We start from the raw sequence: 144,179 nt of genomic DNA on the forward strand, positions 1-144,179 counted from the left end.
ACGCTAGCAATGCCCCTTCAAATTTTTAGTAAGTGGTCGGTTATGAGTTGGCAATCCAAATTCACAATATTTTATAAATATGTTTGGGAATAACATTTTGCACGTAAATATATAGACATTGAAAACAAAAATGAAGGTCCGATCAATAACGCCAGAAATATGTGCCTAACAAGTTTGTGGTTATTTATTTCTCTATGATAAGTTAGAGAAAGTGTTAAAGAAACATATTCCTTTTTAAAAATTTTGAATCCACATTATCATCTACACCCAAATTTAAAAAAAAGCATTAATCAATAATCAGTAGATTTCCTAAGATGATATTTTTATATCTATACTTATGGATATATATTTATTAAATTTTAGAGTTGCAAATAAACGTTTGAGCTATAATAAAATAGTAAATTTATAAATTTCCTTTGATATTAGTAGATAATTAATCACTGGATTTTATTTGATAAAAAAAACATATGTTTATAAAAATTATTTAAAAAATTTATATCATAAATTTTGATTAATTTCTTTTTAGCAATGAAGTTGAGCAATGGATTATTTAGTCATACCATTATATTTTCATAGAGATTATTTGAAATAAAATATACTTCTTAAATTATTCCAAATAATTTTACCTGTATACATTTATTCATGTTTATATATTATCGAACCAGCAATGCACTAGCTCCTAGTACTATATAATGAAAAATATAAATAATAAATTTATATAGAAAATTATTTGGAAATATCATAATCATTTTTTAAGATAAGCTATTTATTAAAAAGAGAGAAAGAAAGAAATGTTATAATGGTATCGAAAATATTTATTATATTGATCAAATCTTTTAAAAAACTTCTTTTTAATTTCCCTGTTACAAAAATAGCAATTTCTTTTCGCCACAAGCAAATGTGTGTAAAAAGCAGGACTAGGGGTCCTATCACGGCCGTAGTCAGAAAATTTTAGCTAGGGGTCAGCTGCTTACTTGAGGGGGCCATATTTTCTTATAATAAAATAAATAATTAAGTATTCATAGAAATTTTTGCTATTTTTATTAAATATTTATTAATGTAATATGAATACAAAATAAATATAATATGAATATACAATATGATACTATAATATAATACAACAATTTTTATTTTTAAATTTCAAATTTTAACAAATGAATTATAGGATAAATTTTATGTTATTATTTATCATAAGCTATCAATACTAAATATAGCTTAAGTTGATCTTTCATCGACTCTCGTGCTCGAGAGAACTCTCTTTAGTGTAGAGAACAAGGCCTCACAAGAAGCCGTTGATACTAGAGATCTGCAAAATTAGGCCCAGTCCGTATCCGGCCCTATTTTTTAAAAAAAATCTGGTTCGAGATGGGTCGGGCCTAATATATTTTCAAAAAATTCGGGCCGGGTAGAGTCGGTCTTTAAAATTTTTTTTCAATATATCTAAATTTATCTTTTATGTTGAATTTTTTATGTAAAATAAAAATATTTGATTTTATTTATAGAAACTAGACACCGTATAACATATATCTTTTATTTTGAGTAATTATAAAAATTAATTTCTAGATTTAAATAAATTTTATTAAAAAAAAATTCGGGTTCGGGCCGCCGGCAAAATTTTCTAAAAAATTACGGGTTCGGGCTGCGTCGGCAAAATTTTTTTAAATAGATTTCGGGCGGGCTTGAAAAATTAGGCCCAATGTAGATCACTAGTTCTCCAATGATGATGAATGTTGAGTAGCATTTATACAATTCTTTAAATGCATGATGATATTTTTTTATATATAATATTTAGGGTATTTTCAAAATTATGTGTTTCTTTAACTTCTACAGCTAATATTCCTTTAGATATTTGCATTTCATGATATAACTTTATCATATTTAAGTTTAATAATAATCGAGCCATTTTATCCATATAAAATAATCAGGGTCAAAGTGGGACAATGTATTAAAAAATAATAGAAGATTATAGTCATCTTGTGTAAATCTATGTAAAAAATGATCAATAAAAAGTAATCATTTCATAATTCCCTTTTAAAAAACTCCAATTGGAGTCTTTTTCACAATCAAATTGTAATTTGGTCTCGACTAAAAATTCTTAAAATTTATAGGCCTTTTAGATTTTTGGGGAATGAGATTAAATTTTGTTGAAAGTTTTTCAGCCTTAATTCTAATCAATTCATCTTTTATTTTTTAATATATTGATCATAGAATCAATACAATTTTTAGCATCCACTAGATTAGTACCTACTAACTGTAGATATTTATTTAATGGATCTATCAACGATTAATATAACGCAATTTATATTAACGCATTGAAATAAAAGACAAGAGGCTTCGACTGAATTATGAGTGGAAACCTCTGAATTAAGATTACTATTAGCTATTAGAAAAGTAAAATAATACTTCGCCAATAGCCTCAAAACTATTCTCATAAATGATGCGAGATGTTTTTAAATGACCAGTCCACCTCTGGTATTCTCTTAAAAGTATGGCCTGTAGATTTACAGGATAGGTTAAAACGCCTAAAAAAATTATATAATGGATTGGATAAATAAAAATAAAATGATAACCATTTTGAACCACAAGATGCAACTTCTGGTTGTAGCAATGTATAAAAACCACTTTTTATTAATATATTTTTCAAGGTAGGGTTTGCTCTCCTTCATTTCGGCCAGACATAACGTTTACCACATTATATTCCTCACTTATTATATTCGTTATTAATATTTAACTCACTAAGTTGTTTTAAAATGCAATTAGTAATGCTTTCAGCAGAAAGACACTGTAATTTAATAATTCCTATTAAATTTTCTTGGACTTCTCCAGAAAAAATGAAACGAATCCACAACTTTATGCATCTTTTGTTTCATCAGTTTAAGACAAATAAAAGGCATCTCACTTTTGTTATATTTATCTGAAATATATTCAAGCACCATATCTGCCATAAAAAACGTTACTTCGTTTTGAATTTGGGGTGATGTATATTGATAAATTTTGGGTATAAATTTCATAAATTATTTAATTCAGGATCTTTTTGGAGGGTGTATGAAAACATTGCTATAAATAGTCCAGAAGAACAAATTATGTTTTCATAATTTGTAGCATCTGTAATTTTTGTTGAACCAGTCCCACGAACAGGTAGCTCATGTATGCTAAGAAATAGCATTAAATCAAATATTGATTTAAGATAGTAACAATTACCGTTAATTTGTTGGTTTATTATCTCAGTATGCTTATTTATATTTTAATTTTTATCATAAATTATTATTGAATCTAAATGAACTTTTGAGCTTTCATGTTTTGGCAATCCCTTATTTGCAGCTAACGCATTTTAAATTTCTAAATCCCTTTTGTACAAATTCATCACTTGGGCTACATAAGTTTTTTCTACATAGAAATAAGGGCGTCGCTAACCTCTTTACAATCTCAGGGGGCTCAACTAAGAGGGGCAAAGTCCACTCCCTTATATCCCCTAACTTGCGGGTCTTCGGCCGGGTAATATATTATTATATTAGACTTTTTTTAAATTTGCTCACTCTGAACTATTATTCTGAATATCATATTTTGCCATTTATTATATTATGCATACAAAATAAACTAGCATATAAATATTTAAAATAATACAAGTCATTTCCAAAAATAATATTTTTAATACAAAATCTATTTATTACAGTATAAAATATTTCCGATTGCTGATATAAAAAAATTTTGCGTCTAAAGAATTATAAGTGATAAAAAAGGTTAACTTCATTCATATGCCTCAATTGTCAATGGTTTATAAAAACTATATAATATAATATAATTCTTAGCAACTTACATTGTCATGAAACTAATATAACTCTCTGTTACCATTTTAGACAATGTTTTATAGAATGGGCTAATAAGGAAAATTTTATAGGCCTAACCAAAATCAACAATTCTTGAAAAAGAGATTATAAACGACTAATCCAAATCATAAAATGGTGGTTATAGCTTCCTCTTAGATGATATGATGGAAGCTAGATAAGTAATCGAGAAAATTATTGTGAGATAATAAATTTCTAAAAGATTATTTTCCATTTTTAATAATATATAAACGACTACGCAGTTGACCATCATTGCTAATCTAAAATATGCAATCATATGCTCTCAGTAGCTGTAGTAATAATCTTAACTTATATAACCACACAAATAATAGATGCTGGTTAATTTTCAGTCATAGCCATGACACTCACGATGTTAACTCTTATCAGAATTTATTATGTTAGATAAATTGATAAAACAAAAACACTAGAAATATTTAGAAGAAATTATGTAAATATATTGAAGCCTTAAGTTATTTCACGGCAAGGATGCCATATTAGAAATGAAACATTTTAACCAGAGTGATATGATGAAAGCAATTAAGATTTTATATATTGTCGCACCACCTCGGTTTAATTATATCTTAAAATAATAGTAGTTTGTAATAATATCAAAAATATACTCGTATTAAAAATTTAACTCGAAACTGTTTTTTGAATAATAAAAAATTAGCTTTCATAAAAACACGTTAAAAAAGAGAAGAAAAAATATCTAATTTATTACATCCATTGTGGGATAAATAATAAGATGTTTAATTTTTAATAATACTAGTAGATAACCCGTCAAAAATGACGGGGAATGAGAATTTTATCGTTCTCTAATGATTGAAGTTACCTTTTATTAACACCATATACAATTATACTTTTTACCCCCCCCCCCCCCTTTAGACCAAGTTCAACCCATTAATATAATACTAGTGAATAATATTTTATGATTAAAAATATATTTAAATTGGCTTTTACTCAAATTTCTTTGCTAAAATATTATTGATTACATATGGCTAATATTTAATATTAAAAATCTCAAGCCAGGTCCAAGCCCATGATAATTTGGGAAAAATTTCCCCAAGCCTGGTTCAAAACCATAAGAATTTTGATAGTTCAAAACTAAAATAAAATTTTAAAAAAATCGTAATGCATTAATTAGAGATCTTCATGGTCCTTTTTTTGATCATGCTCGTCCCAGGCCTGCTAAAATTTCTTTTAGCCCAATGTCTGGCCCATATTATATATTAAAAAATTTCCAATCTTCCAAGAGCTCAATAATTTTGATTTTTTTCTAAACCCAGCCAAACCCATTATAATTATGAAATTTTTTCTCAAACCTGGTCCAAAACAAAATAATTTAAAAAAAATTTCCTAAGCCAGGTTCAATCCCATATTAATTTTGAGGAATATTTTCCATACTGTCTAACCCAAAATAATTTTGAAAATATTTTCCAAAGCTTGGAGATAGTTAAATTTCTAATTAATTTATCTATCCCTGTTTTAGATCTGAGAGAGTGAAGCCTGGGAATTACAAATGGCGAGGAATCAGAAATTCACATGATTAACAAATGGCGAAGGATAACAAAATATAATAAGGGTATGTGAGGTTAAGAACGGATATTAAAAAAATATTATTAATTTATGAAATGCCATAATATAAATGAGTATATTTTCAATAGCTAATTTTATTGCGAAGGAACAATGAGAAATAAAAATTATACAAATATTTACTATATGCAAAATAATAAGTATATATGCGAATTAAGATGAATATTTTGGCAAGCTTTCTATAATGATGGAACCTAATATAATTTTTTTTTAAATATTTAAAAAATAATAACCACTTTCCTTTTTTGAATTGGAATTTCTCTTTTTTATCGGACCTTTTTTTTTGAGAGAACCTTTTCCTTTGATCAAACTTTTAATGGGAATTACCGGTGCTGTAAAAAAAAGTAGCAATCCAGAATCAGTTGGAATTAAACTTTTTCTATGAATAATATGAAGAATAGAAAGAAGCAGGAGATATGAAAGGAATTGGGAAAGGGAAAGAATAAAGAAAGATGGAAAAGAAAACGGGGTAATGGAAAGTGAAATAAAAAATAGAGAAAAATGGAAAGTGAAAGAAAAAATAGATTAAAAGGGAAAAGTGAAAGAAAAATGACAAGGGGAAATAAAGAAAAAGGGTAAGGAAAAGAAAGAGCAAGGAAAAGAAAAATGAGGAAAAAAATGTAAAGGGGGAAAAAAGGTATAGGAAAATGAGAAAGAAAAGAAAATGGAAAAGTAGAACGGGAATAAAATCTGGAAAGGAGCAGTGAGAATATAAGGTAAAGGGAAAGAAATTGGAAAGGCAGGGGAAAGAGAAAGAAAAAAAATAAAGGAAAGGAAAGGGGAAAGAAAAAGGTTATAACTAAGAAAAGAATAAGGGGGGGGGGGAGTTAGGATTGTTAAAAAGTCTAATTTAGTTTTAAAAACAACCCAATTATTTTAGCCAAAATAATATGTAAGACTGAAGATTTTGTTTGTAGATGGCAAAAATGTTTGGACCTATATTTTGCCAAATCTCTAAGCTTATACAATATTATTTTGTCTAAAATAATAATAGGGTTATTTTTTTAAATCGACTCAAATAAGCATTTTAATAATCCTATAAAAATTGAAAGGTAAAGAAAAATGGTAGAAAAAGAACAGGGAAAGGGGGAAAAAAGGAAGAAAAGGAAAGAACCAATACAACTTATTATTATTTTAATTGAAATAAAACGTGTAGAGGAGTCAACTAGAATTAGTGCTCTTTAGAGAGGATATCTAGTGTAGTGGATTAATATCCACTGTTTGGAAATTTAAACTCATTTTATAGTAATTTCTAATGGGTGGTGATAAGGTACATCTTTGTTTTATACCACATTTTTGCTTGAAAAAAGATAAGATTATTCTATTGTGTTTAATGTTAATTAAACTATTTTCATAAATATTAATGGGGGGGGGGGGTAGGGCACATATTTGTTGCGAAATCCTCCTAACAACACATTTTAAAAAATGAAAATAGCCACCCTTAATAAAATGTATATTTAAAATCCCCTCCCTTTACAATGTTGTAAATAATATAAAATAATTATTAGAGTATAAAAGGTATTATATTTTGATTTTATAAATTTATAAAATGCTTTTTAAAAAAATAAATCTTTAAATTTAAATGATGATTGATCTATTTAAAAATAAAATAAATATGAAAATATTTTGATTATTGTAATATAAATGTGTGGCGTAGCTAGGAATTTTCCTTAGAGGGGGTCCATACATATAAAAGCCTGAGGGGCGCCCCCCCCCCCAGACCCCCTTTAATTTGTTTTATAATTTAGTAGATTATTCTCAATGACTTTATAATAATACTAACCAGAATAATTTCAATAGTAATATAATATCCTTCCACAAACATCAAAACCATAAAAATATAAATATTATTGGTATTTATTTGATATAAAGTCACCACTTAGAAGTCTTTTGAACGTATAATCTAAAAATAAATTTTTGCTCTGGGAGGGGTCCAAACCCGAAAATCACCCCCGTAGCTACACCACTGAATGTTAAAATGAAAATATTATGTATCATATTGAATTTTACATTGGTGAATAATTGTTTTCACTGATAACAGCTTCTTGAGTGAGTGGTAATATAATCTTGAATAGCTTTATAATTGATATAGTGAAAATATTATGTATCATATTGTATTTTACATTGAATTATTGAATAATTGTTTCATACTTGAGTGAGAGTGGTAATATCATCTTGCATAGCTTTATAAATGAAATAATAAAAATATTAAGTATAATGTATTTTACAAATTGGTGAATAATTGTTTTGACTGTAGGTATTTTATTGAGTAAATGTATTTTTTTGAATGGTAGCTTTATAAAATATTAATGATAATATGAATAATTTGTAATAAGATTTATTTAATGTATTACTTTGACATCCAATACTTGCATAGGAAATGAAAGACTTAATAGTATATAATGTTAAAGGATGATTATAAATAATATGTATATAAAAACTGTCTTATTTTGATAACCTGCATTTGCATATAATGATTTTTAAAATTTTTAAAATATAAATTATAAAGATTTGTAATATTTTCTAAATAAATTAAATTACTCAGCCATCCTGCAATTGCATAGTTAACTGAAGTTATAGGCTCATCTGTTTGTATAGATATTAAAAAAAAAAAATTAATTAACAAATACAAAATATAATAAAATAAATACGTACCGATGACATGACGTCACGATTACGAAGTAGGACATCGAAAAATAAAATAAAAATGCAAATTGTCACTTATATTTATTATCAAAAGCATTTATTAGTAAAATTTATTAAAATAACTGTAATATATTATATAACTATCAAATACCTATGTAAAAGTGACATTTTACCTAATATTTTAATATCAATTATAAAAAATAGGGATTATAAACAATGTCTACTTTTTTTATAAAGAAATTGGACCTTAAAAATATTTTTAGGAAGAGGCATGGTGATTAAAATTAAAAATGAATTTTATAGTTGATTAGTGATTTTGAACTCGGCTAATTACAATATTAAATTTGCTAATTTTAAATTAATATATGATTATAATTATTTAGTTAGGGTTATATAATAATTTTAATAAAGTCAATTAAGCTTCAAAGCTGACATAGTGAAAATATAATTTATATGTATTAATCTAATCTAATAATTAAAATAGTAATCATATAATTAAAATTTAAATAGTCTTATTAAATTTTAAATTATAAAATTAAATCTATATATTTCGTAATAGAATTTTAAAAGAAATCGTTCAGGGAACAATCAAAACAGTTTATTTTTAGTTCAAGGGGATAGGAGCCATTAGAAAAAACATTTTTGAGGGAGCATACAAATTTTTCAGGGAACTCGAGCCCCTGCGCGCCCCTCCCTAGTGACGCCACTACATAGAAAACAAAAATAACCATGATTCATAAAATAATCTGAGCATTCCATGGATATCTTTTTCTACGTAATTGTTTAATTTGATTTGCTTTTGTTCATTCTGGTCAAGGGAATTTGTTAAACTTGAATTATTAGATAACTTTTTTTGGAAATATATATAGGTATTGGTAACCCTATAGAGACTAGTTTTTGCTCATATAAGTCAGGGCCAAATTATTCCTCACTAAGTAACAAAACATAATAGTAATTTATACTAACTATGAGCAGTCAGTTTCCGGTTCTGATGTAATAATACTAGTAGATTGTAGATATCGTAATGTTGCTTGACAATTGTTGAACTTGATATAGGAATTAATACATGATTGTTTCTTCATAATTCTAAAATATTCACCGCTGTTTTAAATAACTGGTTATATAATAATAATAATAATATTGTGATTGAACTATAATAAATAGAATAATTATCATTGAAATAAGTAAAATTTAAGCGTGATAATTAAGCCCTTAACACATGAAAATGATAAAATATAAACGAATGATGATTTATTATTGGATAAAAATAAAACAGATTAGAAAGAAATTTACAAACTAGACATGTTTTTTAAATAAATATTTAAAAATTTTTTAAAATATAAAAATAATAAAATACAAAATAAATTTTTAAATGGGGGGGGGACCAGATTTTTTGGGAGCCAATTTTATGGGGGCTGGGATTTAGGACCTAAAAAATTTTAAGGGGATCAGCCCACCCCTCCGGGCACCCCATGGCTGCGGTCCTGGGCCATATCAATTCAATAAATAAATTTAGAAAATAGAATTTTACTTTTTTACATTTGGATAGTTTCTGAAATTCTATTAATGTAATTCTTTTAATTTGTCTTTTTTTTTGAAATAAAAGGTACAAATATGGTTTTACATACACTTCTTGGTCTGCCAAATTTATTGCTCTCTGATTAGTGACAGTGTATCAGTCTTTTATACTTATTAAAATTTAATATATTCATTTTTTTTCAGATGTTTTTAAATACTCTACATAAGTCTAAAAAATTTGAAGGAGTTTGATAATGAAAATTCAAAAGCCAATTTTAGATGTTTTGCAATCAGATTATCGGGGCCTATCAACAGAATTGAAAAAGAAATATGTACCAATAAAAGAAGTACAAATATATATATATTTAAATATATTCAAAAAATATGCAGGCTTGTGAAAAGGCTATTATTAAGTTACGAGAAATATGTGACGATTTAAATATATCCTTAAATATTGGTAAGGATTTGATTTTACCATATGTTTTAGCTTGTGAAACTAAACAACATAATTTAATTTCTATATCATTGATGGGCCTTCAAAAATTAATATTATATCAATTGTTAAATGAAGTGATAATTTTTAATTTATTGTATAAATAAAATAATATACAATAGGAGTCATCTTATATAGTTGTTGATATCCTAAAAAATTTAGTGATTAATAGTGTGGAAGAAATACGTGTTTTACAAACAATCATAGTTCTATTAACTTCTAATCAAATTATTAAACATGAACACCTTGCATTAACTTTAGTTATGTGCTTCAATTTGAATTTTAAAAACTATATAACTGATCAATCAATTGTAGCTAAGGATAAAGAAATTTCAACTATTAGCAGCACTGCTGCTGCAACAATTCAACAATTGATATCTGTAGTTTTTGATCGCATATCCTTTGAACAAATAGACCCAAATAAAGGTTATTTATCATTTGATAATTTATTAAAATATAAAATTCATAAATATTTTATGTGAATATAAATCAAAATGAAAATTTTATATTCATATTGTTGGTTTATCAGCAAGGTTATAAATATTATTTCTTCTCATCTATCAAAATGCAAATCTAATATTTTATAAATTATAAACTTTGTTATTATATTAAAAATAAAGCTAGAGTTTTAAAACAAATTTATTTAATTGTTTAAAAAATAATATGGATCATTAAATTTATTTTGGATTATATGCTTATAAAGAAAGAAAGAAAGAAAGAATAATTTTTTTACTATTTTCAAAAAGTTAATTTTATATATTTGCTAGCTGAGGATTGTAGTGTTCTATATCCATTTTTTCCCCAACACTACACAAGATGATTAAATTTGTAGAAATTTGCCTCTCATATATTTAGGGCTGTGCCAATATTAAAATGACTGGTTTATACTTGTTTATATATTAGAATCGACACTAGATTGGCAGATAATTTTTATGCATAAACATCTTGGATTATTGATATAACATTAAAACTTGTTTAAAAAAAATTTACTATATGAAGGTGCCAGAATTGGCTGACAAAGTATTTGTTCTGGATTGGACTGGCAAAAAAAAATGTTAAAAACTGATCTACAACATAGGCTCATTTCATTTTGCTGATGTTGACTTTTCTTTAAAATATTTTTGTTTGATGGATTATTTTAAAGGTTTATTTAACATTCCAAGATGTTATGCATTAAAAATTTAATGCTTATCTTGTGGCAATTCTGATATATACACATTTAATTGGCAGACCTCTTTAAATTTGTTAGCAAAAAATATGTAGAATCTATTTCTCATTTGGAAAACTTCAATGCTGTAGTCTTAAAATATCTGCGGAGTCTTACTGTCACTCTAAAAATATTATCAGGGGTCATGCTAAAACAAAATAGAGGAAAATTTTGCTTTTCTAAGAATTTGAGAAAAAATATTTGAAACTTTTTATTTATTTTTTAAAAGGTTATATTACAGCTATAAACATTTCCAAAAGAAATCGAAAATGTCCAACGTTCATTGTCAAAAATTGAACACGTTTAATGTCCACCTTTAAAAAAAGGAACTTCAAAAAAGGAACTTCATGTTAATAAATACCATAAATTTTTTAACAATAATATTATCCAAACGTTTTCTTGATTGGTATAGTTTGTAGATATGTGACTTGTCAGTTACTTTTTATTAAATCGTAAAGAATTTCACTGACCTAGAGGAGGCCAATTAATGTTTATTATCATTAAACTGTAAATATGTTCACACAAAACAAATCCATCATAATGGCATTAATAAGGTTGTTATGTTCATCATTTTTTTTATTTTATTTTTTTAATTTATTTTTTTTTATAATGGCGACTATGTATACGGAAAAACCCGCTCGGAAATATATATATAAAAAAAAAGAGAAAATTTAAATTTGATATAAAATTGTCTAAAATGCCAGCAGCAATTCCTGTTAAAGAAAACAATGACTCATTTACGACTTTTCGAATAAAACTAGAAGCCTACTTTATACTAAATGATATATCGGACAACGAGAAAAAGAGAGCAGCATTGATATCGGCATTATCAACCTATGACTTAAATAAGGTTATTTTAAAATTCTCTCCGAAGTCAATTAATAAAATAAAATACGACGATATGCTAGATTCGCTAATAGACAACGATAAAAAAATTGCACCATTGGAAAGTTTTCAATTTTATAAACGTACCCAAAGGGACGGGGAAACCAATTTAGAATTTCTAAATTCACTAAAATCTTTGGCACTTAAATGCAACTTCAAAGAAAAATATGAAGAGAACTTAAAAATGCAAATAATTAATGGTTTAGAAAGCAAAGATATCACGACAAAGTTATTACTCGAAGAAGATATGGGTATAGAGGAAATTGAAAAACTCCTTCGAACCATGGACTTAATAGACGAAAAGGAAAAAACAAAAGATATATTTTATTGTCAAGCCGGAAAGGAACAAGAGGAAGACAAAATAGAAAATAAAGAAATAAACTATATACATGACAATAAAAGGTATAATAGTAATGATATAATAACAGAGTTCAGGAACGCTACAGTGACAATTATCCCCACCAAACGAGATTCGATAACAGATTTACTAGATATAATAATTATGACAACTCGAGTTATGGAAGATATAACAACGTTAATCCGCGGTACAAATATGATAATGATAACAAATATTATAATAATGATAACAAATATAATAATGACAACAAATATAATAACAATGATAACTACCGACATAAAAACTGGTACGACAACAATAATTATTATCATAAAAATAAGTATCAATATTCTTACGATAAGACAAGGGGAAATTACAACACCAACAATAATAACTTTAAATACAACGACAATCAATATTACAGTCAGACAAAAAAAACTTGCTTCAAATGCGGTAGCGATAAACATCTGATTAAATATTGCGATCAAAGAGACAAAGAGGAAGATATATCGTATATATACTCGATGGATATCAAATCTTGTAAAGAAAAATTCAAAATCAATTTAAAAATAGAAGGTAAGAAAACAAAAATGATCCTAGATACAGGAGCATCAGTATCAATCATTTCATTAAAGACATGGAATAAAATCAATTCCAATAAAACAATTCATGATTCGGACACAAAATTAAAGACGTACGAAGGTAACGAAATCGCCATCATAGGCAGCATGGACGTAAAAGTTCAAATAAAAGAAACCATAAAATATCTACCCTTAATAATAGTGAAAGCTGATGGATCCTCATTGGTAGGTATAAACTGGATAAAGGAATTCAGAGAATTGGTATGGAAAGAATCAATATTAGCAGGAACAGAAAACACATACGATAATAATAACAAAATATATTATGTGGAACAAGAATTAAAAGCCTTAACGGAGAAGTACGTAACAATATTCGATAAAAAATTAGGGAAATTGAACAATATGGAAGTCCATTTGAGTATAAAAGACGACGCGATCCCAAAATTCTGCGCCCCCAGGAAAATCGCGTATGCCTTAGAAGAAAAGGTGGATGAGGAATTAACTAAATGGATTAATGATGACATAATAGAACCCATAAAATTCTCAGAATGGGCCAGTCCTCTGGCCCCGATAGTGAAGCCCAATGGGAATATTAGGTTGTGCATAGATTACAAAATAACTATATATCCATGGATGACACCGGACATATACCCTATCCCCAGAATACAAGAAATATTCAACAAATTAAGAAAAGGGGAAAAGTTTTCAACCATTGATTTTTCAAATGCTTACCATCAAATAGTAATAGATTCTGATTCGAGGAAGTATTTAGCTATTAACACCCACAAAGGTTTATTCCAATTTAAAAGAATGCCATTCGGAATAACCCCGGCGTCAGCAATATTTCAAAGGACCATGGACCTAATTTTCGGGAAAATGACGGGGGTAGCATACTACATTGACGATCTAATAATTACCGGTTCTTCGGATGAAGAGCATCTAAAAAATCTAGAGGAAATATTCCAACGAATGTCGGAGTTCGGTCTCAAAGCGAATTTCGAAAAGAGCAAATTCCTTAAAGAAAAAGTAAAATACCTAGGACATGTCATATCCAGCAAAGGTCTTATGCCCTCAGATGAAAAACTAGAAGCGATAAAATATGCTCCAATTCCTGAGTCAGTCAACGAATTGCAGTCACTATTAGGACTTATGAATTACTATCATCGATTTATAAAAAATTTTTCAATTCAACAATCGCGGCACCCCTTTATGACTTATTAAAGAAAGGCAACAATTTCCAATGGACGGAAGAATGCGGATCCAGTGTTGAAATCTTAAAGAGATGTTTGACTAATCCTCCAATAATCGTTCATTTTGATCCAGGTAAAGATATCCAACTCACTACGGATGCGTCTATGAAAGGCGTAGGAGCCGTATTGTCTCATATCGAGAAAGACGGATCCGAGAATCCCATAGGTTTTGCTTCACGGACACTATCTGCGGCAGAAAAAAACTACTCAACTATCGAAAGAGAGGCATTAGCGCTTGTATTTGGAGTAAAGAAATTTTATGAATATTTAGTGGGTCAAACTTTTACAATATGGACCGATCACAAACCTCTTATGTATATATTTGGTAACAAAAGTTCGGCAAATATAACGTCACCACGATTGCTCAAATGGTCTCTAATATTAGGAGGGTACAATTGCGAAATAAAGTATAAAGCTGGCAAGGAAAACAAAGTGACAGACGAACTTTCAAGATGCCCAATGGAAGACAAAACCAAAGACCATAATGAAGAAGTATATTTTATAAACGAACATCCAATATCGATAGACGAAATTCGGGAAAAACTTAAAAACGACGACATGTTAAAAAAGGTAAAGGAGAGTATAAAAACACAATTCAAGTCAAAAGATGACAGTGTACTAAGACAATACGAAATGTGCAAAAACAATTTATGGGAAAAGGACGGATGTTTATACAAAGGAGGCAGAATAATAATTCCAACAGAATTGCGAAAAAAAATACTAAACGAATTACATAATGGTCATCAAGGAATCGTCAGAATGAAAAGTTTAGCCAGACAATATGTATGGTGGCCCGGAATCGACCATGAAATAGAAGAACTATGTCGTCAATGCGAATCATGTAACACATGGGCAAACAATCCTCCAAGAATGCAAGATCATCATTTGGAGAAACCGACAAGACCTTGGCAAAGAGTTCACATAGATTTCGCAGGACCGTTCAAAAACACAATATGGCTCATATTGGTAGACACCTTTACCAAATGGGTGGAGGTAAAAGGAATGACCACCACCACATCTGAAAGAACTATGGGGGTACTAGGCGAAATATTTCCTAGATGGGGATATCCAGAATCCTTGGTATCGGACAACGGTCCACAGTTCACCAGCTATCGATTTAAAGAATATTGCTTGAAACACCGAATAAACCATGTGCTGACACCTCCATACCATCCGAGCTCCAACGGAGAAGCAAAACGCATGGTACGAATAAATCGATGATAGTAATTCATAAGTCCTAATAGTGACTGCAATTCGTTGACTGACTCAGGAATTGGAGCATATTTTATCGCTTCTAGTTTTTCGTCTGAGGGCATAAGACCTTTGCTGGATATGACATGTCCTTGACTTTTTCTTTAAGGAATTTGCTCTTTTCGAAATTCGCTTTGAGGCCGAACTCCGACATTCGTTGGAATATTTCCTCTAGATTTTTTAGATGCTCTTCATCCGAAGAACCGGTAATTATTAGATCGTCAATGTAGTATGCTACCCCCGTCATTTTCCCGAAAATTAGGTCCATGGTCCTTTGAAATATTGCTGACGCCGGGGTTATTCCGAATGGCATTCTTTTAAATTGGAATAAACCTTTGTGGGTGTTAATAGCTAAATACTTCCTCGAATCAGAATCTATTACTATTTGATGGTAAGCATTTGAAAAATCAATGGTTGAAAACTTTTCCCCTTTTCTTAATTTGTTGAATATTTCTTGTATTCTGGGGATAGGGTATATGTCCGGTGTCATCCATGGATATATAGTTATTTTGTAATCTATGCACAACCTAATATTCCCATTGGGCTTCACTATCGGGGCCAGAGGACTGGCCCATTCTGAGAATTTTATGGGTTCTATTATGTCATCATTAATCCATTTAGTTAATTCCTCATCCACCTTTTCTTCTAAGGCATACGCGATTTTCCTGGGGGCGCAGAATTTTGGGATCGCGTCGTCTTTTATACTCAAATGGACTTCCATATTGTTCAATTTCCCTAATTTTTTATCGAATATTGTTACGTACTTCTCCGTTAAGGCTTTTAATTCTTGTTCCACATAATATATTTTGTTATTATTATCGTATGTGTTTTCTGTTCCTGCTAATATTGATTCTTTCCATACCAATTCTCTGAATTCCTTTATCCAGTTTATACCTACCAATGAGGATCCATCAGCTTTCACTATTATTAAGGGTAGATATTTTATGGTTTCTTTTATTTGAACTTTTACGTCCACGCTGCCTATGATGGCGATTTCGTTACCTTCGTACGTCTTTAATTTTGTGTCCGAATCATGAATTGTTTTATTGGAATTGATTTTATTCCATGTCTTTAATGAAATGATTGATACTGATGCTCCTGTATCTAGGATCATTTTTGTTTTCTTACCTTCTATTTTTAAATTGATTTTGAATTTTTCTTTACAAGATTTGATATCCATCGAGTATATATACGATATATCTTCCTCTTTGTCTCTTTGATCGCAATATTTAATCAGATGTTTATCGCTACCGCATTTGAAGCAAGTTTTTTTTGTCTGACTGTAATATTGATTGTCGTTGTATTTAAAGTTATTATTGTTGGTGTTGTAATTTCCCCTTGTCTTATCGTAAGAATATTGATACTTATTTTTATGATAATAATTATTGTTGTCGTACCAGTTTTTATGTCGGTAGTTATCATTGTTATTATATTTGTTGTCATTATTATATTTGTTATCATTATTATAATATTTGTTATCATTATCATATTTGTACCGCGGATTAACGTTGTTATATCTTCCATAACTCGAGTTGTCATAATTATTATATCTAGTAAATCTGTTATCGAATCTCGTTTGGTGGGGATAATTGTCACTGTAGCGTTCCTGAACTCTGTTATTATATCATTACTATTATACCTTTTATTGTCATGTATATAGTTTATTTCTTTATTTTCTATTTTGTCTTCCTCTTGTTCCTTTCCGGCTTGACAATAAAATATATCTTTTGTTTTTTCCTTTTCGTCTATTAAGTCCATGGTTCGAAGGAGTTTTTCAATTTCCTCTATACCCATATCTTCTTCGAGTAATAACTTTGTCGTGATATCTTTGCTTTCTAAACCATTAATTATTTGCATTTTTAAGTTCTCTTCATATTTTTCTTTGAAGTTGCATTTAAGTGCCAAAGATTTTAGTGAATTTAGAAATTCTAAATTGGTTTCCCCGTCCCTTTGGGTACGTTTATAAAATTGAAAACTTTCCAATGGTGCAATTTTTTTATCGTTGTCTATTAGCGAATCTAGCATATCGTCGTATTTTATTTTATTAATTGACTTCGGAGAGAATTTTAAAATAACCTTATTTAAGTCATAGGTTGATAATGCCGATATCAATGCTGCTCTCTTTTTCTCGTTGTCCGATATATCATTTAGTATAAAGTAGGCTTCTAGTTTTATTCGAAAAGTCGTAAATGAGTCATTGTTTTCTTTAACAGGAATTGCTGCTGGCATTTTAGACAATTTTATATCAAATTTAAATTTTCTCTTTTTTTTTATATATATTTCCGCGCGGGTTCTTCCGTATACATAGTCGCCATTATAATATTTTCCGATTTCTATTATGTCTTATATTTTTTTTCCAAATTCTTTTTTTCTTTTCATAATAATCAATTTCTGAAAAATCGATAATCAAAAAAAATATTTATAATTCCGAGAAAAAATAAATTCCATGAAAAATATTGATAAATTTCAAAAATCGATAATCAAAAATAATATTGATAATTCCGATAAAAAAAAATAAATAAAAAAAAATGATTACTCAACTATCGAAAGAGAGGCATTAGCGCTTGTATTTGGAGTAAAGAAATTTTATGAATATTTAGTGGGTCAAACTTTTACAATATGGACCGATCACAAACCTCTTATATATATATTTGGTAACAAAAGTTCGGCAAATATAACGTCACCACGATTGCTCAAATGGTCTCTAATATTAGGAGGGTACAATTGCGAAATAAAGTATAAAGCTGGCAAGGAAAACAAAGTGGCAGACGGACTTTCAAGATGCCCAATGGAAAACAAAACCAAAGACCATAATGAAGAAGTATATTTTATAAACGAACATCCAATATCGATAGACGAAATTCGGGAAAAACTTAAAAACGACGACATGTTAAAAAAGGTAAAGGAGAGTATAAAAACCCAATTCAAGTCAAAAGATGACAGTGTACTAAGACAATACGAAATGTGCAAAAACAATTTATGGGAAAAGGACGGATGTTTATACAAAGGAGACAGAATAATAATTCCAACAGAATTGCGAAAAAAAATACTAAACGAATTACATAATGGTCATCAAGGAATCGTCAGAATGAAAAGTTTAGCCAGACAATATGTATGGTGGCCCGGAATCGACCATGAAATAGAAGAACTATGTCGTCAATGCGAATCATGTAACACATGGGCAAACAATCCTCCAAGAATGCAAGATCATCATTGGGAGAAACCGACAAGACCTTGGCAAAGAGTTCACATAGATTTCGCAGGACCGTTCAAAAACACAATATGGCTCATATTGGTAGACACCTTTACCAAATGGGTGGAGGTAAAAGGAATGACCACCACCACATCTGAAAGAACTATGGGGGTACTAGGCGAAATATTTTCTAGATGGGGATATCCAGAATCCTTGGTATCGGACAACGGTCCACAGTTCACCAGCTATCGATTTAAAGAATATTGCTTGAAACACCGAATAAACCATGTGCTGACACCTCCATACCATCCGAGCTCCAACGGAGAAGCAGAACGCATCGTACGAACGGTTAAAACTGCTATGAAAAAAAATACAACCCCAAACAAGTACGAAGGATTAAACGAATTCTTATTAACTTATAGGAACACGCAACATGCAGCGACGGGACAGACACCAGCAAAACTGATGTTGGGACGAAATGTTCGAAATCATCTGGAGATGATTAAAGAGACCACCCAAGAAAGCCGATCAAACGATACACAAACGGAGCAGAGAGGTAAATTTAGGATAGGACAACCGGTGTGGGCCAAAATGTACAACGACAAGGTAAAATGGATAAAAAATAGTGGCTCCTGCTGGGAGGTGCATATACGTTGTGGATACCTCCAAGGGCCGATGAAGAAGACACCAAGATCAAATGCGGAAGAGAACAGACATTCTCTAAAAGGAGAGATGTTATGTATATCATTTTTTTTTATTTATTTATTTTTTTTTCTCGGAATTATCAATATTATTTTTGATTATCGATTTTTAAAATTTATCAATATTTTTCATGGAATTTATTTTTTCTCGGAATTATAAAGATTATTTTTGATTATCGATTTTTCATAAATTGATTATTATGAAAAGAAAAAAAGAATTTGGAAAAAAAATATAATAAAAAATATAAGACATAATAGAAATCGGAAAATATTATAAAGGTAAAGGCCGTAATATTCAGCAATACTACACGGAATTGTTTTAATGCAATTTCGAAACTCTTTCAAATCAAGGGGGCATTTATTGCTTTCATTATATTCAATATATTCCCTCATCCAATTTATTGTGAGATCTATATCGATCTTCAACCTGAAACAAAGTCTTTCAATTTTCTCTTCTGAACGAATGTGAGGGTCTGCTAGCTTATCTTTTTATAAATATTTCCTATTAGACAAGATAACTAAAAGGATAAAATTATATAATTTATTTAGTATTTTTTTTTAATCACTGAATTATTTGAATTAGCATACATAAACCCTATTTTGTATATTACATTTTAAGGCAATGAATTGATTTTCTTTAATACCAGAGTTCCTCATGTTTTTTTTCAATAGTACTAATCAAAATTTATTTATTTTCCCTAAATTTTTGAGCTATAGAGATTTAGAAACAATCAGTCAGGCTCATCCTTAAACTATTTTAAAAATGTTTGTTTAATTGATTTTTCAGCTTTAAATAAACTAATTGTTCTTGTCTGAAGCCATAAAGACATATTGTACAATTCAAATAAAACATCATACATCAAGATGAGATCTGATAAGAATTTACAACTCTTTAATCAAGTTGAGAGCCCTTAAAATTTTGCACTGTATCTAGAATTTGCTGAATTTTCGAAATGCTTATACACGGCCTCATAGTTATCCAAAACTGTCTTAACACTACGAAGACTGCTAAACACCCATCATACACCAAGTACCCTTCAAATCTTCAGAAACTGAATAGACGCTATTTGATCCAGCGCTTTTAAACTGACGCCTTTAGCAGTTATTATTGAATTGGATACCGCTAATTCTAATCGGTGATTTAAGCAATGGAGTACGATCGTTGGGTATAGTTTGGGTATAGTGCGCAAAAACGCGTTACTACACCAGATTTCTTCCCAGTCACTACACTGGCGCCATCGCCATCAAAAGATCTATTTTTTTCAAAAAGCGGGATTTTGAGAGTGCAAAAACATATAATATAGGTGCAGATCATTAAAATTTTATTCTATATCACAGATGGACATACCAATTGTTATAATATCAAAATGTTGCAACCCATTTAATCTATAAAGACATGCTTACAAAAATTTTTTTCTATTTCTCAGATGAAGCAGCAGCACAATATAAAAATCGCAAAAATTGAATCAATCTTTGCCACCATGAAGATGATTTTGTGATAAAAGCTGAGTTTCTGGGCCACATCTCATGGAACAGCTTGTAACGGGGTCGGAGGTACAGTCAAACATTTAGTGGCCAGGGCTAGTTTACAAAGACCTGTTTTAGAACAAATAACTTGTTTTTTTTACCTATTATAAGGAAAATATCAAAGGTATAAGATTTATAATTTATTGATATATGTTATAAGGGTATAGATTTCTCCTATATTATGGAAGACGAATATGAGAAAGAGAATAATTTCAGAAGAGAGATTCAATAAAGCGCGTACGATTCCAGGAACGCAAAAATTTCATACTTTTCATTCAATTTTTCAGGATAAAATAGAAGCAAAATTTTATTCAACTTAAATATAACATTTAACTCGAATATTAATGCGAATTTACTACATGTAAAAATAAATGGATATATAACATGTATCTATGACAATCAATGATGGGTGGTCTATGTTTTAGAAAAAAAAGCGAAAAAAGGTGTTAATTAGTTTTTTGCATCCTCAGGAACTCAAATTCTTATACATATCTCTCCTTGATTGATAAATTTTGAAAACATAAATCACAAATTTTAGATGTGTTCAGTTCTTCAACTGTTATCGGACGAACATTACATAAGGATGAGACAATTAAAACTATTTATCTTTCTATTCTATTTTCTTAAAATATATAATTATTTATATCTAACTAAATTTTGTTTCAGTTATATTTTAAATTATGGAATGAATATGATTATCTATCTATATTTCTATATTATAAATAAAAATGAATAATAAAAAAATATCGAAGATATTTATTATTGGAAATTTGTTACATTAGTGTCTAATGGGCATTTGCCGAATTGCCCCTCAGTTTAATTAGTATATTTAATAGAAGTTCAAATTTTTTTAGTATAAAAAGTGAAAATATTCTGTTATTGGTAAGTTAGCCACAAATTTTAACCATAATTCCAATTTCATAAGGCGTCACTATTTTTTTTTTCAATTTTGGTTAAAAATATATATTTCGGAAGAGTCAATAGCGTCAAGGTTTTGACTGTGTTGTTAAACGTCTCGTTTTGAACCGATTTTTTAAAACGGCTAACTCAATATTTTACCCAGAAAAGTATTGCCTAAGCCTCGAGATTTCGCTAATAGATGTCCAAACCTTTGTTCCTTCTACAAACAAAATCTTCAGGCTTGCGTAATATTATTCTAGATGAAATAAAGAGTTAGCCTTTTTTAAGAATCGCCTCAAAATGAGCCGTTTAACAAAACTAGATTTGACATCTTATATATATTTATAAAAGGTAAATAAAAAACGAAAATAAACTCTCATTTTTGTTTAAAAATACAGATAAAGCAATATAGGTAAACATCAAGTTAATGACTCAAATTGGCGCTAATTTTTTATTTTTGATAGCCCTTTAGAGATTTTTTTTACCTACAATATTATATATTATATTTTTTTTTACTATAAATAGTTTTTGAGATATAAGCATTCTAAAAATTTCAGATTCCAAAGTGGCTCTTTTTTGTACCTATGAGCCCCTATATCTCGAGAACCAGGTTTGCTATCGAGCTAAATAAACGGCTTTCTCATTTTTTTAACCTATAATTCAGAAATTTTTAACAATTTTAAAAGGGGTCGGCCGAATCATGATCGATTTGACGTGGAATGGCCCATTTTGCTTATCTTGAACTTATTTTGAGAGGCCATATTATCAGGCTTTTTTTTTACAGTAGAATCCTTTAGATGTTTAATTTTTAATTTGCTGATATATAAAAAACATAGCTTTTTCCTCATTTAAAAGCATTAATTCACATTACTTACTTTGAAATGTTAGCGAAGATGCCTTTAACAAATTTCATATGACGATCCAAATTATAGATATGTAGTAGTTTGGAAAGATACTACTCCGAAAGTTTCTGGATCGAAAATATGCACCACCATTTTTTATTTGAAACATATTTGATATTAGGGTCGAGTCCCATCTCAGTGTATCTAACGTACTTATGTTATAAAGCTCGAAATTAAAAAATATTATTTATTATCCATCAAATATTTGCATTATTCATATTTCATTTATATTTTTGAATCAAATAATTGTATTATTTGTATTCTTACGAATAGTGACATTATTCGATTCTATTTTATTCGATTCCAAAATTAAATTCTTTGAAAAATATTTTCAAAAAAAAACAGATTATTAACATATAAAAAAAGTTATTTATTTAGATATCGAAATTTTATATGTAAAAATAAAGTCAGAAAAAATAAGAGGCAAGGAATAAATTATATAATATATAAATTATATGCTCATATGAAATAAAATAAATTTTGCATTCAAGTATTTTTATTTATAATATAAATAAGCGTTAAATAAAAGTATCAAAATGTATCTTAAAAAGTATCTAAAAACAGATTCAGATACGTCTAAAATAATATTTCGATACAGATACTTTATTCATAAATCTATCTAGATACAGATGCAACATTTTGATATCTAGATACTTTAACAACTCTGTTTTTATTAAAAAATAAGAAAAAATATTTGATTAAAAAATAAATTTTTGTTTGGTCCGGTCCTAACCCTACTTATGGCTGTCCCATTCCTCTAAAACGTAGATCTGTAGGTTAGGGTGTCTACGTTAAAAAAAAATTGGGGTCAATCAATTTAATTTAAAAAATATTTGACTCATCTCTAACCTGAATTTGCAATTAACGCGAATTCGCAGAAGTATACAAAAAATGAATTTTAAATTATAATATTTATATCTTATTTTGTATATTTCTCCGCGAATTCGTACTAACTCTGAATGCAGGATAAGGCTGAATTCACAGTTAGCGCGAATTCCCTATACATAATTCATTGCGAAGAATACAAAAAGACAACATATTTTATATACTTCACCGTGAATTTCAGCTAACTATGAATGTGGGTAATATGATGCTTAGCAATTAAAATTTATGTTTGGCAAAACTCTATTCTCGATCATTAACTGCCCAAAAAGGTTGTCTACATTTTATGTTGTTTTAAAAAAAACGTAAATGTATCTTTTTATATTTTTTAAATACTACTTTTTCATAAAATAATGCCATCCGAATTTCCTAAGTTTACTAGACATTTTTTTTTAAAAAACTCAACTCAAAGCTAAAATTTCGAAGCATATTAAACCGAATATTTCAATATTTGATCTGATTTATGTAATGTTTGTGTTCCATAATTTTTTTTTACGAATCAGCTGATTATAACGTATCCTATTTTTCCCTTGTCAAATTATGCGATCATTGATCCTCAAAAAGAATACAGATTTTTGAAAAAAAACTTTTTAAGATATATAATTTGGTGATTCCTATTATATTAGAATTTTTAATACCTTTACAACAATCAATCATATTTATTCATTATCTTCTATTTTTTTTTAATGAGAGATTGCTTTGAGGGTTATTTTCATACATGTAAATGTGGTATATAAATTTAACAAACATTGTTGTTTTATTCGTTTCGTCGTTTTATTAAATCAATTGGATATAGACTTGCATGGGGCCTCCTTTTCAGGTCCGACCCGATCCTAGTAAAAAAATTCAAACCCTACTTGTTTAGAGGATAATAAGATCCACTTTTTAAGAGGTTATGAAAAATATTACGATTTGAACCATTTTACATTATTTATTACCTTTCTAATATAATTTAGAATGTTTTGACTTTTTTTCATGAGATTAAGTTATAGGGAAATAAATATAATATATTATATAAATATTTGATATATAAGAAATAATTTGACACTGATATTAATATAATATACTTCCCCTTTTTTTAAAATGAATACAGGTTAGAAGAATGATTAATTTAAAAAATAAAAGAAATAAAGAAAAATAGATAAATATTTATTAATATAAGACTAGAGTTGAAAATTCCTTAACCCGAGTTCACATTTACAAGTCTTTAAATCCATTTTTTTACTTTCGTTGGCGAAGAAGGACGTTTTTATCATACGAATTTTAAATATATCACAGAAATTTTTTTAATTAATTTTATCCTGACAGTATTATATATTTCACACGTATTATAAAAAATTTTAAAGAAGCATACCACGGCGGCTAGCTTAGGGTGCGCTGGGCACAGAATTTAGCCTGTATGTGAATTTTTAAGAAAGTAAGAAATAATATATCGCCGGACTAACTGCAAAACTGTCTAAACAACAAAATTTTCAAGGTGTTCTTTTTGCATTTATGGGTTTATGAATGTTTTTTCTATCATGTTTTGTAATAGTTCGTTAGCTAATAGGAATGTGTCAGTCTTAAAAATTTAGAAAAAATAGCTTATGGAATGTTTTATTCATGTTATTCTTTGGTTATTTATTTATATTTTGAATTTATCATGAATATTATAAATTTTTTATTAAAAATAAGTCTTTCCTGTAAAATTAAAAAAAAATATTCGTCAGAAGACTGTTTTGCGACGATATTATAAATCAATTTATTTTTAACATTCAAGTGGCCACAAATAACGATTCTAGTCATTTAATAGGCCTTGTTATCTTATTTTAAATTTTGAATTTATCATGAATATTAAAATACGTTTTTTTATAAATAAGTCTTTCCTGTAAATTTTTTTTACAAAAAATGTTAGTTAGAAGACGGTTTAATGACGATATTTTAAATCAATTTATTTTTTAACATTCAAGTGACAAGCAATAGCGACTCGGGTCGAAAAGCGACTCACCACGATCTTCCACCTTATTCTCAGGATGCATATTTGCTGTTTCAGGTTACTTATTTACGCTATTATTAAAATCTAGAAAATTCTACCATTTTTTTTTCAAGTCCCCTTTAACTTAATTTCGCATCCTATTATGGTATTTAAAACCAACCTGAATATTGCCTAAGCGCTCGAGATTTCGCCAAAAGATGTCGGAAAGTTTTGGGCATTGGCAACTATTCTGGCAAAATTTCGAGGCCATTTTTTTTTGTTTTTAACAACACCACAATTCAACATTTTCATTTGAGCGGGTAATAATAATAATGTATTAATTATTATGTAATAATATAAGTTGAAACCAATCATATTTTGGGACACTAGATGATATTCTATAATATAACCACAATTTGTTTATGGGATGGGAGCGCCTAATTTTCTAAGTAAAATTTTTTTGCACAATTAATAGGATCTCTGTCTGATGGCTAACGGCGAAACAACGAAATGGCTCTTAGAATTGCCTCAGATATCTCGAAATGTCCCGCTAGAACTTATCGAAGGAATACTGAACAAATTTTCTTCGATATTTATACAAGTTAATAGATTATATATAAAGAAATTTTAAATTTTTCGGAAAGTATGAAACGATAAAGAATATTTCTGAAGATTTTATTTATTTATTGATCCTCTTAATACCACAATTAGGTTTAGCCGCTTTTATATTTAACGCTTTTTGTTCAAGCATTGCGTTATATAACGCTATCGAAATCACAGCTGATTCCTCATAACTTTAGTAATATTTGAAATGTCACAACATATGTTTTTCAAATTTTATGATATCGTTTTCATCATAACGCTCTGTATTTATAAAAAATTATACTTATTTATTGTCTCGATTTTGTAAATAATACAACGCTTGAACCTAAAGCGTTTACTATAAATCAGCCATCCATACCAACATTCTAGCCTTTGAGATAGAACATTTGATAGTCATTATAAAAAAAATATGAAAGCTATAATTATATAGCTATAAATTATACATGGTTAGTTTTAAATATACATTCACTGGGAAATTATTTTGAATTAATACAACTAGTTTAGCAAACAATAAAATTTTTAAATATGCAAACGCTGGAAATATTCAAATTTTTTGTATTTTTTATAATTATACTATTCACACAAAAAAATTCGAAATATATATAATAAGTTAAATTATAGCCAATATAAGGTTAAATATCCTATTGAAAACAATAGAAACTTAATTTTTAAAATTGCTCTCCTGTAAAATTACAAAAATTTGAGATGGATTAATCTAATTCTCAGGCGACGATATGCTAAAGAAAAAATTCCATAAGGAGGAGTCAGTATCGGCGAAGGAAATTTTTGCCGATTCGATCCTGAACAAATATTTGGATCAGTCGATTCTAACGCCTCCTTATAATAATTTTGTTTTTATAACCAGTTTTAATGTTACATCGATATTCCGATTGTTTCTGCATAAAAGGTTAGCTGCCTATTCTGAGATCACATTTATAACTAGGTCATTTTAACATCAGTAAAAATATTGATTTATCTCTAATTTTTGACTGGCTACCTTTTTAGTAAAGATGCTCAAATTCTAGAACGTTCTGGTATGGTACTAGTCTAAAAAGACTTTGGTTAGTAATTAGTACAATAATATGAATATGTCACTCATAATATATTTTAAGAAAATTAAAAATTATTGGACACCATATATAGATACCTCAATTCCACTCACTCTTAAAAGACCAAGTATGTCCTTTGATCATAAAACTTTTTAGCCCGAACGTAAAATACAATAATAATCGTCACACGATAGCCACTAGTCCAGGCGTAGCGGGTCATAATGGCAACAACTCTATCGAAAAACCTTTGTTTCCTATCAATTTACGTTTGTTGCGTATAGTTAGCGTCATAATAGACCGCTTTCACGATTATTTAGTAATATTGAAATCTGAAATATTATTTTCCCAAAATAATCTTTCTAAGATCTAGTAATATCTTGTTTTTGCTATTTTTACTATTTTTACTTTATCATTAAAAAAGTGGACACCTAGAAATTTAATTTTTTAAGAATTTTTAACATTTTCACAATCGCTAATCTAGACCAAAAAGTGTAGTCGACGCAACGCTTTAAGTTGAAACCTTCGTAACCTCTTCCTTCTACTATAGGTCTGCGTGGCAAAATTTTAGACCCCGCCCCGGTCGGCTGGAATTTAGCTTTTGCCCAACTCGTTTCCAAACTAAGGTTGTCTGGCCCGCTTTTTTTATACACAAGACTATAACCTGAAATATATAGTTGAACACCAAATAACAACTATTTATATTATTGGGGAGTAGTTAAATTAAAAAAACATTACACTTTATAGATTATCTCTTCTATCACATATCAGAATTCATCAATGATCCAGCTCAATAATTTTTTTACCCTACCCAGCCCGAATAAAAATTATCCCGTCTTACCCGGCCCAGCAATTGCAGACCTCGCAACGTAGACTTCAATAGTCTCCGGAGTGAATTATCCCTTATAATAATTATCAACGAAGGCTAATTGCTTAAAATGAACTCCGGCATTTTAAATAAATAATAGGCCAATAAACAACTAATTTTTTTCTAAAATTAAGAATATTCTATTTTCGCTAAAATTTAGGTGTTTAAGTTACCATTTTCACTGTTTGTTTGATATGATCCAATATATAGTAGAAGGTTTCTCTTGACACTTTAAGTGATTGAAAAATTTTACGTTATCAAATGACGTTATTTTTAATATTTATATATTTCGCAGTGGTATCTCTTTTGGTGATACATTGGGTTATTAGGACCACGGAGTATATCCAGGATTTTAATACAATTTAATATGGCTAACTCTGCATTCACAGTTAGCGCGAATTCGCAGTTAAATATATAAACATACACAAAAATACAGTATATTTTGTATACTTCGCCGTGGATTCGTGTAAACTGTGATTTCAGATAACCACTTGCAGAGCGCAAATTTGTGGCAGAGAATACAAAAATATAGCATATTTTGTATAGATCATGCTAACTAATGAATGAGGGGTAAGAATTTTTTTTTAAAAAAAATCATATTATTTAGGCTCACCTTAACTGACCATATTTTGATTTCGCCCGTCAACACAAACAAATTAATTTAGGCGTAATAGCAAAAATTCTTATTAAATTTTTGCCTTATTGACGTTAACTACTTTTAAGAAAAATTTTTTTTTAACATCTGATATTTCTCGAAAAGTATTTTTTAAAAATAATATGCGAGATTAATATGTTTCATTCTTATCTTTTATTATTTAAGAAAATATAGTCTTTGTCATTCCCATTTCAAACTTATTTCACAACATCTAAGAATTATATATAATTTTTAGGCTTAACATTATGTTTCGGATGATTAGCGATGGCAGATTGCTCTTGTTTTAGTTTGACATGAGTCTCATATCTCTTGTATTTTTTTAAAACTTTGATATATAATGTACATGCCATATCGGGTCAGATTTTGGGATCTCTCAATTTTGTACCATTACGGAGGGAGATTTTTGAATTTGAAAAATTAGAACCGCAAATATATTCTAGCACGAGTAGAATATATATTCTATTAATTTCAGATTTTCGCAATAAAATTTTTGCATCTTTTTTAAAATTTATTTGAAAAATCTATATAAAAATTGATATAAATTAAGAATGCTTCAAAAGTTCTAGAACATCTGTCTGAAATTTATAGTGTGGATTCTCTATACATGTTGGAATACATTTCCGGTCAAATCAGTTTGTGTATTTTTTTAAAATTTTTTACAAAAATTGATATAATTTAAGAATACTTCAAAAGTTCTAGAACATTGTCTAAAATTTACAATGTGGGTGCTCTCTACATGTTGGAATATATTTTCGATCAAATCAGAATTTTTAAAATTAAAACAGTGCTCAGTAAACGTTTAAAATAAGAGATTCCGAATCACAATGCGACATTTATTCCAGGGTCACCATTTTTTTAAATATAATCTAATATTATTTACAAAATTTGAGATATATTTAAAAAAAAATATATCAAAAATTTTTACGCAAAGAAATCATCTTTTTGATTGTTTGATCATTATAAAAAATAAAAAATTCGCATCAGTTTGGTTGCGACTACGCACGCGCTAAGCTTGTTATTTCGCTATTTTTTTTCTCCCATGTTAAGATTTGGGGTCTTATAAATTGCACATATTTTTTATTGATGCTCAATAATCGCAAAAAATGAGTTGTCGCAATTTTTTTTTTGAATATCGCCTAGCTTGCGGCCAACCTTACATTAAAATTTCTATTTTCCTTCGGCATTTAAAAGAAATGAATTAATTAAAAACTGCCATTTTTTTGTTGTAGATTATGGAATGCGAAATCTTTATTTCTATGCTCCTGAAATTTACCGATCCCGAAAAACCTTTATGGCTGAGGGTCATCACTCTCGAAACGTTGTATAAATTGTTTTTGAAGATCGATATCTTAAGGTTTTATATTTTTTAATATCTTTACTTATCTATAATAATTATGATAATGCAAAATAAACGTATAAATGAATCAGCTGATATTCACTAAAAATTTTTTTTTTATATTATAAAATTTATATTGAAACGCTAAGACTGTAGACCAGGCCAACTATTAATTTTTTTTTTTGAAAATTATTATCTAGGCATGTTTAATCCTTTAAACCGTGTTCTGGTTCATCTTATTTTTGAAACTTAGGCTGAACAAATTTTTAACTAGGACATCCTATTTTGGTTTGTTTTAAGTGTGTACATTAAAAGAATTTTTTTAGGGGTTGGAAGGAATTACAAAGATACGTTTATATTTAAATCTAGTCTTCTTCTTTTTGGCTGTTTTGAGGAAACTAATATAGACGGCTAAAACAGCCTACCCTTTAGAATTAAGGCGAACTACGACACGGCATTAAATTTAGTTCTCTTCATTGAACTTTAGTTTTATATTTTTAAAAAAAATACTATACTAAATAGACGATCAGTCTAAAAAGTAAAATGTATAGAAATATTAATAACATGAAACCGCGAAAATACTATTTGTTTAGATAGTTTTTACTCATATGTCAAATTCGCATCTTTTCTTATCTCCCACCCAACTTTATGAATTCGTGCATTGTTAAACTTGGTAGAGTTAGAACTTGACTAATTTGGCTGAACAATTCGTTTATTCAAATCAAAATATTTTTATTTATAAAAAAATAAATAAATTGTAACTGCATAATATTAGGTCCATATGCAGAAATTATGATTTGAAATCGCATTCCTCAAAAATTTACCATATGTTGATTGACACCCTTCAAAACAATATCAGAACCGAATTTCTGGAAACCGACGATAAACGGGAAATTATAGGTGTTCTTATTTTTTTACCCCTTTTTTAAAATATCTTTTTTTTTTGTTAGAAAAGAATGAATAAAAGAAAGAAAGATAGATAGATCCCTTTATCTCATTTTTTAAAACATAGAAGATAATTATACTTCTCTTCTTTTTAATTAAAAAAAATTTCAGGTGTTAATAATACTTCTACTCATGTCAATAACCCTCAATCGCCTAGCCTCGATATCGCGTTTTATATCCATGATAAAGTTGTTCAATTATCCACTTTCATCTCCCCTAAACAATTTAAACCTTTATAGTAAGCTTCATTTTTTTATGTGTTTTTTATTTTGATGGAACATTTAAAATTTTTCGGGAGTATTTATTCAGAAGGGGAGAAAAATGTAAACTAGAAACAAGAGTTATAATATGACTTGATTACTATATATATATAATAATTAAAAAAAATTTTTCTTTGATAAATAAATTCTCTTCAGTACAGTGGTCTTCCATATCAACCAATGAAAATATTAAAATATAATTTTGGAATAATTATACCTTTGCTATATTATATAGTTGTAAACTTCTATTTAAAATACACCCTGAAAAAATTTAAAAATTGATATAAAGCATTATAATACTCAGCAGACGATATATATATTAATTATATCAGAGACCTGCAGAGGTATCATTTGTATGGTCCGGCCCGGATTTTATAAAAGAATTTATCGGCCCAGATTTTATATCAGACCCGACCCGGATTTAAAAAAAAATTATATTACATTTATTTTAAATTTTTTTAGCCATAATGGCGATTTAAAATATTTGGTTTTAAAATATATGGCCCTGCCTGGGCATTTTTTTAAAAAAATATTTAGGTCCAGCCCGACCCTGGTATTTTTGAAAAAATTTTTAGGCCCAGCCCGGGTATACTGGTCGGACAGGGCCTCTACAGGTCTCTGATATTTATATATACCCTTTTTCTTTTTAAAAAAAATTCTTTCATATGAAATACAAAATATTAAATTTAAAAGTGAATTTTATTATAGACATTAAAGTTTAGTAAGGCTCAAATAAAGCCAATTTTTATCCAATTTAAATACAATTTCTTAAATTATGATGCCTAAAATATTACGAGCAATACCTTATATGATGCAATTTTTTTGAATCAAGTTTCGAAATGTTAGATAAAGACGAAGCACCTGCTATTTCAGAAAAATATCTGATCACTTTGTTGCACGTATGTTTATTGGATTTGGTGGATACATTGACTTTACACATCGTTCAAAGCTCCACCCAAATACCTTCAAAAATCGATGGTTTGAAAAGGAAAAAAAATATATAAGATATTTAAATATTTCATAAAATTTATATAATGATAACAATGTTATTAAATCCAAATTTCTTGTTATTATAATTTATTATGTTATGAGAGGAAATTTAATAATAATCACCAGGAGAGATCGAAATATAACATACGTAATTTGCCTTAAGAATGGCTATTGCTATCCTTTTCTTAAGTAAATCCTTTACGGGGTTCCCCGGAATTTTTCCTGATTTGGCAGCCGACGTTTTTAAAGAAATTTTTAGCCATATCCATATATTTTTTTTTCGATTTTCATTTCACAAAAAAATCATTTTTTGAAGTCACATTTATTAATCAATTTATTTAGCTTTTTATCAGAATGTCCTTTTTTTCAAATACATGATGTTCTTTTTCTTTCCAGTTATTATGTTATTTTTTTTTGAAAAAGGAGTTCACCATGTTTTTGAAAAAGTACAATATGTAACTAAGAAATCGATATATCTACAACATAAGAATAATGTGTGGTGACATAATGTCTTTGAACAAAATGTCCGGTATCCATATTCAACTCTAAATGAGACATTTTTTTTCTTATTATTGTTCTGGACATTTTCGTTGGAAGGACAAAATGATTGATGAGGATAGCATTTGATTAATTTTTTTAAAAATCCTTAAATAATAATAATTTTTTTTTTAGAAATATCCCTGAAATTGATCCAATACTCTTGGCTGCAGATTTTATCGTCCTTAACGATTTTGCTCGACGCCACGTAATAATTAATAAATTTATCGTTTCGTTATATTCACCCCCCCCCCCTCCCTCCAACAATTTTATTTTTAATATAAAATTTGAACACTGAAAACCCTAAATCTAGCCAAAAATAAAATTGCTGAGATGATTTTTTTTTGGATTTCGCCAGGCCTTATATTAAAAAAAGACTTCTTTTGCAGGTCTCTAAGAAAAATGCCAACTGGGGTATAGGTATTAAGTCATTTTACATCTGCTTAGTATTACTAGTTTTTTTTAGCAAGCATATATATTATGATAATAAAATAATACAATTTACTCACATTTAAAGATGATTCTATTTCCTATAGTATCTGTTATTTCGCCTTCCGCTATCGCTGTGAAACCCGTTGTTGAACTAACTCCGTTAGCTGTTAATAACAACTTGTTAAGGATGGTTTTACCTCTATTGAATCTTTTGTAGATGATTAGTCATCGAATCTGGTAAATATTAACATTTCCATCGATTCTGTTATAGGTTGTTTTGAATAAATACTGCTCAATTTTGTTTAAGGCTTTTTTTCTAGACCTCTTACCGCCTATTCCAACATTGTTATTTTTTTTAAACTCAGTTCGTATCTATCTTACGATAGACATGGTCTGCCCCTAAGTTTATGCGTGCTTAATAAGCCTGCAATTGGTACAACACCCATATTTTCAACTCAATCTTTCAAACCCTATACCATCCATCTAATATTCTTATTTTCAGTATGCTCTATTTTAGTTAAGTCAATTACTTTTATGAATATATTTCACAATAGCTTTTTCAATTGAACGCTATTTGGTCTTGACTATCTACCAAACTTAAACAGACTTTAACGGTTTCATTTCTTCATCGCCTTCAGATGATGCGTTAAGCACACACGCTAGCTATGCCATATTAAATATTCTCGAACCTGAGAATGAATATCTTTGGCTCTCTTTATAAACATTTGGTCAAATCCAATTCAGAACGGTCTTAATTTTCGCATACATGACTTTTATCGGGGAGTTATTTTACGTGAAAGCTAGTATTAGTCAAATGCATTCGATGTTTCGATATCAGTGGCAAAACCTGCTACTATAGATTTGATGGCGAAGAAACTTTAACGGATTCGTTGGAAACAGTAGTCTAATTTCAGCAACGGGTTTAATGGCAGCAGTAAAAAGGGGCACGCCAGCTACTAAAGGAAATCTGATCATTCGCAAATCGGAGGGGAATGTAGCAAGTGACATTAATATTACTTACCTGCGTACCATCAATATAATTGACTTTAATAGCGGAGGATTTCTAAAGGCTTCCTTTATTATTGGTAGTAGTTAAACGAGTTTTATTTACTAATAACTCATAATGTAAAATTAGGTAAATTTAAGTGAAACATTCATATCGCGATAGGAAATGACTGCGCGTGTGAACCGTGCAAATAAATAATAACTAAGTTCTTTTATTTTCTAACATTACTTACATTATATATTTATTTTCCGGTAAAGCCAAAGCCAAATATTGATAGATTCGTTGACTAATAGTATGAACAAGATGATTAAGATTTGCGGTCTATGTGACCTATCAGATCCCAAAATGGCATTTATTACGTCACTTTGCAAGGCCTCTCTACCTAATCATTATCCTTACATAAAACAAATTCTCTGTCAAGGTAATTCCTCTTTCTGGAATAAATAATGTAATTTATTTAAAGATTTAAGATCACAATTTTCCTTTTTTCGTTAAAATTTAATAACCAAAAATCATTATTTTATAAGATGACCGATAAATAAAAACACAGTATAAAAATATAAAAATATCTAACCATGTGTTTTAATATATATATTTCGTTTTAGTTATCCTTCATCTTTTGATTTTTTTTACCTTCCCCAACATATTCCTGCCTTTAAAAACATCATTAAAATTTGTTTTATTTTAGACGAAACAAACGGTTCCCCTATTTTGGAAAATAAGAACGAAAATATTGCTCTCAAGGACCATCGCGCTATTACCACATTCTCCGTAATTTTTAATACTTAACATATTTATTAACAGTATATATAATGAGTTGAATTCTCTAAAAGATTATGGTTCGAATAATTCGCTTTTTGGTGATATTTATAGAGTCAAATAATTAATGACATAGTAAACAAGTAATTATAATATAATCATTACTCAAGTAACAGCGAATGGCGCTATCCTTATTTTGGGCGCGCTAAACAAATATTTTTCGTATATAAATAAATATTTTAGTCTTATAACTCTAATTTAATTTAGGCGTGTTCTCGATATATAAATTTTTACAGAAAGAAAGAAAATAACCTATATTAGAAATAATATAAATTAAAAAATGAAGAAGAATTAAAATTAATTAATCCAATATATTCAATCCTTAATTCACTATATTCCAATGATCAATCTAACCACGCTTCTTAACATATTTTTTATCATTTCCCACCAGAGAAGGCAAACCTTGAAAAAATGATGAGACAAATCAAGGACGGGCTTGAAAATCCAAAAAAAATTAAATTAATCGTTGGGAAAATTCGTTGAATATTCATTTACGACTCATATTTTCAATTTTATGAAACAATTTGCAAACTTAAGGCCGAAATTATTTAAAATTATGAAATTTGAAAAATCCCGAACCGGGATTGAAAATGCTATATTTCAAATCCGATCCTGTCTTGAAATTTTTTTTAAAATCCGGTCTAGACTTGAAATTGCGAATTTTTAAAAAATCCAGTCCGAGCTTACAATTTCGTTAGCAGGTCTCTGATTCTTACTTATTTTCTTAAAAAAATCTTTTCTTTTATAATGATGAATCGCAAATTTTATTTTATTAAAGAGCAAAAATATATTTAAAACTTTTTACTTTTGTAATAATTTTCGTTTATTTATCAAAACAATTATATAACGATTTTTTCAGTTTAGTCATAAAAGCGAGAGATGCTTTATAGCTTTACTTGAATTGATTCGCGAAGATGGCAAGATGCTTTGCTCGACTTGGAAAATCATGTTAGCCACTATACACGTAAGTATATTTATAATTATAAATTATCTTAGAACTAGATCTCTAGTAACCGGGACAAATATGTACCAGCCCCCCCCCCCCCCATTTTTTATAAAAATTAAAAATTCCCAGGGAACTGTATAACTCATTTTAATGGGTGTTTATTTAAAAAAAAGAATTTATTCCCATATGAATCACTGTTTCCAAATGTTCTTCAAATTAAAAAAATTCTTCAAATATTATTTATCTCTGAAGGATTTTTTTAAAAAAACAGGATTCTTGATAAAAAAAATTTTTGTAAATTATCTTTTATTGATTATTTATGCATAAAAAATCTTTCATGATTGAAATTACATTTTTTTTAAAAAAAAAATTAATTCTGATTTTCAAAAATTTTTTAAATTTTTGGCGAAAAAAATCTTTAAAATATCTTTTAAGTTTTTTTCCAAACTTTGCATATGACAAAGTTTGGAACCAAAATCTGGAACTCAAGTAACGGGAAATCTAGGAACCGGAAGAACTAGTAATTAAAATATATTAAAAACCTGTATGTCATTTTTTTTAATGATTTAAAACCGAAACCCTTTTAAGTCCATGTTCTAAAACTTTATTATATCTTTTCTATTCTTTCTTTTCACTCTTTCTTTAAGTAAATTTAGGATAGATGAGCATCCTTTTTCTACCCCCCTGCTATTACTGCACAATTTTGTCCATCCCGCTGATTTTTTTACACATAAAAAATAACTCTTAGCACATCACATTGATCATGGGATTCAAGCTTCCCGTTTACCACAGGGTCTATTACGACAATAAAGGAGCCCCTAAATCGACGCTCCAACCCCAAAAAGTATCGACTCCGGTCACTAACGGAGAAAATAACGTTAAATCTAATAATAATAAAATTGGATTTAATACCGCGAATGGTGGTACTCAAGATGTGGCTACCACTCAATCAAATTATCCATTTTCTTCGAGGATTCAGAATCTACTGACGAATTTATTCGAAAATTCCTTGTATATATATAATTGACTTTAAATTATACACTAACTTTTTCTAAATATGTTTTATAAAAGTATTATTATCTATATATATATTATTCATTTTTAGGAATTATTCTGAAAAAAATCTTCTGAATTTGTTTGATGCTCTAATTGAACTCTCCGAGCAGGTTGCAGAATATACCACGACATATAAAGTTATCTCAACTTTTATATTTATAGAAAGTCTTAAAATGTTAATATATACCTAAATTAATTGCGCAATTTATTTTTGTGTTTACATTTTTAATATTAATACTTAGAAACATTATTCTTGGCATATATTAAACATAATATAATATTATTTATTAAGCCATTTTAATATACATTACTCCGTTTGATTGTAGCAATCTTAAAAATAACCAAATCATTCGATTACAAGTCACTTTTTACAATTTGGATGATTTTCCCACTTTTATTTATAATATTTTTTTTATATCTTGTATATACTGAATATTTTATAAACAACTTTTATTTGTTTTATAATAAAAAAAATAGGAGCCGACCCATATGCCCTCATTATTCCCGCTCTCAAAACTTTTCGAAGTAGCCCACCTCAATACCTTCAGAGCATCTCTATACTGGCAGGCGGTGGTTCAGTCATATATTTGCGACGATGTCATAATTGACGAAATCGGGAATCACGAAAACATGAAAATCAAAGAATTTTGCGACGAAAATTTGATATTACTGATTAGATTCGCTTTGGACAAGAAATTATTGGATTTTGAAAACCAGGAAAAAAAGAATGATGACCACAGTGTAAAATAAGGATTTTATTTATTACTTTTTTTTCGATAACTTGAGAGATTTAAACAATTTTACCGGTATAATATCGTATCCCCCTTATATTTGTGTTTCTAATGGAATAATCAAAAACCCAGATATTGTTTCAAACCAGTGTATTATGCCTCTCCAGCTTTGATCCCCCCCCCCTAAAGCTATTAATTTTAAGTCAAATATTATGAATATTATAAGAGTGTTACTCATTGAATGCGATACATCTACTACAAATCATATAAATATTTTAAAATTTGTTTAATTTTTATTTAAAATTTGATAAGTGAATTCTTCTTAATATTTTAATAGCCAAGCTTCGATAATTCGCGATGCGATGCTCAAGTATCGATTCTTGCTATATTCAGCCCTTTGCTAAGCGTTATCGCCAAATGTCCCAACAAACTCTCCGAACTCAAAATATCCCATTTAAGCGCTCTACTGTCACTTTTAAGAGAAAAGGGGAAATCTATCATACTCAATTCGAATACCCGATTTAGTACCGTCAGTAACGCGATGAGCTGTCAAGACGAACATTCTTTGGGTCGAAACGAGAGTATTGATTGTTTATCTAGTCTAATTAATACGCTCGGATCTGTTGCTGACAATCAAACTATTAACGTTCAATCACCACCATCGAAAAAAGATGTTAAAATAGGAGACGACATTCTCGTAGATCATATGAAAGGTTGTTTTTTTATAAACAAAAGAAAATTATTAATATCTCATGCGAAACTTTTTACAAATTAAAAGAAAGTTAAAAATATGAACTTAATAGAGGAATATAAATTTGATTGTAAATCTTTATATTTTAAATTAAAATACTAAGAATTAAAAACGTAAGGTTTACAGGCATACCAATACAGCCTTGTAGAAGCCTATCATCCGATTTTTAATAATCACATTACGGGAAAAATGTCAATGGTATAACAGAATAAAATAAACTAACTAATAAAAATATATATTACTCCCAGCCTCTTATTTTAAAGATTTCTTACAAAGTTTTTATGCCCTACATCATTGATTGGGATATGAAATAAATTGGGATTCTGAATCTCTCAATTTTAAAATCATTTTACTGAGGACGAATAATAATTTTAAAAATTTGATATGATAGGAGATGTATTCCGACATATTAGAGCATCCACGCCGTGAATTTTGGACGATTTGACTTAGATATTTATGGAGTATTTTCTACTTCTATCATTTTTCATATAAATTTTTCAAAATGTTTATGATGGCGAAAATTGTCCAAAATTTACAGGGTAGGTGCCCTAACACATACTGGATGCATTTCTGGTCATATCAGATTTTTAAAAATTTAGAAATCTCCCTCAGTAAATGAGATAAAATTCAAATATTTTTACTCCCCCTAAGGGTTATTAATATCCCAATATGATAGATATACTAACACTCTATTCTCGTATATAGAATATCAAAGATTTTTATTGCAATCTTCTAGACTACTGACATAAGTTGTTTTAAAAAAAATATAAATTAACCTGGCGGTAAGAAACTTAAATAAAGATGTTTGGAAATTGAATTAATCGTGGATAAAGTTAATATAGCTGATATTTATTGTATTTCCACTTATACCTTTCTTGAATATATGTAAATTGAAAAATGTGCAATATATTATCTCTATTTTTTATAAACTATCACTCCGGACAAAAACAACTATACTATATATGTTACCAGTAAATGTCCGCGCAACCGCGTCAGAAATTCGAACAAAATCGAAATACCCACTATTACCACTTAAAATTTACTATCGCGGGTCGTGTCCTCCCCCTCCTCCCTCCTCTCATATAAATGGTCACAAGACATTTTAGTTTAGGAGGCCTAAAATAAAAACTAATCAATTTTTATTTATTCAGATTTGACCTTCAAAACTTTTTTTGCTATATTTGATAGTTTCAGTTAAAGATTTAAACCGGAAGTAGGACTTTTTTAATTAGCTTTTATTTGATACCCATATCAAAAAAAATTATTTTATAATTTTATAGGAACACCATAATTTTTTTTTAAAATATTCAGAACTGGAAGTTGAAGCCATTTTTGTCCAAGTTACAAACTGGACCCAAATTACAACCCCATATATATTCATTACATCCCCATTTTATTTACATTTTTTTTAACAATTAAAAACCAAACTCCAAGCATCTGACAACAATATCAATTCATCTAATTGCATATCTACAGCGTTTCAATGTCTATGCCTACTGATTAACGATTTTTTGCCTCATTTTTCAGCGAATTGTCTTAAGAATTGTATATCAGTTGTGTCCAAATATTCGGCTCAAGAAGTTCATTTAAATATCTCGTTGACATCAATAGGCTTACTGGTAAGTTTATTTTTAAAATATTATTTGGACAGGTAAGAACAAAAAAGAAAGAAAGAAGGAAAGTTCAATTAAGTTATATCAATTAAAGTTCTTTTTTTTTGTTCAAAGGCCGAAGATATTGTAATTCTAGGATTGATGAAATCTGATACTTGATTTGTTAGGACTTTATTTGTAAAGCTTATTATTTAAATGTAAAAAAATCAATTTTATTAAATTTAATTATCTATCAGTAAATTCAAGTTTATAATTATATTATATGTACCATTTTTCCTTTTCACTATAATATATTATCAATATAAATTGAATAACGCAATAATATATAAAGTTTAAAAATGTAAAAATCAGGCGCGTACACAGCGGGGGGTGGGGTAAGGGAACAAATCCCTCCAAAACCAAAAATCTAGATACCGGCTAAAATATTTTTCACAAATATTTCCGATTACTACACCTTATTGCATTAATTTTCTAAAGCTTTATTGATGTATCTTTAAAATCGGTACATAGCCTTAAGCTACCATTCTCTTTATAAACAGCAGCTATCGGACTTGCCCATCCAACATCTTTTACCGGCTCGATGAAATTATCTTATATCCATCTATTAGTTCTTTACCCAATATGGTGATATTATCTTAGTCATCTTTTTTTCAAATAGAGTTTAATATTAGCTTAATTTATAGTTTTGTTGTTCATTTTTGATTTTAATTTTTTATAAGTTTTTTATTTTATCATCATAATTCTTATCTATTTTTCCAACAAATTTATTTAAAATATTTTTGAAAACATTGATCAATGATCTTCCCATCAAAGCATTTTTCCTGCTTTCGAGATCACAACCTCTAATTTTTGTATTGCCATTATATTTCACTTGAGTTGTATATGCTGTAAATTGTAATTTAGATTTTTTTTATTTCAGATATAACTATTTTCTTTGCTATCTCACTAATTATTATTAAAAGAATATGCATACTGATAATCTTTTTAATATGATATTTTTAAAAAATATAAATTTTTTTTTATAAAAATAAAAACTCAAATTATGATGTTTGTATTTAAGCTAGATTATTTCCCATTATATTTATCCGAGTGTCGATTTTTGGAAATAGCTTTAGGACACCACAACGTTGATTAATGCCGAATTATTTTTTCAATTTATTAAATTAGTAGATAATTTAAATTACTACCAAGCTTTAGATAAGCCGTTTATCATCCATGGTGATGATGATGATTGGCTTATGATACCATGTATACATTTGTCAAATTTTAGACATTATATTAATATTTGATATATTTTCATTTTACATGATATTAGTTATAAATAAATAAAAGAAAATGAAAAAAAAAACTATTAGAAAGAAAGAAAGCAGAAAAGAATATTGTATTAAGCATAAAAAAATGTGTATAATTTTCCGAAAGAATGAACAGTTACTGATTTGTACATTAATAGGATAGGAAAACATTTTCGAAATCCACCATGCACAGATAGTGTTAATGGAAATTTTACTTAATAATCATGATAAAAAAAAGTTGAAGAAGCATAAAACTCCGGGTTTAGATAATATAACAGAACACCCAACAGCCTTCCATCCAAGTGCCATCATTTTTACTAGTTTAAGCTATATCAGGAAACCATTAGAGTAGAACATATTATTTTGATTTCGCAAAACTGGGAATTACTAGCTGAGTCGATTAATAACGGCTAACTCTCGAGAATATTACTCAAGCCTGAAGATTTTACTCATATATGGCACAAAGGTTTAAACATCTATTAGCCACTCAAGATTTGGACAACATTTTTTTCTGGTTAAATTATTGAGTTAGCCATTTTTAAAAATCACCTCAAATCAAGCGGCTTAATAACACTACTCTCACTTAAATTGTGTCTAAAATATTTATAGTAATGCTAAAGGATCTTATAGTTATATCTATCCCCCCCCCCATTTATTTCCAAAATATATATGTGCATACAGGCCAAAAAAATGTTCTTGGAACCAATCCTGGCTTTAGAAATAATAATGCAAGAGTGTGATTAATATAGCTATTCTTTTTTCTATATTTGTTCACGACGTAAAAGCTATGACTAACTTAAGGATATCTGACCACAAAATGCTTAAAGCAGATGTTGTAATTAAGAATTTATCGGGAAGGTCATTCTAATTTGCTAGCAGTACCGCTTAGAAGAGGAATCTAAATAATCTTTAATATCTGAGATTAAAATGAGTCTTATTTTTTAGATATCGGTTAAGTAAAGCTAAATAATGTTTAAGAAGGATATAAAGGAGGCAATGGCCTTTTAAACGACCGACAACAATCACTTGAGGAAAGAATGGATGTCGGTAGAGATAAAATCACTGAACTCCGATAAAACATAAACTTGGATAGTAATCTTTGGAAAGTAGTTCAAAGATTATTAAGAAGCAACAACCGGATCTTTGTAGCAAAAAATGAAATTGATAATGATACAAAAGAAAATGACGTTCAGGATGCATATAAAAAACTTAAATATTTCTGCAAAGCGGGCTTCAAGAAATTACCATATATTATAATGGAAAAACAATAGAGGGATTCTGGATCAAGATGTATTGATTGCGGTTTAGAATAACCAGTACATAAATGTCTTCGACTCTTTAAGACCAGCAATACTCGGATCAGAGAAACAAGAGGCAATATCCACCCCCGGGTTTTCCTTGGAATAGATCAACGCAGTTATAAAAAATGTTGCCATTTATTATATCTTTATAGTGATATAATTGAATTTGGATTAGGATCATTGAAACAAGTTCTTTTTCCAGTAAATACTTCAATATGTTAATTTTATCAACCTTTTTTTTCATATTTTACATTTTTAAAATATAAAATTCGACCGGGATTATACTATTAATATTATTAATGCATTTTATGATTGCCAGATATATTTGTAAGCTCGATATTCATAAATTTATTAAATATTAACTTAACAATGATGTCTCATAATTCTTAAAGTTGAGGGTCAATTATTATTATTGAAATTAACTTCAGCCTGGGTTTCATATTAAATCTTAAATGTTACTTTTAAAATTTTAAATACTCACTTTACTTATAAATATTTTTTTAAAAACAGTGGAATATATCAGACTACCTGCACCAAAATTACGAAAAACTATATTACAAACTCCAACACGATGAAAATGACTTGATTCATTCAAACACTTTGGAATCCTACTTTAAAGTGGATAGCGACCAAATACATCCAAATATAAAGAACATGGATTTAAATCCGATATCCAAAAATGAGATGAACACGGATAACGATATCGATTATACTCCCAACACGATTTGGATGTGTCTGTATTCCAAATTGGCGTGTTCTTGTTTAGATCACAGGCCCTCTGTCAGAAAGAGTGCATGCCAAACTCTTTTCTCAACTTTGGAAGCGCATGGTTTATTATTGGGCCCAGATTCTAGTCGGATCTTTATCCGGAAGGTAAAGTATATATAAAACATCGCGAGAAAATACGAAATTAAAAGCAACTTGTTTATTTATTCCTTTTTTTAAATTGACCATTGACCAACATAACGTTTTAAAATGAGCTTTCGAATTTTATTGAGCATAAAAAGGTAGATTTAAAGATTTTCACCTTATTGGAATTATAAGTTATTTTAATGGTAAATCATAAAATCGAAGAGTAAAATTACATTTTTTGAAAGACTTCGGCTGTGCGTAAATTATTTTAATATTTTATTCACGTAGATTCTTTTTCCCTTGTTAGATCACGTGAGAATAAACGCTATTAACGCTTCCACTCAAAAATCCCAAAATTTGTTGAGGAAAAATAATCCCTCCTTATTGATCCATCATTCGCGAGATACGCCCATAAAGCAATGGTCAGAGACTCAGACTATGGCCCTAGAGGGTCTTGCCCGTATATTTACCAATCGCCATATTGCTTTGGATGCTATAGGTTATTTGACTATAATATCAACCAACTTTGCTTAGGAATACCTGAAAAATGGGGAATAATATAAAGAAAAAATAATAAAATATTTGTGTCTGAAGTATGAGTGATAATTATAGAAAAATTTATTAAAAACATGTATTATTACGTCATTATGACTTACTTCTACCACGGGTGGGGGGTTATGACGCGAGATCCTCATTGACAGGGGTAGAAGGAGGTAAGAGATATGTCTTGCTAATATGGATTTCCTTTTCCATTTCTTTCTAATTTTGATGATTTGTTTTTTTTGCTAAAAATTTTCGTCATTGTCATATGGGGGGGGGGAGTAGAAGCGTCTACTTGTGTTAAGCTTGAGAAAATATTTTTCTAATATTTATATATCAAAAAAACATTCAATAATTAGATTTTTATGAATCCTGGTGCTGGGTCATGCTCTATATAGAAAATTGCGTCTTATCTACTGAGTCGAGCGAGATATCTTTAGCCGCTATCAAATGTTTTAAGGAGATGTCGGAGTTGAATTTGAATGAAATATATTCTAAAACGGAGGATAAAAACTTAGATGACTATTTAGTCAAAAGGTTTCTTTTTTTCTTTCATTCATAATTTGTGATTTAAACATGGGCGTTCTTTTATGAATTATGCGTGCTAAAATAACTTATTTTTATCATTTTTTATTACTAACCACTGCGCTAGGCTAAATATTTAAAGAGCGACTTCATTTGACAGTTGATTAGGGTCTCGTCCTTACTTGTTTGAACACTGTTTTTAAAACAAGTTCATCATAAAAAAAATAATAGATCACCTTTTAGCAGTGCGAGCGTTTTAAAAGCAGCGCTAAAGAAGTAGGTTAAGATGAGACTAAAAATGATTCATTATCAATTTTTCTTTGTTATAATGATTCTTGATTTATCCTCTTAATTATTAACTTAGAGAAGAAGAAAAAAAGGATCTCATTAAAGGATGTTTATAAACGCGATCAGCTGTTAAATGGAATCGTTTTTGGCATTTGCCGTAAATTCAGCGTTAAAATGTTGGCAAAAACGTGGCTAAAAAAATATTTATCAAACTTATTTTATAAAGAAAAGACTGGGCGTTTTCGTAATTTGATATCTTTTTCATCAATATTTTTATAATTAATAGTTAAAATAACTCTAAAAAGGATTATTATTAAAAAAGGCGGAAATATTTACAATTATATCGCACATTAAAAATATTAAGTGTATCCCAGCTTTGGCGCACTTGGTTATCCATGAGTTTCCTCTCGTTTCCGCCTTCGCTTTCTCTTTTACCAAAAATCGTTCAAAAAATTTGTTCATGCGGCCACCGATGCGCCGACCTACTCTTTGACCAGAGCTTATATCAAGCCATTTCCAAATTAATCACCGATAATACAAATAACAATACGCCATTCTTGCAAACTGAGGCCGTTGAAACTCTTCATGAAGTGTTTGAAGTAATAAATGAAGGGAACAAATTATTTTAAAAAAATAGTTGAAATTGCCTTATTGATATAATTATAAAAATGCATTTTATATATTTATCTTTTGGATTGAGTAGATTTGGCAAAGAATTATCTTCAAATTTTGATTGTTTTTTAATTGGCTAATATAATTTATTTAGTATGCAAATTGCCCATATTTTCTGTTTTTATATTATTTGGACATCTTTAGCTCTACCTGCTGTTTTACCTTCAGTTTTAACACCGCAATCAATTTTTGAACCTTTATAATTAAAAAATTTTTTAATAACTCCCAAACCCCCTATGGAATATATAAAACTATTACCAAATCTGATTGTACTGGTAGTTATAAATGGTTGGAAGCATTACCAAGTCGTAACCAAGGTCATATCAGATGAAAAATTAAGTTGCCATGGGCCACTTAATTGGATGTAACATTATTCAATCACATCCATGCATAAAATGTAAAATATCGGTTAATTCCAAATGAGATCTGGTCTTAATGATATATATAGTTATGCAAGACATGCAGCTATTAACTCAATTATTAGAGGACCCAAATACTAAACATCTTGGAGCCGCTAATTTATCACCCGATGATGGCCTAAGGCCAGATTGTTTAACTTGGACGTTAGTCTTTAGGCAAATCCTTAATTTGGGACTTTACATGTTTCTTTTTTTCAAAAAATATAAATTCTAATCCGGTCTATATAGCCAAAAAATATTCAAAATTAAAAAATCATGTTTTTTTTACCAATCATTTCTTCTTCCCTTGAACATGTTTCAAGTGATCCATTTAATGTGGGACTTAGAAATTATTGGAATATAGCTGATTCCGAAAAAAAATGCTCCAATGAGTAGTCGGGTGTAGTTATACATTTTTTTCTCTTAATAATTTCCTAAATTTTCTTTTGCTTCTTTTTTTCACTAGATCGTAGCCCAATCTCAGAATGAACCAATAACGCAAAGAGGCTTGGTTGTATACAAAGATTTCGTGCTCAACATGCAAGAATTTTCTCTCAACATTTTCGCTTTCGGTGATAATGGGGACATCGAAAAACGGGTAAAAATGTCAATCAATTATTAATTAAAAATAAACTCTTGATTTTATTTATAAGGCTATTAATAATAATCCTTTGAAAAGGTTTATTGTAAGAGTGATAATTTTCATCATTTCCTTTTGATATGCTAATTTCAATTGGTAAGAAATAAAAGAGGAGAAAAATGTGAGTTTGAACTCTCTATGGAAAATGTGATTACACATAATTTTATGTTTTCTTGATTAATATTAGTATCTATTTCGTTTAAATTATTAAACTCCCTCTTTAATTTTCTATCTCTAAAAAATGTTCTCATAAATTTTTTATATTAAAAAAAAATTTGAAACGCTTTCAAAAGGCGTTATAATTCGTATGGGATTGACGTTTCACTACACGTGTCAAGTGTGGCGTCATAGTTTCTATTTTGTTTATAACTAGTTTTTTTTGTGGTTCGCTCAACATAATTGAGGAATTAGTGAGTACCAGTCAGGCATTAAATATTAGCCCAAACCAGATATTTAGTTTTTCTATATTTTTCAGATATGTTATGATGCAAATTTTGACAATTTTTTAAAATTATTTTGCTTAAAAATATTATACATTTAAATAGTAGACAAGATAAAAATTTCAGAATAAATATTTTTAATCGCTTTTTAATAGCAAGATTGTCTAATATTTGGTTGTGAATATATTTATTTCCATTATAATAGTAAAAACGCTCATAGGCACTAACCATGCACGAAACTTTGGCACACATGTTAGTTTTGGCTTCTAATTGTTCGATTAACTTTCATTCAAATTATATAAAGATATTACGTAAAAATAACATAAGCGGGGCCCGGTCGAAAACCGGGCAAATCAGAATTTGGAGGCGAAGCCCCCCCCCCCCTTTAAAAATTTTTTTTGTTACTCTTATCCCCCGTCTATTCATCTTCTAAATCATTGCAATTGGTAGTAAGATAATTTATAAAATTATGAATGACACGAATCAAATAGAAATTCAATTTTGATAAATTTTATTTATTTTCATTCAAATTCATGCAATGCTTTAGAATGATTCCAAGTCACCAAATCTCGAAAATTTTGGATCGACATGCATAGATATCTTAACACGTCTGTACTCCATCACGAATGACAATTTCAAACCATACATGAATATAGAAAAGCATATTGATGTTTATTTTTTTTAATAAAAATTATTGAGCATACACTTAGAATATAATTATTTGATTTAAAAAAATAAATATGGTTATAATATATCTTGTCCGCCAAAATAAGATTGCTTGTTTTTTATATAAATTATTTCATTTTTACCTGAGAGGCTAATTGTATTTAAAAATTTTTATAGTACCAATTTTGGAATATTTGATGCATAATTTTTTTTATTCTAATAATGATAATCTTACACGTAAATTGTTAATAATGGGAAATGTGTTCTTGAATAAAATTATTTATTTAAATATAATATAAATGCTTATTTGATATTAAACATATATATATATATATGCATTTCTCCATTAACATTATATTATTTATTTAAAATTTAGCATAAATTGCCAAATTAATAATTTCATTATTCAAGGAATCGCAAAAGTTAAGAGAGTAAGCCTGTCTTTGCTTTAGAAATTTTTTTTGGGAGAAGGTCAAACTACTAGCCCTGTGGCCTATAATCACGTTAACCGGCTCGATTTGAGCCGTTTTAAAAACTGCTAACTCAATATTTTTGCCAATTGCCTAAGCCTCGCAATTTCGCTAACAGATGTCTAAACCTTTGTGCCATTTATGAGCTAAATCTTTAGGCTTTCGTAATATATTTCTAGTTAAATATTGAGTTAGCCATTTTTAAAAATCTGCTCAAATTGAGCCGCTTGACAACACTTATCTATCTTGTATCAGGAAAATTCTTTCTCCCTAGAACAGTGTAACTAAAAGGCTTACTATCTAAAACAAATGTTAGCATTGGATATACATTGAGCTTATAACGTCCCTTGGCTCTCTAAATTCTCAAGACCATCATATGTGTAAAATATGAAGAAATTATTTATTAAAAAATATGTATGGTATATATATTTTTTTATTTTAATAAATTTATTAAAATATAATATAAATCTTATGGTTCTAAAACAAATATACCTTATTAGGTTTATTTAAAGATGAGTATATTTTATTTTTTTAACAAAATAGAATTTGATGCGAGGTTTTTGTCACAAATACTCCTTGAATCGTTCGACTATCGTCACATTATGGGAGAGTACGCGAGTGGTTTTCTCCAAACGTTTCTACAATTTTTCCTACGAAAGTATGATCCTTAAACAGTATGTACTGTAAAAACCCGCTTATTAAACGACGGACTGGAACCTTAAAAAACCCGGAAATGGAATATTATAAACGAGAACATTATAAGCGGGTTATATGTTGTATGCCAAATTTCAATATTATATCAATTTTTATTTAAGATCTTATTTCAAAACCTCTTTTTATGGACAGATATTTATCTTAAGACATTTATAGCTTTAAAATAAAAATAATCTTTAGACCTAGGATTTAAGATGTATAAATGATACATTCGTCAAATTTCTGAGTGATGACCTAACCCCTAAATCGAAAAACTTTGTGCTTATTAGATACAATAGCTTTTTTTATTTTATAAAAAAATAAATTTTACAATCTATCCATATTACCAAAAAAAGTTTTGAAAAATATTTTAGTTGAGGCGGTCTGCAATTCCCGTCCCAGGACTGAAAAATATTTGTTTGGGCTGGGGCGGGCAAAAAATTAGTGCGTTAGATTATTGATGAAATCGGATAAGTGATAGAAGTGACAATCCATAAAGTATTGTTTTTTAATTTAACCACTCTCCAATATATAAATAGTTGTTTATTTTGGTGTTCAACTATTTATATTTCGGATTAGGCCTTGTATTTAAAAAGTGACCCCGGCAACCTTAGTAAGAAATTGGAAACGGGCTGGGCCGGGCAAAATCTAGATTCCAGCCTGGCCGAGCTTGAAAATTGCTATTTGCAGACCCACGCTAGTTATGTTACCGTATTCGTTAATGATAGAATCTAAAAAGAAATCTTGTCAATTGATTATTTAATTATCTATAGGTTAATTTGTAACTTTCACCTTTAATCCTGGGCTTAACATTTTTTTTAAAAAAAATTTTCAGATTCCCAAGGGAAACATATTTTGCAAAAACTTTTGGTCCTTTTGCGAATCATTTTATACGGGACCGTTTCTACCGATGATGCGAATAAACCTTTTAACCAACAACATCATAAGAAACTATCCTTTTCCTCTGACGAGCACCCATCATCTCCATCCGCATCTTTTCCTCCGAACAATTTGTATAACTCTCAAAGTCCACTTCCGGCGGTTATTTTGAATGACTCTCGGCAAAATTTTAAAGTCAGAGAAGAGCTCGAGTTTTATTCCGACCTTAAGATTAAGACTGTGACCGATTTGATATGGAAAGAATGCTTGTTCCCAAATCTATTGTCTAATGTTGATCATTCAATACGACATCTAAATAATACACCTGTGAGTGGTGAGGTTACGCTTCCCACCGATTTCATAAAAGGTCTTTTGGAATTATTGGTTGAGGGATGTGTCGACAACGTCAGTTCGTACGAAAGTTCTGGAACCGATAAGACGCATTTCAGCTCTCATATTCACACTACGAGCCACACTAATTTTCCTAATATCAGTAAAAAAATATATAAATCACATTTGCAACACTGTATTGGTTGCTATAGAGATTTGAATCCTGTCCTATCCAAAAAGCCGGTCTGACTCACCCGGGTTTGGTCGGATAGTACTTAGTCCGGGATCAGTTGGTGTTTAAGTTAGGGTAAGGTTATAAGCTTCAACTTATTGAAACCTAAATAGGTTTTTTTTAAACCTGATTTCAAAAAATAAAAATAATTTAGTGACTGCTCATACGATAAACGACAAATTTATAGGTTCCTGTTTGGATTCGATATATAAATTAGCGTTGTCTCCCCGAATACTCGATACATATACACCGAACATTAATACTTTGCCTATCCTTTTATTATTGGATAGATGCGAAAACGTGCTAAAAAATTATTTGAAAGACGAGGAAGTTTGGGCTAAGTACCCACTTCCTAAGTAATTATTTTCAAAAAAAATATATCTATATTTTTTAATCTATTTTTACATTTATTTACTAATCTTTCTTTCATTCTTTCTTTCTGTAGAAGTCCTCATTTCTTACTAATTAATTAAATGATTTGTAGAGTCAATCATGAATATATATTCAAATTTTCTTTATTCATTTTCTATTAATTTATTTTCATGGTAAGAACATTTTTTAATATTACAAACGCGGGTTATGATAAATATTCGTTTTTTCAACTAATTAAAATATACATTAATTGATTGACATTTCAGAAACGTATTATTTAATTTATATGTTCACAAACTGTGACATTTTCTTTCTTTTGATATAATATATATATTTTTAAAAAAATTAACTTATCTACTTTTAAAAGGATTCGGTTAATAGAAATTACATCTACTCTTACAACATTGACCAAATTACTTTCTTTTCTACAACAAAATGATCTTCCAAATAAGCAAAGTATATATAAATAATACAGAGTTTGGTTATTTTATTTGCAGGAGATTTTTTTTATAAAAAAATAAATATAACAAATGAATTTAGAAATAAACAAAAGAAATTTATATATTCGTAAATTATTTATCTTTTTTAAATTTAAAAATAAAATAACATAGATAATTCCTTGATATGGGACCGAATTCTTAATATTTATACGCTATTGGTTAATTGTATGCTTTCAAATTCCCGCCAAATATGCAGTTATTTGCAAAACGCGCTAAAGCAATATACGGCATTTTTGAATCCTCCGCCTTCGTTTTTACCGCGATAAAAATAAAATTCTAATTTTTTATATTTATTTTAAATTTTATCTTCGAAAGGGAGGGGGAGGGATAAAAAAGATTAACAAAATACAAAAATTGATTAAATGCAAATATTATATTTGAATACATATTTTTTTTATTAATGGAAAAAAAATATTTATGTATTAAATTATATACTATAAAATATTTAAATTTTATATTAAAAAAAATTTAGTACCCACCACAGATACTGCAAATTTAACTATATTTCTTGATTTTAAATTAAATTGGGTTATATTGTATATAAGAAGAGAAGAGAACACTACTAAATAAACACTAATAAATGAAATCGATTATAGCTATATTATAATATTGTTATTTTTTTTAATGATTATTTGAATAAATAATTTCTTCTAATAACAATATCTTTGGCTACCGAAATAAAGTTTTGATTCAAAAAATGAAAAAATTATATATTAGAAAGTGATCTTAATTTTGTTTAGAATTTTTTTTAAAAACAAAAATTAATTATCTATTTGGTTTTAATTTGCTTTCTTATTTTCGGTAAAAATTGAAATCAGGGCATTCTTCATCACATCTTTCTTTGTGCTGTTATCTATTTTCAAAATATTGAATTTGGATAGTGACAATAGAGCAGGGTTTGGAAAATCTTCAAACTAGATCTGAACCCATAAAAATTTAAAGAAATAATCCATAATTTGAACTGTAATTGAACATTAAAATAAATATATATAAAAAATAGTTCGCCAGCGAATTTGGACAAAATTTAAATTTCTTAATATTATTCGGCAAAAAAAATCTACTTATTTTTTTTTAATTCGCGATTATTTTCGTAGAGTCCATCCTAATGTTCTTTGGCCAACAATAATATTATGTGTAAATTTTTATATGTCAGATATTTTGCATTTAAAATTTATTTGAAAAGTGGTATTTTGATCAAGCTTTCTCTGTTTTTTTAAAAAAAAATTTGTATATAAATGATCAATAAATATCAAACATTTTAATTAATTTATAATAGTATAAAATATTCATATTATTAATCCATCGTAGTATGTGATATCATTTTATTATAAACATAGAGGTTTTACAAAATATGAAATTTACAAATCAAACATTTTTTTGAAGAGAGAAAGAAAAAAAAGGTAAAGTAATAAGAAATCATTTCTTTTCCATTAACTTTACAGAAATATGAAATTTGCCAAACAAAAAGTAATAAAACGCCTGAACCGAATCTGAAGAGAATTGGAATCATATAATTTCATGTATTTTGATTATATAGGAAAGTGAGTGAAGGGGGGGGGGGTGATGGTAGATTTAACTCAGACAAACCATGAAATTTAAAAAATTTGGTAATGGCTAAATGTCGATAATTCGGCTCAATCTTCATGCGCCTACTGGAGAAAATTTATTAACATTAAGGTTTTTTAATTTATATTAGTTTCATTCAAATTTGAACTGCTATCTTTTTATGAAAAACTCCGAAGCCAAAAGTGATAATTTTTTAATAAAAACTTGTTTTCGCTGTTGATTCATTAAAAATAATTTTATAACCGGAACCTTTATAAACTTTTTACAATTAGCCGAACCGAACGTTTATAATTTTTTCTTAAGAACCACAAAACCGAACTTTAACCATTATAAATTTTTATATATTGAACCGTTATAAATAAACTTTCGGGGTTTGAGAAAAAATAAAAATAAGATATACACTTCAGCTATATCGGCATATTTTTAGATCTTCATTGAATAGAAAGCTAATTATAAATTAAATTATATTTTGGTTCATTCCCCGGGGAGCCCGATTAATCTATATTTTCTTCTTCTTCCCTAAATCATTTAAAATTACCCGCCCCCCCCTTCTTCCTCGTATTATCATTTGCACTAATTATATTCCCATTATTATACTTTGTATTATGAAGTCGTTGGTTGTTAAATTTCTTAAAATTTCTAGAATTGTTAAATTATATATTTTTCTTAAATTCCGTTATGTAAAAATTGTATAAATGATTTATTATAAAATATTAGAATATTGTTTTTTTTTAAATATATTATTATTATGATAAATATACATAGATTGTGATTATATAAAAAATTATTATTATCATAAATTGGAATAAAAGTTTTTGTTTAAAAAAAAAAAAATTATAGTTATCATTGAAATTAAATTTATTCAAATTTTAACGGACATATGTATCATCTCCCCTTGAATTAAAGGTCAATTCAGCTGTAAAAAACTCTTTCGTGTGCTAGTTTCAGGAACACGTGGAATTTTTTTTGGTAGAAAGATTCAGAAATTCGATCCTCTTTTCTCTCCAAAAAAAATTAGAATATCCATATCTTGTTGTTATCTATATCATTATTTTAAATATATATATTATTATTACAATTATTCTAATTAATATTTAAATTTAATGATCATTATTATTTCAATAAATATGTTTTAACGTTTAATTTGTTTGGCATTGTTTTTTTCGGTTTGACTAAACTGCAAATGCTTAGGTAAATTCAAATTCGGTAAAAATTTTATATTTATATTCTATTAATTGAGCTGAGAATCATTTCCTTATGATATAAACAAGTTATAAAAATTAAATTACTATATATATTCAATAATATAATAAATTAATCCAATCTATTAATAGATGGTTTAAATCTTTTAATATAATTATGTTTAAAATAATTAAAATTTAAAAATGTAATTCTATTCAATCCGCAAGTTGACGTTTTACTATTAAAACTATTTTTTGTTTTATATATTTCTAAAAATTATAACAAAATTACCTTCTCTTTCAACCTGGAATTCTTTTGGTAACTTTTTTAATACTTGAGATTGAAGATGTACTGGAATCAGGATATTTTTAAAAAAACTGGGTCAGATCTTTCAAATATGGATTTGTTCCAACTTTATTTGATCATCTTAAAAATTTATAAACAAATAAATATTTTTCTTACAACACGAAAAATGTCACCTTTAGATAAATAAAATATTTATACTGTCTAGATATTATATTGTTGAAGATATACCACTATATGCAAATTTATTTTTTATTGAATAGAATTAAAATAAATTTTTACATGGCCAGTTAAATAAAAATTTCTACTATTTGTATTCGATTTGAATAATTGGAATGAATTTTCTTAATAAAATAACTAGTCTTGTCTCCTTCCTTACTATATCTTTATCTGTAGTAACTTGGAACATCATGTCACCTGTTTGTGTGTGATAATGCCTTTATTAAATTTTTCATCTTGTATTTTATATTAAATAAAATCTCCTACATTCATGGTTCAATTAAGTGATAGTATAACGTTCCTTTTCCACTAACAGTTTAATAAATCCCATTGAATTCTAATATCGCGATTAAACATTCTTTTGGAAGGTGCAACTCCTGTTGTGTCATTTTGTGTTTATATAATTGAATAAGAATTTATCAAGTGAAATATCTAAATTATTCTTTATATTTCTTTTCAGGTGCATCTTAAACGTACTCATCATACGTTCCATCTGGCAATTAGACTGCTGGTGGTATTTTGACGTCTGTATATGTTTTATGCCATAATCGTTGCAAAATTTCTCGAAAAGACTATAGTTTCAGGTATTCCAAATAGCGAGATTTTTTAAAAATATCTTTTAGTAATTTTTGACAGGAACAATAATTGGAAATTTACTATAGGCATCCACTATTAACCTTTTTGTGAACTGACCCGCATAATCTATATGTATCCTTTTAAAGGGTTTAGTTGCCGAAACCCTTGGTTTATTTTTAGTATTGTCAAAATATGTATATCAATTGTCACGACTTTTTACTTCAATCTCTATGTCGTATTCATACCGGACCACCACATATAAACTTTGGCTAAGGATTTGATTTTTCCTGCTCCTATTGACTTTCATGTAATATTTGCAGTATATTTTTTCACATACTTGATGGAATGATTTTGTTGTTCTTATAAAGACAATCTTTACTGATACTTAGTTCATATTGAATGTTTTTATAAATTTTGTTTTTTATAGGTTCTTTATTCTTATATCATTTCTCACTTTCGATATTTTAATATCTATATATTAAATCTAAAGTTAAAAAAAACGATAATGAATTTTATTTGTAATTCTTTTGTATATATACATTTATATAATTATCCAATTTAACTTCTAATAATATGCAATTTGATTAACCTCGATAATATAATATTACATGTCGGAAAGTTAATATAATATACAAATTATGTCCTTTTAAAATATATATAACGTGACCTTTAAAAATATATCTTAACCTTTACAATAATATTCAGATGTAACACTTTATAAGTTTCGTCACATATTTTGAAGTTAATAGGTATATCCCCTAAATCATTTATAATTGTAATATTATCTTTTTATGGTAATCTTACAGTCAGGAACAACATTGTATGCCAACTTTATATTTTATGTTGAAATCATTACCTAAAGTTATGTTCCATTTCTGCAAGGACATAGTATTGTTGTCCTTAAGACCCTTAGTGAAAATATAGACGAGAGTTTTATGGTCAATGATAAGTGCAAATATAGTCTTAATTAAATATTCCTGGAATATCTTGATGGCAAACATTATAGCAAGAGCCTTATGTTGGTGTAATTCATTTCAGAATTTAATAAAGTTCTTGATGCAAATGCTATTTTTGCCATCTATTTAAGTGTGAAATACATTACATAGAGTTGCATCAGTAGCTCCGATGAGTAATTTGGGGTTAAAATAAATCAATGTTGTAGGAAGACTAATCAACGTCTTTAAATCATTAAAACATCTAGAGTGTTCTAAATTCCATGCCCATTTTTCTTTGTTGACAATTTAGTATAAAGGATCAGCATATCTGCAAAGTCTTTTAAAATTTTCTCTAGTAGTCAGCCATTTCCAGAAATGTTGATAGTTCAGAAGCTAATTTTAGTTCTGGCATGCTTATTATTGCTTTGATCTAGTCATGATTCGCATGTATCTACTTTCTGTCAATATCATGACTCAGAAAACGAATTTCATTTTTGAAAAACAAGCTTTTGGCAATTAGGTACTAAACCATATAATACGATTCTTTCCAAAACTTATTTAATGTTATTTAAATGAGATTTATCGTTATTTCCAGTTATAAGTAAATCATCGATATAAATATGATATCTTTCATATTACAACACAGAATCCACTATTTGTTGAAATAATGCAGATTAGGTCTCTAGCTCAAAAGGAAGTCTAGTAAATTGGTATTATCCCTTGTGTGTGGATATTGTCGAAAAATTTCCGCAGCTTTTATCAATGGGAATCTGTAGAAATGCGTTTTTAAAATCGATCTTGGTAAATTTCTTTTCTCCCGAAAGTTATTAAATCATTTATTCGTGGAAGTGGATATTTAAAATCTTCTAGAGTTGAATTAATTGTGTCTTTAAAGTCAGCGCAAAGCCTAATGTTCCCATCATTCTTGTAGATGGCGTTATAGGACTTGCCATCTAACATCTTTAACCGGCTCGATGATTTTTTTTTGTATTCATCTATTATGTTCTTTACCCACAACTTCAATTTTTGTAAGGTATACACCTTGGTGTTATAATCTTAGGTAAGGCATCTCTCCTTAAATATAGCTTGACATTTGCTTTGTTAATTGGTATGTTAGTCATTTTGGATTCGCAGTTTTTGGTCAGTTTTTTAATTTTATCATCATAACTTGTATTAATTTTTGCTATGAACTTATTCAAGATATTTTTGAAAGCGTTGATCCATGAACGTCCTAATAGTGCATTTTTTTCTAATCAATTTCTTTAATTTATTTTAGTAAATTTATAATTGTAAGATATTAATTATAGCGTATCATTTTATAATGATAGAAATCAAAATAATAATTATTTTTTAATAAACGATTAATTCACTTATTTCGTATGATTATAAAAATAAATGAATAAAAACCTGTTTTAATATAAATCAGTAAACATATAAATAACAATATATTACTTATTAAAACCTTATATTATATTTTTAATGATTTATAATTTTTTTAAAATTATAATGTGACATATAGTAACAACCAAATGACATCGCAGATTGGCCTAAATATTAGAGATAATAAAAAATTTCCACTGCATATAATCCCCCCCCCCATCCTTTTACTCCAAAATGTATACAATATATCACAATAAAAAAGAATTTGAAAGAAAAATTAGTAAAAGTTAATAAATTTTTAAAATAACGGCTATAATTCAAAATATATTTAGAAATAAGAGTATTTTTATTTAAAAAAAGTGAAAACAAAATTATTTTTAATTCCAGAGGCCTATAATAAGTGAACTCAAAGACCTTTAATAAAATTTAAGAAAACCCCGCCTAATAGTGCTTCTCTCTCTTAAAAAATCCTTAAGAAGCCAGTAACGAAGCGTTCATAGAAGCAAGAGAGGCATTACTTCCCTTGTAATTTTTTTAAAAAAAGCTTAAATAAAATTTAAACAGTCTGTCAAGGATGACAGGGAAATGAGAATTTTTTTCTTACTTTCGATAGATGTTACTTTTTATTTGATAACCATATAAAATTTTTTATTTTTTTTAACCCATTCCCTCCACCTTTATACCATGTCCAGTCCAACCCATTGACTAAGAGTGAATATTGTTTTTGACTTGAAAAAAATATTAATGAACCTTAACTTGATACCCATATCAATATTCTCGATGTTAAAATATTACAGATTACTTGATACCATATTAATATTCTCGATGTTAAAATATTACTGATCACCTACTCCTAGACTCGCCCATTAAGAGGGAGTGGTCGATCTTCTGTTGAATCTGCACATATCAGGCCAAAAAACACAACTTTAAAAATAAATAACAATAAAATTTAAGAACCCATGAGGACTGATGATAAGCTGCTTTACCGAGGACATAGCGCTAAGCGGGTGCGATAAATGTTGAGTTATCGTATTTATTTTCTAGTTCGATTCAAAAACCGAATAAGATAAAAAAATGTTACAAAATGTGTCCACAAAAAATAATATTATTTTTACCACGTTAAAAAAAAATTAATATAATATTTTACTACGTTTAAAAAAAGTATGTACGGGAAGTAAATCTAAAATTGTATATTTTTTATAATAAATAAAAAGAAAATTTCATACTCATACGATACATTTATGCAGCATGCAGTTGCGTAGCTATAGGGGGGGGGGGTCGAGTTTATATCCCCCTTTTTAAATTATACGTTCAAAACTCAAAAGTAACTTTATATCAAATAAATACCATGAATATTTATATTTTTCTTGAGGCATTACAATTATTTAAGGAAACTTTAAACTTAAGAACAAATATCAAAACACTTTTAACAATATTAGCAACACTTCCCATAACTACTTGGGCCAATGAGCGGTCATTTTCGACATTGACTCGACTTAAAAGTTATTTAAGGGTAACCTCTGGCCAGGCGATGACCAATGGATTGGCTCTTCTGAATATATATAGAGATCTTAATCCTATCCTAAATGAGGTCATATAGGAAATGGCCAAAGGGCCATTAAGAATTAAGTTAAATATATAAAATATAAAGTTTTTTAACATAGTATTTTTAGTTTTTTTTAATCAAAAGCAATCGAAATATTTTTTCAAATAAGCACTTATTATTTTAAATTTGTTTAGTTCACATAAAATTATATTTCGTTATTTATAAATTGTTTTACAATAGTTTATATAAAATTTATGTTTTGTTATATATAAAAATTTTTTTAACATTTATTTTATTATAGATAACATTTATAATATTTTAATCTATAATTTAAATGTGTTATAAAACACTATTAATTATAAAAAATATCAATTATAATTAAAGTAATTTATATCGTTTATAAAAAGCAATTTATATGTTTAATACTAATAGTTATAAAGTATATAATTTATAATTAAGGCAATATAATATTTATAATTAAAACAATATAATATTTATATTTTAAATAATCGCTTTTTATTTGTAAATTAATTTTTATAAAAGTATGTATAATATATTGAAACGTATATCTATAAAAATTATGTCGAAATGTGTTATTTTAACTAAAATTAGTGATGTTAATAGCTCAATTTGAGCCGATATATATGGTTAACTTAATATATTAGCCAGAAAATTATGCAAGCCTGAAAATTGCTCATGGGTAATATACAAAAGTTTAGACATTATTCGTGAAATCTCTAAGCTTGAGAAAAAATTTTTTGGCTAAAATATTGAGTAAGCTGTTTATAAAAATTGGCTCAAATCAAGACGTTTAACAACATTAATTAAAATGATCAATAATTCTAGGACTTTTATATTATAAGAAAAACAAATATGATTTATAAGATAAACCCGGCCAAGATTTTATATGTATGGACCCCCTCTAAGGAAAATTTTTAGCTATGCCACTGCATTTATGATATATTTTAATTTTTTATTATGTTAAAAAAAATTAAAAAAATTGTTTATTAATTTTCTATAAAAAAGTGAAAATCAAACAAATATATTGTTTAATTTCAATTTTAAAAATTTCAAAAAAATACCAAAACCTACTTTACAAAACTTGAATGAAATAAAATTATAACTGTGCCTTCAATAACAAGTTTAAAGTAGGGATTTAAAAAGAGTAAAATTTTTATCGTTTATCCAATCTACCTCAAATGAAGAAAAATTGCTAAAAAATTTAAAATGTAACAATTTTCGCTCTTGATAATTACTCAAAAACAAGGACTTATTAATATTAATATATTATATGGTTTAATTAATACAAATAAATAATCAATTGAATACCACGTAATAAATTTTACGCTTTGTCACTTTATCCCCTAACGTTACATAACCCATTACAATGTTTAACATCTTTATTTAAATAGGGCATGAATTATTTTATGTATTAGAATTATAATCTAATTATTGCCATAATATGATTATCAAATTTTATTTTATCAATATAGCTATTCTCTAACGCGTCCTTTAAATCACATGTTTTAACCATTCATACATAAATTTTCTTAAATTTTTTTTAGTCATATAGTTTATAAATATGGGAGATTGGTCAGAAATTGAAAATTTATCTAATTTTTTTAAGAAGATTCAGGAGGATACTCATATAAACAGGTTCTCTTAATGTTAATGAGAGTTTATATTTATATTTTAATTCAAGATTATCTGATAATAATTGTATTGAAATTGTGAATAAATTAAGTGGAAATAATCTTATACAACTAATTTTTACTACAGATGGGAAAGAGTTCATTACCCCAAAACACCTGATAAAGGAAATTAAAGAGGAATTACAAGCTTCTGGAGGTTTTTGTTTGTGATAAATTATTATTTTAATAAAACTTATAGGTAGGATTAATGTTGTAGACCTAGCAACCATATTAAAGCTTGACCTTAATCATATTCAAAATGCTGTAACAGATTTACTAAAACAAGATAATTCTTTGAAATTTATTTTGGGACAAATTATTAGCAAGTCTGTTTATTAGTTATTTAAATTTTAATGAGATATGTAGGCAGTATGAACAATCTATAGCTGAAGAAGTCAATCAAAAATTATCTCTACATGGCATTTTTTTTATCAACGACTTAGCAAAATCCTTTGATCTTCCTGGGGAATATATTCATAATGTATTTTAAATATTTTAAATATCTAGTAAAAAAAATAAAAAGGTTATTAAACACAATTTACTAAAAACGATTCATGGTATATATGATAATGATGCAAAGACATTGTATACTGAAAATTATGTCAATAGTCAAAAGTGTAAACTTAGGGGCCTCTTGATAGCCACAACAAAGTTTTATAACCCTATTATATTGTCAATTAATTATATATATTAGACCTATGAATTTGGAATATCTGACTTCTCATTATCAAATCAATGAAAACTTGATTATAAGTTTTACAATAAAATAATTAATAATTGTAATGATTTGTTTTACTCCATAGACCTTGTTGAAAAACTCATAGTTGATAATGAGGTAAGAGGCATTTTACAGGGTAACAAGAAAGACAAATTAATATTTATCAAATATATTCCACTGATATTCACTAATATGCAAAGGTGTTGGGTATTATCATACTATAGTCAGAATAAATATCTAGGTAATAAAAATAGCAATCCTTGTAATATTAATTTATTTTAGAATATGATGGACTACACAAAATTAGTATATTTGATCCTAAGACATTTGTTACTAAAATATTAAATGAAGAATTAAATGATACCAACCAAATTCCAATATTTCTTAATGATTCTTGCATTCACCAATCTATTTTAGATACAATATTATCAAATATTGAAATAAATCTATCATCATCACACTATTGTGACATTCTAGTTAAGAATAAATTATTATCATTTTTTTTATAAGGCTGGCTAGTTCATAAAAAATCTATAACATTCACTCATACATTGAAAAAGTAACTTTTCAGTGTCTACAAAGCTAATTAGCCCCTTGATAAATTCATTTATTATATAGAATATGCTAGCCTTTCCTCTTTTTACTTCAAATAAAAAATAGCATTTTTACCCCCACCTACCAGGAAATGATTCCATCATTTATGACCATCAGAGATGCACAAACCATAGTCAACCTATTCAGAAAATGTCCTATTGCTGCAAAATATAAATTCATTGATGATGCAACTTTTTTGTGGGATAGCCCTAATGTTAACACCAATGAGACTTTGCTACTCACAGAAGATGCCACTTTTCTCCTTGCCAAATGTTTTATAATCTCCTGTTCCAAACTTTTCTCAGAGCCCATCAAAGAAAAGGCTCAGAAAGTATTGTTTGAAGTTTTATATACGTTTTATTTATCAAACACCAACCATGTTGCTGTTTAAAAATAAATAATATGTAATATTTTGAGAATCACTAGGACCAAATTAGTTTCTTATAAAATAAGATGTCACCTACCATGGTTTATATTAATAAAAAGAAATATAGGAAATTGTTTGAGATTAATTAAGATATTATTTAAATTGTTGTTGAGCTCAGTGGCCTATACCTTCTGAGTGATGGAAGTAAAATACCCCCCTGAAAAGTGTCCCCCCCCCCTTCCCTTAAAAAAATGGTTAATTATTTGACACCCATAAATTCAGAAACAATTTTTAATTCATCAATCTTTAATATGTAATATATAAATAAAATGTAAAAAAATATATAATTTAGACAAATTAGGAAGAGAAAGTGAAAGAATTTATAATTTAATCAATATTTAATTGTTTAAAAAAATTTTTTCCATTGATAAAATGATTAAATTATTAAGAAATGGATCTTTCATGGTCTACGAAGTCTTGTTTTAATTAATTTAATTTTAATCATGACCCTTTGTAGTAGGAATGGTTAATAAATATTTATATAAAATTGTTAAAGTGTAAGCAAAAAAATTTAAAAGTAGACGATAAGGTAAAATAAACGAATAGTTTTAGTCTAAATCATAAGTCTCAGAATTATCATCATCAGAAGAAGAAACTAAATAATGTTTTAGTAAAAATATTTTAATTAAATAAATTTACAATTCTCAGAATCTGACAAATCTTTAGATTTTAACCTCTGGGTCACATGTAATAATTACATCCCCTGTTTTAGCCATCTTATAAATATTTCCAAACTTCAACATTTCTTCAAAAATATTACTTGAATTTAAATGGTAAAATTCACAGATATACTCGAAATTATCTTTAACGATTGACTTTTCTGCCATTCACTTTGGTGTAAAAAATGATGTTTGATTCATTGATTTTTCATTAAATCTTTCATTAAACTGCATAATAATCAAATCAGGTGCAGCATAAAACACATTGGTTTTAAAGGTAAAATAAAATATTATATTTGATGAAAATATATATATCTCTCCTTTTTGGATTGTAATGTTATAATTCTAGAACTGAAAATCTAAAGGTAGATTTCTCTCCACCATAAAATCTTGTGCCTTTGAAAAACATCCAAAAATTCTGGGTTATATGGTTAAAATTAAATCCATCATATCTTTTTCTAATGTGGTCCGTCTATTTATAATCTCTTATATTATGCCATGTGCAATTATTAAGTATGCATTTGTATCTTATTTGTAATATTCTTGGGCATATTTTGAAATTGGAAAAATAATTTTATGACAAGAAATCTCTGATACAACCTAATTTGCTAAAGATCGACCAAAATTTATTAAAATATAACAATAACATCCTCCCCCCCCCCCCTCCTCACTTATTATTTAATATAATGAATCACGAGGTTGAATACGATATAACAAACCAGAAATCAATTAGTTATGGATGGGTGTAATAAAAGAATTAAATTTAAAATAAAAGTACTCCCACTCAAATTTTTAGAAGCAGTTGCTTTGGACCCCCTCTTTTCCGTTGTAGGGACCATTGGTTGGGCTTAGATTACCGCACTAGTGGTGTTATTTGCCTTGATATTTTTTTTGATTTTGAATCATTCATGCAACAACATTCTTTTTTTTTAATCGATTAAATTCCCTAAAGAATGAAAGGAAAAAATTAGAAATAATAAGAGAAAGAAAATGGAACTTGTTGATGGCTAATTTAATTAGTGGAGTAATTTAGTTTTATTATACAAATCCAACATGAAATAAACTTATTTATTTAATTTCTTAGCAGACCCGACTATCAATTTCAGTTGAGTATATGAGAAAGAAAAACCTTGAGATTTGAAATCCTATTTTGGGGTCGAAATTCTTATTTCCACCTATGTAAATCTATATAATAAAAAAAAATATAATCCAACATCCAAGAACTTTCAAAGCCATACGCCCTATCTCTTATTTGATGAAGATGTGGAGAACGTAAATAATAGCCTTGCCAAGGTAGGCAACAAAAATTTGGTCGATAACGGCTTCGCTAACGAAAACGAAACTAATGGCGTCTCCAGGAAAGAGGAACGAAAGAAAAGATCTAGCACGAGTTTTATTATTTATTTATTTTTTTACTACTAATCAATTATTGATTTTTTTTAACTATAACTTCACTTTATCAGAATTCAATTTTTGTTGTCTAATGTATAAATTATATCGTCGCAGGAACTACTCATATTTCTTTATGGGGAAAAGGAGAGGTAGGCTGGATTCATGGATCCGATTTATCAGCTGAGCACTTTTTAAATCTTATAATGAGATTAATTTTTTAAAAATTAAAATAAATAATATTTCGATTATTATTGCGAATAGAATTAATGGTAAAATAATATTAATAAAGAAAGAATGATCCCATAAACGGATTTTAAAAATTGGTCAGCCCATAAATTGGATCGGATCCCTCTATGAATTTAGCCTTAGCCATATAAATGGGATGATTTGTTTATCTACGTATAAAGTAAAATTTGAATAAAAATAAAATATTAAGTTCTGACAAATGTATATCGATATTTTTATCTTAGCTATTTTTTTTATATTAGTAGTATTTTGCCTAATTATTCACTTATTCATAATTGCATGCCAGAGGTAAATGAAATATACCTATACTATAGGTAATCTATGCAATCTTAATTTTAAGTTTTAAAATTTTTTGTTATTTTATATTTTTTGATTTGTTTCATAATTAAATTACTACAATAAAATTAATGTGAATATGTTTTCTATTGTAATATATTCGGAGTTTGAAATGTCTTCAAATATTTTTTTTGAGAATGTTCAAGTTTTTGGATCAAATTTTACCTAAGCAAAATCTTTTACAAATAAATCTTTTGTGATTTTTATTCTAAAAAATCTTTCATTTAATTTTCTTTAAAACCTCTATTGCATTTTATAAGCCTGAGGCAACACTTCAAATATTTTATTATATATATTACAATAAATAATTATTTATTGCAAATAGTAAAACATTTGAGCGGTATAAAGTGTAATTGGTAAGACTGTGTCGAAAATTTAAAAAGTTTCAAAAATTTTGCAAATTTTAAAATTTTTATTGAAATCATGTTAAATTTTGAAATTTATAAAATTTTCTAGAATAAAGTTTTGGACATGTTTTTATTTTTTGTTTAAAATAGCTTGTTTATTTATTTTCCTTGAAATTTAAGTTTGTGAATTTAATTTTTTGATGCTCTTGGATACAGCCCTAAATAACGTACATTCTTAATAAATTAGCATAAATATGAATTCCAAACTTATCTACCATAAAAAAAGAAAGAAAAGAAAATCATCCTTTTATTTTACATTTATAATTGAATTATTTCAAACATAAGAAAACCAAGGTGGTGGTTCCCAAAATTCTCGCGCCCGAGAACACAAGACCAAGAGTGTTACGTCTGGCAAAAATGTTCTCGCTCAGCAGAGACTGAAAAATCTTGAAAATTCTAAAAACGAATCTGGTAGCCCCGCGAAAGAAATAGCTTTCGACATTGATGACATACGCGAAAAAATCAGTGAAAACGTGTTTAATAACTTCAGAGGACGCGAAGACGCAGGCGACGAGCGGTTACAGTCGGTGCTCGATCTTATAGGCCAAATTTTGAGCCAGTAAATTCACAAAAGATCGTTTACTAGATTAAAGATTATATTGCGTTTTTTTATTTATGCAATTTACTAATTGAGTTTTGCAAATGTATTCTGATTTTTTAAAAAGTTTTTATGGAGAATAGAATGTACTTGGAATGATTAAGAGAGAAAGAAAACTCGGAAGAAGGAAAGAATTTGCGAAAATAATTTTAATTTAAAAAAAATTATGATTAAATTGAAAAATTATTGACTAAGTAGAACTTATTTAAGGTTTATGGCCTCAAACCTAGATTAATATTTCTGTTAAGTATAAATAAATTTTGGGCTAAGTCTTACTACATCATACTCTTGAATTTATGTTGTATAACTAGATAAGATTGTTATCGATCTTGGTCCTAAATTAAAAAAAAACCGATATCACATTATTGGACAAGACTTCCCATCCTATATCTTACATTTTCCCTTCAAAATGGAAATAAACATATTAAACTTAATATGAGAGCTAAAACTAATTATTTAATTTATCATTTATTAGACCTCTTATTTATTAAATGCTAAAACATGAAAATATGTCAAATAAAATATAATTTTTAAGAAAAATTCTTGAATACGAATTATATGCTTGTTTATAGGAATCAAAAACTACATTTTCCTTTACACTTAACTAAATACAATACTCTTATTCCTAATTCAATCTTTAATTTTTAAATTATTTAGGCTGTGTCCGTAGCTCGTCTTATTTCCAAACAGAAATCTGAAATGAAAGAGGCTATCTATATTTTTAGTACTTATACTTAAAATGAAACAGAATAGAGTGTCCTTAGTTCAAAATCTGAATAGACTTAATCTAAACAAAAATAAGTTTCAAAACGAATTAGGGACACGTATAAGTTTAATAAAAATAAAAATTATATAACTAAGGATATGGCCTAGATCGAACTATTATCCGGGTTCTAAAGAGTGACTGTGACCATCCGGCCTAGACCTGCAATCCCGACCGAAAAAAGCTAGATTATCCCCTAGATTAATTTTTTTTTGAAATAAATAAATTCCTAGACCAATAAATCAAGAATACGAGGAGGAGTGCAAAAGGCTCTACCTAACGTCCGTCACTTGCAAACGCGTCGAAACTAAGCAAGAAATGGAGAAAATTCAGGAACGAATTAATGAATTGTATCACAAAATTACAGTATTTCAAAAGGGCGTTCAACTGTTTATTAGTCATGGTTTGCATAAAATATACCATTTTTTATTTTATAAATGAAAATAAATTTATTCAAATCAAATCCATAGACTTTTAATGATATGCGTAGACTGATCATTTAAAAGGTTAGGGATTTATTTGTAATGCAAAGACTAGCAACTATGGAATTTCAGAAAAAAAATCTTTCATTAATTTTTTTAAGGTAAATTTTTTTTGATCAATTTAGAAACCATATACAGTTTGCCCTGATTTATGCTTATTAATCGTAATTTTATTTGTTCAAAATCCAGTATAAGTATATTGTCACAAGATTGAATTTCTTTTCCATGTACTTTCGACATACCTAGAACGTGAAAGCGTTTTTTTTGAATGTGAACATTGAACGTGAACGCGTTCGTTTTTTTTGGAAATGTTTACAGACACAATTTACTGTGTTACTAATAATATTATATAAGTATATATGTAATTGTTAGTTCGATAAAAAAAACAGATCATAATAATTGTCAGCTGTAGTTAGAGGATAGGTGATTTCTTCTAGTGGTCCAGCGAGTTGTTAGATTCCTAGAGGGGTACTAAACGAAGTGAAAATTTAATAAATAAAATTAAGGGAGGACTCGCCATTTTTTAAATATAAAATATGCAATAAATAAAGCAAACTAATAATGGCTTCTAAATTGATCAACTTTCTTTTGCCATAATGATCAGTTTACATATATTATAAGGAGATTTTGGAACCGGAAATCATAATCTAGAACCAATGGGGACCAGCACAAATCTAGGAATCGATTTTTAAAATGTATAGAAACTGGAACAAAAACCCAATTTGAAATTTTCCGGAACCTGTTAAGAAAAATTTTTTTTGATTGGCCTAACAAAAATTTGAAACGGAGAATCTGGAAAATACGAACCGCTCAAGTTTAGAAGGGTAACCTAGAACCCATTTTTAAAAAAATTTAGGAACCGGAAGCACTTAAAACAAATTCAGAACTGGAAATGGATCCATTTTTTATCCATGTTTTAAACTTTGAGATTATAAGTCTCTGATTAAAAAATATGATTTAATTATTTACATTTATAATAAGTTCAAATTTAAAAATTATAATTGCAGATTGTTTTTTTAATGTCATTGCAGGTTGAGAGATTATCTTAACAAAGTTAATCAATTAATATTCGAGTCGATGAATGAATGATATGATAATAAACCAAAATATTTTTTTTTGGATTATCAGATAAAATCAAGGATGACCTGAACAAATACCTCCTAAAAACAGTCGGTTGCGAATTATTCGAGCAACTGCTGATAATCTGCAAACTTCAATACAGTCAAACGTCACATCAAAAAGGACCCGATATTACAAATACTACCACTATTGAAGTTTTTAAAAACAAAATCTTTTTATAATTTTTATAGTGGCGTGAAATCGAGTTGATATAAAAATTATACCAATTGAAATCTTCATTTAAAAAAAATTTTTTTTTTCAACCGGGATCAAGGTAGCAAAAATAAGTCTAGATTTTAAAAAACGAACTAAGAATATATCTAAAATGGATACAAATACGCTGTGTTTATAGTAAACCTAATTCTCTTAGGCGAAATGGCTAGCAAAATCATAGCTGATTCCTCACAGCGATAATATTTTTTGAGATATACGTAAATATCTGTCGCGATTTCATCATTTCACTCAATATTTATAAATTATACCTATTCTTGGCTCGATTAGGTAAATTTTGATCTCTCATTTTCTATATTTGGGCGAAATTGATGGGGTAACCAATAACAGTTACCGGTTCGGTTTAGGGTGAATATTAAAAAATATTGGACTGGTTAAAAATAATTTAAGGATAATTTGTGAATCAAAAAAGCTCCCTTTTTACCCATTTAAAATTTAATATTGATTAAATAGAAACTTCATTTTTTTTACATTTAGACGTGTTAAATGTTGATCACGTTTTTGCCCATCTGTAGTGAATGCTACAGGCAAAAGTTTGGATAATAATATTACATAATTAAAATTCTGACGAGTTTTTCTTATATATTACATACATATATATATACCCCTAGGGGAGAAGGAAAGCTATAATGGAATTTCCCGACGCTGTTAAAACTCACCTAAGCAACATCAGCAAAACGTTAGTCCAGAATGTAAGTTTTATTTTTTGAAGTTTTTATAAAGCATATTATATATATATATTTGATCTTTATGTGTCTAAGGTAATTAATATGATTTATTTTATCAAATTATTTTATAAATGAAACATTTTTATAAATTGTAAATTTTCTTATATACCCTTAAAGGCTCTGAATATATTATCAATTATATAATTAAAATGATTAATTTATGAAATAAACATATTAATTACCTTAATTCAGAGTTAGGTAGGTTCTTTGGGAAAATTATCTAGATACAGATTTTTCCTAAAAAATATATATCTTAGATACAGGTACAAATATCTTATTAAAATCTCAAAAGGATACAAGATAGTTGTATCTTTTGCTAAATAAGAGTATATACAAGATATTTTTTATGAAAAAGTTTATCAATTCCTTCCACACAATAGGCTATAAAGTCTAAGAGGAAATCAAGAAAAATTTCAACTCATTGTTTCACTAAAAATTGATATCAAGACTTTCGCACTCAACTGCTTTTAAGGAAATGTGTTTAATTTAACCCAACAATAAGAAGGGAAAGATATATAAATCATATAACAGTTAAATAAGAAATATCAGATTCTTATATTGAATATTTCAATGAGCTGAAAGATAACTTCCAATATATGACACAAAATCTATCTTCCTCAAGGTAAACTATAATTAAAAAAATGGCTAAACTAAGCTCTTTTATTATAAATTATATTTATTTAAAAAAATATATATAATAAAAAAAAATATAAAAAAACAAATAAATAATTAAAAATGAATATAAAATAAAACAAATAAAAAAAAAATTAATTAAAATATTAATATATATGTCGTATGGGGATTCGGAATCTCTTGATTTTAAATCCTTTACTGAAGGCTATTATAAAAATTTTAAAATCCGATTTAACCGGAAATGTATTCTAGCATGTGTAGAGTATCTATCCTATAAATTTCAGCCATAGACATTTTAGTATTTTTTAATTTATATCAAAATTGGCTGAAATTTATAGGATAGATACTCTACACATGCTAGAATACATTTCCGTTTAAATCGGATTTTAAAATTTTTTAAATCGCCTTCGGTAAAAAATTTAAAATCAAGAGATTCCGAATCCCCATACGATATATATATATATATTACCTCATAATTTATACTTACTCTCTAAAAAAGGTACCATCAGTCCTCTTAAATTAAACGGGTTTTGACAATAGGGTAAATTACTGTCAATCACTGAATTCTGGCTTATCCACAAGAGGTATCATCATCCCTCTTTAATTAAATTGGTCCTGACAGTAGGGTAAATTACTGCCAATAGTGGATGCAAGTTCACTGCACTGGAGACACCCTCTGCTGGATGGTGAAAGCCACTTAATTGTATGTTTCCCCAGTGAAGGATAAGATAAAATCTATTATATTGGAATCGAATAATTTATATAAATGTCTGAAATACTCAAATGTAAATTTTAAAATTTAAATAATTTATAGGACGCGTCCGCATTTTTGAACGAGTTACTGGATATATCACAAACAAATTCCTTGAATATTATCCTAAAAAAACTGGACAAGAAAAAAGAAAAGTTTAAATTTAAAAAAAATGAAATAAAATACATATTACATATAATTATATACTTTAAACCATACGCCTTCATGAGATTCGGAGAGTTAAGGCCGACTTGTCGGGTGATAGTAACTAGGGCGGTGAACCCTATTGAAAGAGATTTGAGTCTAAGCCTTGTCCATATTACCCCGGTCGACCTACGCCATGCCCATATTACCCCGGTTGATGGGTTGCCTTTAAATATAAAATGTAAAGCTCGCCCACCCAATCTAAAAAATTTTAACCCGCCCGCCCAACCCGTCCAAAGTTTTTAAAAAATATACACCCACCCGCCCTCCCATTTGTCTAAAATTCTTTACCCTCCCGCCCATTAGTCTAAAAATTTTTTAACCTAAATCCACTTATAAAATTTAATAATGGCCATTCTTTCAATTTTTTAAGGTTCTAATAAAAATATTTGAGCATTACACTCCTACAAAAAGTTTATAATTTAGGAAATTAATTTAAGCATAAAAAAAAATTCAATTTAAATTTAAAAGAGTTTTGCATACATTGCATACGTGACATCCGAGTATTACAACAATGAAATCCATTACGAGACATTATATATGGTGGGAAAAATTAGATAAAGATGTCGAAAAACTAATTAAAAAAACGATTGGTACAATAAAAAAAGAAATATTGTTATTGATCATTTAATTAATTATGATTTTTCTTTAGTTTGTTTTTGAACAAAAATTTTAAATTTCCTTAACCCGCCCGCCCATTTTTTGAATTTCTAAACCCGCCCGCCCACTTGCCCATTCTCAAATTTTTTTACCCGCCCATCCGCCCGCCAACTTAAATGGGTGGGTGTAAACGGGCGGGCCGAATCCCCCCCCCCTCAATGCAGACCTCTAGTCTAAACTAAAAAAATTTTAAGCCCAAATTATGGTTCACAGCCCTGGTAGAAAAATCAAGTTGAGCGAATTTGTGTTATCGCTAGCTCTTAGATTTGACCGGTCTCTGAGGTTGTAGGCCAATTCATATATCTCGCATAATATAGTCTCAAATAACTCAGAGAAAACAATTTGAATTAATAGCCGATTTCGATTTTTTTTAGCTAAGGCCCGGAGCCGATTTATTTTGGCTATTTATAACCTTTCAAAATATATTTCTATGAAGTATATTTATAGCTTAACGAAATAAATTTAAGTATTTTGTTCATTTTTCAATGTTGCAATATAGCACAGATTAATTCAATTAGCCCTCATATTTATATTGATTCAAAATCTTTGTTGGCTCACTAGCATAAGATTTAAATCAGAGATTATTTTATACAAGAACAAAGATTAACACTCCAAGATTTTTGCAAGGGGTGAAGTCCCTTTAATTTTTTTTACCATTGATTTTATTGAATAATGTTAGGACTTCATATTTCAAGGCCTTTGGCCGGTTTATATCTCAAATTTTCTTCGCTTTTGTACTCCTTTTTTTAAAATAAATTTCTCACAAATTTTTCATGGTCTTTATTTTTAATATATACTTATAATTAGTATATTTTTTTATAACATCATATGCACATTTTTAGTAATTTGCTAGGGGTAAATTCTTTATTTTGAAATAATATTTACCAAACTAGGCAAATTTTGTAAAAGAGGTGGGGATTTTTACGTTTACCCCCTAATTATAAGCTAGTAAGATAATTACTAATTTATTTTGCGGCTATAATTTTATGTTTAAGTAATTTACATTTTTACGCCATATTGATAACAGATAGTCTGGTAGGAAAATTTTGGGTTGCGGAAATGTGAACTAGATACTTTATTAAGTAATTAATAATAGACATCACGATTTCATAGAATAGAATTACACATTATTATTTATGTCGAACAATTAAAGTTAAGACTATTTACTTTCCCTGTAAGATCTTGCAAGATTTTATCTTTTGACAATAGAAAAAACTTGTAACTAAAAAAAATATAAAGACACTAGAATTAATTTACATAACCGATTTTTTATTTTCGATATATTTCAAAATAAAATAATAAAATAATCATTTATTTTGACAAATTTATTGTATGGAACGAGAAGTGCACGACTTATTAGATATCTCGTATTTACATCTTTTTTCATTGTGCAATTTAATTTTGTTTACACTGACAGTATACATCTATTTGATCCTATTTCTAAATCTAAACCATCGGTGGCTAAAAATTAAATATATTTTATACATTTTTATCATAAAAAATTTAAAAAAAAAATTAATTGATAATTATCGGTGTCAAAAAAAAAGAAACTACGAAAACGAAACAAAGAAAACTTACCCCAATCAAATATATATATAAAAAAACTCCTTAACTTACAGAAAGACCTTCTTACTAATTCTTAGACTTAGTAAAATTTCCACAACAGATGATTACAAACGGTTTTTATTTAAGATACTCAAATTATTTAAAATCATAAAAATCATTTTATATTAAAAAAAAAGAAATTTTCATCGTAAAAAAAATAATGATTGTAAAAAAAAATATATCAAAAATCAAAGTTTTTAATGATTGACATTTTTTAATATACATAAAAATTTTTTATAATTTACAACAATCGGCTTATGCAGTTACATTTTTATATAAGTAAGCTATGATTTATCAATTTAAAAAGGATGAAAACTTATACTAGCGAAAGTCGAATTTTAGCATTGAGCTTATTGGATAACCTAAAAAAAATATTATGATATTATATATATTTTTCTAATTATCAATATCCAATTCATTAGAATACACCATGTGTTTTCGTACGCTTTTTATTTTTATCATGCAAAATATTAAATATAAATAACTGTTAATTGATAAAATTGCTGCGAACACCATTTATTTGATGTTGACCCCTTTCAAATAAGGTTTTAATCTCTATATCTTCAACCAAATTATCTATAGATTAGTCAAATTATTTTGCAAAATAAGATATTATAAAACCGGCATTTTTGAAATAGGAATAACCAATACCTTCGCTTTTGTCAGGATATTATATAAATATTGTAAAATAAATGAAATTATCCCAATAAACAAAAATATACGATAATATATTCAGAGTGAATTCATATTGTTTTCAATTTGAGCTGTAAAATATTATATGTTAACTGATACATCTTATGTTAAACAAAAATATATACCAAGATCATGTGATGGATAATATTCTTAGAATGAATTCATATTGTTTCCAATTTGTATCTGTAAAATATTATATATAGACTAGCATTTTATATTGAACAAGAATATATACCAAGATTATGTGATGGAATATTCTCGAAGTAAATTAGTATGCATTAGTTAACATATAATATTTTTACAGCTGAAATTGAAAACAACACGATTTAACTCCGAGAATATTATCCATCACCGGATCTTGGTATATATTTATTTTTGTTTATTAAGATAATTTCGTTAATTATTTTGCAATATTTATATTATAATCCTAACAAATGTGGAGATATTGGTGTTTATTCCTATTTCAAAAATGTCGGTTTAATGCCTTATTTTGTAAAATAATTTGGCCAATCTATAGATAATTTGGGTGAAATTATAGAGAAGAAAACCTTATTTGAAGGAGGTTAACATCAAATAAAAGGTGTTCGCCGCTATAACAAATATTTATTTTTTTTATTCAAACACTTCGTATTCTATGAATTGGATATTGACTGTATTTAGAAAAATGCATAAAATGTCGTGAATATTTTCCTTTAGATTATCCAATCAGCTCAATGCTGAAGTTCGACTTTCGCCAATATAAGTTTCCATCTTTAAATTAATTGATAAATTATAAAGAAAATGTAAATGCATCATTTATGTTACTTTTAATTTTAGGCCACTCATGATTTAGACCTAGAATCGGAATCCAAAAAAATAGATGTATATTGTCAGCGCAACCAAAATTGCACAATGAAAAAATGTAAATGCGAGGATCTAACATGTCTTGCAAATCTCGTTGCTACAAAATAAATAATGCATATATAAAATATATAATAATTATATTTTATATTTATTTTGAATTACGGGTTTATAAATTAATTCTAGTAGTTACAAGTTTTTACTATTATCAAAAGATAAAATCTTGCAGATCTTATAGGTAATTTTAATTGTCCGACATAAATAATAATGTTTAATTCTTATTCTCAATATATAAATGAAATGGACATAATCTCTATTACTAATTGCCTTTTAAAGAAATTAGTTCACATTTCCCCAACCCAAACTATGGTTTTTCTTAAAAATTTACCCTCTCGCCCGTTTATTCTAAAATTTTGTTTAACCCACCCTCTTTATGTTTAAAAATTATATTAACGGCTGGTTTGGCTGTTTATTTATTCATTTATTTTAAGATATTTTTTAATCAAACTGATAAAATATTCAATATTATGAAATAATGATTTTTAATAAATTGAAGTCTTGTTCTGCTCATTTTGACAGAAAAATATTATAAAATTCATCCGCCCAACACGCCGGCGAATTGTTTAAAAAATATTTTTTAACACCTCCGCCACCTGCCCAATGTTTAAAATATTTTAAGAAACCCACCCGGAGATTGAGTGGGCGGGTTAAAAACCCCCTCATTGCAGATCTCTAATTCAAATAAGAATTTTATATTTTATTATTCGCACGAATACGAATAAATTATTCGATTGGTTCAAAAGAATCGCATGAATACTTTATTATGACCCACATTCTCTTTTTTTTATAAATATGTTTAATTCCCAATAAATGAATAATAGGGTCATCGTTCAAAACTATAGACAAGAGTTATTGGAGAAATTGAAAGCCATGTTCAACGATTTGTCGGAATCGAATGGTAGAGATTTTTATTTTACACGAAATTATAAATTTTAAAACAGTTTCAAATATTATAACTCTTTATCTTTCTATTTATTAAACCAGATAAAAAAAAAGGGTTTCTGATTAAAACTTACATTGCATTATGTCGGTTTTGTTAATTTTTTTTTAACCTCGTTCACATAGAGGTTTTATTTCTAATATTCTTGCTGAGTTTCGAAAATATTTTGAGCAAAAGTCATTTTTTTAAAAAAAGATTTTTTGGATGAAAATTGCAAAATATTTACTTATAAAAGATTTTTTTTACAAAAATAGCATTTTAAATAGATTTTTTTAAACACTTATTCTATGTTTATTCAGATAAATTCACATAAATGTTTTCATAGCTCCCCTCAAATTTCACTTGTTAACGCTTATCACATTTTGTGAACATACCAAGTCCGCCCTTTGCGCTTCCGGGAAATTCGTACCCAATATGATTGATCAATTAGCCCTCCTGCCATCTATCCCACCCGAGATAAAAGAAATGTTTATGGAGTGTCAAAGTTACGCATTATGTTTTTATGCAAATATTTTATTTTGTTAGAAATTTGAAGGAGGAAAGAAATCGAATTCAAAAAAATTATTAAAGAAAAAAAGGTAAAATGTTAGCGCCATTTTATTGACAACTCGCCTATCGCGCGTTGAGACCTTTCATTAAAATAAATTTTCGCACCATCTTTAGAAGAAGCAAGGGCTTGGTAATGCCCAAAAATCATTTAAAAAATAAAGTTAGGGCGAATATTAATTAAAGAAAATAATGGTTTGAGGCTTCTGATTTTCAAATCAAATTTGGCACTTTCATTCTTTTAAATAAATATTATGTATAATTTAAATTTAACTTTATTGCTGTAAAACTTGTCTAATAGGAGTAGTAACTCCCTAATTTTAACCAATATATTTAATCCCAATCAAATTCCTAATAATTACAATTAGATGGAATGTAAAAATTTTGATAAATTGGGCAACTGTATAAGTAGGCAAAAATCTTGATTGCTACATTTATTATTTAGAAAAACGTTATTATTAAATAATAATTAGGGCGTTATAGTCCGTTCGGGCAATGTTATTTTACCTTGAGTTCAAAACGGTCAAAAAAATTTGAATATAAAGATTTGTAATTTACTGTTTTGTCATCTTTTCCTAACAATTTTTTTTAAACCTTTTAAAACGCAACGTGAAATTTATATTCACGGACAAACTCTTTCTTAGATAATCGTAGTGTTGTTAAACGGCTCGATTTGAGCCGATTTTTGAAAATAAATAACTCAAGGTTTTACTCCAGAAAAATATTAAACAAGCCTTTGCTTATAGATGACAAAAAGGTTTGGACATCTCACCCGTTTTTAACCGCGATAGTGTCGGGTTTGATATCTGCTAAAAAAATAAATAGTGGTATAAGGATCTAGTAGAAGCTATCCTTGTAAATCACATTTTGTAATAGAAAAAAAGGCTAAAAAATCTCAAATTAATGTAGAATAACCCGGAAAACTACAATGCATTTTGGTTATGGGCCAACATGTAAAAGTATAAATCAACCAGGCAAGACCCGACTAGTCTACGGATCATGGCCTGAACCGGTTTGGTTTGACTTTCAATAAATAATTTTTTTTTAAACAAAACAATTTCAAAAAAAATATTATTTAGGGCTCATAATTTCAGAATACTCAACGTCTCATCAACAAAATGGTTCTGCCGATGGTGATCGGGAAATTAATAAAAATCACGTGGATGAGGATGTGTTGACCGAGAAACTCTTAATGCTCAAAAATTCAGTTCTTAAAGAATAAATTTGATTTAAAGGATGCATGATTTTTTAAAAATATATATACGAAATGTAATTTATTTATGGATATGAATGGAATTATATATTTCGACCTCTTGATTTATTTTTTAAATATTAATCATATTTATTTTTTTTAAATTGAGATTACTCTATATTTAATGACATATAATACTAATAAGACTGACAATTGTGTTAATAATTGCTAATTAGCTGGTGACAGCCATTCTAGTCTCCTTTATTTAATTATTTAACATTTTATGAAAACTATTATTTATTACGTATTCTTTTGCAAGGGACCCAAAATGGTGCCATCACCAGATTTGTATTTCAATTGAACATATTTTTCCATTTATTATATATGAAAATTGAAATGTACCCCCTTTATTTTTTTTTTTATTAAATACCCGTATTCCTTTTTTTTACATAATAATATTTATTTAAATTATATTATAATGATTTTGATTTGTAAAATAAAAGCGTTTATATATATTAATAATCTATTGGCTAAAAGATTTATTGGTGACAGTGCCCGTTCATAAAATTAATAGTAATTCCAACTGCATAACATTTCTATATTTTTGGTGTTAATATTTAAATTTAAAACAGTGTATTAAATAAATTTTACCAATTCACGTAATCTCTCCCTGTCTCACTTCTCGCTTTAAGAGATTTATGCACCACCTACTAGGGGTCTGTTAATTCCACCTAAATGCACGTTCATACTAAAAACGGGAGGGCGTATTTGAAAAAATTGGCGCGGCATGGCTTATATTTATCCAAAATTTAATTTTTTATTTTCAAAATATTTGCATACCAATTGTAATTTTTATAAACACCTGGTGCATAGATGCCAATCAGCAGACCGAAAATTTTTTCAGAGTCATGAACGTGCGAGTTTGTGATCTAAAAATAACTTGAAAGATCCCTACTCCCCCAAATTTTTTTAAAGGTTAATTTACGCTAAATACAAAATTAGATTATGAAAAATGCTTAAGTTTATAGACAACATAACAGGTAAAATTTAACAAATACTTAAAGCTGACTAGTAACGCGAAACGGACATTAGTATCATAGTTTTTACTGAACTACGCGATGGTAGGCCTAATTTAAAAACGGATTTAATAAAATTTGGTAACAAAACTTAATATGAGTACCCAATTTTAATTTTTAATAGTGTATATTATAAATTCCACTTCGAATATATTGACGGCCATTTTAGATTTTTAAATCAATTAGAATAAACCCTTTCGAAATAGTATATTACAGCTTTATTCCAATAGCACAAGCAGTTAACTGGTTTGAGAGATTCTAGCCAGCCAGCAAGAATAAGAGAGTAGTAGGGTTATAAATGTATTTAAAATACAGTTTAATAAAATTTGGTTAATTTTTTTTTGAAATTTTTTTAATGAATATTTTATAAAGATGTATATATACATTGTTTTTTTTTCAGTAGGACCCATTTTTTGAATCAAGTCATCATCAGCAGTTAGCTAAGGGTTAAAGAGATATCAACATGGGTACAGGGGGTAGGGTTAATATATTTTTAAAATGGTTTAATAAAATAGTCAATGTTTATTAGATAACTATTATGGTACGAACATATGATTTATTCCAGATTATCCTAAATTTATCACTAAAAATATTTAATTTTTTTTACACTAATAATACTAAGTGTAAAATAATAATTTTAAAAAATCCCCCTTTTTATAAGCATGAAATTTATTAAAATTGGTGTATTTTTGTTCGCAATAATTTTGTACCTTTTCGGAACTCATGAATACATAAACATTATCTCTTTTTATGTGGGCAATCCAAAGTATAAAATGTATTCAATTCATATTTTTTTAAAAAATCAATTAACCCCTTTACTTTCATCCGTTGTATTACACTAATTCGATTCAGAGAAAAATGATTAATTACATTACTAGGAATAAGGAATATATTATTCTTTCTAAAAAAGGTGAAATGTTTTAGATTCAATATTTAATTTTAATTGCTTCTAGTTAATCAATAAGTTAAGGAATATAACATTATTCTTATAAAAAGCCTTGGGTGTAAAAAGTTATGTTTTTTTAAAAAAAAAAAAATTTTCAAGAAATTTATAAAAAATAAAAATTTTTTAAAATAAATTTTATTTATTGTTTAAAATAAAATCTAATTTCAACTTGTGTAGTCTCAATGACTCGATATTATTATTATATGAAAAAAACATTGAAAGATTTTGGATGGTCAGCATCTGATTGATTTTCGAGTTTTTTTTTCAAAACTATATTTAATTAGGAAGTGGAAAACCGTTTTTAGCACTGAATTTCTAAATGTTACAAATAAAGTATTTAATTTTAAAGCAATAATTACAAAAAAAAATTGAATATATTTTAGTCAATAAAAGTTTTTAATATTTCTCTTTAAGGCCCTTAGGAGTTTCAAAGTTATATATATATAAATAAATAAATGTGCATTATTGTTTTAATGCATTGATAAGAATTACTAAATAGCGCCCATAAATTTTTTATATATAAAATACATTATGCCTCTCCCTAAAGGGGCCAAAAATAATCATTTGAATTTTGTTTTTTAACATACAAATTATTTTCGGATTTAATAACTTTATTTACACAGACAAATAAATGTATAATTTTTTTTCCATAAATTAAAATAAATCATTTTGTAAAACATACACATCTATCATATATTCATAATTATAGGTAATTTTCGAATTTAAAAACTCAAAATAAACAGATAGACCTTGGTGCAAAATTATCCATATTCTTGATTAAAATTCTGAAGCTATATATATCCGGATATAAGTAATCAATTTCACCATGAATACTATAAATATAAATAAGAGACCTGTGGACCTAGAACCAGGTCTAATAATATAATGGCTCATATTATCCATTTTCCCTATTTGAAGCAAATTTACGAGAATGGTACAACTCAAAATAACAAATTTTTTTCAAAATTTTGTAAGATCTCTAGGATCCCTGATATATGAAAAAAAAAGTATCCAATTATTGAATATAATTATTAATTTTCTATCGTGCCATTTCTACAATTACAAAATTCAAAGTTTTGAATTTCTTTAATACGCCTCGTTTATAATATATATTTTTTAAAAATAATTAATATTGTTATGCAATGTAATCCTCTTTGCTTCTTTATTCCAATCAGATCATTTATTGATATTCTGGAATATTTCAAATAATCATAATACATTATTTTTTTTAAACATTAGAAATTACAGCTATTTTCAGTTATATTTTAAGTTTACAGAGAAATAAATTCTAAGTGCAAGTAACCTTATCCCTAGTTTCTATAGGATCAACCATGAATTAAATTATAAGTTTGTCCAATTGCCCTTGATCGTCAATCTTTTGAAGAAAAAGAAAACTTTTTACTATTGTGCGATTTTTTTTAATGATCGTTTAACAAGCAAACTCCCCATCTTCGCACAAATTTTATGCGTGTCAGAAGAATGAGTGTATAGTATATAGAACATTATTTTTATATAATGCACATTCTGAGATTTATATCAAAGTCTACTTGTTTAGACTCGTATAGTTAAATACTATGAATTAAAATTTTTTTAAAAATCGGCTAACAAAAACAAAAGCACAAGGGTAATTATATAATGACTAAATATAATAATAAAATGTAACATAACCCGCTGCAGGTATCAAAAAATAAGGTAAAAAATAAAATATAAATCTTGAATAATTTGTAACGCATTATTATTCGTTAGTTTTCAATATCAAAGCAAGAAAAAAGAAATATCAAAGCAAGAAAAAAGAAATGTCAAAGAAAGAAAGAAATCTATATAAGAGAAAAGGGATTTATAAATTTAAAATATACATTAATTGATAAAATAAATTTTATAAATACATAAACATATCTAATTTGGCCTCTTCATAATTTCGGCAAACCATAATTTGACCAAAATCCATGGGGAATCAGAATCCTTTATTTTTAATTTACTGTATTATTTGGAAAATCTGATTTGACCGGAAATGCATTCCTGTCTCTATGGGAGAACCCCAAACTGTGAATTTCAGAAATTTTGCCAGGAAACTGTTTTACTTTTAATTTATATTCTTTTTTTTATAAAGTATTTTTTTTTTAAAATATAAATTAAAAATTACAACAAAAGTTTTTTGTGTCTAAAATATATTATTTTTTTTTTTAGGGGGTTCCAAAAAAAACGCAATATTTATAAGCATTTCAACTCAACATGAATATCGTATTAATCAACCTTATAACAATGCTCATATGCCGATTAGCTAGTAGTTCATCGGTAAAATAATTTAAAAAAAATTTTTTTAAATACTAATAAAAACATAAATATTTTTAGCTGAATGAAATGTCGGAATCAGATCAAATAATAGGTTTATATTTATGAATTTATTTTAAAGTATTAAATCATAGATACTTATAATATACAACATATCATATATATAAAACAATGTGTACTTTAAAAGAATCCCGGAAATAATCCTGGTTAAAAATACCTCGCCAGAAAGACAATGGACAAAAATACCCCAATTTTAGGGAAAAATTTATATGCTTTAAAAAGAAATAATTTCAAAAATTCCCTCTTTTTGAGCGTTTAAAGTATATTCAAAAATTGGGGTATTTTTGTTTTTTTCTTCTAGGATACTTTTGTCCAGACTATTTATGCCAGTGATTCACTGAAACATAATAATATATAAATTATAGTATCTCCGCACTATAAATTGGATCTGGATGGAAGACACTTGACTGTTGTATTAGACACAGACTTGGCTGATTCGTATCCAGAATTAATACAAGAGGCTCCCGATGTGTGTTACTACATAGGTCACATAAAAGAAGATGAAAATAGTTACCTCATCATAGATTTGTGCACGCATTTAGTAAACAATAAAAAAAATAAATTACATTCCCGGTTAAAATATATTGGGCAAGCCATTGTTTTACTTTTATGAGATAGGTTAATTTTTAAAAAATTGTTCCTATCTAATTTTATTTTTTATTAATAAATAAAAATGTAAGATTTTTTAATCAAAAAAGCACGGTTTTTGTTTTATTTAATCTTACTTTTTTTTTGTTTTTTGTGAATTTTTGATTTTAAATATTTCAAAAAAAAAAATAAGCGACAAAAGCGCCAAACTTTTTGTTTCTGTTTCCCATCCCTAATTTCTATATATAACCCTTCTACCTTCTTTTCTTAGAATGGATACATGATATTCCACAATCAATTACACAAAATCAGCATACATCAAAACTATAAAAGCAAAAACTCTGTCAAAAATATCAAAGAACGTTTATTGATGAACGTATTGGATGTGGAAACATTACCCGTCTTTAAAGGCATCAGAGTGAATGCTGTCTTACCAACGGATAACCTTAATCAATATGTCAAAGATCTAATTACATCGACCTATGATGGCATGAAAAATGATAATTTCGTACCTGATTATGTTGAAGGTTAGTTTAAAAAAATAATATATACGTCAAAAATTTATAATCTATTACAAATCGATTGAATTCCCGTTGGAAGTCTGTTCTCATAAATATCATTTTAAACCAATAAAAATTTACTCATCTATAATCCCCCTCCCCCATCTGCCCTTAAATGTATTTACTATATCACTTTAATCAATAATTTGACTAAAAAAAATTTAAAATAACGAACAATGATAAATTTTTACGAAAATCAGCATTTTTGTATTTAAAAAAATTAAAAGCCAAAATTTTTATAAAAACCCTATAATAAGTGGATCTAAATAAAATTTATGGGTGAAAATATAAGTCGTTTTATCATGTAAATTTTATGAATTTGAGATTTACAAAGGTAAAAATTTTTTAAATTCGAGCCTAAGGTCTAGCCTTAATTTTGAAATAAAATGGATATATTAATAATTTTGCAAGAAATAAGGGTACAAGTTATCTGTTTGAAGAATGATCATAAACTCTTATGTTCAATGTAGAAATGTAAAACTATATTGATAAAAAAAGATTTCTATATTTGAATAAATTAGAGATCACTAATATGAATTAGGGAATATTCATTTTATAATCATAATGTAAATTTGGAATGACTAATTTATGTAATATTTGCTATTTTGAAATTTTCAAAATTTATATTGGAAGGTTGGGAGGGGGATATAAATTTATCGGAATTATAAATTCGACTAAAAAAAATTTTCTCCTTGCTATTGACTATAAGTGGAAAAGGTCAGGAATAAATTGCTAGGTTATTTTTTCATCATTAGATAAAGGTTGCATCTAAGCCAACTCTTACTTATCATTTGAATATGTTGTTTTTCCATTTGAATGCATTCGCAAATATATTCATTATTTCGCGGTAATGATCTCGTGACAATGACTTTTCATAGATAACATTAGAGGTAGGAAAAAATTTCCTATAATTAGGTTCATAGGTTTTGTGGGAATAAATTCTTAATAATGGTCTTGTTATAAATTCTTAGCTCTAAAATTCCTTTGCTACAAAAAAAAATTAGCGAAATAGTGTCGTGGTAAAAAGTTTGGCCGATTTGACCGATGTACGCATTTTTTTCTGACCTAAACATTCAAAAACTCGCATACGCATTTTTACTATCCTTCAAATACTTTAATTAAATATATTAATAACAATATTTAATTTAAAAATTAAACGATTCCATCTCATCCTCATATTTGTTTTCACTTGTTTTTTTTTTAAAATTTTATTTCTAATATAAAATTTAAATATTTTAAATTTCTTTTCTCGCTTTTAAGATATACGATTATTATCATCCACTCCATCTTTTATTAATCGTTTATTAATGAGTTTGATATCTTCAAAGATTTAGAAGAGTTTGAAATGCTTTTCAAAATAAATAATAAAATCTTCAAAGATTTTTCGGAAGATTTTTTTTGAGAATCCTCAAACAAATTTTTTTTGATTAAATTTTAAAGAAAATTCTAAATTTTTTAAATATTACAAAAAATCTTTTATTAAGGCTGTATCCAAAATATCAAAAAATTAAATTCGCAAACTTTTCGATACTTTAATGAAAAATAAATATGTTATTTTAAAATATAAAAATAAAATACATGTCCAAAAAACATATATGTTTTTTTTTATAAATTTCAAAAATTTAACATACGATATTCATTAAAGTTTTATAATTTGCGAAAGTTTTAAACCATTTCGAATTTTTAAAAAAAGATTTTTGACACAATCTAAGTAAATCTTTTGTAATTTTTATGCTCAAAAATCTATCATGATGAAATCCCAAATTTAAAATAAATGTTTTGATCTTAAAAAAATCGTTAGTTTTGTGCTCTTGAAAGATTTTTTTCAGAGACCTGCAGAAGTACCATTGACACAACCTGGCTCGGAATTTTTTAAAAAAAATTTTCGGCCCCGGCACGGTTCCGATTTTTTTTTCGGCCAGGTCCAGGTTTTATATTTTCAAGCCCGGCCTAGATTTTTTTAAAAATTTTTTATTTATAATTTTTATAGCTAATAATGATTTAAAATATTTGGTCTTAAAATATATGGCCCGTCCCGAGTATTTTTAACAAATTGAAGGGCCGAGATTTTTTTTTCAAATTTTTGGGCAAAAAAATCTTTAAAATTAAAATTCTGGTTTACGGTCGTGCCATTTATTAATTTTTAAAAAAATCCAGATATTTGCAATACATTATTTAATTTTATTAACCGTTACGCATAAGAATACAATAGAGAACCCACGACTACCGATTTGTTATCCCACGCATTGATATCCAGATACTCATCACGCTTCACTTTGTACGTAGCGGTTTATGTTGAAAGGTCAACCGAGCTTAGTCGATCAGATGTCGACCGATTAATCAATCAAGTAAATCATCCTTTATTTTTCTATTAACCGTAACAGTGGCGTAACCAAAAGACATAAGTGATAAATCCGACTTTTCTTAGAAAATTTTTCCAGTTTTTGTTAATATTCATTTAAACTAATAAATCCCCTGCCCCCCCCCCCCTTCCCCTCATGAGTATAAATTATAAATAATATTTTCAAAAAAAATAAAATAAGTAAAAGTTAATAATTTTTGTAAAATAATGACTTAAAAATCCATATCCTTATTTAAAAAAAGGTGCTAGGAAGCAGAAAATGCACACCATTTTTCTGGGTCGGAAAGGAAGGATCACTTAAACCCAATTAGATCCCATCCTTAAAATTATTTTCCGGTCTGGATATGAAATCAGCTAATATAAATCAAAATAATATATAATATGATATTATTTATTTTAAGGTCAACAGTTATTACACTCTGGAAAAGATTGGCATTAAAATCGATATCAGAGTAGCACGATATGAAGTTATAGGAGTAAGAAATTAGCATACATGATTTATAATTATTTTATATATTATGCATGACTCTTTAAGACATCGTATTTAAGATCCCTCTAACATGCTTTAATTTAAAAACCCACCATCATCAAAAGATGGTTCCATTATTTTTTTTACAAAAAAAGTAAAAATTGATAAAAATGGAAAAGAAAAATAAATAATTAGAGCATCGAAAAAAAAGCGAAAACACTTAATTTAAAAAAATAAAATTAAATTATTGTCAAAAAATTAAATAAGGAAAAATTTTATATAAGAATATAATAGAAAAATATTCTAAAAATTAAGATAAATAAACAATATTCCTTTTTAAATGGAATTTTCCCTACATAAATCAATGATCTTGTACACTACTAGATTGTCGATTCATGCATTAAATACATTTAAAAGTGTACATACATAGGAGTCAGCTCTAGCGCCATTTTAATAAGATAATTGGTCGATGTGAAAATCACAAAATGGCGCTACAACTGACTCCTATGTAGGGGAAATGTGCCACATAAACGACCATGACTTTGCTTTTTTCAAAAAAAGCTCATTAAGATTTGAGTTTAACCCAACAAATTTTATTTAAATGTGTAGCCCAATTCTAGTCTTTAAAATAAAATTGAAAAGAATAAGGAAACTAACGATAAGGCGTGAGGTTCGAGTCAGTAAAAATATATTTTATTAACTAATTTCTTTTTCTTTTCTTAAGGTATATATACATTTTTATAAATCCAAATTAGAATACAAACGAAAAACAAAAAAGTAAAAATATTATAAAATATAAAAAGTAAGGTTACGCCGAAAGTTATAAAAATAAGGTTACGCAATAAAGTTATTAAATTAAATTACAAAAAATAATAAAAATTAGATTACAAAAAATTCAAATGCAAAAAACAAAAAGAATTAGATTATAACGTAACAAAAATCAAAGCTAAATCTATATAATAGTTTATGAGCTGGATGAAATAATGTGAAAGTTATTTTTCTTGCCAGTCAAAATATATAACATATTATATAATAATTTTATTATAAATATGAAATACTTGTAAAAGACCTAGGTTAATATTTCTTCATTTTTTTAGGTATATTAACATCTCAATTTATCATCAACTATTTAATGAAATTTTATAAATTAATATCTTAATTATCTTTTTGTTAAACATTCTTAAGTTTGTTCATCATTTGAAATTTTACCAATTGTTGTTTTGTGCGCATTTCAATATGAATGTGTGAATGTAGGAATTGTAGCCAGTCAATACATTGCCAGACATTACTCATCTGGTCTTAATATATCCATTAAATAAAACTTGTAACTCTAATTTTTTTTGTGAATTGAATAGCTAAACGCCTACGGACAATATTTATATAAAATATCAGTAATCTAATTTAGTAATTTTTTACCAAACAATAAAAATAGTTTATTTAAAATATTTTTTTTATTGGATTAGTCTATTCAATAAATGACTTAGGTAAGATTAACCAATTTTTAGAGAAATTGGTCCAATAGATAAAAAGTTAAATGGTGGTGGCTAGTCTTCACATGGCCATTTATAGCACATTTCCCTTATGTATACTTATAATTAATGAATCGTCAATCTAGCAATATATATACATGGTGAATTCCATATCAAATCATTAAAAAAAAGTCGATTTTCAACCCGACTCCTTCAGAAATTTTTTAAAATTTTGTATATTGATAGTATCTATAACTAAGAAAAAAATGAAATTTTACTTCCTCGCACCGCTTACTCGCTAAGATATGGGGGTTTAAAGAGCGGAAAAATAGTACATTTTTGACAAAATGCACTTCATTAATTTTCAAATATCTCAAGATAAATATAGTTGAAGCAATAGTTAGAAATATAAACAAATGTGTTAGGAATTCGATTAATACCCAAAACCGGAAGTACAAAACCGGAAATGGCCATAAAAATAAAAGTATGTTATTTGTTCAAAATTTTTTTTCTGTAGATGTATATCAGCCTGCTTTATATATTTGTGCAAAATCCTAGATGGGGATTCTAGATATGACCATTTATATAGCTAAAATTGATCAAATTTAATATAAATATCATCATATTTAAATTTAATGAATACTTACGTAATAATTTTATTTAAAAATTATGTCTAAAAAAGGCCCTTACATTAAATTATGTCTAAATGAAAGGCCCTTACATTATTATTTTAAATAAATATATTTAAGAGGTGGGGGAAGGGGGCAATGGGTTTATCTAATACTTTGGTTAATTTTCCCAAATAATTTTAATATTTTATTTTAGCATAAACCTAAAATAAAAGAAAAACGTAATTTATTATTTGATGCGAATCCAATTGATTATATACCATTTCTTGAAGTGCTGACAAAGTCCGCCAACTATTTTATAGATTATTTTAAAAAAAATAAATAATTTGATTTCTCATTCTTATAACTTTACAACGACCCTTATTCTATATTAAAATCCAAATTATATGTTGGCTTAGTTATTACTAACGCTTAAAAAAATAATGCATTTTTAGTGCAGGACCATGTACAAGGAATCTATTGGACCTATAATCAGGCCATTTAAGACGGCTTAATCAAGCAAATTTTGTTGTCACCAGATTATTTAAAGCACAACGCATGTGCGTTTTATTTCTTTAATTGGTCTTATTTTTAAGGAAATATTTGGCAGAGTAGCCAAAATTCACTATTTTTCTGATGAGGCAGGTATACAATATAGTATTAAAAAAAACTTCATTAACCTCTACAATCCTGAAAATAATTTTGGTATAAAGGTAGAGACCTGGTCAAAGTCCCTGCGACAATTTCGGGAGCTTTGCTAAACGGTTAGCAACTTGAACAAGCTTGCAACGTGCATATATATGATCATATATTGACAACAATGGATTTATATAACTATGCAAGAAATAATATCAGAGGATACATTTGTGAGCAGTGAATATCTAAGTATGAAAAATCAACGAAAACAGATTTTGACAGCAAAATAATTTGAACACAAACCTATATACTCTTATTCCCCTAGAAGAAAATGAAAAGATTATTCAAATTCTTCGGGTGATTTAATATATTATATATTTAAAAAATTTTGTTATTATTATAAATTTTTGATTTTATTACATGTAATTATAGAAATTATTTAGTCAAATAAAGTTATAAATATAATTAGAACATTTTGCTATCTAATTTCGAGAGAAAATTAACCAAAGTGTTAAATAAACCATATTACTCCCCCCCCCCCCTCACCTCTCAATTATATATTATTAAAATAATGAAGTAAGGGCTTTTCATTTAGATATAATTTTTAAATAAAAATGATATGTAAGTATTCATTCAGATATGATGCTATTATGTTAAATTTGGCCAATTTTAGCCATATATATGGTCACAACTCCTAGACCCATGTTTATCCCATTCTAGGATTTGTACAAATATAAAGCAGTCTGATATACATCTAAAGAAAAAAATTTTGAATAAAAATACATTTTTTTCTATGGTCATTTTCGGATTTGTACTTCCGGTTTTGGATATTAATCGGAGTTTTATCACATTTATTTCATTGTCATATTAAAGATTCATTATTAAAATTAAAATATAAATAAAATTAAAATTATAACTTTATTCTTGGGATATTTGGTAAATTAACGAACTACATTTTGTCCAAAGTGTTCCATTTTCCCGCTCTTTAGCCCCCCCCCCTCCCCCCAATATCTTAGTGAGTAAGTTGTGTAAGGAAGTAAAATTTCATTTTTTTCTTAGTTATATACAAAATTTAAAAAAATTCTGAATGGGTCTGGTTGGAACCTTATATGGTTGAAGCTATTCCATTTTCGATAGATCTAATCATTATCAATTTTCCTCCTCTAGTGGATCCTTTTTCAACAAGACCTTTTCATTAGCTTTTTATACTTTACTTTTACCATTTTTTCATTTTTCAATTGGAAATTTAATTATTTTTTTAAAGGATTATTTATCCAAAGAGTTGCGTGTGCCATTAGTCAATTCTAATAACATAAATATTCCCACTCCTAAATGATAAGAACTATCAAGACCATTATTAAAAAATATGAGTTAAATAATAATTAATGTAAAAAAAATTTTTTTATAAGATTTATTCTAACTATCAAGCTGATAATCTTTTAGCAAGGTTCATGACCATGGCCCAAGCAAACAAAAGAAGAAGTCATGGCAAAAGATGGGATACCTCTTTATTTTTATTAAAGTTTAAGAATTTGATATTTATAGTTATAGAATGAAATATGTATAATATTAATGATATTATATCGTTATTGATATATGGAGTGAATTCAATGAAAATTCAGAATCTCATCCTTTTTTTTGAAATTTTAAAACTATCTGATTTGACGGGAAATATATTTTTAATTTTTAAATGGTATTTATAAAATTTTTTATCTGCTGAGTACTATTAGCAATATAAGATTTGCAATCTAATTTTAAATCAGCTAGTATTGTTAAACAGCGCGATATTTAAAAATGGCTAACCAAATATTTTAGCTAAAAAATATCACGCAAGCCTATAGATTTTGCTCGTAGATGGCAATAAGGTTTGGGCATCTACTAACGAAATCTAGAGGCTTTGCATTAAATTTATGGCTAAAATATTGGGTTAGTCGTTTTTAATAATCTAACTGTTTAACAACAATACCAAGTGCATTTCAAACAATTTTGCCGTTGAACCTTTTAAGCTACTCTTAATTTAATATTTTAAATTTTTATATGAATTTTCATATAAATTTAAAAAAAAATACACAAAATTTTATGGCGTCAAATTGTTCTGAAATTCATGATAGATACTCTCTACCTGTGCTGGAATGCCTTTCCTATCAAATCAGATTCTTGAATTTAAGAAATGCCTTCAGTAAATACTTCAAAATTGAGAGATTTCTAATCTCCTCATAGATTCCATTCCATATCGCAATCAATGATTTATATATCCTACTAGATTGGTGATTTATTAATTAAATATGTCCATACATAAGAGCCAGCTGTTGCGCCATTTTGTGGTTTGTACTTCGATTAATTTTGTTCATCATTATATGAATGCATATTAATGTCATTTAATCGGCATACAAACCACAAAATGACGCTACAGCTGACTCCTATATATGGACATTTTAAAATGAATTTAATAAATGAATCGTCAATCTAGTAGTATATGTACATCATTATATATGTGTTATCGCCAATGTGTTTTCTCCTCCACTGATTATTTTTAAATCATTATTTTTGAGCACGTTTTAATTTAAAAAAAATTTGATTTTACCGGAAAGCATTTCAGTATGTTTAAAATACCCCACCACCCCTCGTTTTTGCCGTCAACTTTTGAGTCATCTATAATTTCTATTATTTAAAAAAATCTATAGAAAAAAAACTAATATTAATTTCATTAAGTTTAGAAGTTCATTAGAAAATTTTCTAAGAATCACATATGAGATTTTTTAACACATGCTTGAATACATTTCGAGCAAAATCGTATTTTTAAAATTTAAAAAATAAGAAAAAGATTTACTTAGTTGGAAAAATAACACATTAACCGAAAAAAATATACTGATGTCTAATAATATATTATATACCTATGTGTAGGGATGATATGAAATCCATGGGGATCTGGAATTTCTCAATTAGGAAATTTTTAAATTTTATAAATATCATTTCACCGGAATTGCAGCATGTCTAGACTACCTACTTTATAAATTTCAGACAATTCTCGCCATAAACATTTGCATATTTTTTTAAAAATTTATATGAAAAATCTATTTTAAAAAACAGATATAAAATTTCTAGGCAATTGTTTGAAATTCACAGGTATAGAGTAGTACTATATTACATGCTGAATTACATTAACAAATATTAAATGTTTATGGCGGAAATTGTCATTTATGGGATAGGTGCTCTTCACCTGCTATTTTCTAAAATTGGAATTTAAAATTAAATTGCCTTAAATAAATTATTAAAAACGAGTAATTTGCAATTCCCAAGGAATCTATATCCAAATATGACATATAAATTTACCATGTTTATATAATATATATTTTTTTAACATTTATTTTTTTAAATTTAATATAAGCTCAAGGTTTTTTGGGCATGATCAACAACGAAAAAGAAGTTTTTTGAAAGGTAAAATATAAGGGATAAAAAAAATTAAATTATATTATATTTTGCAAAAAAATATCCCTTCTAATCTATTAGGCCTTCTCCTCGATTCCAATTTTAATACTTAATTGCTTCTTAGTTCTAAAATGCTTTTGAACTAGGACATCCTATTCTGCTTTGTTTTCAATATTTAGTGAATTGGTATTTTTCGTAAATTTCTTTCTTTTTTGGCTATTTAGCAATAAGTCAAGGACACAATATTGAAGATTTTTTTAACCAATAAAAATAAAAGTTTTAGGCAATAATAGAAATTTATAGATTTTATCAATTTGAACCCATTTTTAATATTTAGAAATTGAAACACAAGATTTATAATAATTTATTTGAAAAAAAATAATCATGTATTCTAAGGATATGCTTCCATGGGTACTTTGTGTTCAGAAAGATCGGTGGCCATTATTTCAGGGACTATGCATACGTTCGTTAACACTATAGCTCATGAAATTGGACATAAGTAAATTATTCTTCAAAGTAATAATCTTTATATGGTATATCATGCCATAAATTCATTAACAATGTAACTTTAATATATTTAGACCAAATGTCGATATTTCGATATATTTAAAAAAAACTTTTAACTGCCTATTAAAAAGATATGTGTCATATGGCGTCTAGTTTCTACGAATAAAATTAAATATCTTTATTTATTGGCGTCTTTTTTGTTTTAATATTATAAAATTATTAAATTTAGATATATTTTAAATTTCAAAACTCGACCCCGACCCGGTCCGAATTATTTAAAAAAATATTAGGACCAACTCAGCCCGAACCCAATTTTTTGAAAAAGATAGGCCCGGATCGGGTACGGGTCGGGCTTACTTTTACAGATCTTTAGTGTATATAAAATTTAAATTACATTTTCCCCGTTTTTAAATTATGTTGTAGATTATACTAGAGTCCTCTTTAATCTCTATATTATAATTTATCTTTAACCCTACCCTATTTAATAAATTTGACATAATTACCCCTATAATTATATTACAGAAAAATGTATATTAATCTATCTTAAATTAAAAGACGACTTTAGGCACTAAACTTTCTGTGTTTCCTTATATGAAAATATTTGATCCTAACTATTATGATTATCAGACACGGAGGAGGAGAGAAGGGGAGGGGGTTCGACGCTATATTTTCATTGAGATTGAGGAGCGTAAGGAGTTTGTGAGATGGTATCGTAATTCATAATTAATTGCGAGGGTAGTAGTGGGCAAATGAATCAAAGAAAAATAGTAGGATTTCAATTATATTTTTTTGCTGATTCTAATTTGGAGTTCCACATTTTTGTTGCTAATATTAATTTTGGCAGGTGTTGAGCATGTGAGTAATATCGTCATTGACTTAGTAATGTGTAGAAGTGCCTTTTACCATTATTTTTTACACTACTTTTACATAAACATATTTTAGTTTTGGACTGAATCACGATGAGCCCTATCGTTGCGGATATTCTCACATAATGGCGCCAATGTATAGAGCTCAAACAACGTGGTCAAGTTGTACCAAAAATGAGCTAAGGAGCAAAATGTATTATATAAATCATATTATTATTTTTTAATAAGATGAATTTTCCTATTTGAAACTAATAGGTTTGGTTTTTTATTTCATTTTTAAATACAAAATATACTATAACCAGCTCATTTCTGTCTGAAGCCAATTTAAAATATGAGTTATACAAATTAAAATTTTTTTCCACAATAAGATTATCAACAATCATCACATACTTATTTTTTAATGATATACCCATTATTTTAAAATCCGCTCCGGTTCGGCCCGTTCCTTAGCCAATATAGTCCCGAAAATCCAGCTTATAATATAAAAAATATTTGTGCGTTCGGCCCGGCCCGAATTAATTAAAAAATATAGAATTATTGAATATATTTTTAAATAATTTTATTGTTCTATTGTTTTATTGTTCAAAATATCATAATACTTATAAATTGAAGCTAATTATATATAAAAATTGAAACTTAACTTTGGCTAATTTAATAAACATTTTGGACATAAAAAAATATGAATTTTAAGGAGATATTAAGATTTCTTAGCATAAATCCTAAATACCAATCATTAACAGCCATGAAATTGCCTTTTCAAGATTTTAAAATTTTTTTCATTATTAATTGCTATGATTGACGTGTATGGTATAGCAAACCCCGCTAGCTCTAAATGACAAATCATGATTGAAATAATATCTAGATTTGATAAATACTCATAAAACTTACCCAAATTATAGAAGAATGTTTAAACTTTGTAATAAAATTTAATTTACGTATAAATGATCATATATTTTAATAAAAATTAAAATTCTGTCGTGTAAAAATCTTTTGAAAATTTCATCAAAATTTTATTTCTTAAATAAAATTTTTAGTAATTAATTATTTTAAAATATATTTTGTCCATAGATGTATACTAATGAAAACTATATTAGGATAAAATTTTAACCTTCTGGTGTATTTATTTTTAAAATGAGATTAAGTGGTTTGCCAATAGTGAAGGTCAATGGTCCGGTCCTATCGGTCTTAGACCGGGACCGGACCGCACCGATTGTCGGACCGGTCTTTTATTATTATTTAAGTTGGCCTTACTTACTATTCAATTAATATAATTTTTTTGTATATTTTATTTTATGATATTTTTCTAGATGAGTTATTTTAAATTTTGGTCATTTTTATTTTACAATATGAAAACCATATTGTCCAATAGTTACAATAAAAAACATAGAGTAAGTGTTCACTGCAGTACCAAATTTAATGTATCGTCAGCAACAAGTAACAAAATAATTGTTTATAATTTTTTAAGCAATAAATTAATCAAAATAAGCAGTATTATTATTAAAATATTTTGGTTATTACTTATATAGTTCTATTTTTTCTTAAGAAACTGTCTGAATAATTCATTGTCAAAATAACTTAACCTTATTCTTAATAAAATAATTAGGTACCTTAAGCAGACATCTGATAAAACATAAAATATATACTTCTAATGATGAAAATGAAAATATCTCAAAAACACAATCTACTCTTAATTTTAATATGCCCTCCACAAGCACAAAATCACTTTCTTCAATACCATTGGATAAATTTTATTGTTTATATAATACTCTTATATTTAATAAAATGATAAAACAAATTAAATTGGGTTAATAAAAATATGTTTTTTATTTAGGACACGGTCTGGATCCATCTATTTCTTAAGGACCGTGGTCCGGTCCGGTCCGAGGATATCGGTCCAGTCTGGACCAAAGACAGGACCGTGACCTTCACTATTTGCCAAGCCACGGGGTTTACATAACCCCAGTCTTCCCTACATTCTCAATTATAACCAGTTACATTAATTTTTTCGCAAATAACTGAGTTATTTTAATAACCTAATTCTGTCCTAAAAATGACCTTTTAAATTTTTATTATATAAGTTAAAACCATCAAATTTCACATGATTATTTATTACTAATCTACAGTTAGTTTGTATTAATTATAATATTTTCAAAGATATTCTCTAATTAAAAATAATTAGTTTTTTTTTATTAAATTTACATGCTGGAGTTCTATAGGTTAGATTTCTTAAACAAAATATTGACACCACCACAAGCCTTTGGCTATATATAAAAAAACTAAACTTATTTGCCATTCTTCTATACCCTCTTGAATATCACAATTTAAAAAATGGAAAAATAAATAAGAAAAGTTTTAATGAAGACGTTTAGCCAGTCAAACTCGCTTATTCGTCAAGAAGTTAAAATTTTTTTTTAACTGTTATCCGTATTTGAAATGAGAGAATAACCTAGCTAAATTCTATTATATTCGACTGTCTAATTCTTGCTAATTTTTTTCATAGAGATTAGAGAAAATTTAATGAAAGAAAAATAATCAGAAATATAAAATTTCTGATGGGTTTTAAAATAAATTCTTTCCTATTATTTGAGACAAACATCTAGAATATATCTGAATGAATATGCTAGCATGAACAATTTCCCAAAGAAAAGTTTTAGAATTTGGTATATAAATTGATCACAAATCCTAAAACTTCATTCAAAAAAAAATGTCAGAGATCAAAAAATTTTCGAAGATTTTATTTTATGTTTTGGAGAGCAAATCTGGTTTTAAAATTTTTTTAGATTTTTCTTATGCACATTAACAAAGAAAAAATCTGAAGGAGCCGCCAGGGTAGTAAATCCTTTTATTTATTGATTTGTTGGAGAAATTTTACCATAAAATATACTTTAAATTTATATTAAGGGAAAAAAACTGAGAAGGTATTCATCCTTATTCACTTTTTTTTCCATTAAAATATTAGCCATAATTATAGATGCCTTCAACCCGAACACGATATATCAAATGACATCGACCCAGCCCCGAAATACAGAAACTCCAGGACTAAGAAGTACGAATACAATTTTGACTATAGTCGCAAAATCCCGGAAGACAACTTTTATAATTTAACGCCGGATGCTGCCTGTGAAATACGTTTCGGCAAAAATTATAGGCACTATGGAGGGGTTTGGATTTATTATTATTCTTCTTCTTCATTTAAAAAATATGATAATATAATACATTTTAATTATTATAATGTATTGTATATCATTTACTGAGAGCGATATTTAAATCTGAAAAAAATCTTATTTGACGAGAAATGCATTCCAACTTGTACAGATTATCCGTATTCTAAATTACAGATAATTCATGCCTAAAATTGTTTTAATATTTTTAGATTAGATTTTTCTTATAAAATTGGAAAAAAAATAAACAAAAATTTTATGGCGAATTGTTTGAATATGGCGTAAGCAAAGTCTAGACATGTTGGCATACATTTCTGGTAAAATCATATTTCGTAATTATGATATGGAACCCTTCGGGGATTGGAAATATTTGGATTTTTAATAATTCAAGAGCTCGATTTTTAAATTTTTAAATTTGTTTTTGACAATGTATTCCAGCATGTACAGGGTACACATAAACTTAGGGAAAACTCCCAATTTATACGAATGGTTTATAGATTTTTTTATTCGTATAAATTAATGAATATACAAAATTGTCTCGCTAAAAAATTTACCGATTTAAATCAGATTTTTAAAAAATTTATAAACTGCTCACTGCAACTTGATAATAATTAAGGATTTTTAAAAAATTATAAATCACTCACTGCAACCTGTTATTAATTAAGGATTATTTTAAAAATATAAATAGCTAATTTAATTTTTTTATTATACTAAAATTTATAATTGCTTATTTATTTCTCCAGTATTTTATTAGAAATTGCCAAGTTTAATTTTTTTTTTATTCCTATAATAACAGAATTGTCATTTATTTTTATAAATTTTATCAGTAAAAATAATAACGTATCAGTATTTTAAGACACGGCAAAATTTTCAGATAAATATATCTTTCAGGCCAAAAATATCAATTTGAAAGGGATATCTATACATTTTTTATTTACTACTCAATTTCTTTATTTTTAACTGATCAAATTATATTTTTTAGCACTCAATTTCTTCTTTTTTTTTTTACTGATCAAAAAAATATTGAAAATTTTATTAAAATACTTTAAGGTTTTAATTATTCACCATTTTATATTATTAGCCATCTCTACATGCTAATCTGTGTACTGCCTTGCTATGTTATAATCCTAATATTAATGGATTTCCTTTGGGTGATCAAGCAGGAGCTCCGAATGGCACTATTTGCGGTGTCAATAAGGTATGAATTAGTTATTATATAATTTACTTGAATGTAAATGAACTGTAATTAAATGTTTAGAGATGAAGAAAGCTTAATATTTAGAAAATGAGGGGTTTTGCCATATCCCCCCCCCCTTTCACTAGCGTTTTTTATTTTTTTCCACCTTATCACGCGGAATGAATTTAAATATTCTAAAAAAGTGGAAAATTAACCACCCTTTAATAAAATACATTAGGGGAGAGACCGAAGTTGTATTGACCATAAAAAAAATGAAGTACTATAAAAAAATATAAGAAGCAAATTTTCCAAGATATCAATACGTAGTTTTATTTTTTTCATATATCACTAAGGTAGAAATTAATATTTAAGAAAAATAATATTTTAAAAATATTAGAAATATGTAAAAAAATACAACTAGGATATCTTTTACCCTTTTGCGACACGTATTTTTCAATATTTTATTAATAAGTTACATTTGACTTGTTAAAATTAAAATTTAAAATTTTTTATGAGCAATTACCTGCCACGGATAAAGCATCCCCCCCTCTCTTCTACTCTTTTATCAAATAACTGAAAATCAAAATAGATGTGTTCTAATGGTAAATGCGGTAATACGTATAAAAGACCCCGTGTGCAATTTTCTTATCAACTACTTGACACAAATGAAGAGAAATCTAGTGACGATGGTATTTTATTGCTGGATGAAGATTTAATGTTAAATCAGCATTTAATGAACCGATTGCAAGATCCTAAAAAGCGAAAGCAGCTATGTCTCTCATTATGCATCAATAGCGGTATCTATAATTCTACCGATATGAAGTAAAAGAAATAATTAATAATATAAATTTTTTCTAAAATATGAATGAATATAGTGTTGTGCAGATTTTAAAAAAAGGCTAACTCAATATTTAAGCCAAAAAAATATTGCCTATGCGAGATTTTGCTAGTAGATTCTAAAAATTTGTGCCATCTATGTATGAGCAAAATCTTCAGGCTTGTACTTATTGAATATTTTTCTGGATAAAATAGTGTTAGTCATTTTTAAAATAAGGTCAAATCGAGCCTTTAACAACAATAAATAAGTGGGTTGAAATATTGATGTGGAATCCCTTTCAGTAGTGTCACTAGCCTTTATTACCTTAGGGACTCAAAAATTATTTTTTTAAAATTATCTTTTTTTTTTGGTCAACATTTTCAAAATGACCTTTTTCCTTATTATTTATTTATTTTCAGTCACATAATCTCATAAATATTAAAACCTTATAAATAAATAAAAATATATTTAAAAAATTTATATTGAAAATTACATGAAAAAAATAACTTATATTAAAAATATGAAAAAAGGAACACATATGAAAAACATATTTATTAAAAGAGGACATATCACCCTCCCTTAGAGAGGAGTGAATGCTTATAGATTAGACTGCTGATTTTCCTACGAAGGTAGAATGGTCACCTGTAATGAGCCACTGTTTTTGCCGATTGCTTTGATAAAATTGAGAGACCTCCTTTTAACATCAGGGTGTTAGAGACTATTGGTATTAAAACTGTTCTTGAGGCCAGTGTATTAATTTTTTAACCACTTCCGCCTTTTTCATGGCAGCAAATGAGAGGCTAGACTTCGCTGAAAAATCAATGCATGTGTGTTACAAATCAGTGGAAAACCGTTTGAAAGCAAATAAGGGATATGCATCTGGCCTTTTGCGTTATTTTTTGAAAGGCTCACTGCTTCAAGAGTGGATGGGATATTTACTACTTTGAGAGAAGCTAGGAGAATATTGTTAATGGAATAATGGCAGAGTTGACATCCGGGGGAGAACTTGCAGTGCAAGGAATTGTAGTCACTCGATTCGAATAACTGACAACAATAGACGCAAATGGAGGGAACACTGCACTGCAACCAAGACGAATAGCTATGGATATGCACAGCTGTTCACTAGTCATGAAGATGCCGAGATTGGAACTGGGGATGCTTTTACTCATTTATAGCCTGAATTTATATTTAATGTTATGTTTTTAGTGGCAATCAAAATATTATCACCATCTTTTGACTGCTATGGACTTCAGGAGGGTGACTGGGTTTTCCCAAATGGTAAGGGCCAGTGATAGATCAGGATTTATAAAAGTGGAGAAACTGTTGATGATATTTTGAGCAGAAAGGTGGAATGAAATAAAAACTGAAAGAGAGAGTTGTAGTTGATATCGGTTACCGATACCACCTGAGATAGGGAGTGTGGCCTGAAGCTAGGATGAATATAAAAATTTTATATTTAATGTATTTTTGAGGAGTCCCTTGATTTGAGTTCATGAGAGAAAATCGCTTCATTTATAGATTGATGCAAATATCATGGCGTAAAGGATTTAGGGTATATTAAAGTGGTTTTTAGTAAAAAAAAATGATGGGTAGGTAAGTAACTAAATAATGGATTTAATTCAAATTGTTGAGGGATTTATTTAGAAATGGGCTCCGAGATGTGTAATCTTATCCCTGTTGCATCAAGACCTGTAATATTTGAATGATTGTGGAATGGCCGCTAGCAATAGTGTCGTCATACAGATGCCAAGAACTATAGTAGGGTTTTTCAGTTGAAAGATTTTGGATTGTTTACAATTAAAAAGATTTGTTGAAGGATTTTGCAAAGGAATGTGCTCACTGAGGAATAGGAGAGATTGTTGGAATGTTGGATAGGAATAAATATTCATGAGCCCATAACTGTGTGTTGGGGGTTTGTTGTGTTGATGGTCCATCATTAGCAATTGTAGATGGAGATATGCTTACGAATTTTATTACTCTCAATGGAGGAGGATCTATAGATATTATGCATGCAAGCCCTGGTATCTAAAGGATAGAAGTCCATGAATTTATATCATCTTAACTTTGGTTATATTTGTAGATTTATTTCATATGAGACTATAAAATTTATTCAAATCATTAGATTATGATTTTTGACATTATTTTAGATACTATTAATATTGAATTATTTAAATTTAGGTAAGCATGTATATTATTTAGAATTAAATGGTTTATAAATAAAACGCTAAGGAGAATTTGAAATAGATACTATTATTTATAATTTAATGATAAATATGTATAAATTAGAATATATATACAATAAGATTTGGTAATCAGTAATACTTTGAATTTTTTATAATTTTGGATTTAGAGGGAGGGGGGGGGATTTGTTCTCCTGCCACTCCCCTCACTGTGTACGCGCCTGAACTTTTAAAATATTTTTTTAAATTTTAAAAAATATATTTTTCACAAAAAAATTGCTTATAAATTTAGGATGAACGACAACGCATGCGACTTATTTAGTGTAAGTTTTATATCATAATTTATATATATATAAACCGTGCAGTTCAAGATGATCGTAATCTATAAGTTTTCTAAGGGACTATTTTTTTTTATAATGAATGCAAATTAACGTTGATTCTTTGTAATATTTATAAGTTGTAACATTAAGAAAGGCTAATTTTTTATAATCTTTTTAAAAATAATGTAGATTTATTAATATATTTTTTTTAGATTTAGCTATGCATTGTATAAGTTTAAAATTAATTATTATTTTTTATTATATATATGTATGTATACTTAAGAAATGCTTACAAATTGATTCCAACAAATACTACTATTTTGCGCCAAAGCAAAGATTCCTTATTGAAAAATATGGTAATTCTTTTTATAATAAAGTACTTATTTCAAATATATGTGATCATAGGTCTTAACAATATTCGGTCTCCAGGCAGCGCCGTGCCGAGACATTTGGCGGCCCAGGACAAAAAATAATTTGGCGTCCCCTTAAATAAAACCAATTTGCCTAAGTTCCTTTGATAATTTTTCGAAATGAGAACTAAAAGTATAATATATACTTTATTAAATTTTAATCATAAATGAGTAAGGTATTATAAAAATGACTATAATCAAAAACTAAAATATTGCAATTTTATATATACTCCTCGCCTTTTATAAGCAAAGAGAATATTATGTCAGTATAATCTAAAGATAGGCAATATCATTTTCTATTGGAATTAAGGAGAAATTGACAAATCGATCCTGTGCCATACAGGATCATAGATTAATTTGACCGAGAAACTGCGGATGCCACATGAGTTGAAATGGTCAAAGTAACCCTTAATACAACGGATATATTTGGTAAGGTTTCCTTTAACTTATTATTGTAAATATAGCGTAAATATTCCAGTGGAGTTTTTATGGGATTGCTTAACCACTAAAATTTTTAATTCAATTAATAGATCTTGCGGATTAATATCGGTTTCTAACGTATCCTATTCTGTCAATAATATTTTGAAAACATTTTTCCTTTAGCTCTTTTTCAGTCGTATTTATCAATTCTGGTGTATTGAATAAGAATCCAAAGTGATATATAAAGAGCTTTAACAGCTGGGAACGTTCCTTCGACAAATTTTTCGCTTGATCTAGTATGCATTGAAAAATTAAATCTTATATTATTTTTGAGGTTCATGTATTAGCGTATCATCTCCTTCGTAAGAAAATTGTTTTTGTACTTTCCGTCTACGAATTAATGTTATTGAAGGAAAGCACTGCTCTTCTAAACTCATTTCCGATCGCTGAGTTAAGGGAATTCTGAAAGCCATTTCCTTAAAACGATCTAAAAGATTTTGCATAAGTGCAATAGTTTTCAATTCAATATCTTTACTTAGCAAATTCACCTGGGTTAATATATCAAAACACATGACAAGTGTTACCAAAAATTGAAATTGTTTTAATTCTTTAGCCAGTGAAATAGCTTCTGTGCAGATTTGGGGTCATTAGTTTTTTCAGATATGTCTATTAGTGCATTGTATCGTAAATATTACCAACCTGATTTATAATGGTATTTCCACTCTCCACCTTACACTACCAACGTGTTTCAGGAAACGGGTTTAAGGTAAAATTATTTTTATGATCCTTCAAAATTTGCCTAGAGTCGAACAGAAAAGAATAAAGAATATATACTCTTGGACAATGAAAGATTTTGCAAATGATGATGATCGTACTATTTCACCAAATAGCAGATTTAAGCGGTGGCAACCACAAGGCATAAAATCGCTCCCTTATTTATTTGTAATATTTAAGCCTGAATCCATTAATAATATCCTCTCATATTTGATCCATTATCGATAATCACTTTATCCACTACAATTTTTTAACTCTAATCACGATTTTTTAAATAATGGTAAAAATGATTCTATCAAGACCTGGCCAGTAAAGGAATTGATTTTTAGAAGGCCAACAAATAGCTCATTTATTTTCAAACGAGCTTTTGTTAAGTTATACATATTACTACGGTTAATTGTTCCAGCTGACTATGGGTTTATACTCTAACATTACAGAAAATTACTATTTTATCTCCTATCAAGTTAATATTTGATTTTCAAGGTAATGATTATGAATTTCACTATTCTTAATTTGATGAATGTGGTCGAATAATATTATATTACATTTCGATAAAAAAAATCAAATTTCTTAACTAAAAAATAAGTAGAATTATGCTTTTCACATATGTAGTATTATATATAAAAAAAATTTATTTTTCAAAAAGCTAAATAATGGAATAAAATTAATTGACGGCCCCAATTGTCTAATTTCAGCGGCCCGGGGTGGCTGCCCAGCTCACCCCCCCCCCCCCCCGTTACATGTCTTCCTTCAAACAAAAATATCTTTTAGCCCTCCCTTCCTTCCCATCGCCTATAGGTATTATATAAAAGTTTTGAAGCCCAAGCAGGCTTTTAGAGAATCCAAGCCATGACCCTCTTACTCCTTCCAAATTTTCTTTTATACATGTGACTACAAAACAAAATTTAGGAAAAAAAATATTTAGGTATGTTCTAATTTAATATATATATCTCTCTTACACCAAAAAGGGCACGAATGCAGGGTGATGAATGACTCCGCTGTCAAGCCTCGGAAAAACGTGGTTTGCCTAACCAATGAATCTAGAACTATCTTATTTTGTTTCGATCGGCAGTGCATATCCCAATCACGAGGTTTTTTTAAAAAAAATTATATGGAATATTATCACTTCTAAGAGAATTTATAAAATATTAAAAATGGTTTTATTTATATGGTATTGGAATATCTCGATTTTAAATCATTTAATAAAACCGATTTTTTAGATTTGAAAAATTTTATTTGATCGGAAATATTATTAAGTATGTATAGAGTAAACACACATTTTGAATCTCAAACAATATTTGCGGCCATCAACTTTTTGAACTATTCTTAATTCGTATTTAAATTTTCTTATAATGTTCATGGCTAAAAGTGTTCCAAGATTCAAATTGATCGATTTTTATTTCCGGTCAAAAAAATATTTGAATTCCCCTAATTAAATGATTTTTTTTTGAATTAGGATGGATTCCATGTCCCTATACGACATATTATACTTATTTTTTTAAAATATATGTTTTAGTATTCCAAGAAGACTCTCAGGCAAAAAACAGCTGATCTCATTAGAAAATCCTAATTTGTTTTTTTAAAAAGATAATATAATTTGCAAAAACGAAGATGAAGATCTCGAGTTTATAAAAATGGCGTTTTTTCAAAACATTTTTTTTTAAACATATTAAGATTTTATACAAATTTTTTCTATTTTATACAAATATTTTTTTTAATAATAGAAAGCAGCATTTTATATTAAAAGCTCAATTATTTTATACTAAGCGACTGACTACCGTTTTTTTATACGTTTAAATTTAGATGGTATTTTATAGTATACTGTTAGCGTCCAATGTGTTTTTTTTATAAGTACATGTGTTTTTTTTTCAACTTTGAATCATTTTTTTAAGCACGTTTTTTAAAAAATAATTTAAAAAATCTGATTTTAACCGGAAATATATTTATTTCAACATGTTTAGTAAAAAAACCCACTCTGTGATTTTTTTTTTTAAAAATTTTGCAAAATCTTTTTAACTTAATATAATTTATATTAATGTTCCGTATTTCGGAAAGCGCATATATTAATATACTTGAAATATTGTGTGAATCAATAAAGTTGGCTCTTATAAATTGTTTAATTTTATTCATAAATTGCTTTCTTATATACACATTAGAGATCTACAAATCACGGCCCGGTCTCGGGCTCGGGCCGGAACTATTAAAAAAATATTTCGTTTGGACTAAGTCGGGCATAATATTTTTTAAAAAATTTCGGGTTGGGTCAGGTCAAGATTTTTAAATATGATATCAAAGGAAAAGAGAAAGAAATAAAGCTAAAAATTATATGTCTGCCCGATCCGGTCCGAATTTATTTAAATATAGAAAAATTTAATTTTTTTTTTGATTTTAAAAAAAATATTAGCTCTTTGTTTCTTGTAAGAATTTGAAATTATTTGATAAAATAGAAAGAAGGAAAAAAGAAAGAAAGACTAAATTTTTCTACATATAAATAAATTGGGCCGGACCGGGCGGACATATCATTTTTATTTCGGGTCGGGCTTTTCGGGACAAATAAAAATTTTTCAAGATAGGGCCAGGCAGGACAATTTTTTTCAAAAAATTTCGAGCCGGGTTTGAAAAATTAGGACCGATACAGATCACTAATACACATATCGTAAGTATTTTTTTTTATTTATTAGTTTGATTTTAGGTTAGTTCCATAACTAAAATTTCCAAAATGACCTTTTTTTTAAAAAAAACTTATTTTTAAATTTTTTTAGGCGGCTCGAGTCCCTGTGAGATCTCTCCGCCCTAGTGGCGTTACCAAGTAAATACCATCTATTAACATAACTTACATTTAGGCAGGGATCAAAACCAACCTGAACCGAACCGTTAAACCGCTAAAAACCGATATTTTTATCGAACCTAAACCGAACCTAAACCTCTAAAAAATTCTAGCCGAACCTGAACCGAACCGCTAGCCTCTGAACCGGTTCGAGTCTCATAATTTTATGCTTATAAAATAATGTGTAAGTTATTAGTAGTAGTATATTGCAAAAATTTTAATTTTATTCAAATTGTTTTAAAAATTATTATCAATCATATTTGATTGATAAACGTCAGTCATAATTTTTATAAACTTTAGTATATTGCCATTTTACATTTTTTAATATTTTAAGCTTATAAATTATAATGCCTAAAAAAAATTAAATCTAATATATAATATAAATTATTTACATATAGTATTATAAATGACACATCAAATCTGATATCATACTGGCAATGCCAGCTACCCAAGTTAGTGTGGAAAGATGTTTTTTAACAATTAAATTTATATTATCTCCTTATAGATGTAATTTGAGTGAGACGAATTTTGAAAATATATTAATTGTGCGGCTTAATAAAAAATTTTTAAGTAATTGTTCACATTAAAATTAATCATTGATATATTTATTTGTTATATTTATAAATTAAATATTATTTATAATGTGCAATTAATAAAAATGAAGGTTTTTATTTTAATTATGAAATAAAAAAAAAATTTCCTTATACATAATCCTAATGTAGGTTTGAATACAAAAGTGTTCAACGGTTTTTAGAGGTTCGAACCGAACCGATATTTTTATTTTTTTGCGAACCGAACCTGAACCTTAAACCGTTATTTTTATCCGAACCAGAACCGAACCGATATTCGTTTCGGTTTGGATCCCTGCATTTAGGTTCATATTAATTGAAACTTTATTTGAAAAAGATAGAGATTCCTTTTACACTTTGTAACACGTTTAAATTCTCGATGTTTTCGATATAAAAACATATATATAAGAGATTCATTTTTCTAATATAGAATTTAATAAAATCATTTTAAAGTAAATAATTTTTTAAAAAAACGGGTTAAAATACAATTATAAATTATTCCTCCGTGAATCTAAATTAAGTTAAACATGTAGATAAAAATAGTGCGAATGTAGATCATAAAAAATGAGAGGAAGATAGAGGGGAATCACTATTAGGCGAGGTAATAGTTTTGGAAGTCTTTAGGCCCACTTATTGTATCCTTTTGACTATATTGTATTTTTATAAAAAAATTTAAATATCATAGAGTGAGGTTCTCCACCCCCCCCCCCCCCCCCCCCCATGGTTATGCGCCTGAAAGTCCAATTAAAATGGAAACATTGAATAGAAAGCGATATTAAGATTAATATGAATTATAAAAGAAAGTATTTTGATAGAAGTGAGTGGAGCAAGATTATGTAAGAGCTACCCATAAATAAAAAAAATGGATATATGATGATTACTTATTACTGCTAAAAGTGAAGAATGGTAGCAAGTCTTAGAGAAATAGGCTTCAGGGTTTTCTATGATTTTTGGTAGGTATAAACTTATTTCTTGAACTTCCAAAAGTTGTTAAAGTATGAAAATGATGATTAAAATAATAAATATATTGAGAGATTTATGAGTGTTTTAAAATTTATTTTTTCCTTACATTTAATCCCAGAATGTTGGGAAAATAAACGCCTAAAATTTTCAGTTATTTTTAAATTTTTATTTACTGAAAATGACACTAACAGTTAAAATAGAGTTATACTTAAGGATTTACGTTCGATATGCACAATTGATTGATTTAAATAAGTCCTGGCGATTGAAGAAGTTTATAAAGGTATTTGGCTTGCTGAACTGCACTATGCTTGCCGCAAAGGAAAATTTAATCTAATCTATGGCAATGTAAAAATATGGCCTTTGCTACATACATATCATATGGTTGAGCAACGTGCATAACCTTTGTTTCTATATAAGGTATAAATAATTATATTTGTTAACGCAGAAGAATCAAACTAAGTTTTTGCAGGTCCAAAGAGAAATATGGTATTATCAGTCAATATATCATGTGTAAATGCCAAATTAGTGAAAGAACCCCCCCCCCCCTTCATCTATGCTAGAAGATCCTGGTAATATACAATTTAAGATGGTTAACGGCATGTTCCTTAGTTGGCCCTGCGGTAACAAAACAAAAGACACAAAAATCTCATCTTTTTACTCGAATACTATTCAATGAGATAACTTTATATTTCTTTCTCTTCTTCTCTCTATTTCATTTATTTTTAATGATTAATTTGCATATATTAGTTAACTCGTTGGCAGATTATTGATTTTGTGTTTTGCGCAGCTACCTAACAATAATTTATTTTTAAAGAAAAATTGATAAGATTTTAAGAAGATTTTCAGTTAGCAGCGGATTTTATATATATATTGGTTAAAATTTAAATAAGGTCCTCAATATATTTGAAGTAATATAAAAACTTCAAATTACCGCCAATGTTTTTGGAATAGGACCACATGGCAAATAATTTTCAAGGAAGTCATAGCGGTTGTAATATTAGAAATAATATATATCAACCATAATGGGAAATCGTTTCCCGTAACTTAAGTTATAAACTCTTTTTTATATAATATATTAACCTGTGTTATTTCCTTAACATTATACAATTTTACATTTAACATTTTAAAGTAAAAAAGGTATTGCGTTTTATGACTAATAAAAAAACCAGCAAACTCTTCAATTACAAGAAAAAAAATGAAGTTTGCCAGCAAAATTATATATTGGAAAGTTAATTGAAAATTCACATAAAAAAGCTAGAAAATTTTAAAAAATTTATATTTGGTTTTATAGAAAAATTATTATTGAAATTTGAGAAATTATACTATTAATCTTGCAATAGCTATAAAATTTAAAAGTTTTTGAAATTTCCTTTTTCAGTTTTTCGATATTTCAGGAAATTGAATAAAAAAGATAAATCCGACCTTGTAAATAAACTCGGGCCGGCGCGGAATCTCTGATTTAATAGTTAATTTATTTATTGTATAGCAATTTCCCTTTTGCCTTTATCTTTGTTTGCGGGTAGAAAAGCTTCAACACTATAGCACTTATTCCAAATTTAGAAAAGATATAACGCCATCTATCGAATAAAACTTTATATTACTTTTTTTAAAATTTTCTGATAATCAAAAGCTGCACTGTATATTTTATATCATTTTTTAAAGAAAATACGGTTTGTTTCTTATTAAATTTAGATATAACATCAAAATATTATTATAGCAGGGAATTCGAAATATAGAATCGACATATCACTTCGAACATACTAAAATATGTTAATCACATTAAAAATGATAAATTATAGGAAATTAATGATTAAGCAATTTTTTTTTGTAATTCAGTAAGGGTGAGATATAAAAAAAAAATAGATTAATCCCAAGAATGACAATAATTTGACATTGTCATTATTTAGTTTAAAATAATTCCTACTGTGAATGCAATATATGATATGTTAAATAAAATTTCCACGAATTCTAATTATATATTCTTTTCAAGGAAATTGTGTTATATTAAAAACTGCAAGATATATGTTGTGTAGAACAGTCAAAAATAGTTCACATAGATATTTAGTGCAAATAATCGAACCAAAAGCCTTGGCTTAATTCTGAATACATTAAAAATAAGATCATTTTGCGCGAGATATGATCATTAAAATACCTACCATTTTTTTCTTAAATAAAACAATAAAGACAAACTTAAAATATGCAAAGAACATATTATAAGATATTAAAATAAAATAAATTTTGCTTTTTTATGGAATAAATTAAAGAATTTCTTAAAAAAATATATATTTATACATATCTTCCACAATGTATAAATACGTAAAATGTTCATCCATTTTTTTTTGTATAAATTAAAAAGAAAAATCATCATTTTGCATAAAGTATTCAAATATATTATAAAATTCTAGGAAATTTAGATTTTACTAAAAAAAACATCTTCCTTTTTTAAAAAATATAATACGCTTTAAGAAGTTTTCCAAAATAAGTAAATTGCTTATTTAGTCAGAGTTTTGTTGGTGCTTCTTTCTAAATATAAATTTTTTTAAAACAGATTTATTATATTTAATTAATTTTTAAAATCAACTCAAATTGGGCAGCTTAACAACACTATATCTTAGATTAAAAATCTTTCTTTCCTACCTTCCATTAAATCCAACCTAAAATTCACCGTTTTGATGAAATAAATTGTTTGAACTTTAAATGGTTCTAGGAATTATTTATAAGGGTATGAGTGTCAAAATAAACATTGTAATTGGATATTAAACATATTTTTTGCTATTTTCTTATTATGTTAATGATAATAGAGATATGTATATGTATATTATGTGTATTCATAATCATAAAATAAGGGTTTGTCCTGAAATTTGTGGATTACGACATATTAATTTATGCACTTTAAAAAACCTTATTATTTTAAATATTTTTTATACATAAACAAAGTCATATATGAATTTAAAATAATTATTTAGATAATAAATTATCCTAAGAATTATTATTTCTTTTTTCATCTTTCCACAAAAGGTTAGATCGTAGTAAATAAGAGGTGCCAAAAATATGATGTAATATTATATATATATATACAATAATAATAAAAAATTGTTTACCTTTTATAAAATTGTATAATTAAAAAGTAGTATGCGTTATGCGGTGTTATTGGTGTATATAAAACTAAAAAAGATAAATAAATTTTAGAAAGGGGTAATTTCTTTTAATGTGAAAATCTAGGCATATGTTTTTTCCCACTTTTTTTTATTGGTGATTTGTATTGTATACTTAATATCATTCGTTGTTAGATTATCTACAGGGCATTGTTTCTAACTTTGTATTTTAAGATTTTTGATATAATATATTTGTCGTATTTAAAATATAAAATCCATTGGGGATAATCATTCATTAAAGAGGATTTTTATATATGTAAAATCATTTGATCAAAAATGTAATCCAGCATGTATGGAGTACCGACTGTAAATTTCAGATAATTTTGCCGTAAACTTTTAAACCGCACCTAACTTATATTCATTTTTATATAGATTTTTCATATAAATTTATTAATTTACAAAATATAATGGAAAAATTGTCTGAAATTCTTAGGGGTTATTCTACATATGCTAGAATACTCAAATCAGTTTTCAATCACCCTCAATATGATATAAAATTGAAAGAATCCGACTCTCTATGGATTTCATATCCAATACGAACATATGTAATAGAGTCTTGTAGGTTCACAATTTCTAGATCCAAATCCAACAATCTACCCGAAATAATTTTGCCAGAGAGTCCAGCTAGCTCAATTCCCGACAAAATCAAAAGTTGTAAATTCACTTGATTTTTGATAATTCCAATTTGTATGGAAAATTGTTTGATTCAGAGAATGTCAAACAACTCAACAATTATGATTTACATTACATTTTGATTTTTTTTACCCTGCATTTTAAATAGATGTTTCGACATAATTCAATGAAGCCAATTAGGTCAAATAAATTATAAATTTAATGAGAATTTTTTCGGAAGTTACGTGGGAGAATATAAGAGAAGAATGATTAGGTTCCCCTGATAGATTTCTATGGAAGGGTTAAAAAAATCCTAATTCTTCCTTAATTACTGGGAGGCAAAAAATATGAATAGCCTAAGATATTTGAATAAACTCAGTGATAGCAGTCCTACAACTTAAGTATCAGTTGAAAGGGCGTTCTAGGGTTTAAAATCGATATCCTTCCTGCCATAATTCTGGACTTTTGAAACAGGCATAGCTTAAAATTATAATCATATTTTTACTGAATAAATCTTAATAATGTGTATATAATATAATTTCCTCAATAAAATTAATTTACCAAAATCCTTAAAAAAATCTTTATAATTTTTAAAACCATAATCAACCCTGAACCGTTATAATAATGATTCTGGTTATATCTAATGAAATAATTATTAAAAAATGTTGATATTAAATTTATTAAATTTTTCTTACTGAAAAAATATTAACATGTTCAACTAGCACAAAGTTTGAATTCTATTCTACAATTTGAAAAAAAGTTTTGATTATGATTTGCAGAGTTGTTAAAGTACCTAGATATAATATTGTATCTGTCTCTGTATCTAGATTTTTATAAAAAGGATTGGAATCTGTATCTAGATACTATTTTAGAGGTATCTATAACTATTTTTAGATAATTTTGAAATAATTTTATTATACGTTTGTTTTTATTAAAGGTAATATGTTAATTAAATTCATTTAAAAATATATATGTCCGAGTTTATATCATTATACAAACCAGATAAATTTTATTTTACACAAGTGATGATGACAACATGATATATTATATATATGTAACATAATTTTAAGTTCAATATTTTTAGACTTAAAAAGAAATAAAATAATTTTATATATGGTTATAAATTTTAATCGTTGTCAGGATTTTAATATAATGATTATGCCGATATATAGTTGTTATTTAGTTAAGTCCCACGGTGGAAAGTGTTTAGTATGGCTAAAAATGTAGTAACAATGTATTATCAGCTCAATAATTTTTTTATCTCATTTTGAAATTTTAATTCTATAGAACCTTAAATGACCTTAAATATAATAAAAATTATATCTGTATCGTATCTAAAGACATTTGTAAAAATGTATTAGTATCTAGATACGATCGGTATTCGTTTGAAAAGTATCTTTTAACGACTCTGATGATTAGCAAAGCTAATTTTATCGAGGCCTGCAAAAGAAGGGTACTTTGAACCAGAGGTTTGTAAATGGCAAAATTTTCAGGGCCGGCAAAATTTTTACTTGGCCATGAAAATACAAGGTCTAAACCAAAATTTATTTGAACACCAAAATACACAACTATTTATAATCATAGAGGGTGCATAAATTAAAAACGCTATAATTTATGGATTATAATTTCTAAGAAATATCAGGATTTATCAAGTTTATTTTTTTTATATTTGATTAATTTATCAATTATAAATTATATCAAATATCATGTGATATTATTAAAAAAATGATTTTATGACCAAAACTTATAAATTATCAAAATTATATTTTATTGTTTAAATTATTTTTGATTAAATTTAATTGTATTTTTTTTTGTACAATTATTTCTTTATTTGAATAATAGCTGATATAATATATTGTCAAAAGGTTATGAGAATAATAATTTTTTTCTAAGTTAAAATTAATAAAGGAGAAAAATATAAAATTTAGGAATAAAGGATTATGGATTTAAAAAGAGGATGTCTAAAAAGGAAATTAGTAAATAGAAACTAGGAAGAAGGGGAAGGAAAGAAAGTATAAGGAGGCATGGAAGATTATTCAATGGAAGAGATAAAATTTAGATAGTTGAGCTACGAGTCTTTGCTATAAATAAATGGAATCCTTAGGTTGATCGGTTTTTTTGCGAAACGTCTCTTCAATTCTTTAAAAAATTTATCGAGGTTTGCTGCTAAAGGTGATTAGAATGGAGAAGGCGATGGTAATAAAGGAGTAAGAGGGATCTATGAAACTGTATTTAGTGGTTCCCCGGATTTCTTCAAAAGCTCAAAGTTTTGGTTAAATATTACATTTAGATCAATGCAGGTGAATTCCCAAGCCAGGAGCTGGCTCCTTGACTAAGGAACTAAGAAGATTCCATCAGGACGTTTTCCATCGGTTCTATATATACTGTTGGTTCAAGTCTAGATGGAATGCCTGTGGATTTGAGTGCACATAAAAGAATGTCATTGCATTTGTGCCCTGGGAAACGGCCTTGACAAAAGCGGCAATTAAGGCAATGTCTACCCTTGCAATCAACGCTAGTTTCGCTATGTTTGCATTGGTGCATAATTTCACAATTAAGCCATAGTCCAATAGCAAATCTTAGCTCATCAACGGAAAGCAGCATGTCAAATTGTTGAAGGGTATAGTTTCCAGAAACTCGTAACCGGATAGATATAAAAATACATCTTCACACAAATTTACGGTATTTATGCTCAAGGGCTAAAAATTTCTTCACGTATTACCCCGTTATCGCTTTAGTCCAGTCTCTCCTACTGAAAGTGATTTTTATATTTATAAAATCTGATTTTACCATTAATTTCCAGCATGTATGGTGTAGTACCCAGAAATTATTGAATATTTCCTTTAATAAAAGATGCCCGACATACCTATTTGTGAAGAATTTAAAATTTTAAATCCACTATTAAAGAAAAATGATGAACTATTATTTTTAAAATCTTCATTCAAAGAATTTAATTCTTATCTGTTGTTTTGAGAATTTTGTTTACAATTCCAATTTTCAGTTGAAGGAAGATTTTCAAAACTTAAATATCATTAAAAATATTATACTACGACGACACAATATCAATTGTTTCAATAAAAAATAGTATTTGAAGAAAAAATATTTTAAAATTATATTTGATTATATAGAAATTGATTTATTTGTTCTCTGATATATCCAAAACTGGAACTTTGTCAGAAAATTATTATTGAAACTTTCAAAAATTATAACTATTAATCTTGCAATAGCCAAAGTTTTCAAAGTTTTTGAAAATTTTTTTCTTTCGGTTTTTCGATATTTCAGGAAAAATAAATAATATTTTTTGTTAAAAAAACTATAGAGGTGGTGGTTGGAGGCAAGAAAAAGATTTGTCCGAATTACTACATTCATGGTTATTTTATATAAATACCTTCTCCTTGTAAGGAATTTTGATGACATATTCTATTTTTGTTTGAGAGTAACAAAGCTTCAACATTGCAGTTCCTATCCCAATTTTTTAAAATGTATAACGCCATTTTATCGAATAAATTTTGTAACTTATTATTTTTTTAATATTTTTTTGAGAATCAAAAGTTGCATTTATTATATTTTTTTTAAAATTTACATAATATTATCATAATTGGATTTTAATTCGTAGACATATCACCTCTAACATATTCAATTATGTTAATCACCTCAAAAAATGATAAAATTGTAGGAGATTACACTGACTTAGCAAATTTTTTTCATTGTAACCGAGAAAGGGTGAGATAAAAAAAATAGATTAACCCCAAGAATGACAATAATTTGACATTGACATTATTTAGTTTAAAATAATTCCTACCGTGAATACAATATTATATAATATAAAACACAGAATTTAAATTCTGTTTCTACCCCCCCCCCCCCCCTTCCTATCAAAACAATACTCTTTTTCTTAAACAAAGTAATAAAGACAAAACTTAAAATAATGCAAAGAACATATTATAAGATGTTTAAATATATTTTTTTTTGGAATAAATTAAAAAATTCTATAAAAAAAATATATACATATCTACCACAATGCATAAATACCTAAAATATTTATCCATGGGCCTGGCTTAAAAATTTTCACCCAAGCCGGACCTAAAATTTTTTGTAAAAAAATACCCGAGCCGAGCCGTTTATTTTAAAATCAAATATTTTAAATCGCCATTATTATATATATAAATTAAAAATAACTATGATATATTTTAAAAAAATCCGGGCCAGGGTCTTAAATGTTACCTCTGCAGGTCTCCAGGCCTCTGATATGTATATTCATAATAATAATAAAAAGGGTTGTTCTGAAATTTTAACGACATATTAATTTCTGCACTTTATAAAAAGAGGTTTATTATTATTATTAAATATTAGATATAAATAAAGTCATAGATATGAATTTAAATACATAATTATTTGGATAATAAATTATAAGAATTATTTTCATCTTCCACAAAAGGTTAGATTGTAGTAAATAAGAGGTGCCATAAATATGATGTAATATCATATATATTACACAATAATTAGAAAAATTGCTACTATAAAATATTTACCTTTCAATAAAATCGTATAATTAAAAAAGATACTTTGTTAATGGCAGATAAAACTTTGATGATATATTTTAAAAAGGAAGATAAATGAACTGTAGAAAGGGATAGTTTCTTTGGATGTGGAAAACTCAGGGTGATTTGTACTAATATCATTCATTGGTGGATTATGTAAAGGGCTATGTTTCTTCCTATAAAATTTATAATATAGCCATAACTTTAATGAACATATATGCAAATTTTTAAATTAATAGCCTTTATATATTTTGCTAAAAGCAAAATAAACAAGAAAGTGATTTTAATCAAAACAAGTCAAAACTAGAAAAGTCTTTTAAAAGATGAACATAGGTAAGAAATTAGATATAAAAATACATCTTAACACCATATTTAAGGTATTTATACTCAAGAGTTAAAAATTTATTCTTGTAACATTGCCACCCTGTTAATCCTTATACTCCGGTCTCTCCTACTGAAAGCGATTTTTATATTTATAAAATCTAATTGTAATGTATTTCAGCATGCTTAGAGTCCAACACTATGAATTTTAGACAATTTTGCCATAAGTCTTTGAACCATCTTTTAAACTTATATTTTCTTCATAAAGATTTTTTGAACTCTATTTTACAATCGAAAAAATGTTTTAGAAACATTTGTGGGTCTAAATGATCATGACTAGTCAAGCGAATGGTATCGAGGCTTGAGAAACTAGGGTACTTTGAACAAGAGGTCAGCAAATGGCAAAATTTTTAATATGGATTATCATTTATATGAAATTTCAGAATTCATCAAATATAAAAATTTAAAAAAAACTATTAATGTATATCATTATGAAAATAGAAATTGAAATTTATATATTTTTTTATTCGGTTATTTTATCAATTATAATTTTATTAAATTATATGAGATATTTTATACAGAATTAGATATTTTATGTCCTTAACGTTTATAAAATTATATATAATTGTTTATATTATTTTTGGCTAAATTTTATTATATAGTAATAATTTAATTTATTCCAAAGAATATTAAAATCAATCTTAATTTAAAAAAATAGTATTTTAGCCAATTATAAGCCAGGAAATCTAATGGTCCTATAAAGTGGTTTGACTTAACCCCACGATTGGGGCTTCTTGAATAAAATGAAAACTTTTACAAAAAAATTAAATTTAAAATAAATGAATAAATTGTGATAGTGTTGACTAAAACACTTGTGGATATATCAATTGATATAGAGTACTTTTCAAATCCCCAGATATAATGTATAATGTGATATTCGATTTTTATAGAAGGTTTTTCTAGCCTCCTTTTTTTCAGGAAGGCAATGACTGGCCAGTGGATAAATGATTATCATAATCATTTAATAATAATTAACTTAAAATTTATAAATGACCATTCTAACTTCCTATAGAAAATGTTAAAATATTTATATGATATAATATAAATAAATAGCAAATATTATTTATTCAAGCCAGATTTCGCCTAAATACTAGCTTAAATACTATTATATATATAGTTTTGAATTTAATTTATTGTCTTTGGGTTTGAACTACTGCCATTAATATTTATCAAATGAATTTTAACCTTTTTTTTTATCTGTCTTGACTCCTAATGGAACTTTAGACTTAAGAGAAATTTTAAAATTATTATTCTTTAATTTTATTTGTTTATGTAAATGATTTGTCAATCTTAAAGTATGTAATTATAATCAACTCACAAATCGGTTTATTTAGGGCGTTTCCCCCCATAGGTGTTCCTGGGCTGGCCAGTTTTCTAATTTATAAGTATCATCTTAATCTAATTTACTTTGAGTATTTAATTTAAAAAAAATAAATATAGAACTTCATCTCAACAATTTGGAAAATATAAATAAGTCACTAATAAAAGAAAGAAATTTAAAAGTGTCTGAACTATTAATAAACTTACTCTCATCTTCTTTATTTTTAGAAAGTGATATCTCTTTTTTTTAAGTTTATTTTTGTTAAAATTATTATATTATGACAATATTGTATTTTGTGTTATATGAAGCGGAAAAATGTTAAAATTAATATAAAAAAAATAACTAAATGAGTATTAGAAAAGCAAGATTAGCTCACTTATCTCAATAGAAAACTATTTTTTAAATAAGTTTTTCGTTTTTTTTTGACGAGGGTATAATATAATTAAAAAAAAAATAATTCTGTTATTTTTGTAAATTATCATTCTAAGAATTATAAGTTTATAATATATATGAATATTGAGGACATAATAATTATTATAAATAAATTTTTTTAAGATTGAAAAAAGAAGAAGATGTAACATTATATTATTTAGTAAAAACTATTAAAAAGTAATTATGATTGTGTGACGCAGAAGATGATTCGTGATAAACAATCAAAGTGTGCTTTTAATCCGGTTCATCATAATGATATTTGTTTCATTTATCTTCACTCATATTTTGTCGTCGTAAAATTTAAGTTCCTTATCTTATTTTATTACTTTTATTATGATTTATTAGACTAATATCATAGTAATTATTCTTATAAAAGAATTATGACGAAATTAAAATGAGATATTTGAAAAATGTTTATTTTTTTTTAAAAAAAAACAATGGATTCTTTTATTTCTTTCTTTAGGCTGTGTCCAAAATATCTAAAAATTTAATTCGAAAAACTTTCAAAACTTTATAGAAAAAAAGGACACAAAATAAGCCTTCAATTTTAAGAATAGAAATATAAAAATATGGCTTAAACATTATAAAGTAAAAATTTTCGAAAACTTTATTAATTTTTAGATTTCCTTAAATTAAATGTTTTAAAACTTTTGAAAAGTTTAGAAAAACAGATTTTCCGATATAACCTGAAAAAAAAATAAAAATTTTTTTTTAAAGAAAATAAATAAAATATTTCAAATATTTTTGCATATTTTTTATATTTTTTATTATAAATTATAAAGTTATTTAAAAAATTTTTTTTTTATTATATTTATGAAAAAATTCAAAATATAAAATAAATTAAAATGTCGTCTGGTAGGTAAAAGTGAGAAATAAATTACCTTTTGATAAATAATTATTTTAAATACCAAAAATAATTTTTTTAATATATATAAACGTCATAGATAACTTTATATTTCCTTTTAAAAAATAGTATAAATACAAAGTAATTTTTGATAAAAATTTATATTTTAAAATTTCCAAAAAATAATAAAGTTTATTCTATCTTATAATAAATTTTTTTTTATTTTTTCATAATAAAAGCTTAATATTCATTTAGTTTACATTCAAGAAGTTAAAATAATGTGCAAATTGATTACATTTCCAACACTCTTCTCTTTCCTGAACATGATTCTATTCCCTTCTTTCACCTATTCAAGATCAGTGATACATTCATTATTAACAAATGATTTGACGCCTCCCCCTATGGACAACGGTAAACTATCTTTATAAATATACTGGTTCATTATATCATTAATGAAGAAAAGAATTATATTTTGTCTTGCTGGAAAGGGGCGTCATGTGATTAAAAATCTATAATTTATCATCATTTTCCAAATGATAGGCTTTATCAAAAAAATATTACATATTTCACAGATCTGAAGTAGTGTTATTAAAAACTTAGATTTAACATATTTTTTTAAAAAAAGTCTAAATGTAGATTTTAGCCAGACAAATATCTACGCCTCGAGATTTCCTCTAAAGATGTAAGAAAGGGTTGGTAATTAATCGTGAGATTTGAGCAATATTTGTTTGGCTAAATTTTTGATTTCGCGTTTTTCAGAAATGAGCGAAATAGGTTATAACATTACTAGTTCTGAGCCTTTATCCCTCCTTCTCTCGTGATTATAATTTCCTTTAAAGTATTATATAATTATTTATTCATTTTATATTTCAGAATATTATGGTTCGGAGCGATTTAGGGATCACCCATTATACTTTTTACGTTCTGGTCTTGATAAATCCCACGTTAACTCAAATGCAGACGATACATTATATTACGATTCCTCAAATTACGATTATTCCGATCCTATCGATTATAACTATAGTGATGATGAATTATTGAAAAAATTATCTGCCGATAAGAAATTCTACGTTTATTACCTGAATGATTCTCAAAAAGTTGTTCAAGAGATCGATGGGATAAATTTTACTGTTTATCTTGATTTTGACGATTCGGAAGATATTTCTTTTCCCGATAATGGGCCTTTCGTTCACAACATATCATTATTTGGTGATGCCGTGTCAATGAATAATGATAATCATACATTGGATGACCTAGTGGAAGAAAAATATATAAGAAAGGCTGTTGATATATTCACTCAAAGATCTACCTCTATTCAAGTGAGCAAAAATATCAACTTTACAAAAAATACTATATTGATTTATAAATTTCGAATAATGGGATTATTTATAATATTTAAAAAAATAAAAATTTATTAATAGAATGTTCCGTCGTTTGTAGCCACACAGGAACACGTAAAGAGAGGATTTTACGAACCTACAGACAAGCACAAACCTATACATAGTAAAAAAAAAATTTTAAATGATTATTTTATATGTATTTATTATAATAAAACTCTTCTTAAAAATGTAAATTTTCCATGGTCATTTATTAACATTATTAAATTATTCATCAAAAAAGACAGTTTTGAAAGCAAATCTATACCATATAGCAAGGTTAGGCAGTTAACTATTTAGCAAAGTTATATCTACCTTTTTGTAAAAAATAACTGTAACGCCATTTTTGTAAAATATTCGAAACAATTTTTTACCTACTTATTTTAAAAAATTGATTTAACCGACAAATATTTAATAAGAATATTTTTTAAAAAATATAATCATGAAAAATTTTATTTTGGATTAAATTATGATATCAATTTAAGTTTTAAATTGTATAGGATTTATTGGTTCAGCTTATTTAAAATTTAGTGGGAAAATATATAAAGTATTTAAAAGTTTTTATTTAAAAAAAAATCTTTTGCGGTATAAATTATGAATGTATAGTAAAATTTAAAAAAAAAGAATATTTAAATGTCAGGTTATCAAGCTAATTGACTTCTTACAATATAATAAAAAATTATTTTAAGCTCAATTAAATGTTAATGCAACTAAGTTACAATCACTTTCTTAAAGATATTTTTTCTAACTGTGTACTTATACCCAACCAAGTCATTTTTTGGTATAAGCATTTATATATCATAATCTAAAACATCTGTTTTATCATTAGAAAGATGTTTGGAAGTCGTAGACATAGGCAATTGTGGGAAAGACCTTGATATGTGGTACTTTAATTTCAATACACTAGAATGTACCAAGTTCGCTTACAAAGGTTGCGGCAAGTCTCTTAATATATTCGCTTCCTATGATTCGTGTGAAGAGTATTGCCTACCAACAAAATCAATCCATTATATGTGGTGACAATAATAAATGGAAGAAAAAAAATCGTTTTAAATAAAAATTCGTATATTCGCAAATTCAATCAATAATTAAAATTTAAATTAAACCACAATGTAATTAAAAGACAAAATAACTTATATTATATAATATATATTATAATCATATATAAAAAAATTATTTATATTTAATATATTTTATAAATAAATTAGAAAATATTTTCCAGTTGAAATCATTCAATTTATATATTGTGTATAATATAAATACACAACATAATGAATTAATAAATTCACAACAGAATACATACACTACATTATATTATAACTAATATTAAACTTTTGCACTAAAAAAATATATTTTGTCAGAGGTAACATAAGTTTATAAAAGGATCATATATATAGATAAAATCTTATAAGTATATTATTTTGCTCAGGGAAAGCTCAGCAGTAATTTTTTTCCTTAAATTTCTCATAATCTAAAAAGTCTCAGAATTTTTACATTTCACAGATATTTTTCTTAAAATCGAAGACGAATTTCTTAGTGTTTCATATACATTTCTTAGCGATTCATTATTAATTAAGAAATAATTTTGAGCATTCAACATTTTTTCGGACCGTTTAAGTATTTATTTACTTAAGAATTTTTTTCTGACATTTTAATTTTGATTCCGAGCGAATACGAACAACATTTATTAATTAAACTTATTAATGTTTTAACATTATATTGGCGTATTCTCACTAAAGTATTAAGAAAATAGTGATATCTCCAAAGATTTGCCGTTTGGTCCCGTTATTATACACTAAAAAATATAAATATGTACGACTTGATCGGGAAAAATTTAAGATTAAATATTTGAAAATTTTTATATTAGGGTATTTGCCTCATAAATTAAATAAATTAACTTAAATATTAAATATAAATTATGCAATTTATAATATAAAAATATCTTCCAAAAATTGGAATTTTAATTTAGTCTCAAATATTTTTGTGGGAAAATAATATAATCAATAAACAATAAATAATTAAAAAATATGCTTATAATAATCTCCTTTCCATGAAGATTCCCCACACTTTCAACCAATTCTTTATATTCTAAACTTTAAATTAAATATATATACTTTAATGCAAAATTATATTATATTTAATTTTATAAATTTTTAATTAAATAAATAAATTTATAGTTCATTTAAATAGAGTACAAAATATTACCAAACCGATATTCTTAAAATCTATCTTTGTCTCAAAATTTATGGATGAGCGATTTGACATTGCAAGAATATAAGCAGGTTTGAATATAATTTTAGTTTGAAGAGCATAATGGTCGTCCACTTTTAAATTTTTGCGTGTCGCATGAATGAAATTTTTGGCAGATTTAGAGACATTATACTTTTCATTAATATTTTTTTTGTCAAAATTTCTTAGCTCGAGAATTTTACTAATGGCACCCTTTATTGGGTATACAGAAAGTATAAGCCGGGGGATTTAAGAAGCAAGATTGGTGACTCTTTGGCAATATAAGAATCCTAATGATTTAAATTTATAATATCTATTTTGATTAATCTTTTGAATTTAATCAAAACCAAACCCATCTAACCAATGATAGGTAGTTTATTAATAAACAAAAGAATAAAATAATATTTTGTCAAAAACTTACAAAATATAGATATATATTATGTTAGCGGCAATGTGCCCTGCAATGTGTTATTAACTTTAGATCATATTTTGAGCCAAATTTAAAATTTTACCTGAAATATATTCCTGCATGTGAGTATATCTATCCTACAAATTGTAGTATGCCATTAACCTTTCAGTCATTTATAATATATATAAAAAATAAATGGTGAAATATTAAAATTATATTATGTTCAAAGGTTTGTGGCAAAATTTACCGCTAACAAATATAAATAGTTAAATTATAATGTAGCAAAATTTTGTAAGTCAATAAATAAAACGTGGTTTTTTAATAAAAGCCTAATGCACTCCTCTATCCTTCCCCCGACGGCCAATGTTTTGAATTTTAGCTACGAACGGTCAGTGCATATATAGGAATGAACCAATGCACAGACTTAGTTCTACTCAGTAGTACTTTCTAAATATGAATTCATATTTATATTATACTTAAATTATAAACCAAAATGATGAAATCATAAAAAATGTTAAACATTTTTCCATCGTCATTCATAAATATTTAAAATTTCAAAAATTTGCATAATCACCTAAAATGTAAGTCAAATAAAATTAAAAATACATAAAGGATTTTATTATATGGTTTTTTTTCTATATAAGCATTTCATTAAAACCTATTAATTTTTTTAAATATGATAATAAAATATATACATCCTTATTTAATTAAGATTGATAGTTCAGATTAGTCATCAATTGGTATGCAAGTACAGGAAACGAGTTAGGTAAGGTTATTTGTTTTATGAGGTATAATAAAATATGACTCATGCTTTTAATTGAATATTTTTGATAAATATGCGATAAAGCGTTTTAGGTACAACAGTGTTACGCGAAATATTTCTCATTTCCACCTAATTAGATGTTAATAAAAAATCTGGGAAAATAATGAGAGGCCCTTTACACGTTTGTGTGCAAGCCGCACGTATACTTGTACGCATAATAGTTCAATGACCATTATCTAAATGTTGATTGAAAGAAAGACCAAAACAGCCCACACCCATAAACTACAACTATATTTAATAACATTATAAGGTAAGAGAAGACCTATTTTAAATTACTATATCTCTATATTTAATCAGTAGATTCTGTTAGTTGGAAATTCTGAGAAAATGTTGATGTTGGTAGTGTGATCTAAAAATGCAAATATTAATTTAATTAAAAATCATCTTCCAAGTTGCACCGGATTATTATGATTGATTTGAAAATATTTAGTTACAAAAAATCCTATTTATACAAACATTTTAAAAAAATCTTGACTTTTACAAAATTTATAAATATTTTACAAAATAAAAATATGTTAATATTATGAGATTGTATTCAAAATTTTTGCCTGAAATATGAATTAAAATCACCTTACCTTATCATTCAGGGGTTAATTAAACATTGTAATAGAAAATTATGTGTTTTATTATTAAAAAATTCAATCTTATTTGATAGTTTACATTCAATATATTTTTAAATAATTTAAAATATGAAACAATATATAAAAATGATTGCATTCAGTGCTATAAAAATTTAAATTTATGGAGCTAGCTTAAAAGCTTTTTTACTGACTTAATAATGAAATTACTTCACCAAAGCTTAAAATTATTAAATGTCTATGCCCAATTTTGCCAAATGTAAATTTTAAGTATAATCTAAGTTTATATCCTTTTAAGTATAATTCTAAGTTAATATCTCAAGGCTTTTTAACTCATGTATAAGTATATTTTGATTAATTGAGTACATATATATATAGATAAAATAAATGAATAAATTAGTACTTTTCAACTGGTTAGCGTTTTATATATAATTACATGATTTATTTTAAATATTTTGGGGTTAAATTGTATTTCTTGCGCACTAGAGCGAATTGTATAAAAAATAATACATAAATTATACCTCATTAATCAGAAATTTTTATAATAAAGTGCATAAATATTACCTAATTTATATTCTAAGCCTATTCATGAATCCCAAAGCTAATTCCAATGTTGCCCCCACCCCTACCCTATCTTACTTCCATCCAGTCCATACCCCGTACTACCACCATCCTGCCACCCTACCTACCGCTCTTTAATTTTTATTCAACTGACTTCCCCCAATTTCTATGTCTATCTTGCGTCATAACCCCCCCCCCCCCGATAGAAATTCTTATGTTGACTAAGAGGTACCCCCCCCCCCCCCGAGATTTCACACTTTATTTACTACTCTACTTTCAACATTATTTTCTCTTACCTACCTCCCTTCCCTATTTCAATGACGATCTTGCTTCATCCCCGTTTTAGAAGTGCCTGTCATTCTTTCATGATTAGAGGATTTATCAGCTGTTTCAAAACTTACATCAGAGTTTTGGTTGTAATTCGGAATAACATCACCTGAAATGGTTTTTTTCTTTCGCTCATTGCAAATAAAATCGATAAAAAAATAAGTGCTTAATGGATAGATTCCACAGGCAGAAAACCCTCTTAAAAAAATATTTTGTAGTGAAATTCTTGTTTCACTACCCCTTGCCGTATAGCCCAGGAGTAGTGAGCCTTGAAGGACTCTACTCCGGACCAGGTTTACTAGGTAGCTTAAATATTGATAAATATATTCTATAAATTTCATAAATTTGGGTACTTTAGTCTCAAATAAAAACTTAGCAACAAATAAAATTTGGTCAAAAGGGCTAAAAATAAAAAAGTCATTGATAGGCATTTTTTTACTATGGAGCTCATACTAAATGAACATACGGTAGATAGAAAGTATGCTTACTACATCTTTATACCAAATTCGAAACAATCAGTCCTAAAGTTAAAAAAATGTTATAGACGTTTGCTTTACCACACTTGAGGCATAACCCCGGTTTCCCCACCTAATATGAAATATCTCATAAATTTCTGTCAATTTTCGAAACTTTTTCCTTATTAATCAAATTAATACGCTCATTGGCGGATTACACGAATTGAATGTAACATAATGTAGCACAGCATAACATGTCCGATTATATATAATTACTTTAAAAATAATATAAAGTACCAATAATAAATATCTTAAAATGCAAAAATCATTTATTTGAAATTATTATGAACAAAATATAACCTAATAATTAATTATTTATGGCAAGTTTAATATAATTATTTTTAAATACAAACTATTAAATAAAAAACTATTATAGATAAAACATAATTATTGTCAAAAATAAGTTATTATATATAATAATTAGAATATAATATTGGTTCATCTATCTCCTTTGCTTTTACCTTCCCCGCTATGCATCAAATATCTGAAACGGTCATAAATTGCTCTGTGCTTTGAATCTAATAAGGGTTGAGGACTAGTCTTATTATGACTCCGAGTATGTTTTCCGCCATTTCTATCTCGATCGTTTCTCTTGAATAACAATGAATGTCTACTAGCAAAAATTTGATTATCACCCTCTTGGCGGATCCTAGGCAAGGGGGAATTATTCGTATATCGCGGACTATCGCTTTCACCTGAACTCAGCACATTCACGCCACTATCTACATTATATTTTATACGATTGGTGGCTGATTTATTTTTTTCATAAGTTGAAAAGGGGTTTAGAGATGGGCTAATATCTTCTTCCGAGTCCAGATAATCCTTAAGCTTAGTATTGAATCTATCACGGTAACCTTTGGTATTGACTGAAATTAAAATATCGTGCATTTAAAATAACTAAAAAAAATGTAATTTTTATTATTAAAAAAAGATTTTAAACCCAAGAAACCTCTAAATCAAGAAATAGAATAAAACAGTTTTTCATATTTATATAATGTAACCAAATGAAAGAGGGAAAATATTATATACTTTTTTTCCTTAATTCTTTAGGTGTAAATCGTTAATATATATATATATTCCTTAATTAAAAAAAAATTTACATTTAAAATTTAAAGCAACATTACCGATATTTTCCGGTGAGGAGAACCCGTATTCACTCTTTAAGCGGTTGGCACTCTTAGTATGCTTTTTAATTCTACGATTCTTTTTACTTTTCATGATTAATTGATTAATACCTTTAATGAATACAAGTTATTTTAAATTTCATTGTTGGTGATGCTAATATATAATATATGTTTGAATAAAACATCATTAAAATGTATCGCTAAAACTAAAATAATATACTATTTAGGCATAATTTAATAGTATGGGCGTTATGTTCAAGATTGCGTTGTTTAACGCAATCGAAATCACAGCTGATTCCGTTTTAAAAATTAATTTAATAGATAAAGATAAAAAATAAATAAATATTTTATATAATATTTCAGAAATATCATAAACCTTTTTGTCCAATTCGCTATTAATTTTATAATCGTATCACATATTTATTTTATCATCGCATATGTTTTCCAAATTTTATCAGTGTTATCATCATAACCAGGGACTTGCAGAGGTACCATTTGCACGACCCGGTCTGGGCTTTATATTTTCTGGCTTGGATTTTTTTATAAAAATATTTCCAGGCCCGGCCCGAATTTTTTTAAAAAATTATATATTTATTATTAATTTTTATAGCTAATAATGACGTTTAAAATATACTGGCCGTATAAAATTTTCAGGCCCATCCCTACCCGAATATTTAAAAAAAAATTCAGCCTCGGTATATTATAAAAATTAAAATATGACCCGGCCCTTGTACTAGGGAAAGCCGGGCCGGGCTTAGGGTCGGTCTAGCAGATCTCTGATCATAACGCTCCATATTTATAAAAATATACTTATTTATTGGCTTGATTTTGTAAGCAACACTGGGTTAAATAACTCACCACTTGAACATGACGCATTACTATAAATTAGGCCATAGTATGAGGCCATGCCAGAGCATTTCTAGTGTTTGAGAAATTGAGGCATTTAGCGATGATTATTAAAAAAAATTACGATTATATATACGTCGTATTGGGATATGGAATTCAAGTGTAGTCAAAATTTCTAATCATTTAATAAGAATCGTTTTTAAATTTTTTAAAAAAAATCTTATTTAACCAGAATTGTATTCCAACATATATAGAGTTACTACAATTTTAGACAAATCTTAGTCATAAACTTTTTTATATTTATTAATTATATTAAAGATCTATATATTAAAAATGAAAATAAATTAAGTGTAGTTCAAAGGTTAAGGATAAAATTCTCTTAAATTCGTAGTGTAGATACTCTAAGAGTCTCTAAAATCATTATTTTGGATTGAAAATATTAAACTATCCAAAAAATAGATTGCAAATCTTATATTGCTGATAATTTAGATTTTTATATAGGGGAGATTATATTGACCAGAAAAAATAGGAATAATGAAATTACTATTATAGCACTAGGAACTATATGTAATAGACTTTCTTTCAATAGAGAAAAGTTTCAAATTTATCACAAGTTTTATCAATGTCATTTTCTGACCTAAATTAAATTTAAAGTAGTCTGGTCTTTCTCACTGATCATTTTTAAATCTTTAATACTAAAAATTTGTAATCATTTCGAAATACAAAAATTTTTGGGAATTAATAGGTAGGCAGAAGGTAAAATTTTTTTATTGTTCAAACACTCAAAATATTTACATTTTGAAAAATATTTAACACTCAATTTTTTTTTATTTCATCTTTTAACATATATGTCCTCGAACGTTCATATTCACAGTTAGCGCGAATTCGCGGCGAAGTATATAAAACATGCTGTATTTTTATACTTCGCCGTGAATTCGCGCTAACTGTGAATGCTGGATTTAGCCTCATTTATAGTAACCATAAAAATAACGCTCTGCACCGCGTTAACCAAAATACATCGTCATGTTAAATTATACAGCTCTCATCGTTTGGCAATAAATTATTTATCGCCTATAAGCGCTAAATATAGCAATCTCGCGCATGCGTTATTTTTTAAATATATAATATCGAATTATAGTGCAATCTAATCGAGCGTTTCCGAAATAAAATTCAAACTAGCTTGCGTTTTTATTAGCCGTTTATAAATTGTTTTTTTGCACAATACCATTTGAGATGCATTGTGTGCCTTTTGCATTACAAAACGCAAGTCAATCAGGTTGCACTATTATACAGATCGTGCAGCAATAAATTACCCATAATTTGAACGATTATCGCGGTATTTTGATCTTACTATAAATGAGGCCTTTGCCTTGATCAATTGACAGTGAACAAATGCACTCATTTTTTTTAGAAATGTCATTTTATAAGAATAGAGTTACCACCATTTACGTCGTTCAACTGATGCAAAGCCGATGACAGAGATAGTCGAAACCCTTCAATTATTGATTCATAATGAGCTTTCATGGCCCTAATTTCGATCAAACAACTCTCGATTTCTTCCTGCATATGCCTTTTTTCCGCTAAACACCTATCTCTCTCAATTTTTTCTTGTTTATTCTTTTGCAACTTGGTTTGGAGCTTCTTGTTTTCTCGCGTTTTATGGACCAACTCTTCGAAAAGACTATTGTAAGACAACTCGACATTTTGTTTTTCTAACATGCACCTATTTAGCATGTCTTGCATATCAGACTTTTGCCGAATCAGTGATGTCATATCGCTCTGCAGCAGTAATTTTTCCCCCAACACCAGTCTAGCATTGAAACTCAGCATTTCGCAGTAGGTTTTTAAATCATATTTTGGCCCACGATCCTTTTCACTCAATTTCGTCAAAAATTTTATCTCTTTTTCGTTAATCTTAAAATTAAACGGACAGGTATAGTAATCATTATCCGTTCTTGTTTCATTTGCTTCGTCATCTTCCAATCCATTTTCAGCTTGGGGCATGACGACCAGCTGGGGAGCCGAGCAAGACTTATGCAATATATCGAAAGATGAACTCTTGTTGCACACATAACTTTCAGTTTGACGCATAAATCTCGAATTTATACGGGAATATCTAGTGGCGGCATTTATAAAATTGATACAATCCGAATACTTATCCCCTTTAAATTGATCGCCCACGTATTTGTCTATCAAACTGTTTTTAATAATAAATTTAGAGATATCTATCAAAGACTCGGTCTTTAATAACTGTCTAGGTTTATCTTCCATTTTATTGGCTAGTTATTGATTTATCATTTTTTTTTTGTGGCGGTAGAGAATTTTTGTAATTGCGAAGAAAAAAAAATTGTATTTCCAACGATAAATTATTTAAAATGATAAAATGTATCAGTACATAAATATCTATATAAAAATTCTAGAATGATCAAAAATTAAATAAATATATAATTTGATATTGTAACTAGACTGGGTTTGGGCTATTAGTTTCAATTTATATTTTTAAAACTTAAAAATGAAATTAAATCCTTGATGCATAAAATAAGTTGGTTACTGCTGATAGCAGGTTCATTTATTTTCTATCAATGTATAGAATGCCAAGGTAAACATTTTTTTTATTTATACATTAAAAAAACATTTTATTTAAAAAAATGATCAATATATTATTCTAAAGTTTTTAACTTTTTAAGATTTATCTTCTAAGATTATGCAATGTCCAAAACTGGAAATTAATAAAAATTGTACCAAAATTTAACTAAAAAAAGATTTTGATAGAAGAATGTTTTGGACATATTTTAATTTTATTATCGATAGGAAAAAATATCATACTTTACAGCCAATCGAAAAAAGAAAATTTCATTCAACTTAGGGAGAATATAAAATTTTAAAAAAAATGATGTATTAAATTATGGTCAAAGGAATAAAATAAGGAAAAAGTATAGGAAAAATATTCCTAAAATTAAAATAAATTAACGATAAAATATCTGTTGGATTATATCTCTGTTTCTTGGATCATTTCCCTTATCAATCTTTTCCTACTTTAATTGACCCTTTTCCTTATTACCGCTTTTTCATAAGCTTTTGGCAGTTTTCCTTTATCGAATTTAAATTTTTTCCTTATACATGGAACATCTTTTTAATAGGAAAATTTTTTTTGTTTTTTAAAATGTGTTAATTTAAGATCTTTAATTAAAGTATGTTTGAGTATTCTTAGAAATACATATATAACATAATATAAGAATCCAAAAATCAAAAAATACTTTTGAAAATCGTATTTTGATATTGAACAAATAATTTAATCATTATTTATCCAAGGTTATCCTTACATTAAAAAGTGTGTGTTTTGTTTGTATTTAAAAAAAAAGAAAAATGAGTGAATGAGAATATATATCAGGTGGCTCAAAAGAACTCGGGTTTTGAAATCTCTATATATAATTAATAATTCTAAAACACTTTTTTAAAAATAGATATTTTCTACAAGATGGAAATGCCTAATTATTTCAAATATACTAATCAAACTAAGGGATCCTAAAAAAATTATTCCGTCCTAAAATAAAATCCTAAATAGGAAATTGGAACCCTTATATAGATAATGTTTACCATTAAAGGGTATAAAATAAGATTATTTTTATTTATGGGAAAAATTAAAATACAATTATGAAATTTATTGACATATTATATTTAATATATAATAATGTTTATTTTTTTTATATGTTATATAATTTTCTAAAACAATCAATATGGATGACACATGTGACACATGTGACACATACCTTGTCTTGGTTATGGCACACTTTATACCATCGTACTTCTTTCTATCTATTGCTTTGTTTCAGTTTGTAAGAAAACTTAATTAGGGGTTCTGTAACATGTATACCATTGGGGTATTGCGAAGGAGCTACAGGGGGCTAAGCCTACCCCGAATTTAAATTTTGAGGGGGCTGAGCCTTCTTGCCAAAATTTTTTATTTTTTTAAAAGTGTTAAATTATAATCCATTTTATAATTATTATTGTTATAAAAATTGTATTTTGTATTTATTCAAAAATCCTTTTCATATTTTTTTTATAAGCTACATAGAAAATAGATAAACAAAAATTTTATTTATTAATTTTTTTAATATAATTATTTTTATAGAAATTTTTATCTCGTTAAGTGCTAAATAGCTAGGAGAGACCGGGGTAAAGCGATTGACGGGGTAACAATGTTAATGCAAATAAATTTTTAATCCTTGATCACTAAAATTTTAAATTTGGTGTGAAGATGTATTTTTATAACTAATTTCTTACCTATGTTCATCTTTTAGAAAACTTACCTGGTTTTATATATTATGTCAAAAAACTGTTTTTTACCCAAAAAATATACAAATCGTTCTCTAGTATATTTTGCTTTTAGTAAAATATACATCTCCTCATAATTCAAATTTTGGCACACATGTTCCTTAATGTATTAGCTGTAGAATAAAATTTATGTAACATCTATAGCTATATTAGAAGTCACGTATTAACGATTTTTATAATATATGTCACCTTGGGGTAAAGCTGTTATGGGTAAAACGGTTAAAATATATAATTATTCACATTAAATTTTTAATTAATTTATTATAATTTTAATTGTATCAATCAAATAATGAGGAATTATGAAAGAAAAACAATATTCAGAGATGTAAGTATAATAGATGAAGCCATAAAATATAAAATAACAAATAATACTTCATTGAATTTGTCTGCTGAAAAATATAACATACTTTATCCAACGTTGAGAAGAAGATATAAAAATGGTATTAAAAGTTCAGATCATCAAAAATAAATATTTAAAAATGAAGAGAATCTAGATTGTGTGACTTCATATTAGAAGCAAATAGGTAATTTATGTGATTAACGCCCAAACGTATTTGAATTGACAATATGTCTTGAATGGGCGCATTCTAAATTTGCTAATTATGATAATTACTTTACATGTACTTATTGTATTGATTAGTTTGTAAATAAAAATCATAAATATATCTTAAATTTGTAATATTTGTTAAATAAAACAATAAATATATGTCAAATATTATTTTAATCACTTTACCCAGTGCTTAACCATTTTACCTTGTGGAAATGAATAGTTTGACATAACTAATCATAGCTCCTAAAATATTATAGGTAGGGGCTACACTTTTTTTTATCTTGTAAATGAGAGATGGGACTACACATTGATCTGTAAATTGTTGTGTTTGACTCTTGTTTAAAATTTTTATGGTAAATATGCAAAATGCCTGGTCTCCTATACATTTTTAACAGGTTTTGACAACTCCAAAAAGGCTAAACAGAATTTTTAAGCGAATACTATCATCTTAGACTCACAAACAAGATTTAAGCTTAAAATATAGCTCAATCTTGAAAAATACTCTTGCCTCAAGGGTCGAAATCGCTGTTATGATTTAGCCGATTAAACAACAATAAAATCTTTTAAATGTTAGGAATTTGAAATTTTCAAGTAGGTAGATTGTTAATTGTTAGCATAAATCAATTTACTTTAAATAGAAATAATAATTTGTGATATTTTTTCTCAAGTTCATCGGTTTTCTTTTGCCACTATACCATTTTTTTTATTGATTGACTAATATTTAAAATAAATAGATCATAAAGAACTAATAAAATATTATGTAGGCAGCTTCTACATGACAGAAAATCATATAAGCAAACCTCCTCCAAAATCTACCCCTATCCCCTAAAAAATATTTAATTACCCATTATTCTCTAACAACCCCATGTTATTATTTAAAACATCTAATAATGAGCTACCATTTATAACCTCAATACAATTCTAATTAAACTCTACCAGACTACATGATTATTTAGGCCAGGAATAAAAAATAATCATTAGCTGATAATTAACTAATTTTTACTAAAATAGTATTCTAAATATGAACTACTAGCGTGTATAACTTCAAATACACTAAAATTTTATCTATGAAAAAAAAATTTATTTTTTTATCAGTTATAGTATATACTACCAGTATACAAAATTTAAGAAAAATTGAAGGGGGTCGGGTTGAAAATCGACTTTTTTTGTTGATTTGATATGGAATTCACCATATATATATGCAATGTTGACCATCAAAATACATTTAATTAGCAAAACATATGTTAGATTGGTTATCCTTTTTGTGAGATTAAGAGCCACACTTCACAAATGCTTCAGAGATTTCAAAAGTTCGTAGAGCCTAAATTTTATAGACTAAAGTTCTTTAATATGATCTTTACGTGATACGGTGTATTTATCTTTAGGAGTGTTGTACGGGGATGGGGGTATTAAGGAAACCTCATAAATGGCGGCGAACTAGGGGACAAAAAGTGTGGATAAAACGCTATGCTTGGGTAAAACTGTTAATAAAATGCGTTTTATAAGTTGTGGGATATTTTACCATTTTTGATTTAAATTCTTAAAAAAGATTTGATCAAATCCTAAAAAAATATTTGAGGATATTAAGTTCCACATATTCTTAAATAAAGTTTAGAAATTTAATTTAAAAAAACTCATCACATATTCTTAAGTAAAGTTTAGAAATTTAATTTTAAAAAAACTCATTACGTATTTTGGAGTTATAAAGATTTCAAAACAGAACATTTTTTGAGCCATCGGGTATATCAGCTGGATAACTCTGTTATTGGTTGCACAAATTTGAGGCAGTTGCAAATTTTTAAAACTTACCGCCTCGTTTATAATAAGCGTAATTCTCTTTAGCGACGCCGAATTTTTTGCTGTGTATTTACAAAAGCAAGCCATACATAAGGTATAATTTTAAAATACTAAACGAAAAGATGAAATCGTTATGATAAAATTTAAAAACATTACAAATTTCAGAAAGTTTTGACGCGAATTTTTGTATATTTTTTTAAGAAGTACCAAAAAATATATATCAAATATATATATAAATATAGAGTAAAATGAAAAATTTTATTCATGACATTCTAAGATCCCCTTGAGTAAGAGCTCTATATTATGATCGACTCTCTAGAAATTATAAAAGTCGCGATATAGGTTTTTAAAAAATTTCAAATACCCAGACCAGAAAAATCAGACATAGTCCTGGATTTGCTAAAGCCCTACGAATATACACTCCAAATTTAAGATGATGTTATTATTGGATGAAATAATGGTGTAGGTGGGTACTGTTTAAATTTTTTATTTATATTTTTTTAATGGATCCAAAAAAATACGAAAACCATCTTTGATTTTATACATTTTGTGATTAATTTTATAAACAGTAAATGTAACCATACTATGTGAAGAGGATACGGATTGCACAATTGAAAATACCTTCTGCAGAAACGGCACATGTGATTGTATGGAGGGATACAGTCTTATAAATTTAACTTGTTATAAAAGTAAAAAATAACACATATACTTATTTATGTATATATATATCTTAAATAAATATTTATCCATTAGTAAGAAGGGTGAATCGGGATTTGTCATATTAATTATTCGATAAATTATTTTTACTAAATTAGGATTGCCATTCTTTGGTGGGTTATTTGAAGTTATATTATTATAAAGAGAGTTGCAGAAAGGTAAAACGAAGAGAAAACGGTGAGAAGATTTTTAAAAAGAATAAAGAAGGTCGAGCAAAGATTTATTTATTCCACCCATTCAATCTTCTTTATTTTTTCTCCTCTTTCATTCTCCCCTCTAATCACCCCCCCCCCACCTACCTCCTATTTCATATCCTCTTCAAGCCTATAAAAAAAGGAGAGAAAATAAGTAATCATCAAAATCAAAGAACTAAAAGTAAAGGAAAGAAAAAGAAAAATGAAAACCAAGAATAGGAAGAATTTTTTTGCCAAGCCCATGAGGATGGCAAGAATAGAGTGATAAAATTTTAATTTTAAGTTTCTCAATCCTCTCCCCCTCTTGGTAGGCAGCATAAAAGGAAACTTATTTGGCAAAATTAGGAAAAATTTTGTCCTTTATTAGACAAGAACGAAAAAGGCGGAAGCAAATAAAAGCAATTACAAATAATGATGTTCGTTATTTTTAGTATGAAATAATACACATAATATATGAGCATTGCATTGTATAGTGTTGTTAAACAACTAGGTTTTGGCTAATTTTTAAAAAACGGTTTACATAATAATTGCCTAAGTCGCGAGATTTCGTTAATAGATGTCCCTTTGTGCTATCTACGAGCTAGAAAAAACTTCCGGCTTGTGCAATATTTTTCGGGATAGAATATTGAGTTGGTCGTTTTTAAAAATTCACTAAAATCGAGCAGTTATACATTAAATTCCGTAATATATAAATAAAATTGCTAATTATCAACATACAAAAAATTTTTTTATTGTATTTTAAAATAAAATATTCGAAGACTTCATGTCTACGGCTATAGCTTTGATAAGTAATCTGCTTCAGGCCTAATTTTATATGTCCAGTTCAGCCCAAATTATTTTTAAAATGTCCGCATCCCCTGTAGATTTTTTTATTTATCCCGAAAAAGCCATCTCAAATTAAAATTATTTGTCCCCACGGCCAGAATTTATTTAAATATGCGCCTTGTTTGTAATAATTGAATGATATTATATTTAAAAAAATAAACCCGGGAGCGCCCGATAAATATTAGGCCCAGCCCGGCCCGAAATTTTTCAAAGCGAAGCCCGTTTGGGCCAGCTTTGCAGATCTCTAGCTTAAAAATCTTTAGAAATTTAATCCGGTTGCATAAAGAAGTACTCAAATAGACCTGGGACATAATTGATAAATGTGATACCAAAATAAGATTGATTGGTTACTGATGAAAATGAAAAAACGAAGACAATAGGTTATAAAAAGTTACCCACAAGTGTTAGGGTTGAGCGATTGTTTAGTAAGGAAAATCTCTTGGACACAACACGTTGTAAAAAATCCAAAAAAGAAAAAAAATATAACAAAATAAAAAGGTAAAAATAATGATATTCAAATTAAAAGTGAGATGATAATCCTTCTAGAAAACATTCCATAATGATAGACATGTAATCAATATAATTTACTACGACACTGATAAATAACAAATACTAATTGCACTTCCATATTTGAAAGATAGAAAATGCCAGATCCAGATTATTGGAAGGGACATCTCCATCATATTCTTATGATCCACGCAAATTATAACGACTTTGGGAAGCACCCGTTTTTTCAAAAAATAGAATGTATTTATTTTCTAATCTATAACAAATTTAAAATTTAAGTGGTAAAAATTTTACTTAAAAAAATTAAATGCAAAGTGCCTAAATAATCTTTTAAAAAATAAATATATTATTTATTAATCAATTTTTACAATTTTTTTTGCTCATTTTTTTAATGAATAATTTTATAGAAATAAGAAGAAAATCAAATTTTTAAGTAGGGGTTTTATCAAATTTCAAATTAAATAGATATTATAAAAATTATATCCATTAAATTTTCTAAAAGTAATGAGGGTTCAACCCCTACCCCCTCCCCCCCCTCCTTTGGTCTAAATATTTATGAAAGCATTATGAAAACAGATTGATTTTACATACTTATTATCGCAAAGTCCTTAACGCATCTAACTTTGGAATTTATAAGTATTTTGGTCGAATTATTTTAGTTTTTCAAATTTATAGAGAACAAAACATTAACATTACCACTATGAAATCTCCTTAACGTTTTTTTTTAAATATATAAAGTTGATATATTTTAAAAGTAAATATAATAATATTTAACATTCAAAGATGAATAAGTTTTATACATGAAAATGAACATTATAATGTTAACAATCAAGTTGATAGGAAAATGATATTAAAAAAGGCTAACCCAATATTTTAGCCGAAATTATTTTACGGAGGTCTGGAGATTTGACTCATATATAGCAGAAAAGTTCATCTCGAGGCTTGTTCAATATTATTTTGACCAAAATCTTAATTTAAAATTGGTTAAATCGAGCCTGGTTTAACAACACTAATTAAGATATTATAAAATGATATATGGGAAATGGTTTTTAAAAATAAATAAAATATGATTAATATAAATAATAAATGTAACACAAGATTGTAGCAACAATTCGGATTGTATTTATGAAAATAGCATCTGTGACAACAATATATGTGTGTGCAAAACGGGATTTTATCTCTTCAATTCAACAACTTGCGTTAAAAGTAAGAAGAAAAAAAAGTTTATAAACCTTATTCATGCATTAAATATATATTATATAAAGAGAAACTTTACGGAGTGCGTTGCAATGCATCCCTTGAATGTATAACAGAAACGTGCTTGAATAACGTATGCGATTGTCATGAAGGCTGGTACTTTGAAAACGTTTGCAAGAAGAGTATATTATAAAATTTATTAAAAATTTCTTATATAAAGCAGAAAGTTTTAACCGTCTTCATGATATAATTCACTTCCTAAAACAATTTCGATCTATTTTGATAATGTTCTTTAGAGTTATTTAAAAGCACTTGATTGATTATTTTGCTCATATTTTTCACTTCTAATTTAATTATAGAAGCAAGCGAATGTTACATAATTTTATAATTTTAATAAAATAGTATTTTAGATGAATAATTTATACTATATATATCCCCTAATGTGATTTGTAAAATATTTAATTTATCCATACTTATCTTTCTTCTTCTTTTTATATAGAAAAAAGCTACGGAGAATCATGCTCCGACAATAAACAATGTCTAAACAACAATTGCCATGGTCAAAAATGCCAATGTCGAGATGATCAAATCCGAGAAAATGAGACATGTAAAACGGGTCATAAATTTTTTTGCTTATATAATATATATTTCTAGCTATAGAGCAGGAGAGAATTGTGTGGGGGCAAAGGCGGTCTAAGATCCCTCGTTAATTTTTTTATTTCCCATTTTCTAAATCTTGAGAAATCGTTGAGCCCTTCTCTCCCACTTTCCTCGTCTATAAATTTTAATATTTTTTTCAAAAATGTTAAATTTGAATTTCTTTTCTCTTTAATTAATTATAAAAATAATTAAAATTTTTAGTCATAAATCCTTTTCATTATCTTTTTATAGCAACATAAAAGATAAGAGAAACAAAAAGTTATAATTCCATTATTTATATAAGTTTCAGCCGCTTCTACTTTATTAAAAGTATAAAATGTGGTTCACCACCTACAAATAATGGCGATAAATAGTCATTAAAGAGGTTTTGTTTGAGCCAACTCTAAAAAGGCTAAAACAAATTTTTAAGCCAAAACTATCAACTTAGCCTCAATCGGGTTTAAAACTTGAAGAATAGTTCAATCCTGAAAAGGTATACTCTTGCTTCAAGACTTAGCGCAATTTTTCGACTGTTAAACCGATTTAACAACGTACAGGCAAAAAGTAGTGCAATTTTAACAAATTCTTTTAAATGTTTAAATTAAAATTTAAAATTTTCAAATATGCAGTGTTAAATTCTAGGATATGTAATGGCTAAATGTCGGCCCAATCTATGGAGCGTGCCAGAGAAAATCCGTTAACATTAAGGCGCTTTACATCATATTAGTTTCTTTCAAATCTGAGTTTCTATATTTTAAAGAAAAACCCCGAGAACAATCTTATAGTTTTCGGCTAGCTAAAAATATGCTAATAATTAACTAAGAAAGAAATAATTGGAATATTTTTTTTATTAGGTTCTTTAGGGTCCTTTACCAATTAACTATTTTGTAAAAAAATGTGTTTTTCGTTAAAACATACATTAGTAAAACAAACTAATTTAAATTTTCCCCAAATCCCAGTCGGCCGCCGAATAAAAAATTTAAATTCAATATCCGACCCGATTGAGTATAAAATGTCTCAGCCCGACCGATCCGATCTTATTCTGATTTTTAAATTATCGTTTGCCTTTTTAATGACTCTACAATTAAATTAAGAAATATTCATATAATAAGATTAATACAAACTAATTACACTATGGGATAGATCTACTGAGTTTTCTTTAAAATATCTACCATATCTCTAAGCTTATGATCTTGCATGAACTAAGAAAAATGACCACCATTTTGAGAAGCATTATTTTACAATTATAGAAAAGTATTGAGTTCCTTACCAATTTTTTGTGGAGATCAATTACACCCTCTATCCTGAACCATGATCTGGATGCAGAAAAAGTAAATCTGATAAATATTCTTCTAATCTTTCAACTATTTCTTCAAACCATTCATCGTAACTATGATAAATTCCTTAGGCAGGCCTTAGCCTTCTTCAGGGATCTAGGGCATTACTTTAAATCTATGACCGGGTCAAAACGAATATTTACTTTCGACAAAGAATCACAATTAATATAATCAGAGGCTAACTATATTCGCTTCATATTCTTATGAAAACTATCATTATGGGACAGATTTCGATAGCCAATTTTAATCACACCTTCTCCTAATATTCAACAACAACCATCATATTCATTATATTGTACTAGTCTTAATGTATCCTCCGGAAGAATTGGGCTCATAAAATGATCCCCCTATCCCTTCTCGCTTGATAAACTAAATATTTCGTGACAATTCATCACACATTTTATTCAATTTGAATAATTAGCTTTGATATATGAATTTTAATAGTGATTTTTATTCACTTAATAATAATAATAAAATAAGGATGATTTTAATTTTGGCGCTATATTAATCAAGGAGCCAAACTTGGCCAGAATTGTATCAACCACATACATTGTCGAATGACGAACAATCGAACCCACTGTCATCCAATCAAAAAAGTATGCGTGTGCGAGGAAGAGTCTTACAAATCAGTTGACGTATGCATAAAAAGTTTATTAATTATTTATAAAGAAAGAGAGGTTTCGAATCGTACTGATTATATTATATTGTAATAGTGGGTTTTAAAAATTCATGAGAATTTAAAATCTCTCAATTATGAATTATATATAGAGATCGATTTAAATTTGAATGAAGGGAGAAAAGAAAATATATTCCAGCATGAATTGAATACCTATCTTGTGGATTTGCGATTTTGGCATCAACCCTTAAAATTACTCTTAATTTATATTTATTATTATTATTATTATATATTTCATATCATATAAGTACTAAAAGGTTTATGGCAAAATTGTATGAAATTCATAGTTCGGGTATTCTTTACATACTCGCATTTTCGGTCAAATCAGAATATTTTAAATTTAAAAATCGTTCTCAGTAAATTGATTCAAGATTAAGAGGTAAAATCTCTTAAATTATTCACGTCCGGTTAGCACGTATATAGGTAGTGGAGACCTGGGAGTGACGCCAACATAGGTAAGAAAGAAGCGCGAATACCTTTCAACCATTTGAGCAAAATAACTCAGATTTGGTAAATAGATACTTTCTACCATATCTTTTACTAAAATTGAACTCCGCAATCAAGAGATATTTGCAAAAAAACATTATTTTTTTCAGCGTTTCTACATTATTTTAAAGTATTTCCTTTATAAGTAAATAAAAATTTAATCAAAAAAAAAATTCTCTAATTACTATTATAGATAGTAATAGTATTCTGGGGTTTCTAGCTTATCTAGATTTTTTTCCACCCAGATTTATTGCCTATTAACCATGGGTATGGGGTAAATTAGTGATTTGTCTCTCACATATTTAGAAACTTATAGAAAACTCCAAATTTTTTTTATTTTATCATTGAGAGATGAGGCTATCATCAGCATGTAATTCGAAAATGGAGATATAAGGCTTACCAAATGCAAATAAATTTTCTAAATTCTAGATTTTTTCAAAATTTAAAATAATGTTTTATATATAATTAGTACGCCCCTAAATGTTAAAGCTTATAAAATATTATCTATAAACTTGCGGGTAATCGAGATCTCAGAGTAAACACAACTACCCCCCCCCCCCCAGAAAATATTTTTGGTGTGATATAATTAAGACCTAAAGTGTTTCAAAGTTCGTCTAAAATCTTATTTATTCCTAGGAACTTTCTGAGAAGGGGGGGGGATCAAGTATTTTTAAGTTATAACGGGAGAGGGAATAGATTTATTTCTTCTTCAATGATGCGTGTTGAGTTGTCGAACAATTTAATTTACTTTAAAAAAAAATCAGAAAAATATCCAAATGCCGATTGCATAAATGAGGAAGAGTGTCTTCACAAAATATGCAATGGTGGCAAGTGCCAGTGTCCAGAATCATCTTTATTGAAAAACGATGCGAGAACGTGTGTTTACAGTAAAATAAATCTCTTTTTTTCAATAATTTAAAAGTATTCATTATAAATTATGATAATATCTATATTTTCTTTGTCTTAAAACCGTGTTCAAAAACATTTAAAAAAAATATTCAATTCACAAACTTTCGAAACCTTAAATATGAAAATAATAAACTATTATAAATGTAAAAAATAAAAACATGCCCAAAACATAACTCTAGAAAGTTTTATAAATTTCAAAAATTTAACGTATGATTTCATTAAAATTTTAAAATTTAGAAAAATTTTGAAGTTTCTCGAATTTTTATATTTTTTTTCAAAATTCCTTTTTTTGATGGCTAATTTATTATCATTATTATTGTTACTATTTGTTATTTATTTTATTTTATTATCCTATAAGAAGGAATTATATAATACTCAAAAATATTTCAGCGAGGATTGAAGAATGCCTGATATACAACACCAATGGCTGTGATGGAACCAAAATCGCTGCAGATGGATCTGTGGACACTTGCTCTACCCCTATTAAAGAAAAGTTTTTATGGGCTGCTCTACGGTTAGGAGAACACTACATATCTTCTTATTTGATTGACAAAATAGAAGCGCATATTGAGTTTCCCGGTAGAATAATTTGTTTCTTAGATATTTGTTGAGCTAATTTAATATCATAAGAGACTTATAGTGTTTGTTTAGAATTATGAAAATTAATAATCTCGGATCAATAAGAATAAAATAAGAAATAATCTTTTTTTGAAATATTTTTGGAAGAATCTATTTTCAAAAAATAAAATAAAAGGAAATTAGTAGTATTGGTAAACGGTTCGATTTGAGCCAATTTTTAAAAACGGCTACAATATTTTATCTAGAAAAAAAAAATTTCGTATATTTGAAGATTATGGTCATAGATAGCACAAAATTTAGAACATCTATTAGAGAAATCTCGAGGTTTAGGTAATATTTTTGTCAAAAATATTGAGTTTTCAGTTTTTAAAAATCGGCTCAAATCGAGCCATTTAACACTAGATATTAGCTTTAAATCCTATCAAAAATCTGATCTCATGTTACATGCAATAGGTGTGTTGGGTAAATAACCCATAATACTCACAAATTACTTAGATGAGATATATTATTACCCCCTTTTTAAAAAAATATTGCCAAAGCCCTAATATATTGCCTGCTTAGTAATAATGTTTTATATCATTTTTTTTAAAAATTGTTCTGGAAGAGCATTTTAAAAAAACATATTTCCTACATTTTAATTAGGGGATCACAATGAATAATAATGCAAATAAAGAATTATTCTCAATTATATTTTAATATTTTTTTATTGTAGATATATAGGAGTATATTAACTGAATAATTCAATTTAAAAAAAAACATTTTGCAAAAAATGTGCATTAAGCTGACAATAAATAAATTATAATTTTGACGAAAAAATCAATTAGATAAGATAAAGAGTCTTTTCTTTTAAGTTATGTTTAAAAATTGTAAAATTAAGGATTATAATGTACTTTTCAAGGCAAAACATTAACCAATATAGGGTTTCCTTCCTTATCTAATTATTTACTATTTGCCAATAGCCCCACATTAAGCTTTATCCCAAATAAAATCTTTTTTATTTAATTTATATTATTACTAATTTTTAGTAGGCTATTTATCTACACCGGTTGAATACGTAGCGTAGCACCAGGAACTACTATCAAGTTGAAGGGGGGGGGGGGGGGTTATGACGTAAATAATCATTCAAATTGAAGGGGAAGGGGGTACGGTTTTACTAATTATGATTTAAATTTCCATTTTTTTTCAATGATTTGTTAGAGGGTAATATTTTTGATTTCTTGGGTACCTGCCTAGCCATCCGATAATTAATCATGTATATTAATATATTTTAACAAGGTGCCACGGATAACGACCTAGAAAACTTAAAATCTATAGAGGCTAGAATAGGATTTTATTACAATCCTATATTTAATATGAATCAAATTCCTGCGGAATATTTTATGCTAAACATAGTATGCACCCTGTCTCGCATAAATAAAACCGTAACCGAAAAGGCCATAAAACTCAACGTAACGTTTATATGTGATCCTGCCTACATGGGAAAGTATGTTATAGTTTTGGTTAAGAGTAAGCCGAAAATGTATTTTGCTATGTGCGAAATTATAGCTAGTGGAACACCTATGAGTAAACTTAAAGTTTTAAATTTTATATTTTTAGCGAAACCCAGATGCTTTTTTATGGTCATGACTTAAATATATTTTAAAAAACCTCAAAATTTTAAAACTTTTGTAATTTTATAAAATTATGGGAAAGCAAAGAGAGACCCTCATTTAGATCCGAGGAAACTAAGATAGCTGCCTCGTAACACATTGAGTTGATTTGAAATTTTTTTAAACTAAAATCTTTAAAAAATAATAGTCTTAGGATACCTAGATACCCATTACTAAAAATAACTATAAGGATAAAGTAAAAGTCTGAAAAATCGGGATACGTTCTAATTTGTGAATTTCTCGGCTGTAATGATATGTTAGGGTTAGAGGAAGCCTGGGAAACACAAGTGAAATTTCAAATAAGGCTTTCTCTTATTAAAAAAAACCAATTGTTTAAAAATATTCATAAATTTGGTTCAGAGGTATTTCCTCCTCTAAATCTCATTACTATATTTATTCATATAAAATATGTTCCATTTACAATATTCATTTCAGATAATGTATTGATGGACCCAAAATATAGTACAACCGCCATGATCAATTATAATAGCCTACACTCGGATTTTATTAATAATAACAAAATAGAAAAATATTTAGAAATTCCAACTTTCACCAATTATTACGGTCAGTTTGTATATTTATATCCAAATATTATAATTTCTAAATCCATTTTTCATATTTTTCAGGAGATCGTTTTCTAATAAAAAAAAT

At 27.2% G+C, this 144,179-nt stretch overlaps 5 protein-coding genes across 5 annotated transcripts; 4 read left to right on the forward strand and 1 right to left on the reverse strand.

Moving 5' to 3' along the window:
- The first annotated feature begins 9,799 nt into the window (after positions 1–9,799).
- On the forward strand, positions 9,800–51,901 carry LOC135931680 (protein MON2 homolog). Its single transcript, XM_065468947.1, has 30 exons — positions 9,800–9,949; positions 9,993–10,172; positions 10,218–10,521; positions 25,661–25,743; positions 26,141–26,266; positions 27,412–27,633; positions 30,067–30,191; positions 30,949–31,073; positions 31,230–31,356; positions 32,211–32,356; positions 33,041–33,113; positions 34,601–34,764; positions 35,032–35,114; positions 36,022–36,126; positions 36,857–37,119; positions 37,214–37,301; positions 37,642–37,905; positions 38,233–38,608; positions 40,081–40,265; positions 43,363–43,725; positions 43,993–44,203; positions 44,604–44,781; positions 45,422–45,656; positions 46,594–46,725; positions 47,755–47,877; positions 48,887–49,001; positions 49,872–50,408; positions 50,632–50,833; positions 51,217–51,305; positions 51,461–51,901. The coding sequence occupies exons 1-30, from the start codon at positions 9,857–9,859 to the stop codon at positions 51,613–51,615; spliced, it is 5,472 nt and encodes a 1,823-aa protein (XP_065325019.1). The 5' UTR covers positions 9,800–9,856; the 3' UTR covers positions 51,616–51,901.
- An 8,691-nt stretch (positions 51,902–60,592) lies between these two features.
- On the forward strand, positions 60,593–78,023 carry LOC135931718 (E3 UFM1-protein ligase 1-like). Its single transcript, XM_065468994.1, has 18 exons — positions 60,593–60,712; positions 60,759–60,904; positions 60,947–61,073; positions 61,114–61,228; positions 61,271–61,398; positions 61,442–61,500; positions 61,551–61,706; positions 61,748–61,941; positions 62,148–62,390; positions 64,367–64,535; positions 65,812–66,085; positions 67,121–67,290; positions 68,498–68,643; positions 69,331–69,411; positions 70,895–70,986; positions 75,715–75,791; positions 76,159–76,317; positions 77,459–78,023. Exons 1-18 carry the CDS (start codon positions 60,639–60,641, stop codon positions 77,599–77,601), a joined length of 2,553 nt encoding a protein of 850 aa, XP_065325066.1. The 5' UTR covers positions 60,593–60,638; the 3' UTR covers positions 77,602–78,023.
- Positions 78,024–82,956: 4,933 nt separating this feature from the next.
- On the forward strand, positions 82,957–104,249 carry LOC135931728 (uncharacterized). The gene is made up of 14 exons (XM_065469006.1): positions 82,957–83,060; positions 85,296–85,441; positions 85,857–85,931; positions 90,081–90,159; positions 92,026–92,075; positions 92,463–92,565; positions 93,516–93,632; positions 96,399–96,600; positions 97,682–97,798; positions 98,367–98,599; positions 101,067–101,097; positions 101,378–101,450; positions 103,667–103,789; positions 104,215–104,249. The coding sequence occupies exons 4-14, from the start codon at positions 90,089–90,091 to the stop codon at positions 104,247–104,249; spliced, it is 1,155 nt and encodes a 384-aa protein (XP_065325078.1). The 5' UTR covers positions 82,957–83,060; positions 85,296–85,441; positions 85,857–85,931; positions 90,081–90,088.
- A 14,270-nt stretch (positions 104,250–118,519) lies between these two features.
- Positions 118,520–120,940, forward strand: LOC135931480 (uncharacterized). The gene is made up of 4 exons (XM_065468616.1): positions 118,520–118,754; positions 119,217–119,662; positions 119,765–119,846; positions 120,549–120,940. The coding sequence occupies exons 1-4, from the start codon at positions 118,622–118,624 to the stop codon at positions 120,737–120,739; spliced, it is 852 nt and encodes a 283-aa protein (XP_065324688.1). The 5' UTR covers positions 118,520–118,621; the 3' UTR covers positions 120,740–120,940.
- A 3,693-nt stretch (positions 120,941–124,633) lies between these two features.
- Positions 124,634–126,424, reverse strand: LOC135931733 (uncharacterized). The gene is made up of 3 exons (XM_065469012.1): positions 126,286–126,424; positions 125,623–126,027; positions 124,634–124,755 (listed from the first exon to the last, which is right to left on the reverse strand). The coding sequence occupies exons 1-3, from the start codon at positions 126,377–126,379 to the stop codon at positions 124,634–124,636; spliced, it is 621 nt and encodes a 206-aa protein (XP_065325084.1). The 5' UTR covers positions 126,380–126,424.
- Positions 126,425–144,179: the final 17,755 nt, after the last annotated feature.

The sequence above is a fragment of the Gordionus sp. m RMFG-2023 genome, chromosome 1, assembly GCF_954871325.1.
Source record: "Gordionus sp. m RMFG-2023 chromosome 1, tfGorSpeb1-WG-v2, whole genome shotgun sequence".
NCBI lineage: Eukaryota > Metazoa > Nematomorpha > Gordioida > Chordodea > Parachordodidae > Gordionus > Gordionus sp. m RMFG-2023.

Excerpts from the sequence above, each read along its gene's own strand:
- LOC135931733 (XM_065469012.1), bottom strand. The coding sequence starts at position 126,379 with ATGAAAAGTAAAAAGAATCGTAGAATTAAAAAGCATACTAAGAGTGCC. Across the intron at positions 126,028-126,285 it reads CTCCTCACCGGAAAATATCG|TCAATACCAAAGGTTACCGT; the intron begins GTAATGTTGCTT and ends TTTTAATTTCAG. Across the intron at positions 124,756-125,622 it reads TTTGATGCATAGCGGGGAAG|GTGATGTTATTCCGAATTAC; the intron begins GTAAAAGCAAAG and ends AAACCATTTCAG.
- LOC135931718 (XM_065468994.1), top strand. The coding sequence starts at position 60,639 with ATGGGAGATTGGTCAGAAATTGAAAATTTATCTAATTTTTTTAAGAAG. Across the intron at positions 61,229-61,270 it reads CTGGGGAATATATTCATAAT|GTTATTAAACACAATTTACT; the intron begins GTATTTTAAATA and ends AAAAATAAAAAG. Across the intron at positions 64,536-65,811 it reads AAAGAAAAGATCTAGCACGA|AAAACCAAGGTGGTGGTTCC; the intron begins GTTTTATTATTT and ends TTCAAACATAAG.
- LOC135931728 (XM_065469006.1), top strand. The coding sequence starts at position 90,089 with ATGACCATGGCCCAAGCAAACAAAAGAAGAAGTCATGGCAAAAGATGG. Across the intron at positions 90,160-92,025 it reads ACCTCTTTATTTTTATTAAA|CTCAAGGTTTTTTGGGCATG; the intron begins GTTTAAGAATTT and ends ATTTAATATAAG. Across the intron at positions 92,566-93,515 it reads GCTCATGAAATTGGACATAA|TTTTGGACTGAATCACGATG; the intron begins GTAAATTATTCT and ends AACATATTTTAG.
- LOC135931480 (XM_065468616.1), top strand. The coding sequence starts at position 118,622 with ATGTGCAAATTGATTACATTTCCAACACTCTTCTCTTTCCTGAACATG. Across the intron at positions 118,755-119,216 it reads GCCTCCCCCTATGGACAACG|AATATTATGGTTCGGAGCGA; the intron begins GTAAACTATCTT and ends TTTATATTTCAG. Across the intron at positions 119,847-120,548 it reads CAAGCACAAACCTATACATA|AAAGATGTTTGGAAGTCGTA; the intron begins GTAAAAAAAAAA and ends TTTTATCATTAG.
- LOC135931680 (XM_065468947.1), top strand. The coding sequence starts at position 9,857 with ATGAAAATTCAAAAGCCAATTTTAGATGTTTTGCAATCAGATTATCGG. Across the intron at positions 10,173-10,217 it reads TATATCAATTGTTAAATGAA|GAGTCATCTTATATAGTTGT; the intron begins GTGATAATTTTT and ends AATATACAATAG. Across the intron at positions 50,834-51,216 it reads GCTAAGTACCCACTTCCTAA|GATTCGGTTAATAGAAATTA; the intron begins GTAATTATTTTC and ends TACTTTTAAAAG.